General features: G+C 43.4%; 4 protein-coding genes and 1 pseudogene across 12 annotated transcripts in view; 2 read left to right on the top strand and 3 right to left on the bottom strand.

Annotated features, from left to right (window-relative positions):
* Positions 1–43,877, top strand: part of Nfx1 (nuclear transcription factor, X-box binding 1) — a 68,698-nt gene extending 24,821 nt beyond the window's left edge. Inside the window, exons 7-24 of one of the 3 annotated variants that reach the window (XM_076845906.2) lie at positions 849–988; positions 3,630–3,729; positions 3,853–4,070; positions 6,556–6,653; positions 10,955–10,985; positions 16,616–16,695; positions 17,807–17,915; positions 19,328–19,447; positions 21,611–21,690; positions 24,880–25,110; positions 26,406–26,479; positions 27,176–27,277; positions 27,893–27,934; positions 31,003–31,101; positions 31,747–31,813; positions 32,482–32,627; positions 33,440–33,544; positions 34,845–43,877. In XM_076845906.2, the coding sequence (XP_076702021.1) occupies positions 849–988; positions 3,630–3,729; positions 3,853–4,070; positions 6,556–6,653; positions 10,955–10,985; positions 16,616–16,695; positions 17,807–17,915; positions 19,328–19,447; positions 21,611–21,690; positions 24,880–25,110; positions 26,406–26,479; positions 27,176–27,277; positions 27,893–27,934; positions 31,003–31,101; positions 31,747–31,813; positions 32,482–32,627; positions 33,440–33,544; positions 34,845–34,917 (1,915 nt within the window). In that variant the 3' untranslated portion in view covers positions 34,918–43,877. Of the gene's footprint in view, positions 1–848; positions 989–3,629; positions 3,730–3,852; positions 4,071–6,555; positions 6,654–10,954; positions 10,986–16,615; positions 16,696–17,806; positions 17,916–19,327; positions 19,448–21,610; positions 21,691–24,879; positions 25,111–26,405; positions 26,568–27,175; positions 27,278–27,892; positions 27,935–31,002; positions 31,102–31,746; positions 31,814–32,481; positions 32,628–33,439; positions 33,545–34,844 lie in introns of those variants that run through there. The other 2 variants (XR_013090363.1, XR_013090364.1) reach the window with 2 other exon arrangements.
* On the bottom strand, positions 12,305–63,598 carry Aqp7 (aquaporin 7). Of its 5 annotated transcripts, none has more exons than XM_076845911.2 (8): positions 63,461–63,598; positions 62,076–62,126; positions 56,108–56,225; positions 49,846–49,972; positions 49,244–49,381; positions 48,944–49,062; positions 48,577–48,794; positions 12,305–12,664 (listed from the first exon to the last, which is right to left on the bottom strand). In XM_076845911.2, exons 2-8 carry the CDS (start codon positions 62,099–62,101, stop codon positions 12,625–12,627), a joined length of 786 nt encoding a protein of 261 aa, XP_076702026.2. In that variant the 5' UTR covers positions 62,102–62,126; positions 63,461–63,598; the 3' UTR covers positions 12,305–12,624. The 5 variants fall into 5 exon arrangements, with proteins under 5 accessions (XP_076702026.2, XP_076702027.2, XP_076702022.2 ...); XM_076845912.2 differs by lacking the exon at positions 12,305–12,664 and adding an exon at positions 31,602–39,429; XM_076845907.2 differs by lacking the exon at positions 12,305–12,664 and adding an exon at positions 47,415–48,239.
* A 33,812-nt stretch (positions 63,599–97,410) lies between these two features.
* LOC143385817 (lipoyl amidotransferase LIPT1, mitochondrial-like) lies at positions 97,411–98,694 on the top strand (annotated as a pseudogene).
* Positions 98,695–108,831: 10,137 nt separating this feature from the next.
* Aqp3 (aquaporin 3 (Gill blood group)) lies at positions 108,832–114,080 on the bottom strand. 2 transcript variants are annotated; one of them, XM_076843351.2, is made up of 6 exons: positions 113,973–114,080; positions 110,852–110,978; positions 110,386–110,523; positions 109,914–110,032; positions 109,370–109,587; positions 109,066–109,283 (listed from the first exon to the last, which is right to left on the bottom strand). In XM_076843351.2, the coding sequence occupies exons 1-6, from the start codon at positions 114,078–114,080 to the stop codon at positions 109,115–109,117; spliced, it is 879 nt and encodes a 292-aa protein (XP_076699466.1). In that variant the 3' UTR covers positions 109,066–109,114. The 2 variants fall into 2 exon arrangements, with proteins under 2 accessions (XP_076699467.1, XP_076699466.1); XM_076843352.2 differs by lacking the exon at positions 109,370–109,587 and having other exon boundaries at positions 108,832–109,283.
* An 11,888-nt stretch (positions 114,081–125,968) lies between these two features.
* On the bottom strand, positions 125,969–141,376 carry Nol6 (nucleolar protein 6). Of its 2 annotated transcripts, XM_076845905.2 has the most exons (27): positions 141,278–141,376; positions 140,990–141,089; positions 140,232–140,438; positions 140,033–140,149; positions 135,589–135,768; positions 134,882–135,050; positions 134,367–134,501; positions 134,116–134,279; positions 133,909–134,029; positions 133,704–133,762; positions 133,518–133,619; positions 133,267–133,382; positions 132,935–133,112; positions 132,658–132,780; positions 131,764–131,912; positions 131,543–131,618; positions 131,204–131,344; positions 130,947–131,064; positions 130,707–130,861; positions 130,375–130,538; positions 129,675–129,827; positions 129,194–129,291; positions 128,355–128,479; positions 128,148–128,237; positions 127,615–127,809; positions 127,400–127,501; positions 125,969–127,178 (listed from the first exon to the last, which is right to left on the bottom strand). In XM_076845905.2, the coding sequence occupies exons 2-27, from the start codon at positions 141,041–141,043 to the stop codon at positions 127,029–127,031; spliced, it is 3,441 nt and encodes a 1,146-aa protein (XP_076702020.2). In that variant the 5' UTR covers positions 141,044–141,089; positions 141,278–141,376; the 3' UTR covers positions 125,969–127,028. The 2 variants fall into 2 exon arrangements, with proteins under 2 accessions (XP_076702020.2, XP_076702019.2); XM_076845904.2 differs by lacking the exon at positions 141,278–141,376 and having other exon boundaries at positions 140,990–141,148.
* Between the last annotated feature and the right edge of the window lie 1,413 nt (positions 141,377–142,789).

Raw genomic sequence — 142,789 nt, 5'->3', positions numbered from 1 at the left:
TAAGCTACATCCTCAATCTGGGTGTTAATTAAAACAAAGTTAGAATTGGCTTATCCACCCTAAATCAAAATCTTGTCTATCATGTTTATATTTATGTAAGTATTATATCAGAATGAAATGCCAGGGTGCTGGGCCCCATGAAAATGCCATTGTGCTTTAATTCTCAATACATCACATCTGAGTACATTAGTATTATGTTTTCTTCATATCCTATCTGTACGGTATTATGGGAGCCCCAAGCAGAGCTAGGATTAGAATTTGAATCTTCCCCCCTCTCATCTTAGAGCTCTTTCTACTCCTGCATGCTCCATCATGAAACTCAGATAAAATTACATAGAATGAGTTCTTAGGAATAACCTTTAATTCCTCACTGATTAGAAAATAGAGAGAAAAGAAGCCTGGGTAATAAGAAAGAAAAAGTGAAGAAGAAGAAGAAGAGGGTAATAAAAGAAATAAGAACTGGAGGAAGGAGATATATAGAAAAGCCAAACACAGTGACACATGCTTGTAATTCCATCCCAGCTACTCAAGAGGCTAAAGCAGGAATATTACAAGTTTGAAACCAGCCTGGGCACTTAATGAGACTTGTCTCAGAATAAATTAAAAGGGCTGATGTTGTAGCTCAGTGGTAGAGCCTAGCTTGTGCAAGGTCCTGGGTCAGTCCCTAGTACTACAAAAAAGAAATGAAAGAAGTGGGGAGGAAGGGAGAAAAAAGAACTGGGACGACAGGGTCAATAAACAGGTTTAGTAGGTTTTGGGGGAGAGGTTTGGGCTTCAGTGTTAGTTTAACTGTATAGCAGGAACCTTTAGACTGATGTTGTCTTTGTTATCTACTACTGTCTTTCCAGGCACACAGTTCGCTGTGGTCAGGCTGTCTCAGTCCACTGTTCTAACCCATGTGAGAATATTCTGAATTGTGGGCAGCACCATTGTGCTGAGCTGTGCCATGGGGGTCAATGCCAGCCTTGCCGGATCATATTGAACCAGGGTAAGTGGTATGCGCATCAGCTAGCAAAGCTTATGATTTTTTTTCTGGAATTATATGGCATGTGAATTATATTGCAGTAAAACTGTGTTATAAAAAAACAATGTGGAAGGAGGGTCAAGGGGAAGCAGAGAAAAACCAAATCCATAATGAAGTATCTATTTGCACTTTCAAGAATGTTTAAAATAAAAGACTAGTGATCAAATGTTGGCAAGTGTAGGTAACTAGAGTTTTCGTGTATTGCTGGCAGATGTATAAAATGAGAAAACCACTTTGGACAATTTCTTATAAAATTAAACCTGTAACCAGCCATCCCTTTTTGCTGTTTTCATAACTAAGTCACAAAAAGACTTGTATGGGATTATGGGAGTTGGGGGACAGGGGGTTTTGTTTTTTGCAGTACTAGGGATTGAATCCAGGATCTTGCACTTGCTAGGCAAGGGCTCTACTAAGCTACATCCCCAGCTGAATAATATGTTTTTAATAAGAACCCCAAACTAGAAACAACAGCCAAATGTCCATTTATGGAAGAAGGAATGGATAAATTATGGTATTTTCTTTTTTTTTTTTTTTTTTTTTTTGGTTGCCTAGGCTAGCCTTGAACTCCCAGGCTCAAGCAACCCTACCTCAGCTTCCCCAGTAGCTAGGACTACTGATGCAAGCCATAGTGCCCAGCTAAGGCCTTTTTAGTCTTGATGCAGTTTGGGCTTTTACTCAGGTCTTTTTTTGTACAAATTTGTATCCTAGTTGAAGTCTTAAACCTAGTTGAAGACTTTTTGTCTGCATTAAACAAGGAAATATTTTGGTCACACGTAAAGCTTATCTTCTGTGTAGTGCTAATTCTTTTCAGATTCCCTTCATTCAGCCTTATTTAGAGATGTGTTAAGCATTCCTTCTGGATGTTCATTCATGTGTTTTGAAAATGCTGAACAGATTACAACTGGCAACAGAGTTCTTCCTCAGGACTGTTTTTGGCTCCCTAACAACTTGTGACAACTTGTGCCCAAGTATAACAAAGCTTTTTAGTATTTTACTCAGGTTATTTTCTGATTGTCCAGGAGCTCCATTTTGTTTTTATTGTCACAGTTTTCTGACCCTTAACTTTTTTTTTTTTTTTTTTTTTTTGAGAGAGAGAGAGAGAGAGAATTTTAATATTTATTTTTTAGTTTTCGGCTGACACAACATCTTTGTTTTGTATGTGCTGCTGAGGATCGAACCCGGACCACACGCATGCCAGACGAGCGCACTACCGCTTGAGCCACGTCCCCAGCCCCTGAATCTTAACTCTTTATTTACAGTTGTTTGTTCATTACCTCTGAAAAAAGCTTCTGTTTCGTTGGAGCATAAACTTAGCTGAGGAAACATTGCTCTCAGATACTCCTATTTGCCTAGGGTTTATTTACTAATTCATTGATTCCACAAATATTGTTTCCTACATCTATATTAAATTTTGGGGGCGTGAATGAATGAATTTTAGAATGGGATTAAGTTGCACATTACTTAATTGAAGATGAAATGTATATTTTATCTAGATTATGTCTTCAGTGACTTGAGGCTTTCCTTTTCCCAGGTCTCAGTAGAAGTTTTTAGTTCTGTTTAGTATACAATTTTATTTTAGAAATGTTATTTCTAATGTTTTATTAGAAGCATTCTATTTTATTTCTTATATATATCAAAAATAAAAAGGACTGGGATGTAGCTCAGTGGTAGAGTATACCTGGATTCAATTCATAGTACCATTGGGAGACAAAAGACTTGATGTTTTTAAAATGTTACATTTATTCTGATAAATTTTGTGTACAGTACGTATCTAAATTGCCCTTGGAAGAAGGAAAATATCATTAAATCTGCAGAATTTCAGTTTCTACTATTCTGATCACCATTTATTATGAAGGATATACTTGCATAGGTTAATTTATAAGATAAATTTTCACTATAAAATAAAAGCATAAAAGGACAGGAAAATTATGTATGTAAATTGGTACATATTTATGTATCAGAAACATTTCTGCAAAGAGTATCAAATAGCTCAGTGATAGAACACTGGCCTAGCATATGTGAAAGACCCTAGGTTGGAACCCTAAAAAGTCTTGAATTCTTCGAAATTTTTCACTCAGTGTATTCAAATTTAACAGAGAAATGTATGGATTATTAAGGATCCAATATTATTGTGATAATTTTTTCTTAAAAAAAAATTGAAGTATCAGGGACCTTTTTTTCAAGCATTTTATGTAAAACCCAGAATATAAAATATCATATCTATACTGTTTATATTGAGATGAGGATGGGTATCAACCCCTCCACCACTACTACTAGCTAAGCTCATCTGTCTCCTATGACAGTACCCCATGGAGCTTCACAGTCTGGCTTTAGGGGACAGATAGTCTTTAAACAACATCACTCTGATGTTGTTTTTAGGGTGTGCTACAGAGGCACTATGAGACTGACAGAGCCTAACGAAACCTTTTTTAAACTTATTCCTGTATAAAGCTATTGAGCTCCTGTACAAAGCACATTAATTTCTGTATCAGGCCTGTTGAGCACTTATGAAAAGCGTTTTTTTTGTTTTCTTGTAGATTATTTGAAATATTTTAAGAGCATCTATAGGTTATTAATCTGTTGTTTTTGAAATTGTGTCCTCAAGTATGCTACTGTGGCAGCACCACCAGAGATGTGTTATGTGGAACAGACATAGGAAAGTCTGATGGATTTGGGGACTTTGGCTGTTTAAAGATATGTGGCAAGTAAGGTTTTACATTTTCTTCTATTAGAATAAAACTGAATTCTATTCAGTTTTTATAATCTGTTTTATTCAGTTTTTATAATCAATTTTATTCAGTTTTATAATCTGTTCTTTTTCTTAACAGGGACTTGAAATGTGGGAGCCATACATGTTCTCAAGTGTGCCATCCTCAACCCTGCCAGCCTTGCCCACGGCTCCCCCATCTGGTGCGCTGTTGTCCTTGTGGCCAAACCCCTCTCAGTCAATTGCTAGAACTCGGAAGTAGCGGACGGAAAACATGCATGGACCCTGTTCCTTCATGTGGAAAAGTGTGTGGCAAGCCTCTGCCTTGTGGTTCCTCAGGTAACTAATTTGTATAAAGTTGGCTTTAAAAGTATTTGTGTCATCTGGGTACAGTCAAATACAACTCTGATCCCAGCAACTTGGAAGACTGAGGCAGGAGGATCAAGAGTTTGAAGCCAGCCTGGGAAATTCAGCAAAACCCTGTCTCAAAAAATAAAAAGTATTGAGCATATAGCTCACTGGTAAAGTGCCCCTGGGTTCAGTCTCCAGTACCAAAACAAAACATTTTTATTATGTGGCAGCAATGACATTTTAGCGAAGTAGTATTAAAAAACAGTTATCAGTGTTCTTTTAAATATTATTTTCAAATTTGTGTAGGTACTCTGTCTTTACACTTACATTTGTCCAAGTGATCTCTCCAATTCAGGTATTTTTATTGTCAGTTCTGGACAACTGATGAGATACTGATATGTACAATAAAATTTCAGCTTCTTAGACCATTCATAGAATGTCACTTTCTATAATAGCTAGTTACCCATGTAACTAAGGGTAAATTAAAATTATAACAATGTGGGCTGGGGATGTGGCTCAAGCGGTAGTGCGCTCGCCTGGCATGCGTGCGGCCTGGGTTCGATCCTCAGCACCACATACAAACAAAGATGTTGTGTCCGCCGAAAACAAACAAACAAAATAAATATTAATTTAAAAAAAAAATTATAACAATGTAATGTTCAGTTTGTAATATAGATACATGTAACAATAGCATAAAAAGGGAGAAGAAGAATGAAGCTTTATAGGAGTAGAGCATCTGTATCTCACTGGAATTAAATCCAAAATAGATTCTGATGAGGTGATTATGATAAGATTTAGAGCAACCATTAAGAAAATAGCTCAAGCCAGGCAGAGTGGTGCACACCTGTATCTCAGCAACTCAAGAGGCTGAGGGAAGAGGGTTGCAAGATCGAGGCCAGCTTCAGCAACTTAGCAAGACCCTGTCTCAAAATAAAAAATAATATATTGGACAAATTAGTCCTAATTTTATCATCGCTAATTTCTATATATTAAAGAGGTCACTAGTGTAAAAAGTAAATAAATAAAAAGAGCTGGCAATATAGCTCAGTGGTAAAGTGCCCATGGGCTTTAACACACACACACTGGCCGCCCAAAAAAAGATACAGTGAGGCTGACCATTAAAGGATGGAGATAGTACATTATGTAAACAGTAACCATAAGAAAGAGACTAAGGGGATATAATTTAGTGGTAGAACACTTGCTTAACATGCTAAGACCCTAGGTTCAACCCTTAGTACCAATAAAAAAAGAAAAGAAAGAAATAAGGGTTGGAGGGTACAGCTCATAGTTAGAGTACTTGCTTAGCATATTTGAGGCTCTGAGTTTAATCCCCAGCACTACAAAAAAAGAGAGACTCTGGGTGATCTCCAAGAGGTCCTTGAAAGAGGATTTGTTCAAAATCTTGTTTAGTTCAGTTAATGCAGGCCACTCATTGCCAGATGTTCACAGTATTTAAATCAGTGAGATTATGGATTATGGCTTCTGAGTTATCTCTGATTCATTCCCCAGATAACTTCTAGAGTATTTCATTCATCCATGCCTACACTTTTAAGGGTATCTGAGTCTAATCTGCAGACTTGGGGTTTAAGGGCTTAACAAAAGTCAGAACTTTTTTTCCTTTCATGAAGTACTGGGGATGGAATCTAGGGGTGCTATACCACTTAACTAGATCACCAAGCCTTTTTATTTTTTTTAAGTTTATTTTCTTTTCCCAGCCCTTTCTATTTTGATTTTGAGACAGTGTCTCACTAAATTGTTGAGACTAGCCCCCAACTTGTGGTCCTCCTTCCTCAACTTCTAGTGTTTGGGATTACAGGTGAGGACCCCCATGCCCAGCTGAAAAATCTATTCTTTGCTAGTGTGGTGGTGCATACCTGTAATCCCAGCGGCTCAGGAGACAAGCTGGAGGATCACGAGTTCAAAGCCAGTCTCAGAGTGAGAACTGGGGTTCTTTTTAAATATTTTATTTAGAAATAGGGTTTCTGAGGTTGTGGCTCAGTGGTACAGAGATCACCTAACACATGCTAGGTGCTGGTTTCGATCCTCAGCACCACATAAAATAAATAAGTAAAATTAAGACATTGTGTACAACCAGAACTAAAAAAAAGTATTAAAAAGGGGGTAGGGGGCACTAGGGATGTGGCCTGATGGTTAAACACCTCTAGGTTCAATCCCTGGTACACCTCTCCCCCCCAAAAAAAAAGTTAAAAAAAATATTATTCTTTGACAGGCAAAGCAGCATGCATGTCAGAGTATATTCCAGTGACTTATGATAGACCCTGTCCTCCTCTATAAAGACCCAACCTACCAGATGATGGGAAAATAAGGGAAGAAGCATTGACTACATCCTTCCCTGGACTCTGAATGTGGAATTGCAGGAATAGAGATGGAAGACCAGTATCATTACTGTATTTGGGAGTATGAAAATTAGTAGATCAAATTTTCATTCCACCTCTTTTCGTTTTTATTAAAGATTTCATTCATACCTGTGAAAAGCTGTGCCATGAAGGAGACTGTGGCCCATGCTCTCGCACATCAGTTATTTCCTGCCGATGCTCTTTCAGAACAAAGGTAAATCCTAAACAATGCTAGAGTTGTTGTTGTTTGATTTATTTTGTTTATTCTAATTAGCTATATATGACAGCAGAGTGCAATTCAATTCATATTACACAAATAGAGCACAATTTTTCATGTCTTTGGTTGAACACTGGGGATGTGGCCTGATGGTTAAAAAAAGTTGTTGTTATCAGTGCCTTTTAAAATGGTGATTATGGGCTGGGGTTATGGCTCAGTGGCCGAGCACTTGCCTACACATATGAGGCACTGGGTTCGATCCTCAGCACCACATAAAAAATAAAATAAACAAAATAAAGATATTGTGTCCATGTATAACTAAAAAAAGTATGTATGTATTAAAATGGTGATTATGGGGGCTGGGGCTGTAGCTCAGCAGCAGAGCACTTGCCTTGTATGCGTGAGGCACTGGGTTCAATCCTCAGTACCACATAAAAATAAATAAAGATATTGTGTCCACCTAAAACAAAAAATATATATACAAAAAAAGCAAATAAAATATAAAGGTATTGTGTCCATCTACAACTACAAAAAAGATAAAAACAAAAAAATTGTGATTATGGGAGGGGAGGAACCAAAATAACCTTAGTTTTATTTGTTCCATACTATATCCGAATCTTTAAATCCAGCCAATGTATACTAATACATACTATGACTAGGATAGGTGTGAGGGGATTGCAGAACTCAAGGCTTAGAGGCACATAGCTGTACTAGGTATAATTATGAAAAGAGGAACAAGAGCACTGTTTCAAGGAGTTAGCCAACTAAGCCAGAAGTGGTGGCTCACACCTGTGATCCCAGCAGCTCTGGAGGCTGAGGCAGGAGGATCATAAGTTCAAAGCCAGTCTCAGCAACTGAGCAAGGCACTAAGCAACTCAGTGAGACCCTGTCTATAAATAAAATACAAAAAAAAGGCTGGGATTTGGCTTAGTGGTTAAATGCCCCTGAGTTGAATCCCTAGTACCAAAAAAAAAAAAAAAAAAAGGGAATTAGCCAACTAAGAAGTTAGAGGAGCCAGATACGGTGGTGCACACCTATAATTGCACTCACTTGGGAGACTGGGACAGGAGGATTGCAAGTTTGGGGCTAGCCTCAATAATTTAGCAATACTCTGTCTTATAGTAAAATTAAAAGGGGGTTTAGAGGGTGGAGGAGTAATTCATTGGTAAAGTGCCCTTGGCTTCAGACCTTTGTACCAAAAAAAGTTAGAGGAGACATAGTCCACAAGACTGTCCTCACTTCTAACCCACTTCAAGAATTTAGACAACTGCTAAAGTAGAACATTGACCACTCATTCCTGATATCAATTTCTGATACAACTGCAAGTTCATTGATCCATAAGACCTCCCTCAAGACTTTTAATTTGTTAGGATGACTCACTGAACTCACTGAAAACTACTATATTCATGGTTGTGGTTTTATTACAAGGAAAGGATAGAGATTAAAATCAGCCAAAGGTAGAAACCTGTAGGGTAGAGTCCAAGAAAGTACCATATGTGGAGCTTCTTTTCCCTCTTCCCTTGGAGTCAGAACAGTGTTACTTTCTCAGCATCAATGTATGATAGTATGCATGGAATATTGCCAACAAGGGAAGATCACCCAAGCCTATGTGTTTAAGAGTTTTTATTGGGTCTCGTGATTGACTACCTACATGGCAAGTCTTAGTCTCCAGTCTCTCCAGAAGTGACCCAAAGCTCCCAGTCTATTCTGTGTGGCCAGCCTACTCCTAAATCATATAATGAGACTCTCCAGTGACCTAAGGCCATAGGAAAATAATGACACTCCTGTTGAACATGGCATTCCATTAGGCTTAGAGGTACCTCTCTTTGGGTAAGGGTAATTCTTCACTGTACCACCCTTGTAGAAATTTCTACTTTCTTTCCAGGGTTGTTATAATTTGACTTTGTCTTATAAAGGCATCTTAACATTTTAGAGTTAGACTCTAGTGCCCCTTTCTATGTCTGAAGAAGGAATCTTTCCTGTGGAAGACTTTTGGTGAAATACACTAAGTGATGATCTGTCCTGCTGTTTGATCTACTAGTCATTTCAGGGCATATTAGCAACTGTGCCAGTAGATCACAAACTGGGGTGGAGACAATATTCTGAATAATTGGTTCTGTTTGTTAATACAGCCAAGGTCGCGGTAACAACTGACTTGCAAATGAGTCTGAGGATGTAGTCCACAAATTGGAAGCTACAGTTTATTGTAGGTAATCTTTAGAATAAAAGGGGAGAAAAAAGATAAAAATAGTATATATTAGTATGACCAAAAAGCATGTGTGCCCTTTTTTTTTTTTTCCTGAAAGAATTCACAGTATAAATTGAGAAGTATAGGTACTTTGAATGTCAATTGTAGGACCACTTTTGACTTTGTTAGTACCAGATTAAAATCTGTCCAAATTGAGGGTGTGGTGGAACTACTCAGTGGTAGAACATGTGCTTTAGTACAATGAGGCTCTGGGTTCAGTTCCTAACACACTCACACACAAAAAGGCTATGAGATGCTGTAATTTAGTAATCATCAATTTAGTCATGCCCAGAGGTGCTCTTTGTAAACAAGGATTATAAGCAGAGTTGAGACATGTAAGCTAGAAATAGCTGCTGTTAATTTGCTTCTCTCTCTCCAACAAACCTACCCTTTGCTCTCTTGCTTCTCATTCACTCTCTAATGTCATGCCATCTACAGCAGTGAGTATGTTCTTGGAAAGATTTGTGTAAATTGAATTTTTGCAAATACGTCTTTTCTGTAATTCCTGAAGAAACTCACCATCAATATAATTCTGTTGAATCATTAAGGACAAGTTAACGTCACCTTAAAAAAACTGATAATCATCATGAAACATCTTTTGGAATGGAATGGGCTTTTCCACAGAATTGAGTGTTCCATATAAATAAAGCCTATTTTTTTTAAAGTTTCAAAATTGTTCATCATTTTGACAGGGAGTCTTTGAGAAATGTATGCTATATCCTAGTACTATTACTACTTCTTTTTTTAAAAAAATATTTTGTTTTGGTTGTAATTGGACACAGTACCTTTTTTTAATTTTTATGTGGTGCTAAGGATCGAACCCACTGCCCTGAATGTGCTGTGCGAGCTCTGTACCGCTGAGTCATAACCCCAGCCCCTATCCTAGTACTTCTTAATAAAGAATGTTGTATTTAAGTTTTTACTGGTAATTCATTTGCATGGATTTAGGGAGCTCTGCCTTCCCCTGTGTCTTGAGGTCCTACTCCAGCATATAATTGCAGGAGAATTTACTTAAGTAGTTTCATGAGTTACTATTGTTTTAAATCTCTAGAGGGCATATGGGGAGCTTTTCATATCGTTGATTCCAGCCAGCCCTTTTTTTTAATCTTAAATGTTTATTTTCTAACCAAGAACCTTCAATTTCTTAGACCTCTTCACATCTGTTAACAATTCTAATAGCTGCCTTTTTAAATCAGTCATTATTGTTAAGAAGGAACGTTTTTATTATTTTGCTTGTATCTTGAGTACATGACCATCTATAAATTACATCAAAACCAAATTCCAATGTAGCTGCTGGGCAGCCAGCCAGGCTCATTTTACCCCAAGTAAAATGCTCCCTATACAGCTTTACCATATGTTATATTCAGAATCATGTCTCTGCAAATTACATATGATAAGTCTTTGGAGCCACTCAGATATAATTAAAACCACAGTAATAAAACTTTAAAGACCAAAGATGTACCATTTTCTACTTTGCTACAGTTCAGTAACATTGCGAGGGAGGAGTGCTCTTGAGGATCTAGAGCTATTTGCCCCTACTATAAATGGCACCAAACTATAACCTATTTTCAGTTCTATGTCTGCTCTTTGTATCTGCACCCTTGTCAGATGACAACTCCTCTTTGCTTTGCATACCTTTAGCAGCCCCTTTTGCATTCAGACTTTATAATTCCTAACCTGCTGTGAGTTTGGAGACCAGGGCACAATTATTAGAATTGTATTTGCATGAAAAGTCATTAAACAAGAGGTCCTGTTGTAAGTAAAGCACATTAATTTGTTGGCTATTGTGGTATACAACTGTTGTCTCCACTACTTAAGAGGCTGAGTGAGGCAAGAGGCTTGTAAGTTCTAAAGATGAAGCCCCATGCTTGTGTGAGTCCCTAGGTTTAATCCCCCATGGGGCAGGGGAAAGTGCACATTAATGTAATTGGGCAAGTTCCACACTAGTGAAGTTGATAATAAATAAATGACTGTTATATTTGGCATTACACTAAAGAGTGTTGTTTACCTACTCCTAAAGTAGTTATTGTTTCTTTTTCTCTTCCTATAGGAGCTTCCATGTACCAGTCTCAAAAGTGAAGGTATGACTGGGAAGGGTCATGAAAGAATTTACTGGGATGAAGATAATGCTTTGCATCTTAATAGGGGACTGAGTTATGTATTTGTCAAAATTCAGCAAAGATACACTTAAGATTAGTACATTATATTGTATAACTTTTACCTCAAAAGAAAAAGAAATCACGAATTGCAGTTAATGAATTACTAAAAATTTAGGCTAAGTTTACTCATGTCTACAGCATACTTTGAAATGTTTTTTTTTTCCAAATATTTATTTTTTAGTTGTAGTTGAACACAATACCTTTATTTTTGTTTATTTATTTTTATGTGGTGCTGAGGATTGAACTCAAGGCCTGGCACTTGCTAGGCGAGCGCTCTACTGCTAAGCTACAACCCAAGCCCCTGAAATGTATTTTTAAAAATATTTGGTTAGATGGGTAAAAGAATGGATATGAAAAAAGTAAATATGCTTATGATAAAATCTAGTTGGTAGATATGTGGATGTTCACTGTAAAATTGTTTCAGCTTTTTTTTTTAAAATATTTTAGTTGTGGATGGACATGATATCTTTATTTATATGGTGCTGAGAATTGAACCCAGTGCCTAATACATGCTAGGCAAGCACTCTACCACCAAGCCACAACCTCAGCCCTATTTCAGCTTTTTTATGTTTGAAATTTTCATACCAAAATGTTTGGAGGGGCAAATAATACCTAATACTTGTTTTGTTTTATGTTTGACGCATAAACAGTCTTTACTGGGCTCAGACAGGAAGTCCATGGGTCTTGAAAAGACCTCTTTGTACATATGGTTTTCTTTTTGTTGTTTCGTCTTAAAAGGTTTTTTTGCCCTTATAATTTTTTAAACACTGACTATATAGTTGATCCCCTTAAGGCTTGATAAGACTTGGTACCTGGAGCAGGGACACAGCCATCAACCTTTTTTACCTTGCGTTTTAGATACTTTGAGATAGAGTTTTGCTAAATTGCATAGGGCCTTAGTCTGATTTTCCCACTCAGTTCTGGTTCTACCCTATCTTAGTAGCCATCACATAGTGTCGCCACCTTAAGAGCTTTTTGGAAAAGTGATATAAGATAGCATGGGCAAAAATAAAAGTTTTTATTCTACTCAGGGAGAAAGCAGTATTGGTTAGGAAGGTTCTGCATTCAAATAACAGAAAATCCAAGGAAAAATGACTTCCACAGTAAGAGGGTTTACTATCTTTTTTCTTTTTTTTTTTTTTTTTAAAGAGAGAGGTGAGAGAGAGAGAGACAGAGAGAATTTTTTTTTTTTTTAATATTTATTTTTTTAGTATTCGGCGGACACAACATCTCTGTTTGTATGTGGTGCTGAGGATCGAACCCGGGCCGCACGCATGGCAGGCGAGCGCGATACCGCTTGAGCCACATCCCCAGCCCTGGAGAGAATTTTTAATATTTATTTTTTAGTTTTTGGCAGACAAAACATCTTTGTTTGTATGTGGTGCTGAGGATCGAACCTGGGCCGCACGCATGCCAGGCGAGCGCGCTACCGCTTGAGCCACATCCCTAGCCCGGTTTACTATCTTATATAACAGCAATTTGGAAGCAGAACATGTCCAGGATTTCAGGATTCCAGTTCAACTTTTTGTGATTTTCATGACTTTTCCTGGATATCAGTTAGCTACTGCAACTCCACACATTGGATTCTTGCCCAACAGCATCTAAAAGAAAGAAGGGGAGACTTTTTGTGTTGTATTTCTTTTTAAGAACAAGGAAAACAATCCTGAAAAGTCTTCAATACACTTTATATCACACATTCCTACTTAAACGTACCACTAGGAAAGGGGATAGAATTACCACGATGGTCTAAACTCTTCGACATCCTCCCCTGGAATGGAGGAACGCAAAATCTGAACAAAATTAAGGTTCTGTTAGCCTGAGGAAGAGACAAGTGGCCTCAAAACCAGATTCGAAATTTTGGTTATTAAAAACATAATTTGAGGAGCTGGGGCTCAGTGGTAGCGCAGTTGCCTGGCATGTTTGAGGCACTGGGTTCGATTCTCAGCACTGTAGATAAATAAATAAAATACAGCTCTGTAAACAACTAAAAACATGTTAGGGGTTGGGGGGACATAATTTGGGCTGGGCACAGTGGCATATGCCTGTAATCCCAGCAACTGGGGAGGCTGAGGCTGAAGGATCACAAGTTCAACACCAGCTTCAGCAACTTATCAAGGCCCTAAGCAATTTAGCAAAACTCTATCTCAAAGTAAGAAATAAAAAAGCTGGCAATGTGGCTTAATGGTTAAGTGTCCTGGGTTCTATCACTGGTACAAAACAAAACATAATTTGAAATGTTCTAGTTTTCTATTAGTAGGTAAGGTTTCTGTCAATAATGGTAATGTTCTATGCATTTCCAGTAAAACTAGAGGAAGGGTTTTTTAATGTTATCTGTGAATTTAAAAAACATAATTTGGAAAACATAAAATAAATGTATTTATGTGTGTGTGTGTGTGTGTGTACGCGCACGTGCCTGGGATTGGACCCAGGGGTGCTTAACCACAGAGCCCCATTTCTAGCCCTTTTTATATTTTATTTTGAGATAGTCTCTTGGTACATTGCCGAGGATCTCGAACTTGCAATCCTCCTGCCTCAGCTTTCCAAGTTTCTGAGATTATAGGCATGTGCCACCATGCCTGGCTAAAATTAATATACTTTTAAGGCTTAAAATATACATATAAATATATATATATAAAATAAAAAGTGAAAATATATCCTCATCCTATTTTTTTCCCTCCTAATTTCACTCCTCTGATAAAACCACTATCAGTAACTTGTGGGGTATAGTTTCAAACAGCTTTCTATATTTATAAAGAAATACAGGGGCTGGAGATGTGGCTCAAGCGGTAGCGCGCTCGCCTGGCATGCGTGCGGCCCAGGTTCGATCCTCAGCACCACATACAAACAAAGATGTTGTGTCTGCCGAAAACTAAAAAAAAAAAAACTAAATATTAAAATTCTCTCTCTCTCTCTCTCTCTCTCTCTCTCTCTCTCTTTAAAAAAAAAAAAGAAAAAAAGAAATATAAACCTACTACCACAGTTTTGTTTTTTCCCCTAATTTAGGTTCATACTAAACATATTGTTTGCAAGTTGATATTTTCCCTCAATTATCTGTTAAACACATTTTTTCATGTCTGTGTATAGCTTTCCCTTGAAAATTATTTCATATTATACATCATCATGGCCCTTTTGGTGGTCATTGAAGAGGTTGTTTCCAGTTTTCCCCATTACTAATAATGCAGTAGCTATCCTATCCCACTTTTTAATTTTTATGATGTATTTCAGTTATATGTGAAAATAGACCAGGATAATGAACCCCCATACACCTATCACCTTTCATCAGTTGTCAACATTTTGCCTCTCTTGTTTTATCCTTCCTTTTGTCCCTATTTTTAGTTTTTGGGGAAGCACTTTAAAAGCAAATCTCAAACCTAATTTCACCCATGAATACGTAAGCAATCACTATCCTTTTTTTGTGTATGTGTGTATTTTTAATTTTGAGATTAAGGTCTCACTAAGTTGCCTAGGATCTTGCTAAATTGCTGAGGCTGGCCTCGAACTTGGCAATTCTTCTGCTCCAGCCTCCTGTGGTTTTTTGTTTGTTTGTTTGTTTGTTTCTGGGATTATATGCATGTGCCACCTTGCCTGGCTCACTTAGCATGTTTTCATGGTTATCACATTGTAGCACATATCAATACTTCATTCTTTTTTATGGCTATTTTTTTTTTAAAGAGAGAGAGAGAGTTTTAATATTTATTTTTTAGTTTTCTGCGGACACAACATCTTTGTTTGTATGTGGTGGTGAGGATCGGAACCCGGGCCGCACCCATGCCAGGCGAGTGCGCTACCGCTTGAGCCACATCCCCAGCCCTTTTATGGCTATTTTATCAGTATGCCACATTTTATTGATCTATTCATTAGTTGGTAAATATCTGAGTTGTTTAGACCTTTTGGTTATTGTCAGTAATGCTACTGTGAACATTTTTATATACAAGTTTTTGTTTGAATGCCAGTTTTCAGTTCTTTAGGATAATATACCCAGGAGAGGGTTTGGTGGATCCTTTGGTATTTGTTTTTGAAGAACTGTCATATACTATTTTCCACAATGGCTGCTCCATTTTACATTCCCATCAGGAGTGTATAAAGATTCTAATTTCTCCATATTCTTGCCAATACTTGTTATTTTCTGGGTTTTTGAAATTATAATCATCCTAAGTCTGTGTGAAGTAAACTTGGTTTTGGTATGCATTTATGATGTTGAACTTTTTTTTATGTTCTTAATGGCCATTTTTATATATATATATATATATAGATATAGATTTTTTTTTTTTTTTTTTGAGAATGATCTCTCTCTCCAAGTCCTTTGCCCTTTTGTTATTTAGAATGGTTTGTCTTTTTTATTTTGGTTATCAGTATTCCTTTTATATTTTGGATCCTAGACACTTTGTAATTTCTTCCATTACGTGGATTATTTTTACTTCCTTATAGTATCCTTTGATGAACAAAAGCTTTTAATTTTTATAAAGTACATTTTTACATGGTTTTGTTGTTGTTGCATGCACCTTTGATATTCTAGACTTTTTTTGTGTGTGTGCAGGGGATTAAATCTGTAGCTTCATACACACTAGACACACTAAGCAATTGCTCTACTATAAATCAATTCCATAGTCCCCATCCACTCTTTTTAAAATATTTTTTTAGTTGTAGGTGGACACAATATCTTTATTTTATTTATTTATTTATTTTTTATGTGGTTCTGGGGATTGAATTCGTGCCTCATGCATGTGAGGCAAGCACTCAACCACTGATCTACAACCCCAGACCCCAATCCACTTTTATTGGTACTGGGAATTGAACTCAGGGGTACTTGACTCCTGATCCATATTCCCATCCCCATTTTGAATTTTACTTAGAGACAGGGTCTCACTGAGTTGCTAACACCTCGCTGTTGCTGAGGATGGCTTTTTGAACTCAAAATTCTCCTGTCTCAACCTCCCAAGCAGCTGGGATTACAGGCGTGCACCACCATGCCCAGCTCCCCCCAATCCACTTTTGAAAGTATATATTGTGTTGTTTAAAATGAATTGCCAATTAAATTTTTCATAAATACATAGATCTGCCCATTTAAATATACTTTTTTCCCATACCTTCATCCATACTATACGTATGTATGTGTATATAATATGTATGTGTGTGTATATTTTATATTATATGTATATACACACACACTTTTTTCTTTTTCCCAGTCCTGGGGATTGAATCCAGGGTTATTCTACCTCTAAGCTATGTCCCTTTTTATTTTTTACTTTACAACAAGGTTTCACTAAATTGCCCAAGCTGGCTTCAAATTTTTTATTTCTTCTACCTTTGCCTCTCAAGCTGCTGGGATTACATGTGTGCTCCACCACACCCAGTTCATACTATATATTAATCAGTCTTACTCTTTCTAGTTTTTGATAATTTGACAGGTAAAAAATAATTTAATTTGCTTTTTCGCCATGATTAATTTATTTACTTTATTACATTATATTTCTTCTAATTGTAGACACTCAAATATATGTTGAATAAATGTTCATATCTTTTGCTTTTTATCTTTTTAATTGGCCATCCAGATGCTACATTTATGTGTGACAAGCGGTGTAACAGGAAACGGTTGTGTGGACGGCATAAATGTAACGAGATATGCTGTGTGGTAAGTGGATTTATCATTAGGCATAATTAGATTCCATTCATCTAGGCACCAGGCTCTAGAAACTTCAGCCATCTGGAATGTGGCCCAGATTTAGATATCAATAGGAAGGGCCTGTAGGCAAGAAAGAGCTCTCATAGTCCCCAAACTGCTCAGCAGAGATAGATAAAACATTTTTAGACCTCAGCCAGGTCAAGAATTCAACCAGTGGTAGCATGAAGGAATTTAAAAAGGAAAGACAAAAGACCTTGGACCCCAGAGCCCAAGACCTAGATGAGCACACAGTCCATCCAACACACTATTCTGGACTTAGCAACTTGTTTCTTGCATTTTATATACTCCTTGGGCCAAGTCAGTAGGCAAAATGAATATGACTTTTTTTTTTTTTCTATTTGTCAGTAGACCTTTATTTGTTTGTTTGTTTGTGTGTGGTGCTGAGAATTGAACCCAGTGCCTCACACATACCAGCAAGTGCTATACCACTGAGCCACAACCTCACCCCTGAGTATGGCATTTTACAGGAGTGAGTTACATTTATTTGGAATATTTACTTCTGTGGAATTAATTAAAGGAAACATAACTCAACTATTGATATATCTTATCGTATATACATACATGTGTGTGTGTCATATGTACATGACAAGATAACATGTACATATGTGACATATATCTGTGAATATATGTATATACACAAATGTGTACAAACAAAATAACAGCACCAATAACAAGGTAATACATAATTGTCATTTAAAAAAATGTATATATTGACAAGGTGAAGAATGATGAAATTGCGCTTTCTACCAAGATTGATAAGTCAGTGTTTGAAGGCCTAAATGATTTTGATTATCAAAAATCAAGCATATGCAAAAGCAGTGACATTAGTATAGTGACTCACATGTACATAACATCCAGCTTCAGTAGTGCCCAAATCATGGCTAATCTTGTTTTATCCATACCCTAAGCAACTTCCCTCCTCCCTGGTTATTTTGAAGCTATTCCTAGACATTATTTCATACTTAATTGTATAAAGCTTTGTTTTTTGCAAGTTAATCTTATTTAAAGAAAATATAAAATGGAGACCATTTTGTGAACAAATAGAAATCTCTCCCCTCAGGATAAGGAGCACAAGTGTCCTTTGATTTGTGGGAGGAAACTTCGTTGTGGCCTTCATAGGTGTGAAGAACCTTGTCATCGAGGGAACTGTCAGACATGCTGGCAAGCTAGTGAGTGTCTTCACTGTATACTTAGTTATGAGAGTTTCCTAGAAACTCAGGCACACTAAATTTTGAGATTTGTTTGCTTAGATTGATGTGCGTTATTGAACTAAATCTTAGTATTTCAGATATGTTGAGGTTTTTTAAAGTTATTTTTTATTGCTGTCTTACAGTCCCTGGATGTATGAAACTTGAGATGTGATCAGTGACCCTGAGATAGGGGTTAATTCACTAATGGATTCCTCTTCTGATAACTCCCTTCTGTATATTATTGACCTAGCTTCTGCCCTTGGCAGTCTTCTATATTAGCAGTGTTATTAGCAGCAGTTAGTAAGCTATTTGGTCTTGGGACACATTTATATTCTTCAAACTATTGAGGACTCTGAAGAGCTCTTTTCTGTGAGTTATATCTATTGATATCTATCATATTAGAAATTAAAACTGAGATATATAAGCAGTTGATTTATTATTTCATTTTTTTAAGAGAGAAAGAGAGAATTTTTTAATATTTATTTTTCAGTTTTCAGTGGACACAGCATCTTTATTTTATTTTTATGTGGTGCTGAGGATCGAACCCAGTGCCCCCGCATGCCAGGCGAACGCATTACCACTTGAGCCACATCCCCAGCCCTATTATTTCATTTTAAGATAATAGTAATATACGCATTGCAGGTTAACATTAATCACTTTTTTAATTTTAGAAAATCTCTACTTTGAAAAAAATACACTATTGGATGCCTGGCTTAATACAAGATAGCTGTAATCTCATCAGCTTCTGCATTTTATCTGTTACAGTGCAGTTGAGGCATATAAAAAAAAATCCAGCCTCACATAGATAGCTATTTGGAAGAGTGAAGAATGTTTTTTAAACTTTCTTGAATAATTGTGGATACTGTTCTTTGGTGTTATACCAAAATTCAACTTCATTACAGAAACGACATGAGTTAGTATTGTTTTTATACTGTCACATGAAAATACATTGGTCTCTCTTGTACTTTGAATGGATCTTTTACCCATGCATGATTTTATAATACAATACACTGATCATTTGGCAGATAAATATTCCCTGGATTATTCAGATCTTTGAAATATTGACAAATTTTGTGTAATAGTAAAAACTAATTTGTAATAGTAAAAACTCATAGTCATTAATATAACCTTCTAATACAAATGTGTTGGGAAAAGTATTGGGGAGTTATTAGACTCAGAGTGGTAAGTAGAACACTTGATATCTGTTTGTGCCTTTTTCACCCAGTCAACTTTAATAAAATAAAAGCTTAATAAAATAGAAACCTTTTTATTTTTAAAATAGCCCTCTTCCAAATTATCTAAAACCACAAACAACAATAAGTGTGTGCATCTTCATTTAATATGGCATCCACATCCCAAGCTAAAAAAGGATTTTTTGCTTTACCTACCAGGTTTTGATGAATTAACCTGTCACTGTGGTGCATCAGTGATCTACCCTCCAGTTCCTTGTGGTACTAGGCCTCCAGAGTGTACCCAAACCTGTGCCAGAATCCATGAATGTGAACATCCAGGTGAGTCCCATCTTCCCTACCTCACAGCCTGCTCATACCATGTCATGTTGCCATGTAACTGTCTTCATGTACTGAGGTCATGCTGAGATAGCTGTCCCTTGCTCACTGTGCTTCTGTGAAGGTGAGTCTATTATCAGGGCTCCAGTTTGGACCCACAGCAAAGTCTATTGCTTTATTCTGTGGTTTTTCAGACATACCCAGAAGGGTGGAAGAACCCCTACTTGGTCTTGTCTTTCAAGGACTTTTCTTTGTGACCTCCACTTTTGGTGCATATTTCAAAGTTGAACATCTTTTGACAAAATTAAGAGTAACTTGAGGGGCTGGGTTTGTGGCTCAGTGGTAGAGCGCTTGCCTAGCATGTGCGAGGCCTTGTAAAAAAATAAAAAATAAATAAATAAAATAAAGGTATTGTCCAACTACAGTTAAAAAATAAAATAACGAGTTTTTGCTGTTACAGAAGCAATGTATATTAAATAAAATAAAGCAAGAATAAAAGTAATGAAGTCAAAAGGTTAACATTAAGTTGTTAATTATATCATCTCCTAAGAATTAGATACATTTTTCTCTGTATTACTAAGATTTTCTACAATATGGGGTATATGTGTAATTGGAAATTGAATCCAGAGCTTCATACATGCTAGGCAAACACTCTAATGCCAATATAGATTTTTAATGACAATAGAGTATCTGTTACATGAATCGGCCAGTTTATTTAATCAGTCTTGTGTTGCTGGACATTTGAGTTCTTTCCACTTTTTCTCTGATAAACTGCTTTTGACACCACCCCAAAAACTACTTGACATCAGTCATTTTTCATATATGTCTAGTCCAGTTGCTTTTTCCTAGGACTGTATTGTGCCCATTGTTTGTTTTATTTTATTTTTCTATCATTTTAACAGGCCTCAGAGACAAACTTAAAATAATCAAGGCCCCAGACTTAATACTTTCAGTGAACTCTGATCATATGATTCAGACTTAGAATAATAGACCTCTTTTTTTTTTTTTTTTAATTAATAGACTAAAAAGAATAAGCAAATTCCTCATGAAATAAAAAGTCCCTTTCTTCCCTGGAACCTTAGGATGTCCAGCTCTCCCAGCAAAGTTTATAAACTCATACTACAGTGTTCACACAATCATGAAGTAAGTGTCCAGGCCACACACAACCCCAACCCCTTTTTTCAACGAAGTTCAAAACCTGCTGGGTAATATCCTTAGTAAGAACTTAACTGCTTGTGAATTATGTTGTTTTGGCCTGCTTTTGTTCTGCATTCATTGCCATTTTCTTGAGTGTTTGTTGTATATTCAGCATGGTATCAAAGCTTCCGAGGAATTTTTTTAAAAACCCATAGCTTTGAGGTTCTTGTGTTTTCCCTGGGAGGAAGAGAATGGTAATTAAGTACACACAACACAACCAACTTGTATGTGCATGAACCAGATGGCATGGCAGCAAGCCTTACAGAGAATGTGAGGGAGCTTAGGATAGAGTGTGGTCAGTCAAGAAAAGTTTTGTTGTAGCGGACAAGTTTTAGTGAAGTACCTCTTACTGACAATAATGATGTCGAAAGGAGTCAGCATAATTATTTTAGATGGAATACATGGCAAAGGTATCTGTGTACCAGTGAGCAGTTGTAGCATAAGGTAGAGTGAAAATAATAATGTGGTAAAATGAACAGACCAGGTGACTGTCTGCAGTAGATGGTGAGAAAGCTGTCACCTCTCTGCTTCTGGGATTTGGCACATTTCTTCCCATCTTGATTTGGTTTCTCTTTCCCACTCATCTCATCTTTCAACACTTTAATGTAAAACCAGGTGCTTTTTATGTTCCTCTGTCCACTTAGAAAAAATACTCCCTGCTCCAGAATTTAAATGTTCTATTTCATATGCTGTTTACAATATATAGACCTTCATGCGTATGTTATAACACGTAAATGTTATAAATGGCATATATGTGTGGCTTTGCTTAGAAATCATACCTAATGGGGCTGGGATTTTGGCTCAGCTGTAGAACGCTCGCCTAGCACCGGCGGGACCCAGGTTCGATCCTCAGCACCACATAAAAATAAAAGCATTGTGTTGTGTCCATCTACACCTAAAAAATTAATTAATTAATTAATTTTTTAAAAAAAAGAAATCATACCTAATATTACCTTTCTTTTTCTGCAGTATATCATTCTTGTCATAGTGAGGAGAAATGTCCCCCTTGTACTTTCCTAACTCAGAAGTGGTGCATGGGCAAACATGAGGTAAGTTTTCTCTCAGGTTGATCATTTCTCAAACTAAACTTCCTCCAAGAAGAAGCTTTCTGTTGCCACTTTTTTCCTTTTTTTTTTTTTTTTTTTTTTTGTTGTTGTTGTTGTTGTTGTTGTTGTCTGTCCCAATACTGAGGTTCTTTCCAGAATATCACAAAAGTGAAATCATTGAGTAGGTAGCAGTTTGAGTCTGTTTTATCATTCTCTAATCTCATTACAACTAATGAAATTCAGCCTAGTTGACCTTGAGAACACATGCTATGTTCAAAAACAGAACTTCTAAGTTAACTGGCATGAAAGTGGAGTTACTAGCTTAGGAAGAAGTATTTCAATAAGAGTAGAAATGGACTGTATCCTAGTTGCCCGGTTTGTTCTCTCATCCCTATGCAACTCCCCATTCCCAACCACTGGACTCAAATGCCTTCCTCCAGTCTTATTACCAGTACCCTGAAGGACTTCTACTCTCATTCTTAATCTTTAAGCCATATTTGGCATTGTCCACTATAAACCTTTAAATGCTTGAAATTTCTATTTTAAAAATGCATATTTAGGGCTGGAGTTGTGGCTCAGAGGTAATGCGCTCACCTAGCATGCATGAGGCACTGGGTTCAATCCTCAGCACCACATGAAAATAAAGATTTTTTTAAAAAGCATATTTATCATAGATAATTTAGAAAATAAAGTTCTGCTTCCAAGAGAGTACTTTACAGGTGGGCGAGAAGGGAATTAGTTACTGGGGATTGAAACCCAGTATGAACCCTGCTATGCAAACTTCCTACCACTGAGCCCAGCCCAAGAAAGAGATATATATCCTTTAACATTCTTGGTGTATAATCTACCAGGCATGTGTTGATACAGATACATACTTTCCCCTACTCTGACTAAGATAATATTGTTTTGTAACCTGATCTTTTTAGTCCATAACACATTAGGTAACATTTCTTGAAATTCTCCTGACATCTGTAACAACATGCTTTTAGTATTATTTTCTTATCTTGATGGACATATTTTTCTCCACTTATTTCCTGTGAGTAGTTCTCAAGTCATAGTCCTTCATATTTATTTCCTCTATAAATCTCACTTCCTCTGCGAATTTATCCATTCTGAGACATCTTTGTGTCATCTTTGTATTGATGACTTAGCCACACTTCTTTCAACAAATATTGAGTATCTACTATGTGCTAGGTAATAGGTTTGGCATATTCAGAAGTTAACAACACTAGGGCTAGGGTTGTAGCTCAGTAGTAGAGTGCTCACCTTGCATGTGGAAGGCACTAGGTTCGATCCTCAGCACCAAGTAAAAATAAAATAAAGGCACTGTGTCCATCTCAACTAAATATATATATATGTATATGTATGTGTGTGTTTGAAGAAGTTAACTAGCCAAGCGTACTGGCACACACTATAATCCCAGTGACTCAGGAAGCTGAGGTAATAAGATCATAAATTCGAGGTCAGCCTCAACAGCTTAGCAAGGCCTTGAGCAACTTAGTGAAACCCTGTCTCAAAAAATAAAGAGGGCTGGAGATGTTGCTCAGTGGTTAAGCATCCCAGTACCAAAAAGAAAAAGAAGTTAACAAGATTGACATGACCCTGCCCTTGTGCGACCTTCACTTGGGTGGGAAGCAGACAGGAAAACAGGCAATTATAAATGCAGTAATATGGAAAATACAGAATACTGAAGGAGTGAAAGGGTCTTGAAGGCATTTGGGGGAAATAACATACTGAATGATCATGAGGAGGTAGGTAAGCAATGTGGGGAGAATATGACAGAGGATAGAGCATTAGCCAGAATTTATGCCCTGGTACTAGAATAGGTAAATGTTTAATGATTAGGAACTATAGTCTACCCGAATACTAATTCCAAAACAATTGGAAACATATGTCCTCTTCAAAAGTTATATGTCACTGAAGTTGAAGTGTATTCCTCATTTTGAGGGTTCTTGAAGGAATTTGAGTGACTATGTGAGAGTAAACTTTGGTTCCACAGAAGTAAAATTTTAAGACATTTTTCCTGCAGTGGGGAAATCTGGAACCATACAATTTCTTGAGAAAAAATAAATTGGGGGTTACTATTGCCTCTTAATTTTTTTAAATGACAGGGCTGCCTGAAGTTATGAGACAATTATTTGGAAGATGTGAGGAGAGTTGAATATTAAGCACATAAAACAGTCCTGCCACCTATCTCAGAACCCTAGGCCAAGATTCTCCCCAGCCCCAACATGTAAAATGGTTAGTCTGTCGACTTGGTGCCTTCATAGTCTGAAAAAGCAAGATGTCTTCTGATCCTCCCAGTTTAGTCATAGAATTTTGGTTTTTTAAAGTTTTCCCATGTTTTTTTCTTTATTTTAATGATGTTTTATTAGTGCATTATAGTTATACATAATAGTGAATTCATTTTGACATAATTGATACATGCATGTAATATAATTTGCTCCATTTCAGTCCCTGGTACTTTGTATTTCCCTACCCTCCTCTCTCCCCGTCCCTTCTTTTACTATACTGGTCTTTCTTCTATTTATTTATTATTTTTTAATTGGCACTTTATAGATAGAAATAAAGTTGGAATTCACTGTGATATTTTGATATATGTACATGATATAATTTTGGTCAGTTTCATTCCACAGTTCCTCCCTTTTCTCATCCCTCCTCCTCCCTTACCCTCTGTTCCCTTTCTCTACACCACTAATCTGCCTTCTTATTTTCATGCTCCTCCTTTTTTCCTTTCCTTATTGGTCATAGCAGTTGTTTGTTTGTTTTCAAGTATCTTTAGTTATAGACAGACACAGTACTTTTGTTTATTTATCATGTGGTGCTGAGGATCGAACCCAGTGCCTCACATGTGCTAGGCAAGTGCTCTACCACTGAGCTACAACCCAGCCCAGTCATAGCAGTTTTGAAGTACTTCCTAGTTATCTGATTTAATTTCCTGTTGCCTATCTTAGAAAGTTTGTCTCAGGTCACAATTAGCTGCTGCCACAAATTTTTTAGATCATAGCAAACATAATTATTATTAAAGTTCACATTTGTTTTCTTGTCAAACTACTCCTTTTTGACTTTGAAAATCAAATTAATTGTTTTCAAATAAAAAAGAGCAAAGTTCAAAAATGTTCTAAAGGTAAATTAAATCTCACCCCACATCCCACACAGAGATGAGAATCTGGCTACTTCTGTCTTTCCTAGTTACGAAGCAACATCCCCTGTCATCTGGTTGATATCTCTTGCGGATTACCCTGCAGTGCTACGCTACCATGTGGGATGCACAAGTGTCAGAGACTCTGTCATAAAGGAGAATGTCTTGTGGATGAGGCCTGCAAACAGCCCTGCACCACACCCAGAGCTGATTGTGGCCACCCATGTATGGCATCTTGCCACCCCAGCTCACCCTGTCCAGTGACTGCTTGCAAAGCCAAGGTGGGTATTTCTGACTTCAGATGGAACACTGACTCTGGGGCTGCTAGTGAATCCAGAACTGACTAAGCAGACCCTGGCCATGAACCTTAATCAGTCAGGAAACACTGGTTGCAAGGAAGTCCAAGTTAAGGTAGCAAGAGAAAGATGGTATAAATCATAAAGATTTCTATTTGCCAACTTGGTATGGCCTTTTAGTTCAGCAGATACCCTACTGTCATCTGACCACATTCTGTGTCTCCCTTCAGTCACATTCTCAGGAGACCCTGTAAACTCCATTTATTCAATAAATGTATAATGTCTGAGTATTTAAAAAAAAAATTGTATGAGGCAATAAACATGGTCCCTTATAATTTGATGGTCCAGATACTAAGTAATTAATCAGATAGATCAGATATGGTATCATAGAGGAGTAGTTATATCCTTAGAGAGGGTGCTGTGGGAGCATGTAGGAAACTTGGCTGGATATGAGGAATCAAGCAAGGCCATCTAGAAGGGGTGAAAGCAGATGAATCTGGTGGTATTGGCTAGATCTCAATTGGTTGCCCCTAGTGCAAGTGTCCGCCTCTGGTATAAACTTCATTCTGAGCCTTCATGCCGGATTAAGAACAGAGTAGTTTCTAGAAAGGGGCATTATATATAGGACACATCCCTCCTAGCATGTCAGCTACCGCATTTTCAATTTACATGTGTTAGCTAGGAACAGTGGCACACACCTATAATCCCAGATGCTCAGGAGGCTGAAGCAGAAGGATCATAAGTTCAAGGCCAGCCTCTGGAATTTAGCAAAACCCTGTCTCAAAAATAAATTTCTTTGGTCGGAGTGGGTGTACCAGGGATTGAACTCAAAGGCACTCAACCACTGAACCACATCCCCAGCCCTGTTTTGTATTTTATTAGTGACTGGGTCTCACTGAGTTGCTTAGCGCCTCGCTAAATTGCTGAAGCTGGCTTTGAACTCACAATCCTTTTGCCTCTGTTCTCCCAAGCCACTAGGATTACAAGCATGTACCACCACACCCAGCCAAAAATAAATTAATGAATTTTTAAAGGGGATGGGGGTGTAACTCAGTGGTAGAGTGCTTACTTACCTAGCATGTGTGAGGCCCTGGGTTCAATCCCATTAACACATGCACACAACAAAGAAAATGCACATGTGTTAGCTTCTTCCATCTTGGAATGTGGCTGCTCACTGACTCTCTTGCCATGATTTGGTTTAAAACAACTCTTAGAAGCAAAGCCTGCTTAACACATGATTCACATGTGCTAAGAGTCATTCCATGTTAATTTTATTTCAGGTAGAGCTACAGTGTGAATGTGGACGAAGAAAAGAAATGGTGATTTGCTCTGAAGCATCCAGTACCTATCAAAGGTTAGTGCTACAGAAATGTTAACAATTGGTAGATGTAGGTGAAGAGGATTCATGTGCTTATTGGAAGATCCTTGCAAGTTTTCTAAAAGTAAGAGAATCTTTTTTCTTCTCTCTCTCTCACTTTCCCCCTTTTGGTCTTATTAAACTATGAGATAAAGAAAATATATCCTGAAGTTAGATAAATTGCTTTAATATCCCACTGCCTATAGGTGCCCCTTCCCCAGTCAAGTTTTTCTAATTGTTCTGGGAGGGATCTTTTTAGCCTTTTAAAGTCTTGGAATTTGTGTGGTCATACAGGGATCTGAGTGCAGGGATGGGGGTGTTAGGGAATAACTGGTGTAGGTGTCTCTGATTAGATGTTGAAGTAGGCCTTAGATATAGGACTTTGCAAATACACAAACATCAAATTGGCTATTTATGAAAACCTGCTGAGTGCTGGGCATTGGCCTGATGCTCAGGTGTACTGAGGAGTTGGGTTACCTCATCACTTCCTGTGTAGCTGCTTAAAACCTAGTGAGGACTCATGCCACAAACAGTAGGTAGTTTGTAAGATAGGATTCCAAGGCCACACAAACTATCTTGTGGTGGATTGGCTTTAAAAGCAGTGTTCTGTGTTTCTAGCATGGGGAGTTTCTTGTGAAACTGCAATATTTGAAATATTTCTTATGAAACTGCAATATCTCTTCAATATTTCAGAATAGCTGCTATTTCTATGGCCTCTAAAATAACAGACATGCAGCTTGGAGATTCAGTGGAGATCAGCAAGTTAATTACCAAGAAGGAAATTCAACAAGCCAGGTAATTTTAAAAATGTGTAAGGTGCCTTCTTTCTCTAATTAGACTTGGTTTCTCATGGGTAGGGCACATTCATTTATTTCAGTCTCCCACAATGGAGTTCACTCACAGCAGGTATTCAGTACACTTTGATGTTGAGACCATACCCACTTCAAACCCAAGGAGTCCCACTCAAGATGTAGCTAAGACCAGAGGATATTTTCCAGTTTCACTTTAGACAGTTGATAAAGGAAGCAGAGTCCTAGATGTGCCCAGCCCAGCCCACAGGAAAACAGAGAATCAGAGTGGTGGCTAAATATAATATAAGAAGGGAGGTGGGACTGCCAGAAGGGTCCCTGGGGAGCATTTTGAAGGCAGAGCATCCAGAGAACATGCCCATTGAGGTCTTCTAGATTCCCATAACCTAGAGACCAGGGGAAACAATGAGATTCACAGGGCAGGAGTTGCTAATGAAACCTAAAAAGTAGTTGACCTCACAAGCCTCACAAGCTGGCCTGAAGAAAAGTCCTTTGGCAAGAGTCTGCTGTGTCTTCAAGTGATCTAAGTAAGACTTTCTTAAGCTGGATAGGAACTGTAGAACCTGTGTCCTGACTAATTTTTTTTCATTTGCTTATCAAGGCTAGAGTGTGATGAGGAGTGTTCAGCCTTGGAAAGGAAAAAGTAAGTGGTTTCAACAGCTTGTTATCTACTTGTCACTGAGCCCTATTAATTAATGGGAGGAAGCAACCCTTTTGTCACTCAACATCTACTCTGAGTCCTTCACTGCTGTCAGAAAGAGAAATATGATCATCAAATATTGAATTGTCTAAGGATAAACTATTCAGGTAGTTTCAGCATATTTCAGAAGCATGAGCTGGGTGGATTTGGGCATGATGCCACAACATAATTATTTAGTGACTGGCCAACTTCCTGATTCCAACAGAGGTAACAATCTTAAAATGAATTCTGCTCGGGATGTGGCTCAAGTGGTAGCGCCCTCGCCTGGCATGCATGAGGCACTGGGTTTAATCCTCAGCACCACATAAAAATAAAATGAAGATATTATGTCCACCTAAAACTAAAAAATAAATTTTTTAAAAAAAATGAATTCTTTGTATTGAAGTACAACATGTAAGTGTAAAGATCAGTGGGCTCAGTGGTATAAACAATACTGAAGTCAAGAAGTAGAAAATTATCAGAGTCCTCTCATGTAACCCACAAAATTGTTTGACCTGGCTTGAGTCTTGTCTGTTTTTGAACTTTATATAAATGAAATCATATGGTTTGTGTTTGGTTTCTTTCATTACATTTGTGACACTCATTTCTGTTGTTGCAAGTAGCAGCACTGAATTCATCTTCGTTTTTGCATATTATCGCATTAATATATCAGTAACCATTCTGCTATTGGGCTGTACAGATAATGCTGTTAAGAACTTCTTCTTTTGTGAGGTGCTAGGGATTGAACCTGGAATCTTGCACTTACTTTCCAAGCACTGTGCCTCAGAGCTACATTCCCAGCCCCCAAGAATATTTTTATTCTTGCTTTGCTATATATACATATTTGTTTCCACTGGATATAAACTTAGGAGTACAATTGTTGATTAATAAAGTATGCCTATGTTCAGCTTTAATAGATTCTTCCAAGTGTTCAAATTGGTTGTGCCAAACTACAGTGCTTTCAGCAATAATGCTGTTCAAAGTTCCCTTGCTGTGACTCTCATGGCAATTTTCTAGCGAGTGCTATTCAAACCCATGCCCTTTTAATAACCATCAGTTAGTATTCTTAGTTGTAAAATGTGAAGTAGGAGTCCCAGATGTTCAGAAATGTTCTAAATTCACAGGTGTCCAAAATATGAAAATATGTCTTTGTGTAGTTGAGTGGTAATATTATATAGTAGTCTGAGCTGTCCAGAGCTCCAGAGTCAGATTATCTAGATTTGAATCCTATCTTTACAAATTATGTAGCTTTATAACCTTCAGCAAGTCACATATTCTCCCTAAGCTTTAATTTTTGTTAAAAATTTGTATATTAGTGACAATAATAATATCTACTTCCCAGAGTTTTTGTGAGGATTAATATATTAAAATTAAGGAAGACATATAAGGCTCTTGTCACAAGCCTGACACATATGACACATAGTAGTTGCCCAGTAAATATTAGTTACTGATTTAAACTGGCTTTTGCTTTTTTTTTTTTTTTTTTTTGGCACAGTGCTGGAGATAGAATCCAGGGCCTTGCACATGCTAGACAAGTGATCTACCAAAGAAAAGAAATGCAAATTTTAAAAAGAAAACTCAATCTAAAGTTAAAATATATGTATATTTCTATTGCAAAAATCAAAAGCTAACAAGCCAAATTCAGCTCACAGACAGGTTTTTAATTAGTGTTTAAATTTGAATTGGTGGCCTACTAATAAAAACATCAAAGGATCTCCCTTCAAGAATTCTGAAAATTAAGACTGTTTAAAAAAAAAAAATAGAAAATTTAAGCCATTGCATAGCATTTGTCTATAAACCCACCTGCTCAGGTGGCCAAGGCAGGAGGATCACTTGAGCCCATGAGTTTTGAGACCAGCTTAGGCAAGATAAGGAAACCGTGTCTTAAACACAAATATGGTATGTATGTTTCCCAGTGAAATTCTTTCTGCTTTTTTTTTCCAGATTTTGGTGATGGGATTTTAATTTTGGTGTTTATATGTTCATTTTATGATTTGGGTTTTTTTGTTTTGTTTTGTTTTTTTGTTTTTGACGCTGGGGATCAGACCGAACACATTGTGCATGTTAAATATGCAGTCTGCCATAGAGCTACCTTCCTATGTTAAGCCTCAGAGAAAGTCATTCCCCATTGACCATTTCCAGTAATGTCATAAACCAGCCTTCTCTTCCCCAAATAATACAAATCTCTAATATTCAGCTTGCTCAGACCCACATAGGTTTTTTTTTGTTGTTGTTGTTTATTTTATTCTATGAAGACAATACCACATCTTGTTTTCTTTTTTTAGTCATCCATTTTACTGAAATCAAATGGCTAATATATAAGGAACTTAGGACATTGTAATCCCTGTATATTATTACAGTAGTCACCCCTTATCTGCAGTTTTGCTTTCCAGTTTTAGTAACCCACAGTCAACTGCAGATCAAAAATATTAAATGGAAAATTCCAAAAGTAAAAAATTTACTGATTTTAAATTTCACTCTGTTGTTAATAGCCTGATGAAATTTTACACCATCCCCACTCCATCATGTGAGGGATATGAATCACGCCTATGTCCAGTATCCACACTGAATACACTACCCACCTAATAGCCACTTAGTAACCATCTGAGTTATTGGATTGACTATTGCAATATCACATGTTTATGTTCAAATAACACTTAATTGTACTTAATAATGGCTCTGAAGCACAAGAGTAGTGCCTGGCAATTCAGATTTGCCAAAGAGAAGAAATAAGTGTATAAATAAAAAAAGGTAAAAGTTCTCAAGGGGGAAAAAAATCACATGTTAACATTGCTAAAATCTGTGATTTTTTTTTTTATTAATCTTTTACTGTACCTAATTTATAAATTAAATTTTATCATAGATATGTATGTATAGGAAAACATAGCATGCATAGGGCTTGGTACTATTAGAGTTTTAAACATCCATTTGAGGTCTTGGAGCATATCTCCTATAGGTAAGGAAGGACTGCTTTATAAGATAGTTTCCTCTGCTCCTTTCCTTATGTTTGCAAAAACTTCTCTCATTTTCAGGAGGTTAGCAGAGGCATTTGATATCAGTGATGATTCTGATCCTTTTAATATACGTTCTTCAGGATCAAAATTCAGTGATAGTTTGAAAGATGATGCCAGGTATGTAACTTTTTTCTGTTAATAATGGCTTAGGAGAGTATTTAGTATTTTAACATAGAAACTAATATGTACTCCTTCTGTGACTAAGGCAGGCAAAGTTTATTTAACCTATTATAAAAGATTGGGTGTTGTTTAATAAAAATCCTGCCTTAGTTTTTCAAAACTGTTTCCTTAACTGAACTTTGGCGGGGTGTGGGGGGGTGCCCTGTGGTTGGAGTTGGAGCCTATCAAGAGCTAGAGTAGACTAAATCTTAGCATCTCTGAGCCACATTTCACCTCTGTCCATCCAAGTCTCACAATTACATGATTCTTACTTGGGTCAGTAGTAGTTCTTATTTTTCTCCTGTTTCTTGGTGCTCTGATGGCTATGTCTCCTCCTTTCTCTTCTCATATTTGTTCATATTCATATTCTCTCTCTCTCTCTCTCTCTCTCTCTCTCTCTCCCTCTCTCCCTCTCTCCCTCTCTCCCTCTCCCTCCATCCCTCCCTCCCTCCCCTTTATCATGGCTGTCTGCTATCTGACAGTTCCTGACTTCTTTTCTGCCAGCATTGTACATTGTATGCTACTTTATAGGCAGAGGGTGAGTGGAAGGGATTCCTGGAAGAACAGAAACAAACAAAATTAACTGGTGGTTTCTCATTTCAGGAAGGACTTAAAGTTTGTCAGTGATGTTGAGAAGGAAATGGAAACCCTTGTGGAGGCTGTGAATAAGGTTGAAGTCAAAACATCCAACTGGACATTCCTCTAAGGCCAGCTTGATAAGAGATCAAGTCCTAGAAACACCATCAGCCTAGAGTAGTTGTAGAAAAAATTCATAATTTGCTTGAGGATTCTAATCTTTCCCCGAAACCCAGGCATTATAACATCCATGGAAGCTTGTCTAGGTTCAGTCATTGCAGAAAATAATATGCAGTCAAATTAAATGTTAATAAAAATCACAGCTCAGTGCCTCAGAGGGGGCGAAGAAACTCTGGACAAGGAATGATAGTCACATGACTAAGTAGAATATTTAGAACTCCTGCAAAGCCCTCAGATCTCAGAGGGCTGTGTGTGTTAGATAGCACACACCTTCTTTGTTACTCCAAAGTCAGGACAGAAACTCTTAGATAAAGATAAAACTTTGTATGACTAGTGCTCAAAGAGTAATAGCAAGTAGACTCCTTAAAAAGAGGCCCAAAGCCACGTGCAGTTGCGCACCACTGTAATCTCAGGACTCAGGTAGTTGGTTGAGGCAGGAGGATCACAAATTCAAGGGCATCAGCAACTTAACAAGACCCTTTCTCAAAATAAAAAGGCCTGAGCTATATCCCCAGCCCAGTTATAAGCATTTTCTATTTTTAAGATGATGTTATCAATCAGTTATCTATTTCCTCAATATAGGGAAAGAATAGTAAGAAAAGCCACAGCTTCCCTCCCATGAACAGAGACCACCGCCGAATCATCCATGACTTGGCCCAAGTTTATGGTCTGGAGAGCGTGAGCTATGACAGTGAACCAAAGCGTAACGTTGTAGTCACTGCCATCAGGTAGGTTGATCTGTCAGGGGAAGAACTCAGCAAGGCAAACTGGACCCAGGAGGCAGGATCTATTGGGATTTGCTTTCCTTTTGTCTCTTCCTTTTGGAAGAATAGAAGGGAAAGCTACTTTGCTGGGCCAGCCTTTCATTATGACCTGAAGATCTGAGCCAGAGTGTGAATTCCATGCTTCATTCCATAAGGCACATATACCCAAAGCCTCATGTATGCCCTAATCTATGGAAGATGCTAGAGGATTTATTTCTGTAGGTAGAGGGAACAGACCTTGGGGGCCTAAAGTTATGCCTTTTCATCATATCTGTCCCTTTTCCCTTCTGTCTTTTATTCCTCCCTCTGTCCCTCCCTGGCATCATCTTCCTAGCATGAGAGAAATAGAACAAATGCCGGACTCTGATTCAAGACATACCATGTGAACAGTATTTTACCATCAAAGGAAACTTAGGCAGTAGTGTGAGCCAGAAGGGGAAAGGGAGGAACCTAAGTTGGGTCTGGAAATATAGCTTTTCTAGCATGTGCAAGGCCCTAGGTTTGATCTCCAGCATCACAAAAATTTTTTAAAAAGAACCTAAGGGAGTCAGAATTTCCCAAGGAAGAATAGTGAAGTGTAACATGAGGCAACAGGCCCAGCAGGGGTAGGTGGAAGAGATGGGGTTGAATGCAAGTAACCATGCCCAAGAGAAGACAGGTCATAGTAGAGAGTGCTCAGCAATTATAATGCCAAAGTCACAAACTGAGTTTCTGACTGTCTGCTTATCCGTACAAGTGATCCTCTTTGTTCATTACTGTGTTTTTTGACTCCTCAGGGGGAAGTCCATTTGTCCGCCTACCACACTGACAGGTGTGCTTGAAAGGGAAATGCAGACACGACCTCCACCACCAATTCCTCATCACAGACAGCAGACAGACAAGTAAGAATTCTTCAGCTGTTTCCAAAGGGACCTGGCTGGTAGAGACGCCATCAGAGGCTGAAGTGGCCTGGGCTGCACCAGCCACTACTGGCCTCTCTGGGCTTGGCCTTAGGGTGCCATGTTCAAATATATAAGGTTTATTTGGCTATCAGACACATTTGTTTAAGCCGCAGAAGACAAGTTTGATGTTTGTAATGCCAGTTTCGCTCCAGGGAGTACAGTGACTGGACATAATTTCCACAATATAGGTAGAAAATGGATTTAGTCTGTCATATCTAATGATTTAGAACTGGAACATCACATAATTAACAATAGTCACTCTGGAGATGAAAGTGGGATTGGGGGTAAGAGTTGGGCAGTGAAGAGGGTGAGTGAGGACTTCCACATTTTGTTGTCTACTACTAAGTGGCTTGAATTATTTTTACCACAAAAACACATTCATGATTTAAAGAAGAAAACAAGTTGGCAAGTAGCAAGTCTGCCAGATGTTTTCTCAAACAGGAGCAGGGAAAGAGCATATCCTTGCTCTCTTCCTCTCCTTTGTCAAGAGGGGAGCCCAGCTGCTCTATTATGACCAAGGCAGCATGTCTGAAAGTTACTCTGAAACCTAGAGAGTCTCTACTCCTTTCTGGCCTTCCACTCAGAAGTCCTAGCAGTAACTCTTCTGTACTTCCTGCACAAAACTTCTGGAAGGATAATAAGAGCAGTTTACAGAGTCACCATGAGGGTCAGAGCAATTGGTGTTTCTATGTCTCAGCCTCAGCCAAGGGCCATGTAGCTCCATAGAGCCAGCTCCTCTCTACCCCTGGAAACCAAGCAGCCTGGACTCTTATGAACACTGTTCATTAGCCTATTTATGCCATGCTACCTTTTTTTTTTTTTTAACTTATTTGATTTTTCTATAAAACTACTATGGAAGGCCAGACATGGCAGCACATGCCGGTGATTCCAGCCAACCACTAGGCTAAGAAAGGAGGATAGCAAGCTCAAGGCTTCAACAACTTACAACTTAGTGAGGCCCAGTCTCTAAATTTAAAAAAAAAAAAAAAAAGGACTGGGAATGTGGTCCAATTCCCAGTGCAAAAAAAAAAAATACTGTTATGGAGAAACTTTCAGGTTAGAATGGTATTAACTAATAAACACCTGTGTACCCATCACCAAATTTCAATAACCACCAGCTCGAATTTGCCTTTCTATCTTATCAAAGCTTCACAAGTGGCTAATCTGCTGATCCTTAACTTTCTGAAGTCTCTTTCCCCCAAAGAAGAAAAGATTGATTGTTCTTTTGTTTGCTTTTCAGGAATCCTGGAAGCAGTAATTTACAGAAGATAGCAAAGGAGCCAGTAATTGACTACTTTGATGTCCAGGACTGAGATCAAGATGCACTTAGATAAAAGAATAATTAGATGTAGTGGAGACTTATTTGCCAGCAGATAAATCATGCTTGTTCCTCACTGCCTGGCAGACCACAGCCTCATGTGCTGTCTTGTACTGATACATCCAAGCATGAGTGTTTCAGAAATCCCCTTGTCTATTCCTACATGTATAAAGTGTTTCGCTATGGCCAGATCTCTGATTGTATGGTCACTAGGTTTTCAGTGATATATTTAAAGAGTCTCCTCAAATCATCACTGTGATTGCTCTGAGGGTTGGGGGAATATTGGTTTTTATTTGGACAAATCAGAATTTTTGCCCAAAACTGGCTTCATGGCACTTAGTCATAGTTTCAGTTTTCCCAGTTGTTCCTCCTCCTGAAAATGCTTGCAACATCAGATAGATCTCTGCAAATTCTCAGCCTGAAATACCAAATACTAAATTTGTACACCAAATTTGAAATCACTCCTGTCATCTTAAACCTAACCATCTTTCCTAAGTCTTACTGTATTTTGCCAAAAGCTGTCTTGGAGCTATCTAGATGAACTTCTTTTTAATGTTTCCTAATGCTGTCAGTTCTAGACCTGCAAGAAAGTCAGGTTGCTTTATAGAATTCCATTTTCTCAAGTTCCTGATGCTTCTTATACCACATCACTGAGCCTGTCCAGTGACAGTTTAGCCATCTCCCATAATAAAAGGCATAGAACAAGCTTTTCCTTTTACCAGATCACACTGTGGCCTCTATGAACTGACTAGTGTAATCCTAACTCCTCTCTGGTTGATAAAGAGTCTCATATAGACAACTGTCCTGCATTGCTTTTTCCTAGGCCTTCAACAGCCATGTTGATTTTCTCTGAGCTCTGGACCTCTGAATATTCAAAGAAGTATGTGGATAGTCCAGAGCTTATGCCCAGAAGCCCACTGGAGGCATTCTTCAGGCTCCTTTAAAGCAGGTGTGTCAACAGTTAAATTAATTTGGCTCCCTTTGCATTGGTAACCCTCTAGTATGGAGACCAGATTTCCAGCAGCTTCCTTCTGTTTCAAAACAAACCTTGATCCCCAGAGCAGCAAAAGGAAATTTGAGTTGTGAAATTCCAAATTCAGGCATTTTTGTAAGAAGAGCAGGGTTTCCCTTTGGTCCTCACCCAACCTACTTTGAAAGATTGAGTTATAGCATGGGAACAGTCAACTGGAAATAAATGACAGAAAACAACAAAACTTCCTCTCTTTGGGCCCATTTAGCATAGGGTCTGTGACCCTACACACAACAGAAATACCACAAGCATCTGTTAGGTCTTTAAAGTGGTGGATTAGGTGAGTGAACTCTGTGAAGGCATCTCAGAATCGGCAGGAGGCAAGAGGTCTGACTTCAGGTTCTAGCTCTGCTACACAACTTGCCACTTGATGGAGTGGAAGTTTCACCTACCTCATCAGGGTTGTGAGGATTAAATGAATAGCAGATGTGGAGGTGCCTGATCCATCAGAGGAACTCAAAGTTCATGAAAATTACATTTGGTATCTGGAAAAATTGGTAAGCATTTCTCCATAATGCTATCCAAATAAAGGGATGGAATGCCTGTCAGGCTGCTCCTTATGAATGGCTGCATGCTTTCCAGATGCCATTTGTGTATTGGGACTACGAGAGGCAGATGTGCTGGGGCTTGAGGAAGAATTGTTCAGATTGGGATGAGACTGGAAAGGTAGATGTGTCAGCTGATGAGAACCACTGATGAACTCTAAGTAGAACAGCATGGTCAAAATTCCTAATCCAGAGCAACAGTCAGCAAATATTTCTGTAAGCAACTAGAGTAATAGACTTTGTGCAACTTACAGTTTCTGTTAACAACCAGACAACTCTGCCATTGTGTGAACACAGCCATAGATAGTACATAATCTCACCTTACTTAGAATCACGTTTGGGGGCTAGGGTTGTAGCTCAGTGGTAGAACGCTTGCCTAGCATGTGTGAGGCATATAAATAAAATAAATGTCCAGGGGCTGGGGCTAAAGCTCAGTAGTAGAGCACTTGCCTAACATGTGTGAGGCACTGAGTTTGATCCTTAGCACTACATAAAAATAAATAAAGGCATTCTGTACATCTATAACTACAAAAAATTTTTTTAAAAAAATAAAGATTCATCAACAACTAAAAAAAATTTTAAAGAAAAATCACTTGTAACTTATATATGTTACAAAATATACCTTTTCCCAGCCATTTAAAAATTGTAGGGTAGGGCATATAGCTCAGTGGTAGAGCACTTGCCTGGTTGCATGAAGCTTCCATCCCCCAGCTCTGGTGGGGGACAGGGAAAAACATGAGGATATTTGGGTTAGGATGTAGCTCAGTGGAACAGCACTTGCCTGGCATGCATAAGGCACTGGGTTCAATCCCTATCACCACAAATAAGATTTTTAAATTGTGAATTACATTCTTAGCCCATGGGTTGTACAAAAACAGGCAGCAGGCTAGATTTTTTTTTTTTTTTTTTTTTTTTCCTTTCGTACCAGGGATTGAACCCAGGGGCACTTAACCACTGGGCCACGTCCCCAGGCCTTTTTAATATTTTATTAGAGACAGGGTCTCGCTACGTTGCTGAGGCTGGCTTTGAACTCATGATCTCCTGCCTCAGCCTCCCCAGCTATTGGGATTACTGCCAACAACTGGCTAGCAAGCTTGATTTGACCATGGACCTTATATTACTACCCTGTTCTAGAGAAGCCTCTTAGGCAAAAGTGTGTGAAAAGGATCAGAGGGCAGTTTTGATATATGAAGCAGAACCAAAAGGCTGCAGAGGTGATCTAGAGATCCAGATAAAAGAGGATGAGGGTGATAAGATTTGACCCTGCAAAGAAGAGATTCAGATGAGGGAGTTAGGATATGATGCCTGGGGTCTGCAGGGGAACCAGCCCCCTTCTGAGCTCCAAGGGAGCCCCAGGCCACCTCAGCAAGGGAATACTGTTTCTCATAGGTCTGGCTGATTCTTCACTGCACAAGCAGTCTTGAATACAATTTTACACTTGGATCCTGTGTTTTAAGGGAATCTGTGGACCAGGATCCCACACCATTGCTTCTTGAGAATCAGGTCCTGTCTTCTCCCCCTTCCAGTCCTACACTTTCTTAACAGGATTTCTTTCATGGGTCAGAATTTTCCAGATACCAAACTCTTATCTCTGGAATTCCCTCTGGCTTGTCTTGCAGGACTGGCTCCTCTCAGCAGCAGTGCCAGTCTGATGCAATGGGTGGGACTGCTGGTGGAGGACTGGAGATGAAGCAGGCCTTCCTGATTGCAGGATCTGCCTGAAACAGCTCTGGATCCTGTCCTAGCCAGGCCTGAGAACAGATCAGGGAAGGGAAAATGGAATGTCAGACTTAAGGGAAATGCAAAGTCCAAGTAATTGGGTCCTGTAGATTTAAGATTGGGGTTGGGGGATGCCCTTCCTATGATGCTGGCCTTCTTGCTTAATGCCTGAAAGCCTGGGGACCTTGTTTCCTAAGAGAACCTTGCCAGGGTACCTCTTCATTAGTCTACTCACCCACAACCCAAGGGAAAGTTCTGCCTCCCAAACCCCAGACAGCTTTAGCATGGATGTCCCATACTGTCTTCCATGGCCTTTAGAGTGCAAGGATCCCCAGGAGATTCTCAAAGCCACTCTGACCCCTCTACCGACAAAGGCTAATCCAAGAAGAGACATGCCACATTAGGCCTTGTGTTTGCCAACCTAGAAGCATCCTGTACCAGGAGGGAGATGAATCCTTAGAAAATTGAGTTTGTTTGCCTCTCTGACGTCTGCAAACAGAGCTCATGTGGGAAGTCCTGCCCATGACCAGGTTTGCCCTGAGCTCAGGCTTTATGAGGTTGCTTTTTCTGATGCACAGCCTCCTGGAAAACCTAAGAAAAAGCTAAATATATAGAATTTCTGTCTTGCTGCCTCAATCCTCTCCTTGGGCAGTTTCTTAACAATGAGCATTGGTTTCTGCATCTGAGGTAATGGGTCCTGCCCATGTGCTGCCCTGAGTTATCTTGAGGGTAACGCTTGGGTCATAAAGATCAAGAGAGTCTCCCATGCCACATGGCATCAGCATAGTCAAGCCTCAAGCCTATACCAGGACAGCCTCAGCAAGTAACTACTGGGGGTCAGGGGAGGAACAACAGTAGTCAACTGCCTTGGCAAGGACAGTAGCTTTCAGTCACCTCACCATGTACTCCCTTCACCCACTTCACTCAACATGAGTGAGTCAAGTCCTCATCTACTCACACTTGTCCAGGAGTGTCTTCTAAAAGTAGATAACAGTTATAGAGAACTGTATAGGTACTCAACCCAGTGCCTTCTATGTTCTTTTTCATTCCTCAAAGCCCCAGAAAGTATGTATTTGAAACCCCTTCACTAGTGGGGAGTGTTAGATCACTTACCCAGCTCACTCAGTGGACAACTGAGGATCTGAAATTCCTACTGAACTCCTGTATCTTCTCATGCCAAGCAGAGGCAACTTGGACAGCTCATTTGGAGTCCCTGGAGCAAGATGGCCCAGGTCAGGTCAAATGGGAACAAAGCTTATATTGTAACCCCAAGCAGAATAACCAGAGGATAGGACTTTTCTCACAATGACCACTAGGGTGTAGTATGGATCCCCAAACCAGATGGGTGGGGGAGAGTTCACATTGCCTCAGGAAAACTATTTATTTAAAACATTTGAGTGGCATTTATAACCGGTGTATTTAAAATTTATCACATTTGCATTCTTTCTTTTAATACTGCCTTCTCTCTACTTGTTGATATACAGAGCATAGGCACAGGGGGAAAACATAAGGCATGCAGATATCTGAAGGAAGACTATTCAAGGCAGAGGGAACAGCCATTGCAAAGGTTCTACAGTGGAAACATGCACCGTGAAGGAACAGCAAGGCCATCGGGCTGTAGGGGAGAGTAGCAGGGATTGGAAAGGTAACAGAATTTGTTGGTGTCAGGCCTTGTCAGCCACTGGAAGATTTAGGACAGGAAAGATCTCACACATTTTTAAAAATAATCATCTAGCTTCTATATTGAGACTAGATGCCTGGGCAAGGGAAGAGGTTAAGGAAAACCGTCAGAAGACCACTGCCGTAGGGCTGGGGATATGGCTCAGTGGTAGAGCATTTACCTGTCATGCATGAGGCCCTGGATTTGATCCCTAGCACTGGAGAGGTGGAAAAAATAAATAAATAAAGAAGATCACTGCTGAAATCAGAGAGACAATAGTGACTTGAGCCGGGGTGGTGAAAGTGGTTGTATTCTGGATACATTTGCAGGTAACACCTAAGAGATTTACTGACATGTGGGATGTGGGATGTGAGAGAGAGAAGAGGAGTCAGGAATGACTTCAAAGTTTTTGGCCTGAGCAGTTGGAAGACTGAATTTGCCATTTACTGAGATAGGAAAGAATGTGGGAGGAGCAGGTTTGGGGGATGAAAATCTGTCCAGTAGGTGGTTATACATGGGAGTCTGGAGTCTGGAGTTTGGACTGGGCTAGAGATCTAATTTGGGGATTTGTTGCATATAATGGTATTTAAATGCTGATGAGATCATAACTGGAGGGCGGGGAAAGAGAAGAGGCACAAGGACTAAGCCCTGAGCATTCTATCATCAAGGGGACAGGGAGCTGAGAACAGGATGGAAGAGCTGAGGAGTGGCACCTCCATCCACTGTCTGCCTTGCTTCCTATTCTACCATGGCTCTCTGCTTCTGCAGCACACCCACCTCATGTCCCTGGTGAACAAGAGTGGCCTGGTGCATCATCTTTTCTTTGCTATCCTCTGACCTAGAGCCAGAGGCCAGGACAAATATGAGGGAATGACAGAATGGAGGCAGGAACACATTCTTAAAGGGCCTGGCAGGGCTCATCCCATGACCTGTTGCAGCCCTCATCTGAGGAATTCTCCTTATCAGCCTTATTGGGTCCCTGGAGACTCAGTTCAAGATTTATGGCCTTAAGTGTGCCTGGGTGTATATGGCTCTGAGTTTTGTGTCTTCTCCCTCAATCCCTGACCCAGCCTCTCAGCCTACAGCCTCCACTCACCCAGTCCTCCTCCAGGACCCAGAGTAACCTCTACAGATGCCCTCTAGCACTTCTACCTTGGCCCCTGGACACAAACAAGAATCCCAAGACTATGAACTCTTGCAAACTCCACCCAGCCTTGCTACATCACATGGTAATGCTAGTGGCAGAATTAAACCTGAAGCACTTCACTTTCACTGAACTTCATTATCCATTATCCTCCTTTACAGGTAAAGAAATTAAGGCCTAGAAATGTTAAATAATCCACCCAAAGTTCAGTGGTAGACATTGAAGTGTTAGATTGTTTTAAATTTGGGAAATTTTATTGTTTTTGTTACTGTTTTGTTTGTTTGCTTTAGGACAGGGTCTCCCAATATTGCCAAGGCTGACCTCAAACTCCTGGGCTCAAGCAATCTAATCCTCTTGCTTTAGCCTCCTTAGTAGCTGGAACATTCGCATGCACCACTGCACCTGGTTGTTTTGTTTTTAGTTGTTGTTGAACTTTTTTTTTTTTTTTTAATGTGGGGCTGAGAATCAAAACCAGTGCCTCATTCATGATAAGCAAGTTCTCTACCAACTGAGCCACAACCCAGCCCCTGCACCTGGTCGTTATTTCCTAAGTGTTTTATTGTTATTTTCACCGTTCCTATATGTTATTTGTACCCTTGCTTACAAAATATATTTCACAATTTAAAACCAAACAAACTAGTTAAGGTCACATCTTCAGGTACCAGGTTAATGCACAGGCTTCAGAGACACATTGACAAGGCTAGAGTTCCTTGTACAGCCCATCTCTCTAGCTTCCTTGTAAGATGGGCCTGACGACATGAAGATACAAGAGGGTGCATAGTGCTAACAGCAAACACATATACTCCCCTGTCTTCATGCAGCTCTGTAAAATGAGATTATTATCCCATCTTAACTGAGGTCATATGGCTAGTGAGTGGCAGAGTAGATGTTTGAATCCAGGCAGGCTGGCTTCTGTGTATTCAGCATAAGCCCCTGCTATATGCAGAATGGCTGAAATCACTATGCTGTACTGTTCCCACTCTAAGACCAGTGCAGAAATGGGTGTGAAGCCAAAATTGGGCTGCACAATTGGGAGTGGCCACAGCTTTATCAGCCCTAGGGCTGAGCCTAAAATGGCTGCTGCTACCTAAACTTCAGGAACCCTTCTGAGGGAGGAAACAGTAAAACCAGCCAGATCAGGGTACTGCCATTTTTCCTTAGAAGCCCTAGGAGAAAGAGAGAGTGAGCCAGACAGGGAATAAGAGGCTCTTGGCCAAGCTGAGATCACCAGGCAGAGGATCAAACCTTTGCAAAACCTTGGAAGGGTCTTGCCTGGGACTAGGAGTTGTTCCTGTCCCATTGCTATCCCCATCTCAGCTGAAGAAGGGGCAGGATGGAGAGGGATCATAGCATGAGGCTACAAAGTGCCAGAAGTCAGAGCTAGGAGACCTGCAGACATTAACAGATCCAAGTTTCATTGAATAAGACAGAAAACCAAGGCCCAGAGAGTGGAAGGGTACTGTTCAGATCACATAACCAGTCTGTGCTGGGATTGGGAAAATGGGAGGAAAGAAATGTGGGTATGTGGGGGGTACACATTCCCAAAGCCAAGAGCAAGAACCCATAAGGTGGGCTGGGGTTGTGGCTCAGTGGTAGAGCACTTGCCTCACATGTGTGAGGCACTGGGTTCAATCCTCAGCACCACATATAAATAAATGAATAAAATAAAGATCCATCAACATCTACAAAAATGAAAAAAAAGAACCCATGTTCTGTGATGCCCATCTCACCCATACCTGCTGCTTCCTTCCTGCACTAGGACCTGCCATTCTCTAGAGACTTCTTCCCTCACTCCTGCCCAACCCTTGTCCTCTCTTCCCCTGGGCCTGTCCTCAGTCCACCCACTCACTTCTCTGACCTCATCTTCTTCCACTTCCCACTCCTTCTTTCCCTTCCAGCTCCGCAGCCCCTCTTAACTTCCTTCTTTATGGCTTTTCACCAGCCATTTCTTCAGCTTAGCATACATTTTCCTCGTGTGTTCACATGGCTCATCCTTCAGCCCTTCTAGGTCCTTCCTCAAAATCGTCTTCTCAATGAGGCTTTCTGCTTTTCTCACTTCCCCACACTTCCCATTCCCCCTTCCTGATTTTCCTTCTTAGTGTCTATCATTAGCATACCATATATTTTGCACAGGATGTGAGTTCAGTAAGAACAAGGACTTTTGTTTGTCTTCCTTGTGCCTATATCCTCAACACTAGAATGTCATCTGCCATACTGTAGGCTTTCAACCAGTGTCTGCTGAGAGAATAGGAAGACTTGCTCTGTGACTGGGGTCAGGACTCATCAGAGCCTGACATTGGGACCAGAACCTAAAATAGGTACAGGCAATAAACCTCCTTCAATGTTGTGGCAGGGCAGTGGAAAGCAGGCAGATGGACCTATTGGCTGTCCTGCTTCTGAAACAGCAAGGAGGGCCCTGCTTCCCCCACCAAGGTTTCCTGCTCAATGTAAGTTGTTTTTAAATAATTGTTTCCACCAATGACCAAGTTCAGGAGCTGCTCACTCCTTCCCCAAGCTTTCCAGCAACCTTTACATGTACAATGGGCCTGAACTTAACTGACCTTTTGGGGGTGGCAGAGTAAGCATTTCATTTTTGCAAGCTGAGTGCAGACAGACTGAGTGCACATGTGCAGATCCCAGTGTCAAGGGAAAAACCTGGTGCTGAGAACAAAGATCTGAAAACAAGTGTGCAGAAATTCTGAGCTCAGGTGCAATAGCTGACTGTGCCTACCGGATCCCACCCCTTCTGTGTTAGTTTTGCTCCTGGTGTCCTCAGCAAACGGTTCAGGAAACCTGTCCATGCACTGTCTCCCTTGTACTCAAGCACACACTCCAATAAAGCCTCATTCGGATGATATTGCTTGCCTCTTTGTGATTTATATCTCAACTGAGCTAAAGAATTCTCAGATTAGCTGTTAACACTAAGAGCTGGGATCATCAGAAAGAGCTATGCTTCGCCTTTTCATGATTTCTATCCCCAGTTGAGTGAAAAACAGCCCACACTGATTAATAACACCTCCAGGGCCACCTCCCGAGAACATGAGGATGCCAGAGTGTTCGGTGAGGGATAGAGGAGGGCAGGACCCAGAGACCTGTCTCTCATGTGATTGAGGTCTTAGGATCATGTTCCTCTGAAATATCAGGAATGAAAAAGGCCACCTCATGCTCATGGGACCACTGAAGCTGAGAGGGAAAAGGAATGCAACAGGATCAAAGAGGGAGGCCCTGTACAGCTGACTGTCAGCCCTTCCCTGATCACTGTTGGCCCTGCTTCCCCTGACTTTGTTCCTCTCAGCATAGACATCAGACATAAGCTTCTCCCCTCCATCCCTGGATTCTCTGTGATTTTAGCAGGCCCTACTTGTCACCCCCAACCCCCCAATCCTTTTTTTTTTTTTTTTTTTTTTGTACCAGGGATTGAACTCAGGATTGCCTAACCAGTGAGCCACATTCCCTGCTTTTTATGTTTTGTTTTGTTTTATTTTGAGACTGACTTGAATTTGTGATCCTCCTGCCTCAGCCACCTCAACTCCTGGGATTACAGGAGTGAGCCACCATGCCCAGCCCCCAGCCCCAATTCTTACACTGCAGCTATTCTTTGTTTGTTTGTTTGTTTGTTTGTAGTGCTGGGGATTAAAACCCAGGGCCTTAAGCATGCAAGGCACTCTACCAACCGAGTTATATCCCCAGCCCTCTGCAGCTATTCTTTGTGTTTTTAGATACATGACCCATATATACAAAAATACATATCACATTTAAATGATCCATACATACATAAATATATATCACATTTATGTTACCACATAACAAATTTTAAATGTTTTAGCACATCTAAACACAAGCATAACATTCATAAATTTACATCCAGCCCCAGAACTAGAAAATTATTAAAAGCTCTAAGTAACACCCCTATCTCCCTGGGGAAATCATCATTTTTTTTTCAACAGTATTATTGAATACATGTATGTGCCCTGAAGGATATATTAATTTTCCTTGTTTTTCATCTGTAAAGCTGAAATCAAGCTGGGTGCACATGCCTGTAATCCCAGCAACTCAGGAGGCTGAGGCAGAAGGATTGCAGGTTCAAGACCAGCCTCAGCAACTTAGCAAAGCCCTAAGCAACTTAGTGAGGCCCTGTCTCAAAATAAAAAATAAATAGGTTCAATCCCCTACACCCCACAAAAAATAAATAAATAAATAAAAAGAGGGCTGGGGTTGTGGCTCAGAGGTAGAGTACTCGCCTACCATGTGTGAGGCACTGGGTTTGATCCTCAGCACCACATAAAAATAAAATATTGTGTCCACCTCTAACTAAAAAATATTTTAAAATAAATAAATAAAATAAAAAGAGTTGGGGGTGTCAGGGTTGTCACTCAGTGGTAGAACGCTCACCTAGCACGTGCAAGGCCCTGGGTTCCATTCTCAGAACCACACAAAACAAATAAATAAAGGTATTATGTGTAACTACAACTAAAAAGTAAATGTTTAAAAAAAAATGTTGGGGATGTGGCTCAGTCGCTAAGCACCAGTGGGTTCAATCCTCAATCTCCAAAAAACTAGAATCATATTGTATAGAGTCTACTATATTGCTTTCTGTGCCTTCAAATGTTCTTCATATTGTTACAGGTACCTGTTGTGCCTTAATTTTCTTTGTTGTATAATAGTCTGTTATTGGTGATTGTATAGCAACATGTATATCCCTTCCTCTATTGGTGGACATCTGAGTTGCTACCAGTGCCTCTTGACCACCCAACTTGTGCCCTGCTCCCTGACTCTCCTTTCACTCTTCCATGAAGCAGTACATCTCCACAAAGCCATGAATCTCTCTGCCTTTAGCTCTCTTCTGAGCTCCAGACCACATAAAAGGCTCAACTGCAATTATTGAGCACTTACTTGGTGCAGCACTGTTTTTCAGCATTTTACATGTATTAGCACATTTAGCATGGTAAGTTATACTCTTATCCTCATTTACAAATAAGAAGATCAAGCTGGGGTTTTGGCTCAGTGGTAGAGCACTTGCCTAGCACGTGCGAGGCTATAGGTTCGATCCTCAGCACTACATAAAAAATAAATAAAAACAAATAAGAAGATCAAGACCCAGAGAGATTAATTTGCCCAAGATATCACACGTCTCTTACCCACCCCCCTCAAGTGCCATAGGCAACTCAAATGTCTGTGATGTTACTTATCTTACTTTCCAAATCAGTCCTCCCTTGTGTTCTGCTTTCAGTGGTGACATTACCAACCCCCCACATCCAAGCCAGAAACCGGAAGTCATCATTGACTTCTCCCTGTCCCTCACCCACTACTCCTTCATCCAAACCAAGCCCAAATCCTGCTAGTTATACCTCCTAGGCATGGATCAAATCCCATCAGTAATTTCCACCCACAGTGCTGACCCAGTAGGTAACCTGCTGCAGCTCCTGATTATTGCCTCTCTCCATGTTCTCTATAGACCAATCTTCCCCATTGCCTGCATCCTGCACACTCAGCTTAGGTGGGCTTTCTCGATCATCTCACTATTCTCCCACCAGAAGGAAGCCCATCCTCTGACTCCTGTCCCTTCAAACTGTCAGATGTCTCTTAGCCCCAGAAAGGACACCCTAATCCCCACTCCACTCTGCCTCCTCTGAGAAGACTGGAGGCTGGCTGTAAGACCCCCTCTGAGCTCTAAACATCCTACTTTCTAGCTCGTTTTTCATAAGTACCTATCCTCCATTATACTGCATTCCTTAATGGTAGAGACCTCCCCTTAGCCAATAGGCATCTTCACCAAGACCTGAAGATGACATAGATGATGCCACCTAGGTAGGCACCTAGGAGTGGTGCCACCACTGGCACCCACCACCAGTTGTCCCCAGCACTGCAGGCAAGAGACAGGACTGCTGAGGAGGCCAATGCCCAGGGTGGCACTAGCATCCACCTCAGGCCAAGACAGAGTGAGCAGAGGAGTCACCCCAGGAGACACCCTTGCCAGGGGCCCTGGCCCACCTCAGCCCAATTCGGGGGTAGGGTTGACAGTCCCAGAGCAAGGTCTACATGGTCTGCACACAGTAAATGCTAAATATATGAACAACAACAAGAACCACAGGTGATGCTGCCTTCTACATCCCAGAAAGCATGATGGCTGTTTTCTGCCTGGCCCCATCATCAACATATCCTGGCTGCCAAGCTGCCACCCAGACTCTGGACCTGTTTCCTGTGAACTCTGTGAGACTTTTTCTTGCCTTTTTACAGATCCAAAATATTTCCCTCATTACATCTTCCTTTCCAACTCTGGAACTCCATAATGTGTGAGAACTCTTATTTCAGGAAGGAGGAAGATGAGTCCAACCTCTTACTAGCTTTCAGTCCATACCATGCATCTCCAAGGGAATGAAAATTGGAACAAGAATGAAAAGAGTCTCATTTTTATGTATGAAGCACGGATAGAGTAAGTAAACATAGGTTTAGTATACCTGTGGTATTAAAAAAAATGTCATTAAGAAAATATTTAAAAGAATGCTGAAGGCACTAATGAAAAAAAAATGTTGAGAAATTCTAATCTGCACTCTTGATCTTGCTTTGTCTGGTCCAAGAACTGGCAATGGCTAAAGAAGGGACAAATGGGGGACTCTAGAATCCTATCACAAGGTACCCTCAAGATATGCCCAAAGTTGCCCCCACCCCCAGCTAGTTCTGGGCCTTACATCAAATCACCCCTCTCAGAGTCCTCTATGCCTGTCACCTTACCCTAAGGCCACAGGTCAGTTCCTCCCAATTCTCCCTCAGGGAACACCCCAGCTCCTGTGCTGGAGAGAGTTGAGGCCTCTCAGCTCTATGCTCCAGACTTGAGCTAAGGCATAAACCTGGAGCTCCTGGAAGGAGCCAGGAGGGAAGCCCAACCACAGGAGGCCCCACAAAGTGAGGGTGCCACTGTGGGACAAGGCTTTCTTTATTAGGGTGAGTTGGGATGACAGTCTCAACTTAGAACTGCTCTAAAGGCATGGAGCCACTTAAGGATGGGACAGGCTGGTTTGAAGGGGCAATGGGGGAGGTCGTGGATGGGCTGGTCTTGGGCAATTCAGTTATCCTGTGATCTTCGCACACCATGGAGTTCTCCAAACTCTGAGGCTTCCGTGGGATGCTGGAGCCAATGAAGATGACATAGATGATGCCACCTAGGTAGGCACCTAGGAGTGGTGCCACCACTGGCACCCACCACCAGTTGTCCCCAGCACTGCAGGCAAGAGACAGGACTGCTGAGGAGGCCAATGCCCAGGGTGGCACTAGCATCCACCTCAGGCCAAGACAGAGTGAGCAGAGGAGTCACCCCAGGAGACACCCTTGCCAGGGGCCCTGGCCCACCTCAGCCCAATTCAGGGGTAGGGTTGACAGTCCCAGAGCAAGCTCTACATCTGTGCTGGTCTGGGAAAACATCAGGACCCACCCCAGCTTCCTGAGCTATCTGGATGTTCTACAGGACTCTTCTGGGCGGCTGCTCAGGTTGCCCCACCCCTCTGCAAGCAGGGGCCCCACAGAAAACTCACGGGAATGGGGCTTGGCAAGGGAAGTACCTGAACACCTGTTTGCCCCAGCCAGCAATGAAAGTGAAGAAGCGAGGAGGCAGGTCCCGGGACGGGTTCATAGCATATCCTGAGTTCATGCCTAGGGACGCTCCGATGATGACAATGAGGAGGCCGACCACCAGAGCCTCTGTCCCTCGAAGTGCTGGATTGTTGTCCTTGTCCGTGATGGCAAAGAGACATAGCTGGAGCATCCCTGTGATAAACATCTGGGGAGTAGATGACATGGCAGCCCACTGAGGCCCCAGCCAAGCCATGGAGTCTCCATTGTACCCTAAATCCAAACACCCTGGCGGAGACATGTCTTGGTACAGTCCCCATCCAGAAGTCTTTTCTTCTATCACCCTACACTACTGACCTCATCCAGGAAGCCCCTCCACAATATCATGTGTTCAGGAAGGTAAGTGGCAAAAATGCCAGCAGTGGCCGTGGGACCAGTCACTGTCAGAAGGTTGCCAGAGAAGTGGATAATGGCCGCTGTGGAGACAGATTGAGTTATACCCCACCAACATCCCAGATTGTAGGATGAGGGTTGGGGAGCACCTCCAAGGCCTTTTCTCCCAGACATTTTTACAGAACCGGAACACCAAGACCCGATATGCCCATGTTTCAGAGGAGGCTGAGACTGGAGGCAGACTACCCGGGAGAGAACACTCACTATAGAAGAGGCTGTAGATGGTGACAGCAGCCATGAAGGAGCCCAGAAACTGACCCAGAACATACACAGGAAACTTCCTCCAAGGCATGCGACCTAAAGCGCAGGTGGTGAAGGTCACAGCTGCATTCATATGGGCCCCTGTAGGGAGGGGCAGGTGTAGGGGGGAGATTGAGAGCAGAAACAAAGGATAAGATGAATAATATTGACAGCAACAGCAATAATAAATAGTAATGGTGAGTGTTCATGGAGTGTGTACTGTAATAAAGGCTTTCTCATTGAACCCTTACAATGGTCGCCACAAAGAAGGACCACCATCTCCATTTTACCATCAAGGAAAACGAGAAACAGAGGTGAATAATTTCCCTTAGATGATCCAGCTTGTAAAAATGGCAGGGGCAGGGGCGCTGTCAAAAGGGTTCATGAAGAGCCTGGGGAAGACACGCAGCCAAGGCAAGGGGTTTGGAGGCATATCCTCCCTCCAGGTAGCCAGTGAGGGTGAGGCACCAGCAGTATCAGAAACAAGGTTGGCTGGAGGTGGGCAGGAAACAGCTTGCCAGGAATACCTGGTCTTGCCCAATCAGAAGGGGTCTGCGCTTACTCACCAGAGATGTTGCCTGCCACATGCATTCCTATGGTGACTCCAAAGCCAAAAGCCAAGTTGACACTCAAGTAGCTCCCAAATTTTTTCCCTCCTAGAACCATATGGGCTATAGCACCAAGGCCAAATACCTGCAAAAAAAAAAGGTTTCTGAGGTGGCTGCCTGCCCAGAAGTCCCAACCCCAGAGGAGAGCTCAGAAGTCAGTTCTAGCTCCTCACCACCCCCATGTCCTAGGCCTCCCCAGTATTGCCCTTAAAGACCCTCTGCTGTGCCCTCTTTTTCCAGAGCCTTCTCTCTCATGGCCTCTCCTCCCTTACCCCATAGAGATCTCTCATACCTGAGCCAGTGAAAGCTAGGTGATGGGTTTGAAAGAAGTCAGGGATGGGTGGGAAAGTCAGAGGCTCCTAAGATATATCCAGGCACCTTGACCTTGAGCCCACACCTGTAGTTTGGGTTGTGAGCAGGGCTTCAAAGAGGGGATAATTGGTGTGAACTGCACCCCTCAAAGCATCTTACACTTCAGGCCAACCTGAAGGATATTTCTATGCGGAGCACTATTATTCTCCCCAAGTGATAGATGGGCAAAGTGAAGCTTCAAGAAATTGAATGGTGGGGCTGGGGCTGGGGCTCAGCAGCAGCGCACTTGCATGTGTGAGGCACTGGGTTCGATTCTCAGCACCACATATAAATAAATAAAATAAAGGCCTATAAACAACTAAAAAAATATTTTAAAAAAAGAAATTGAATGGCTTATCCAAGGTCACACAGCCTGTAACACAGTGAAACATGATCAGATCCATGACAGATGGTCTCAAATCAAACAATTGCATTACTCCATGCATTCCTTGCTGTCTCAGGCCTCTGTGTTGGATATACTGTTCCTTCTGCCGGAATACTTGATCCTATATTCTGAAAAAATTAATATTCTGTAAGATCAAACTCAGAAGTCACCTTCTTTGAAATGTCCATGTGTTTTAGGTCCAGCTTCTAGAAATCAGAGTCTAGATATGTGTTATGCAAGTTATCTAGACATGTGAAAAATTAGGCATAGTGGCACACACCTGTATTCCCAGTGACTCAGGAGGCTGAGACAGGAGGATTGCAAGTTTAAGGCCAGCCTCAGCAACTTAGTGAGGCCAACAGAAACTTAGAACTTATTTCAAAATAAAAAATAAAAAGGTCTGGGGCTGGGGCTGGGGCTGGGGTTGTTACTCAGTGGTAGAGCACTCACCTAGCATGTGTAAGGCCCTGGGTTCAATCCTAGCACCACATAAAAATAAATAAAGGTATTGTGCCCGATTACAATAAAAAAAAATATTAAAAAAAAAAAAGGTATGGGATGTAACTCAGTGACTAAGTGCCTCTGGGTTCAATCCCCAGAACCAAACAACAACAACAAAAGGATATCAAGGATATCTAGCTATGTGACCACATGCAGCTGTTATGCACTTAAAATGGGACTGTCCAATTGAGATCTGCTCTAAGTGTAAAGCACATGCCAGATTTCAAAGATTTAGTTGGAAGTAGAGAATGTGAATTAGCTTAACAATTTTATGTTGACTACATGTTGGATTTTGGATACATGGGTTAAATATAATAACATACAACTTATTCTCACCTGTTGCTCTTTACTTTTTTAATGTAGCTACTAGAAAATTTTAAAGTATGTGACTCAAATTCTATTTCCCTTGACCAGTTCTGCTCTAAAGCTTAGGAAATAGAAAATCTAAATAATTATGGACATGAGAACTGCAATGAAGCCATGTGTGAATAGGGCCCCAGGAGAAGGGGGGCACACAGCTGGAGGCTGATTAGAGTCAGCATTTATGGGTGAATGTTAGAAACCTCAGCTGAGCAGGCGTTAAAATGGGAGAACAAAGAAAGTGCACCAGGGAGAGATTTTCCCAAGGAGGAGGGCATGGTCAACTAGATTAGTCATATGCAGCCTCTGGATCACAAGTATGAAGACCTGCCTGGAAAGCACATTCCTTTGGATGGCAATCCAGCAGTCATTAGTAACATGATGAGCACTGTGTTATCAGGCCATGGGTGTGGGGGGTTGGGGCAGAAGCCAGGAAAGATTGATAGGTAAGTGGTAAGGCAGTAAGGAAGAATTCATTTATTTGAGACAGGGTCTCACTATGTTGCCCAGGCTGGCCTCAAATTCTTGGGCTCAAGGGATCTATCTTTCTGCTGCAGCTTTCAGAGTATCTGGGACTACAGTTGGGCACCACCATGCCCAGCAGAGGTAACTTTTTTGCAGTGCTGGGGATTGGACCCCGGGCCTCACTCATGCTAGGCAAGTGCTCCAGCACTGAGCTACAATCCCAGCTGATGAGAATTAAAATGTACCAGTAGAGAGACTTCTTTGAGAACTTCTTTGAGAAGTGAGAGTATATGATAAATGACGGGTTCACAAGATGAAGGGAGAGATGTTTTGTTAAGTGGAGAGATTTTGGTATGTTTATGGGTGGGTGTGCTGAAGATAGAGGAAAGAAAGAAAAAAGAGCAAAGGGCCTGAGTGGGCTGGAGGAATGGACTGAAGTAGAGGAGTCCTCCAGGAAGGAGGTGACACACCCTAGCTTAGGAGAAATGTGTGGATGCACAGGTAGGTAACAGGTGGTGAGAAGGACAGGAACAAAAGGAGGTAGACACACATACATAGCTGGGTTTCCAGGAAACCCAGGAAGGTAGCCCAATGATTTTCTCTGTCAACCAGGAGATCAAACTATTTGCTAATTTTAAAAAAACAAAACAAACAAACAAAAAAAAAAAAAAACAGGCAGATGTAGAGCAGTTTCAAGGAAGTCTGAGAAAGTGTGAAATAGCCAGGTAGGACAGAGGACAGGCAGTTGAGCATGGCTCACTGGTTCCCTCAGGAGTCCAGAAAAGGTGCAGGGGAGCCCAGAGATGGCTGGCTTAAGGCCAGGAGAGGATGCAGCAGGAGAGGACAGGAACTGACAGGAATAGGAGGAGTGAGGCCATGCCAGGCTAGCTGGGGGACCTCCCAGGGGGTGAAGGGACTGAAGCAGGCATGGAGGGTCTGAAGACTGAGGGTCCCTCATTTCTGTTTTCCCCAAGTCAACATAATGTTTTTTAAAAATAATGAATGAGCCGAGCACAGAAGTGCATGCCTATAATCCCAGCAGCTCGGAAGGCTGAGACAGGAGGATCAGAAGTTCAAAGCCAGCCTCAGAAACTTAGTGAGGTGCAAAGCAACTTAGCGAGACCCTGTCTCTAAATAAAATATAAACAGGGCTGAGGATGTAGCTCAGTGGTTAAGCACCCCTGGGTTCAATCTCTGGCACCAAAAAGAAAAAGAAAAAGAATGAATGAGTGAATTAATCCCACATGATTCTCTGTGTCAGAGTTGCCAATTGGCAATGCACATACCAAATCCATCCAGCACACAGGTTTTGGTTTTAAAAAACAGAAGTTTCAGCTCCTCTTGCAAAATAAGAAGCTGGGGCAATGCTGGCCTGTATTCCACCTCCATGGTAACAGCCAGCTAGAGCAGTGGCAGTTACACCCTTACACAGGTCTGCACTCTGTGTCCAAGTCCCTACCACCCTGAGTTGACATTCTTGGCCCCTGTAGCATATGAGTTTGCAACCCTTGCCCTATTGCTCACATACACAGCTTTGGGTTTCCAGGGCACCGATGGTTCCAGCCTCTCCCCTCTCTGGTAAGTGAATGTAACCCAGCCCATCAAAGTCCCCCCAATAGCCAGGAAGCCAGCTTTGAGGACAATAACCTTAGAGATTATAGAATAGAATAGCTCACTTCCCTCATCCTGGCTGCAATAAATGGGACCCAAGGTCACACTAGCCTTTTTTTTTTTTTTTTTTTTTTGGCAAAACCTTTACCCTGGTGATTCATTGAGCTTCCTATCAACTGAAAAAGCCCCCACTTCTTGGCACAGGTTTGGCAACTAAAAATAACAACAATACAATGTCCTGCATGAGCTTAAACCTCACAATGTTCTTTTAAAAGCATTGCTTCCTTTCAATCCTCACAGCAAATCTGTGTAGCAAGTGTTTTTGCCCACTGTAGAAAAACTGCAGCCCAGACAGGGGTCTTGAACTACCCAATGCCTGAAAGCAAGGGTCATATCATAGCAGGCAGGGAGTTAACAAGACAGCCTTAGAAAGCCTGTGATCTCTAAACTAAGGGACAGACCATAGAGGTTAAAGGTCAAGATTATGATATTAAACCAGGCATTGTGGTGTGCACCTGAAATTCCAGTGACTTGGGAGGCTGAGGTAGAAGGATTTCAAGTTTGAGGGCAGCCTGGGTAACTGAGTGAGACTCTGTCTCAAATTAGAAAATAAAAAGGGCTCTGGGTTCAGATGTCAATACCAAAAGAAAAATTATACTAACCTGGGCTAGATTTAATTTTTTGTGAGTATTTTTTATTGGTTCTTCTTAGTTATACATAACAGTAGAATCCATTTTGATAACATTATTTAAGTATAGAATATCTTACTCTAATTAGGACCGCATTCTTGTGGGTGGGCATGATGATAGGATTCCCTTATAGATTTAATCTTAACTTAAAGTGAAATGGGGGCTAACAACAGTACCTACTTCACAGGGTCATTGTGAGGGTTTGGGATGATGCCACATGTAAGGGGTTTAGCATCAGAGTGTTTGGTATGCAGTAGGTGCTCAACGATTATCTAAATAAAAAATTGAAGAAAAAAAAAAAAAGGAAGGCAGATGTGGGCAAGTATCAAGGCATGCGGGCAGTGCTTGCTTTCCCTAAAGGCTCTGAGGTTCCAAGGTTTAACAGCCCTCATGGGACTGGAATGTCTTGTCATAAATGAATTACTTTCTCCTGGATCAAGGAGGGACAGGATCCGGCTGCTGTCCTCACAGCTCAGGAGGCAAAGCAGGTAAGGGAGGAGGGTGAGAGAATGGGATGCAGGGAAGAAAAAGCAGATGAGAGCACTTGTCATAATAACAAGGACCAACACATGTGTATCAACACCTCTGTGCTGAGTGTTGGCACTTGGCCTTCTTCCCACAAGTCTGCCACCTTGATGCTAGTGTCCCCATTTTCAAAAGGAAACTAACATTCTAAGCAGTTTAAATGCTGGTAGAAGATCACACACAGCTAGAAGATAGCAGAGCCAGAGCACAAATAGCTCCAAAGCCCCTGAAGGCTGGATGCTAGATACTTGAAGACTGAGAAGACAAGCTCAAAGCCAGAAGAGACCTGCCCAAGACCTGCTGGTGACTCTGTGGGTCAGGGTAAGAAACCAGGTGTCCAGAGTCCTTCTCACACAGGTTCATTCTCTCTGTACAATTTTATCCAATTCTAATGCATTTCCTCTCTTTCCTCCCAGCCCAACTTCTCTGGAGCTCCAGAGCCCTGTATTCAATTTATTACTTCTTGAATTCTCCACTGGCATCTCACCTGATCACGTCCAAATCAACCTCACCTCTTCTTGTACTAGCTCCATGCTCCAGAATGGCCCATCGGACATCTGTTGCTTGCAAAGTCTCCTTGATTCCATCTCCTACAATTCTATATCAGGGCTTTCTTTGCCATCCCCAACCATGTCACAGCCCTCCTTCTCTCTCTCTTTTTTTTTTTTTTTTTTTGGTACCAGGAATTGAACCCAGAGGTGCTCAACTACTGAGCCACTATATATATATATATCTTTTTTTTTTAAATCACAGACAGGGTCTCGCTAAGTTGCTTAGGGCCTTAACTCACAATCCTCCTGCCTCAACCTCTGAGCCACTGGGATTACAGGCATGTGCTGCCATGCCTGGCACAGCCCTCTCTCTATTCCATCTAGATCAGCCTCCTAACTGGCTCCTCTCCCTCCAGCCTAGCCTTTTCTGCTTAGTCTCCACACTGTGCCCAAAAGCTATCTTCTAAAATCCATATATGGCCATATCACTCCCCTGCTTGATAACCTTCAATGTCTCCCCATTGTCCTCAAAATTAATTTTCAAAGCCTGATATTCAAGGTTTTCAGCAGCCCCTTTACCCTTGGTTTTCCTTTTCCCACTGCCATCTGTGCCTCTTGACTCCCCAGCTCATGGTTCCACCCAGTCCTGGTTTATTATGAGCCCTTTCTGTCCCAAAAGGACTTGTTGAGCAAAGCCTTTCACCTACTTTCTTTTGTTTTCTTCTCAGACTCCCAGAGCAGAGGCAGAGGAAGTAACAGTATGCCTCATGGGGTCAGTGCTGGGAGAGATTTGTGGACTGCCCCTGCTGCACCCCCCCACCCCATGCCCCCCATCCACTCACCATCATGACATACGTGCTCATGAACTCAGCCAGGAACTCCCGCACCATCTCCTTCTGCAGTGTTGCTTGCATCCTCATTAGCACCGACCAGGAGACCATCTTGAAGTTGCTGTTGGATCTGAAGCAGCGGCCCAAGCCCATGGACAGAAAGGAAAGTCAAGTCTGCCTACTGCCCATCAGCCCTTCAACTCCTGGCTGAGTTAATAGGTAACCCTGCAGCTTCTCCACATACGCTTCCTTGTGCCCAGGGCAGCTAGGACAGCTGGGATCAGAGACACCTGAGAGCCACAGGATCATGGAGAGGAACTGGGGCAGATGGCCCAATCAGGCTCCTTCTTCCTTCTTACAGGAAATGGACAAGTGGGAAGGACCCACCAATGTGGCCACTTTGTAGAGGGGGTCATTGGGCAGCAGAAAGTGCAACCTGAAGTGTTGAGGAGCTGCTAGGAGAAGCAGGGTAGGAGAGAGCAGGCTGAAGAGTGGAGCTCAGTTATCTGTCTGCCTAACTGCAGGAGCCAGAACTTAAGGGTCACAGACCAGGATCTGGCAATAGTGAGGCACTTTTCAAACAGCATGGGGTGTGGCAAAATCTGATGCTGGGTTCTATAAACAGCACTGAGGCCTGAAACATGCACCAGCCTCTGCCAAGATAAGGGTGTCAGCAAAATGAACCAGGCTGTACAGCTAGGTCAGCACAAAGAGATATCTGTAAGTGAATGAATGAATGAATGAACAAGAGGGAGAAATGATGGACAGATGGGATGGGATCTTACTTCCTAGTTTATCCTCAGTGCCTAACACAGTGCCAAGCCCATAGAAGATGTATTGGTTGAATCAATGAAAACTGGGGGAACCTGTCTCTTACTCTCAACTAAATCCCAGAGCTAAATACACAGATGGATCAACAGAAAGATGCTGGGCACGGTGAAGCACATCTCTAATTCCAGTGGCTCTGGAGGCTGAGGCAAGAGCATTGCAAGTTCAAATCTAACCTCAGCAACTTAGTGATGACCTAAGCAACTTAGTGAGACCCTGTCTCAAAAATAAAATAATAATAATAAAAGGGCAGGGCTGGGGTTGTAGCTCAGGGGTTGAGCACTGGCCTAGTGTGTGTGAGGCACTGGGATCAATTCTCAGCACCGCATATAAATAAATAAAAGTCCACTGACAACTAAAAAAAATTTTTTTAAATATGTAGTTTTTTAGTTGTAGGTGGATACAATACCTTTATTTTATGCATTTATTTTTATATTGTGCTGAGGATCAAAGCCAGAGCCTCACACAGGCTAGCACTCTACCACTGAACCCCAGCCCCAGCCCCAAAAAAATATTTTTAAAAAATAATAATAGGGCTGGGGTTATGGCTCAGTGGTAGAGCGCTTGCCTAGCACATGTGAGGCACTGGGTTTGATCTTCAGCACCCCATAAAAATAAATGCATAAAATAAAGGTATTGTATCTATCCACAACTAAAAAACATTTTTAAAAAAATAATAATAGGGCTGGGGTTGTGGCTCAGCGGTAGAGCGCTCACCTAGCATGTGCAAGACCCTGGGTTCCATCTGCAGCACCACATAAAAATAAATAAATAAAGATATTGTGTCCAACTAAAAAATAAATTAATAATAATAATAATAATAATAGTAATGGGCTGGGGTTGTGGCTCAGTGGTAGAGTGTACACCTAGCACATGTGAGAACCTGGATTCAATTCTCAGCACCACATAAAAATAAATAAAATAAAGGTATCGTGTCCAACCACAACTAAAAATTAAATAATAATAATAATAATAATAATAATAATAATAATAATAAAAGGTATCAGGATGTGGCTCAGTGGTTAAGCACCCCTAAGTTCAATGCCTGGCATCAAAATAAATAAATAATTAAAAAAAAAAAAAAGCCAGGTGCAAAATCATATGATTATCTCAATAGATGCTGAAAAAGCATTCAATACAATAGAGCACCTCTTCACGTTCAAAACACTAGATCAACCTTCAACATTTTTAAAGCTATCTATGTTAAGCCCAAGGCCAACATCATTCTAAATGGAGAAAAAATGGAAGCATTTCCTCTAAAAACTGGAACAAGACAGGGATACCCTCTTTCACCACATCTACTCAACACAGTCCTTGAAATTCTAGCCAGAGCAATCAGATAGACTAAAAAAATTAAAAGGATACACATAGGAAAAGAAGAACTCAAACTATTACTATTTGCCAATGACATGATTCTATATTTAGAAGGTCCAAAAAATTCCACCAGAAAACTTCTAGAACCAATCAATGAATTCAGCAAAGTAGCAGGATATAAACCCATAAATCAAATGCATTTCTATAAAAAAGTGATGAATCCACTGAAAGAGAAATTAGGAAAACTACCCCATTCAAAATAGCTTAAAAAGTATAAAATACTTGGGAATAAATTTTAAAAAAGTGAAAGACCTCTGCAATGAAAACTACAGGACACTAAAGAAGGAAATTGAAGAAGACTTTAGAAGATGGAAAGATCGTCCATGCTCTTGGATAGACAGAGTTAATATTGTCAAAATGGACATTATACAGATTTAATGCAAAACTGTTATACATATTTAATGCAATTTCTGTTAAAAATCCCAGTGACATTCTTCAAAGAACTTGAAAAAGCAATCATGAAATTCACTTGGAATAATAAGAAACCCAGAATAGACAAAGCAATCCTAAGCAAAAAAAAACAAAGCATCACAATACCAGACCTTAAACTATACTACAAAGCAATAGTAACAAAAACAGCATGGTATTGGCAACAAAATAGACATGTAGACCAATGGTACTGAATAGAAGACACAGAGACCAACCCACATAAATACAATTATCTCATACTAGACAAAGGCACCAAAAACATGCACTGGAGAAATGATAGCCTCTTAAACAAATGGTGCTGGGAAAACTGGAAATCCATATGTAGCATGCATAAAACCCAACTCAAAGTGGATCAAAGACCTAGGAATTAAACCAGAGACTTTGTACCTAATACAGGAACAGTAGGCCCAAATGTTCATCATGTCACATTAGGCCCTGACTTTCTTAACAATCCCCAAAAGAAGCTCAAGAAATAAAATCAAGAATCAATAAATGTGGGGCTGGGGTTGTGGCTCAGTGGTAGTGTGCTTGCCTAGCATGTGTGACACACTGGGTTTGATTCTCAGCACCACATACATATAAATAAGATAAAGGTCCATCAACAACTAAAAAAATATTTTAAAAAAAGAATCAATAAATGGGATGCATTCAAACTAAAAAGCTTCTTCTCAGCAAAAGAAACAATCATTGAGGTGAAGAAAGAGCCTATAGTATGGGAACAAATTTTTACCACATGTACAACAGATAGAGCACTAATCTCCAGGATATGCAAATAACTCAAAAGACTTACTACCAAAAAAAGAAAGAAAGAAAAAGGAAAAAAGAAACAGCCCATCAATAAATGGCCTAAGGAACTGAACAGACACTTCTCAGAAGAAGATATACAAACGAACCACAAATATATGAAAAAGTGTTCAACATCTTTAGTAATTAGAGAAATGCAAATCAAAACTACTCTAGGATTTCATCTCACCCCAATCAGAATGGCAGTTATCAAGAATACAAGCAATAATAAATAAGAGTTGGAGAGGATGTGGGGGAAAAGGTACACTCATACATTGCTGGTGGGACTGCAAATTGGTGCAACCGCTTTGGATGGCAGTGTGGAGATTCCTCAGAAAACTTGGAATAGAACCACCATTTGACCCAACTATCCCACTCCTTGATTTATTCCCAAAGGACTTAAAATCAGCATACTATAGTGACATAGCAATACCAATGTTTATAGCAACTGAATTCACAATAGCTAAACTGTAGAACCAACCTAGATGCCCATCAGTAGATGAATGGATAAAGAAATGGTGGTATATATACACAATGGAATATTACTCAGCAATAAAAGAGAATAAAATTGTGGCATTTGCAGGTAAATGGATAAAGTTGGAGAATATTACGCTAAGTGAAGTAAGCCAATCCCCAAAACTAAAGGCTGAATGTTTTCTCTGATTAGTGGATGCTGATCTATGATGGGGTGGGGGTAAAAAATTGAAGAAATTTGAATTGGGCAAAGGGGAGGGTGAGAAGGGATTGTGGAGGTAGAAAAGATGGTGGAATGAAATGGACATCATTACCCTAGGTACATGTATGATTGGACAAATGGTGCAACCAGAGAACTGAAATGTTGTGTTCCATTTGTATACAAGGAATTAAAATGCATTCTGCTGTCATGTACAACTAAGTAGAACAAATAATAATAATAACATCTGTTATTCCAGCAGCTCAGGATGCTGAAGAGGATCACAAGTTCAAAGCCAGCCTCAGCAACTTAGCAATGCCCTGAGCAACTTAGTAAGACCTTGTCTCTAAATACAAAATAAAAAGGCTGGGGATATGGCTCAGTGCTTATGTGCCCTTGGGTTCAATCCTCAGTACCAAAAAAATAAATAAATACATTAAGTGAATTTCAGGTCCCAATGACTGTGAGGGGGAGGGCTAAACTGGGAAAAGACTGGAAAGGACTGGAGAGGAGAGAGATGCTGGAGTATGGAGGATAAAGAGGAAGAAGAGGGCAGGTGGTGATTACACTGGCTGTGAGGAAGTAGGGTGGTAGTAGAATCAATGGTGGGAGGCATACACATTCTAGATATTTCTAGATATGACTAGATGTGAGGGAAATGTCAAGGATGCGTCCTTGACTTTTGGCTTGAGCAACTGAGAAGGGAACACCTGACTGAGCTGAGGTCACAGGCAGAGGAACAGACTCAGAGGGAGTGAAGGAGGCTGTTTTCAACTAGGATCTGGGTTGTCTGTAGGACACCAACAGGTCTTTGGTGTCTAAAGCCCAGGAGGAAGATGTGGGCTGGACACAGCAATGTCATCGGGACAGGAGGGAGGAACATTCATTCTCTCAATCTAAGAGTACACAAATGGCAAATTTGCTCTTGTGGAGCTGACAGCAATGAAATAAACAAGTGCATTCATGGGTTAGAAAGTAGTAGAACCCATGGGGGAACTGGGGTAAGGAAAGGGGGAGCTGGTAGGTGTGGAGTGTGATTGTAAGTGGAGTAGGCAGAGTAAGCTGCATTGAGAAGATGGACTTTTTTTTTTTTTTTTTTTTTAAGAAGTGTGGGGCTGGGGATGTGGCTCAAGTGGTAGCGCGCTCGCCTGGCATGCGTGCGGCCCGGGTTCGATCCTCAGCACCACATACAAAACAAAGATGTTGTGTCCGCTAAAAACTAAAATAAATAAATATTAAAAAAAAAAAAGATTAAAAAAAAAAGAAGTGTCTTTTTTTTTAACCTTTATTTATTTTTATGCTGTGCTGAGGATCGAACCCAATGCCTCTCTCACGTGAGCCACAATCCCAGCCCCAAGAAGATGGCCTTTGACTAGACTTGAGGGAGGAGAAGGAAGGCACCAAGTGGATAACTGTGGGGGAGCACTTCAGGCAGAGGGATGAGTCACAGAAGGACTCTGAGCTGTCTGCCGAGAGCCAAGGTTGTGTGTGGCTACAGGAGGGACAGTGAGGCGGGGGTGGGGATCCGCAGAGATCTAAAGGGGATTAGATCGTGCAAAAACTCTGGCTCTTGTTCCATCCCAAGGGGCCAAGAAATGGGAAGTTCAGTTCAGCTGAGAGGGGCAGTCAGAACACACTGACCAACCCCTGAACCCTTTGACTCTCTGAGCCCCTCACCCCAGGGCCCAGCCTGGGCTGACCTGTGCTGTGAGGACATGAGAGACAGGCAGGAGACACACTTCTCTCATCCATGGGCTTCGAGGGAAGCAGGAAGGATGGGGACTAGGGGAGCAGCTGCCAGAAGGGAGAGGCTGAGGACAGGACAGGGGGGACACTAAGGTGTGCCTGGAGGAGGACAGGAGGCTGAGATAGGGAATGAGTTGGGGTACTTACCGCCTCTGCCCACCTACTTGAGCCATATCTTGTCCTTCAGATTTGTAGATGCTGTGAAGCCAAAGAGAGGTCACTGGGCTGCGGGATGCAGAACGCCGTCCCACATTCCCATCAGACTCAGTCCCACAGGGGAGAAGTCACTGGGCAGCTAGCTCCTGCTAGTGCCACCCCCTCAACTCAGCCAAATTGGCATGACTGGGTGTGCCTCAGCCAATAGCAAGAGGCCCTGGAGTCCCCACCCCTCTACCCATGCTGGCCTCAGGACCCCTGACTTCTGGACCAGGCCCTTCAGAGGTCCTCCTGACCTTCCCAAGTCTGCAACACACTCAGTTTTGGACAGTGCAAGGTCTGCAGCCTCCCTTCAGTGACTCCAGCCTCACATAACAGATATCATGCCTTTAATCTAACCTTAAGCTCCCTTGTTTATGATTTAAACTGTGATTTTCCAGGACCTCTTCCCTACACTCATGCACACAGGATGTGGCCCTGAAAACTCATTTAGCCCAGGCCTCCACCTCAGAACAAAGACTAACCCCACACACACCTTTCCTCAAACATCCCCACCCCCTGCCATTCCTATTTTTCTCTCAAACTGACAGCATGAAAATAACCCTTGCGTTTTCCTCATCCTATTCTCTCTCTCTCTCTCTCTCTCTCTCTCTCTCTCTCTCTCTCTCTCTCTCTCTCTCCCTCCCCCCCCAGGGATTGAACCCAGGGGTGCTTAACCACAAAACCACATTCCCCAGCCCTTTTTTATATTTTATTAGAGACCAGGGTGTCATTGAGTTGCTGAGGCTGGGTTTGAACTCACTATACTTCTGCCTCAGCCTCCAAAATTACTGGAATTACAGGCATGTGCCACCGTGCCCAGCATGACCTCACTCTCTAACCTAATCTCCTCTGACTGCAGCACAAATTCATATTCTCAACTCTGAAGGCAGAAACTCTCCAGCACCAAGGGAGGGGGACCCCGGGGAGAAGATGCTGCTGCAACCTAACAGCTGGCCTGTCCATGACCTGCTTCCCTTCTGCCTTGGTCCAGGGTAAATCCTCTACAGCCCTCTTCTCCTCCCACCCCTGTGCTCTACTGACTTCCCAGCCCAATGCATTCTCAAAGTCTGTTCCACCAAGCTGCTCTGGTCGTCCCAGAAGTCAACTAACAGGTAAGGAAACTGTGGCCCAGAGAGAGGGTGCTATGTGCTCATATCACACAGCAACACAGGACTGAACCAGAACAGAAAGCCAAGCCTTCAACTCCCCCAGTTGGTGCTTGTTTCACAGTCAATCCTTCAGCCACCTCTTCCCTGCATGATCCCCCAAGGCCCTTCCAGGATTTCACCTTGAGGAGACCACCCTGCCCCAGCTCTGCCTGAATCCCCACTCACTCTGCTGAAGTGCCTTAGGTGTCTCAGCCTTTATCTTGGGGGCTCCTCAGTTAAAGTAGGTCTCAGTCTTGTTCCTACGTTACTGTCGGCACAGTCTGCACCCCCAGTTGGAGCTCAACTATTTCTTTGTCCCTAGTCCAAAGCCCGCCCCTCAGTCCTTCCCAGGGCAGCCTCAAGTGCTGCTCCTGCCCCTCCAGGGGAGAGGTCAGTAGGACAGGGGTTTGGCCACTTGAGTCAAGTCCAGACGCACTGCCCAAAATAGCACTCCTCCGCCTGCCAATGGCACCCTGGAAAGTAAGTTCTGAGGCAGCCCTTGTGAAGTCAGTTGTGGAACTCCAGGTAGGCACTTTTCTCCTCTCAGTCCCAAGGGAAAGAACGATCCTCTAAGCCAGATGTTGGGCCTGTCTCCAGGACCAGAGCCTAAGGTAGCTCTTCCAGAGTCTCAAACCTGGCAAAAGGCTACAGAGGCTCCTAGGCCGCCAGCTACAGAATAGGGACTGGAGGTAGAAATTTCTGGAGATCAGTAGTCAACTGGGGGCGGGGTGGGGGAATAGATTCTGAGTCCATCTTCAGGGAGTCCTTGACCTGAAGTAGGGAAGGGGACTCAGACACTGTCCTCAAGGGCCCCAATCTGAAGGGAAGGACACAAAAGCAATATTTTCAGGGAAACCCCATTCCAGATGGGAGGGGGAACCCAGGCCTAGTCCCCTAGGGGCCCCTGTTTGAGACCAAGAGGGGGAAACCTAGGCCCTGTCCTTAGGAAAATGCCTCCCTTAGAAAAGGCAATGAAGGCTTCATGAAGGAGCAAAGCTGGACCGTGAGGGATCGAGCTCAGGGCTGTAGGAGCTCAGTGACCAAGATGGGGTCAGGAGGGAGCCTGGAGACCAGCTGCAGTCTGAGAGGTTGGGGTTTTTTGTTTGTTGTTTTGGTTGTTTGTTTGTTGGCTGTACTAGAGATTGAGCCCAAGGCTTCTCACTCGCTAGGCAAGCACTCTACCACTGAGCAACACCCTCAAACCTTTTTATTTTTTGGTACCAGCACGGCCACCCTCAACCCTTTTAAACATTTTTTTTAAATTTTGAGACATGGTCTTGCTAAGTCACTAGGCTGGCTTCAAACTTCCAATCCTTTTGCTTCAGGCTCCCAAGTACCTGTCCTACCACACTTAGCTCCAAGAAATCTTTTAGAGTCAAATCTTGGCTGGGTCTGGAAGGACAAGGTGGCAGCTGGGGATTTGAGCAGGTGATACAGTGATAAGACATAAGGAAGATGTTGCTGGTCTGCAGACCATAAGGACACCTGCCAATGGAGTGGTGGACAGTAAGCAGTAAGTCCAGGGAGCTTCTGAGGTCAGCAGCCCAGGGGGTATAGAGTTCAGTTACCCAAAATCCAATCTGTGTATGAAACTGTCCTCTAGAGGGTGCCAAAGACCAGGCCAGGTCTGGAATCTGCATAGCCTCAGTCGCTTCCCCATACACCCATCCCAACATGCCCAGCAGGTGGCAGCAGAGCAGGGGAGGGGGAGGCTGTAGTACCAGGGTTCCTGAAGTCAGAAGCCCTCCTTTAGGAACTAGCTTCCACTGCAGCCCCAGAAGTCTAAGGTTGTGCCCTTAATTCCCCTCTGGAGATCCTAAGTAAAATCAGGATGCTAGGTTTCTTCCTTCAGGGAGGAAGAGATGTGCTGGAAGAGGAGGAGACCTGCCTTTATTCCTTTCCTGTGAATATTATCAGGGTAAGACAGGAGATAAGGTCAAAAGTGAGATGGGATCTCAGGTAAGGCCAGAGCTTGGGCAGAATTAGATGGGAGTGAATTAGGAGCTATTTTGGAGTTGGGCCCTGGGGCAAATTTTATGGGGCTGGATGCTTTAGAGGTAGTGAAGACAGTTCCTTCCCTCTCTGTGCTACAATATGACCCACCACTCTGATGCCTTGCACACTGACCTGGGTTTTTTGAGTCCAAGCTGAACATCAAATTCACTGTATAACCAACCCTGTTTCACTCCTTGCTTCAGGTTTCTGTTCCCCAATCCACAAAACAGGGTTGGAGTATATGAGGCCGCTCCCACTCAGCTATTTTTGGCATGCAGAGAGCACCCAGGAAAAGGTTTGTGAAGGCATCAACAGATGATTAACTAAAAAACTAAATTGGTGGAAATGATACATTGGTTGAAAATTAATCAGTAATATTGATGCAGCTCAGGAATTTTTTTTTGCAAACTTTAGTGTGTCCTTAAGCATTTGGTCCCTCTTTTATCAATTGTTTAGTTTTCTAATTTTAATTTTGTCTGCCATGCAGGCAATTGCTAATAAAATGTTGGAAATCACCCAGTGCTCATCAACTACTCATTTATTACCATTGTAAAAGTTTTACAATGTAAACTGGTGATTGGGAATATTAATGTTCATCTAACCTAAAATTTAAATATGTTTGAAGATGGGCTGGGGATGGCTCAGTGGTAGAATGTTTTTCTAGCTTGTGACGGGCCATGAGTTCAATCCCCAGCATCCCCCAAAAAATTATTATTATTTTTTGGTTGTTGTTCCAGGGATTGAACCCACTAGTGCTTAACCACTAGCCACATCCCTTGCCTTTTTGTTTTTTTAAATTTTGAGACAGGGTCTCACTAAGATCCTTAGGCCCTCGCCAAGTTGCTAAGGCTGGCTTTGACTTGCAATCCTCCTGTCTCAGCTTCCTAGGATTATAGGCATGTGTCACCATGCTGGCTCTAATCTTTCTCTATATGTGCACATATATAAATCTCCTACCTACTGTGTCAATAATGAGTAGAATGATAATAAGATTTTGTAAAGTACTTTTTTATTATTTTAAAAAATTTGTTCTACTTAGTTTTACATGACAGCAGAATGCATTTCAATTCCTTGTACACAAATGGAGTGCAAAATTTCAATTCTCTAGTTATACACAGTGTAGAGACGCACCATTCATGCAATCATACATGTGCCTAGGGTAATGATGTCCATCTTATTCCACCATCTTTCCTACCCCTTCACCCCTCCCCTTTTGCCCAATCCAAAGATCCTCCATTCATACCATGCCCCACCCCACCCCCATCATAGATAGGCATCCACTAATCAGAGAAAATATTCGACCTTTCGTTTTCTGGGGATTGGCTTACTTCACTTAGCATAATATTTTCCAACTCCATCCATTTACCTGAAAATACCACAATTTTATTTTCTTTTTTAAAATTTTTATTAGTTTTTGAAGGACTTTTATTTATTTATTTGTTTATATGCGGTGCTAAGATTTGAACCCATTATGTATATATATCAAAGTTTCCCTATCCATTCATCTACTGAAGGGCATCTAGGTTGGTTCCATAATTTAGCTATTGTGAATTGTGCTGCTATAAACATTGATGTGGCTGTTTCCCTGTAGTATGCTGTTTTTAAGTCCTTTGGGTATAAACCGAGGAGTGGGATAGCTGGGTCAAATGGTGGTTCCATTCCCAGTTTTCCACGGTTTCTCCATACTGCTTTCCATATTGGCTGCACCAATTTGCAGTCCCACCAGCATGTGGGAAAATGTGCCTTTCCCCCACATTTTCGCCAACACTTATTGTTGTTTGTATTCTTAATAGCTAACATTCTGACTGGGGTGAAATGAAATCCTAGAGTAGTTTTGATTTGCATTTCTCTAATTGCTAGAGATGTTGAACATTTTTCCTTACGTTTTGTGATTGATTGTATATCCTTTTCTTTCTTTTTTTTTTTTTTGAGAGAGAATTTTTTAATATTTATTTTTTAGTTTTCAGCAGTCACAACATCTTTGTTTGTATGTGGTACTGAGGATGGAACCTGGGCCGCACACATGCCAGGTAAGCGCGCTACCGTTTGAGAGCGCCACCCCAGCCCTATATATCCTTTTCCAAGTAGTGTCTGTTAAGTTCCTTGGCCCATTTATGGATTGGGTTATTTGGTTTCTTGGTGTTAATGTTTTTGAATGCTTTAAATATCCTAGAGATTAGTGTCTCCAACACTTATTAATGCTTGTATTCTTTTTTTTAATGAGAAAGAGAGAGAAATTTTTAATATTTATTTTTCAATTTCCGGTGGACACAACATCTTTCTATTTGTACGTGGTACTCAGGAACGAACCCAGCGCCCCGCGCATGCCAGGCGAGTGCGTTACCACTTGAGCCACATCCCCAGCCGAATGCTTGTATTCTTAATAACTGCCATTCTGACTGTGGTGAGATGAAATCTTAGAGGAGTTTTGATTTGCATTTCTCTAATTACTAAAGATGTTGAACACTTTTTCATATATTTGTTGGTTACTTGTATATCTTCTTTTGAGAAGTGTCTGTTCAGTTCCTTAGGGCATTTATTAATGGGTTGTTTTTTGGGTTTTTGTTGGTATTAAGTCTTTTGAGTTCTTTGTCTATCCTGGAGATATACAAAAAACTTTATCTGATGATCTGTACAAATGCTCTATCTGATGTGCATGTGGTAAAAATTTGCTCCCATACTATCAGCTTTTTCTTCACCTCAATGACTATTTCTTTTGCTGAGAAGAAGCTTTTTAGTTTAAATGCATCCCATTTATTGATTCTTGATTTTATTTCTTGAGTTTTAGGAGACTTGTTAAGGAAGTCAGGGCCTAATCTGACATGATGAACATTTGGGCCAACTTTTCTTCTATTAGGCACAGAGTCTCTGGTCTAATTTTTAGGTCTTTGATCCACTTTGAGTAGAGTTTTATGCATGGTGAGAGATAGAGGTTTAATTTCATTTTGCTACATTTGGATTTCCAGTTTTCCCAGCACCATTTGTTGAAGAGGCTATCATTTCTCCAATGTATATTTTTGGTGCCTTTGTCTAGTATGAGATAACTGTACTTATGTGGGTTGGTCTCTGTGTCTTCTATTCAGTACCATTGGTCTACATGTCTATTTTGTTGCCAATACCATGCTGTTTTTGTTACTATTGCTCTGTAGTATAGTTTAAGGTCTAATATTGTGATGCCTCCTGCTTTGCTTTTTTTTTTTTTTTTTTTTGCTTAGGATTGCTTTGGCTATTCTGGGTTTCTAATTATTCCAAATGAATTTCATGATTGATTTTTTAAGTTCTATTGGGCTGAGCACAGTGGCTCATGCCTGTAATGCAGCTCAGGAGGCTGAGGCAGGAGGATGGAGAGTTCAATGCCAGCCTCAGCAAAAGCGAGACACTGAGCAACTCAATGAGACCCTGTCTCTAAATAAAATATAAAATAGGGCTGAGGATGTGACGTAGTGGCCAAATGCTCCTGAGTTCAATCCTCGGTACTCAGAGAAAAAAAAAAAAAGAATGCCATTGGGATTTTAATAGAAATTGCATTAAATCTGCATAACAGTTTTGGTAGTATGGCCATTTTGACAATATTAACTCTGCCTATCCAAGAGCATGGGAGATCTTTCCATCTTCTAAGGTCTTCTTCAATTTCCTTCTTTAGTGTCCTGTAGTTTTCATTGTAGAGGTCTTTCACCTTTTTGTTGTTGTTGTTAGATATATCCCCAAGTATCTTATACTTTTTAAGCTACTTTGAATAGGGTAGTTTTCCTATTTTCTCTTTCAGTGAATTCATCACTTATGTATAGGAATGCATTTGATTTATGGATATTGTTTTTATAATATAATTATAATTAATATAATCCTGCTACTCTGCTGAATTCATTGATTTGTTCTAGAAGTTTTCTGGTGGAATTTTTTGGATCTTCTAAATATAGAATCATGTCATTGGCAAATAGTAATAGTTTGAGTTCTTCTTTTCCTATGTTTGTATCCCTTTAATTTCTTTTGTTTGTCTGAATTGCTCTGGCTAAAGAACTTTTTTCATTCAAAGGTTTGTTGAGACTCTTTCCAGTAGGTCCACCTTCACCTGATACATGTGGCTGTCCAGCATTCCACCTGATGGATCTTTCATGATGTAGAAACTCTATACTGATGGGCATTTAGATTGTCTCCAGTTTTTTTTATTAGAGCTTTATAATTATATATAGTAGTTGGGTTTATCCCAATAAATCCATACATGCATGGAATTTGATTTTAGTTCACATCCCCTCCTCCCCAATATTGTCTCCTGTTTTAAAATGTATTCAACTGTTCTCGGTTGTGAACATCATGGGGCAGACACAGCTGGCTAACACCCAATCAGGAATGAAAATACAAACAGAAATTTTTAAAAATCAGAATGAACAAATAAAAATGACTGAAGATTCTTAAAACTTCTCTGAACTTCCTCCCCAAAGGCTCCCCAAGTGTTGACATATTAAAAAAAAAAACCTAATATTTCATCAGGCATGGTGGTGCTCATCTGTAATCCCAGCAACTCTGAAGGCTAAGGCAAGAGGATTCCAAGACCAGCCTCAGAGATTTAGAGACCCTCATCAACTTAGGAAGACCCTGTCTCAAAATAAAAAATAAAAGGACTGATAATGCCGCTCAATGGTAGAGCACCCCTGGGATCAATCCCTGGTACCAAAGACAAAACAACAAAATTCTAGTTTCAACTAATTATTTAATTAAGCCAACATATAATTTGATTAACATATAAACTTCTTTCCACCAAACTGTGTAGTTTTTAATATTCTTTTGAGCTATGTAACTCTTTGTATAAGCCTATGGTATAAACAATGGATTAAAGAGTCACTCTGGCAGAAGGGGAAGGGATGGGGTGAGTCTCTAGGGTCTGTGGAATCACCTGAAGCCATGAAGACTCTCAGACTGCTCCAAAAATGAAAGAACTTAAACCTCACCCAGTAAGTTTCCACCTCCAAAATAATTTTTCAGGTAAACAAATTCAAAGCAAGGTGGCAACTTTCCCAAGATCACCCACAAACTAGAACATCCAGACCAGGTCTCTGCCTGTCCCTGGGCCAGGAGTCCAGGGGTCCCAGAGAGGGAACTGGGTGCAAGGATGCTAGGCTGGAGAGGGGTGGTGGTTCTTTAACCCTTGAACCCACCAATTGCCAGACTGCAACCCCCTTCCACCAACCTTGCCAGCTGGATCCTTCTCAGAGTCATAAATAGGCCTCCAGGACAGAACAGAAACTAATGCAGACAGGATCAGACATGGCCACTTGCCCAAGGGCAATAATATTTTAAGTCCAGGAACCAGAATTTAAACCCAGCCCTGCTCCACTCGAAAGCCCATGTCAAGCTGTGTGTGGTGGCACATGCCTGTGATCCCAGTTGCTTAGGACGCTGAAGCAGGAGGATCACATTCAAGGTCAGCCTGGGCAACTTAGTGAGACCCTGTCTCAAAAACATAATAAAATAAATCCTGCGTCAAGCTGCTTAACTTGGTGTCAGAAAGCAGAGAGAGAGCTCAGGCCTTTCACTTTCTAGTATCAGCTGGAGCTACCAGGGAAGAATGCCTAGAGTAGGTTGTCAGCACAGAAACAGCTGGGGAGAGAACACAGAAGGTATTTGCCTGTGAGAAAAGGATTTGTGACTTTTTGTATGTCTACATGTATTTATGTGAATGGACAAGTGTGTGTTGTGTGTATATGTATGTCTGTGTTTTGGTATGTGAAAGCTTCTCTGTGGACACACACACACACACACGTGTGCACACATGTGCACACGTGAGCAAGCACTCATTCTTCTGGGTTAATATTTTCCTGCCTGCGTCAGCAAGGCCCCGGTCAGCAGGCAGCTAGCTGCAGGAACGTGCCGTATCTGATCTGTTCAGGGGCTATGGGCTTGAAACAGGGGGTTTGGGGTGGGCAGGGAGCCCATCTCAGCTCTCCCAAGGCAAGCTACATTCTCTCTACTCTTCTGCTCAGCCCGAGAAAGGAAGCAGGCTCAGAGGCCCCATTATTCCCAGTGTGGTGTGACTGATAACTCCCCACTCGCTGGAGGCTCCCCAGTGAAGAGACCTCTTTGCCTCCCTCCAGATGGGTATCCTAAGATACCCCCTCTAGCCCACTCTCTTTGTCCAAATTATGAAGCCTTTTCATACATAGCTATCTCTTTGAAGACAGGCAGGGAACAGAGACCCCAGGAAATGCTAACAGTGAGCCCTCTTCAATAAGAAAGCAGCTCTGAAATGATCATGCAAACTAGTGGGAAGATGGGACTCCATCGACAGCTTTCCAGGAACACAGCGATTGCACCAAGGGCCTGCACACAAGTCTGCGTGGGTAGCATCTGGGGCAGAGACACCTGCGGGCACTGAACCTCAGTTAGGAAGCGTTGGTGGAACATGGGGACCCCAGGCAGGGTAGGGCCTTCCCTGTTCCTGGGCCTCTCCCTGTGTCCCTGGAGGGAACTCCCACACCCTTACTGGTCCCTCAGGTGTAGGCTGGGCTGACTGGGTTTGGCAAGCAGACACTGTCTCTTGGCACAGCCCAAAATCCAGAGTGACTCAAACCCAGGTGTCCTGGCTTCTAGCCCAGCTTGAGGATGCCCCAGTGCATCTCAACCAAAGAGTCAAGGATGGCGTGTGGAGGAGGGGGACGATCACCACGGGGGTCATTCCCCACAACGCAGATGGCTTTATGAGATATAGTCAAATGACAGTGTGCAAAAAAATCAAAGCCCCAGTCTGTTTTACTTAACAAGGAAAACATAGTGACTTAAATGCTGCACGTAAAGTCCTCTGAAGATAGGAGGCCATCGTGTTCCCGTTGGTTCATCGTGCTTACACACCAAAACCAAAAATGTTTTTCATAGTTCAAAGCACTGTGGACAGAATGAAAATCAACACCTATACTTAATAATGATCTCATTTAATCAAGTAAATGGAAAACTATGTTCAATCATCCGGAATACCTTCATCTACATTGGTGTCTGTTGTGTCAATATCTTCTAATGCCAAATTGTTCAAACCTTCTGGTTTAAGTAAACTCTTTTCATCTTCGTTGGCTGTTTGGGAGGCCACAGTAATAGGAGTAGGAAAAAGCAGGTTTCCCATCAAGTTCTTGCTGAGCTACAGATCTTGAGGGCTCAAAGCCTTTTTCCTCTTCTGTAACATTTCTACTTTTTCTTTGATGTGATGAGCAGGTAAATTGGCCATCTTAATTGTACATTTCAGTGATGGTCAGGGTATTAACACTGTTGCACAACCAACCTCTACAACCCATTTTCATTTTGCACAAATTCCAGGGGAAAAAACTTGCAAAAAAATTGCAAAATGAAAATTCTATACCCATTAAATAATTCCCACCTCCCCCTTACCCCCAGGCCCTGACAACTACCATTCTGCTTTCTATGAATCTTTCACTCTAGATATGGTGTATAAGTGGAATCACACGGTATTTGTCTCTTTATGTCTGTCATTTTTTAATATTTAATTTTTAGTTGTAGTTGGACACAATACCTTTATTTTATTTATTTATTTTTATTTGGTGCTGAGGATTGAATCCAGGGCCTTGAACGTGCTAGGCAAGCACTGTACCACTGAGCCACAACCCCAGCCCCAAGTCTGCCATTGTTTTTAGATATTTTTTGCTTAATTACTCACAGGCAGGAAGCACTGTTGTATGTCTTTATTTATTTGAGGTGCTAGGGGTCAAATCCAGGGCTTCTTGCATGCCAGGCATACACTGTACCACTGAGTCACATTCCCCAGTCCTGTCTGCCTAATTTCGCTTATCATGATGTCCTCAAGGTTCATCTTTTTTTTTAGTACCAGGGATAGAACTGAGAGGTGCTTAACCACTAAGCCACATCCCCAGCCCTTTTAAAAATTTTTTTATTTTGAGACAAGGTCTCACTAAGACTGGTTTTAAACTTGCCATCCTCCTGCCTCAGATTCCCGAGCCACTGGGATTACAGGTATGTGCCAACGCACCTGAACTCCTCTCCAACTTGAAGTCTTCTATGCATCCCTCCCCATGATACACAGGACAAGCTATTGCCTGCTGCGTGTGGTCTGCAGTCTCAGCTGTTTTTATGCCTTTACAGTGGTTACCTCCCCAATCTACCTGAAGAACTCTTAGCAATCTGGCAACTCAAGTACCCTGTGAACACCAGTGCCTCCTGTCTCCCAGGGCACCCAGTCTGCATCTTGGCCACAGCATGTACTTCCCTTTAGATGGATCTTCCTGTCTGCCTTCTCACCAAGGCTATGGGGACAAGCACCACATGCTTGTACTTGAGAACCTCAGAACTCGGACACTGAACTAGTGTTGGGAGAATAGGGGAATAAATCACTGCTTGTGGATGTGATGGTAGAGGATTCTAGTTAAATGGTATGATTATAGTTGACATTATGATCAGATGGAATAGCAGGAAGGAAACATGATGGTGAATGAATTTAGAAGAGAATCAGTGAGGCACTGGGTGTGGTGAGGCATGCCTGTAATCCCAGCAACTCGGGATTACAGTACAAGAGGATCACAAGTACAAGGCTAACCTCAGCAATTTAGGCAGACCCTGCCTCAAAATAAAATTTTAAAAGATCTGGGGATGTAGCTCAATGGTAGAGTTCCCCTGGGTTCAATTCTGCACCAATATAAAAACAAACAAGGGAAAGTATGGGTTGGAGGAGAAACCTCTCCTGAAACAGTCTACAACTTGCTCAACTCTACAGTGATGGTCTAAGTGTCTCCATTGTCCTGTTCTGTACCCAGGAGGACATCCAAAGAATTGTTCCCACCATCTGTGCCTATTCCCAACTGGTGCTTCTGGATAGGTACAAGAGCTCAGCACTCATCTTCCTGCCCCACTGAAGAAGGTACCAGTGTCTGTCTGATGTCCACAACTCTGAACCTTCCTTATCTCTGATACTGGACATCTTAGAGCAGGCTTGCCCTGGCATGAGAGTTGAGGATGGAAAACAGGAAGATTTGACTGACCTCAGAGAAAGTGTGAAGAGAATTGGGAGTAGGCAGTGAATCAGAGATGCCCCCCATGCCATGTTAGGCTCACCCAGAGAACCTAGCCCCCTTCTGTGGTTCAGTTCCAAAGATTTCTACTAAGACTATGGCAGTCAGAGGAAGAAGGTTGATGAGAGTAGTATGGGCAGAGATGAATTCCCAGGTTCAGGCAACTCAGGAGATGCCAAAACCTAATACCTGGGGACATGCCCCACATCCCTTTACAGCATTTCCAAAAGAAACTTTCAAATATGCACAATAGTAGAATTAAAAAAAAAAAAAAACTGTATAACCATTATCCTTTGGCACTCTAGTTTCATATATATTTTTTTTTCTTTTCTTTTTAATTTTTTTGGTGAAAGCAAAGTATGAAAATGTATTGAAACTGAACACAGTGTTACACACCTGTAATCTCAGCAGCTTGGGAGGCTGAGGCCAGAGGATCATAAGTTCAAAGCCAGCCTCAGCAACTTCATGAGGCCCTAAGCAACTTAGTTGAACCTGTCTCTAAATAAAATTCAAAAAAGGGCTGGGGATGAGGCTCAGTGGTTAAGTGCCCCTGGTACCAAAAAAAAAAAAAAAAAAAAAAGAAAGAAAGAAAGAAAGAAAAGAAAATTTACTTAAGTAAAGCAAAATAAAGCTCCTGCAGCCGGGAGGGGACTCGAGAAGGTTACTAGTGAATGACTGTCACCTAGAGTTTATATAGGTCTAGAGGTTTAAGGAAGTCAGTTCCCAACTCAATCCTGGGTAAGGCACTCGGTGTCCACAAGGCATTCATGCAGTCTTTAGTCCAATCAAAATGTTGATCAGGTACTTTTCCTTCTTTGAAGAGGCAAGGACTCCAGGTCACATATTTACTCATTAAAAAATATTTGAGGGGGGCTGGGATTGTGGCTCAGCGGCAGAGCGTAGCACGTGCAGGACCTGGGTTTGATCCTCAGCATCATATAAAAATAAAGCATTGTGTTGTGTCCATCTACACCTAAAAAAATAAGTATTTAAAAAAAATTTTTGAGGGGGGTGCTGTGGCTGTGGTTCAATGGTAGAGTGTTTGCCTAGCACATGTAAGGCACTGGGTTTGATCCTCAGTACCACATAAAAATAAATAAAATAAAGGTATTGTGTCCAACTACAACTAAAAGATAAATATTAAAAATATATATTTTTTGCAAGTTTCTCAATAAAAGCTTATAGCTGCAATTTGTGCTCTTCTTAGAAAGTCACCCAGCAACCTACCAAACTATCTGCCTAGCCTTATCTCTTCCTCCTCCTGTCCACCTCACTGACGAGGTAACCATAACTGCCATTAGGGAATTTGAGCTGATGACCACTCTAGCTTCTTCAGTCTAATAAGGGGCTTCAAAAGGGGAACAGTAGTTCAGGTCCTCTTACAGAGTCCTGTCTAATGGGCCCTTATAGAAGTCAGGTGGTATTTTCAGGTTAAGTTGAATCTTCATAGCTATCTGGTGCTAAATGGACTTTGTGGGGCATTTTGTGCATAAAGGCAGTCCAGAGATCCATGGTGGCAATTGGATAATTGGATAACTGGACAAGGTATGCATATAGTAGGAATCATGCCTTCTGCAGATCCTAGGTAAACCACCAAAAGATGTAATGCCAAGTGTGGAGTTTCGTGGGTTCTCTGTCTTGTGAATTCAAAGAATGAGGTTCATGCACATCAGAAGGTACAAGCAAAGTATAAGAATTTACTGAAGGGCTGGGGATGTGGCTCAAGCGGTAGCGCGCTCTCCTGGCATGCGTGTGGCCCGGGTTCGATCCTCAGCACCACATACAAACAAAGATATTGTGTCCGCCGAAAACTAAAAATAAATAAATAAATAAATATTTAAAAAAAAAAAAAAAAAGAATTTACTGAAGTAACCAGGTGCAGTGTGCTGCACGCCTGTAATCCCAGTGGCTCAGGAGGCTGAGGTAGAAGGATCACAAGTTTAAAGAAGCCTCAGCAACTTAGCAAGGCCCTAAGTAACTTAATGAGATCCTGTCTCAAAAAATAAAAAGAGCTGGGGATGTAGCTCCATGGTTAAGTGCCCCTGGGATTAGGAAGGGACCCAAGGGTTGCCCTAATCTATAGTTTTTCTGAAGTATTTTAAAACAAATTCTAGCTACTCTTTTCATTTTATTCAGATATTCTTCAATGTTCATCTCTAAAATATATGAGCATTTCTGGGGCTGGGGATGTGGCTCAAGCAGTAGCACGCTTGCCTGGCATGCACAGGGCGCTGGGTTCGATCCTCAGCACAACATAAAAATAAAATAAAGATGTTGTGTCCACCGAAAACTTAAAAAAAAAAAAATTAAAAAATTCTCTCTCTCTCTCTCTCTCTCTCTCTCTCTCTTTAAAAAAAATGAGCATTTTTTACATAACTACAACACCATACAAAATGAACAATTATATATCTACAATAGTTTCAAAATGTCTTTTTGTATTGATTTGTTGGTTTGTATAAGTCAGGATCCAAACATGATCACAGATTACATTTGGCTAAATGTTCTCTTAGGAGCAACTCCCGGAAGGGCGCGATGGCACACACCATGGGAGGCTGAGACAGGAAGGATCTCGAGTTCAAAGCCAGCCTAAGCAATGGTGAGGCACTAAGTAACTCAATGAGACCCTGTTTCTAATAAAATTGGGCTGGGGATGTGGCTCAGTGGTTGAATGCCACTGAGTTCAATCCCTTGTACCCCCAACCCCCCAAAAAAAGGTGCAGTTCCCTATTCTCCATCTTCACTGGTTCGTGTCACTGACTTGTCAAACAAATGTGGTCCTATAGGAACTCCCATGATGGGGCCAGGCACAATGGTACACACTTGTAATCCATAACTACAGAGGCTGTGTCAGGAGGATTGCAAGCTTAAGACTAGCATCGGCAATTTAGCGAGGCATGACTCAAAAAATACAAAGGTGTCCGGGTGTAATGGTGCAAGTCTATAATCCCAGTAGTTTAGGAGGCTGAGGCAGGAAGGTTGCAAGTTCAAATCCAGCCTCACAAATTTAGCAATGCCCTGAGCAATTCAGTGAGACCCTGTCTCTATTTAAAATATTTGTAAAAAGGCTGGGGGATATTGCTAAGTGGTAAAAAGGTCTTTGAATTCAATCCCTGGTAACAAAAATAGATAGATAGATAGACAGATTAATTAATTAATTAATTAATGGAGCTCATTGGTAGAGCTCCCCTGGATTCATCATCCCATACCAAAAGAAAGAAAAAGAAATAAAGGAAGTCCTGTGTTTGGGATTTGCCTCTTTGCTTCCTTGTAATGTCATTTAACTTTCCCTCCTATATTTCTTAGAATCTATGGGAAGTTATCTTGGTATGTTTTTATTTCAGTTCAATTTTTTTTTTTTAATCTGGTGGAGCAGAGAATCCTTTGCAGATGGTGCTGTGCTTCCTATTGCATCCCACCTGAAAGCACATAATGTCTAGTTGCCCCATACATAGTGATGCCCACCATTCAGTGGATCTTTCCATTGTCACAGAGTTCTCCCATCAGACTTTTGCCTTCTAGTTTTATCTTTTGATTTCTACCCAAATCAATTTCAAAATCTTCCCACAGTAAAGCATTTTAAAGAAGAAGCCAAAAGCATCAATTTCTTAACCCACAATGAAAAGTCTCATAATGGTGGGAGTCTTAGGTTCTAGGTGAATTGGAACAGAGAGGGAAGTCAAAATTAGGGACAAAAACAGAGTGACATCATGGCAGGAAGGAGCAGTGGAAAAACCTGGAGACCATCTTGCCAAGAGCCTGAGTTTGGGACAGGTTTGAAGTTTCCTTATTGGGTGGGTGGGGGGCAGTTGTCCCCCACCTGGTGGTGAGCTGCTCATAATGAGTAGCTACTCATAATAAAGCTGAGCTGCTCAGGCTTTATAGATAGGCCCACCTAAGCTTGAATCTTGTTCAGATTCCTAATTGGTGCTGGGCATCTTAAAACAAAATATGTAACAGGGTATCTTCATCTATAAAATGAAGATCCTAATCCTCATGTCCTGGCAGGTTGGTGGGAGAATGGATTGAGTTGGTGGGTGTGACAAGTGACTGGTAACACTCTGGGTGGTGAATGGAAAACTTATTTGAGGAAGGGAAACCCTGCTGACCATTCTTGGCTGACGTTAGAAGGGCTGGGGGTGGAGTATAATGTGCTCATTCCACTGATAGCATGACCTAAGCCCAGGGACTTCCACCTAGATCTCCAGCCTGCTGTTTCTGGTCTCCCAGTCCTTCTCATTGCAGCCTGGCCTCTCAGCATCTAAATTTGAACCCCCAGTGGCCCCTCTGGTTTAGGGACCCAGCAGCCTCAGGCAACTCGCAATCTCCAGCTCAATCAACAGGCAGCTTGCTCAGGCTCACTGAGTGGCTAGGGGATCCAAGCGTGACAGGGAAGCAGAGAATCCCGTGGGCAGGCAGCTTCCTGGAAGGCCCCAGCAGAGCTGTTAGGGGCGGGGGCATCTAATGCCAAACAATTCGTTCCTTACCGGGAACGCAGCAAGTGCACATTAAATGCATATTCAGAGAATTAAGCTCTCTCTGCCCTGAGTGGAATATAGTTTTCAAGGAGGGCAACTGCCTGTGGATGAGTTGGCAGGGGTGGGAATGTCTTGGGCATCCCCAGGAATTCCTGGCTCCAAAACCCTGAGACTTTGCGGGTAGGGAGGCGGAGGAGCAGAGAGCCAGGAGCTCCTCTCTCCTGTTCCAGACTGTGTGCTGCTACATGCTGCTCCCACCCACAAACTTCTTACTTGCTTTCTGCAACTGCCAAGGCAACCAGCCCAGGTGGAGGTATCACTGAGAGCCCCCATCTCCAGGTCATCACAAGTTACTGGCAGAGACACTCTTAGTCCTGGAGTACTGCTCTGAGGGGAGACATGAACTCCATCCATCCCAGTTCACACACTTTCATTGTGGCATCCAGATTTTCTTTTCCACGTCACTTATGCTGTTTTCTTTCTTGTTTTGTTGACTTTAGTGCTATCTCTGTTTGCTCTAGCTAATCCTACAGCCCCAGGATGAAACCTCTGAATTTGGAAAGTGTGAACCTGAGAGGCAACAAGCCAGGATGGAGGCGGCTAAATGTGAGAGAGGAGTGATGTGGCCTCAGGAGGGGGTGCTCCTGTTCACATCCCCTTCACCCCCCTGGTGGGGCCTAGGGGTAGGGATGGGTGGAGAGACTTTCCCAGCCTCACTGCAGGCAGGTCTTAGCCTGTCATATTGCTAATTTGTTTTGAAGCTTAGCCCCAAAACTCTAAATGCTTCCCATATTCAGGAGGTTCCAACACCTTGTAGGACTTGTTGTTTGGTAAGTTACCTGCTGATAGTCCCTAGTCCTTCAACTAAATGATGCAGACAGGGTCACCTTTTTCCATGTGAAGCCCCCAGGACCAAGCCTTCCTAACTTTCCATACACTCCATGAATCTGCTACCCAACAGCCTTATAATGTGACCCCGTGGGGATTACTACCCTCTCTAAATTTTATAGTGGGAAAGTTAAAGGGACATCTCCACAGTCAATTAAGTGTCAGCTTGGAGTAGTTCAGGCTTCCTGGCTTCTGGCACAGATTCTTTCCCCCACTTCAGGTATATCTCAGATCACAGAGCATGATGGGAAGGCAGCACCAGGCCCCTGCGCTGGGGCAGGGGCCAACACACTCAGCCATGGTGTATGCACACAGCATATTCAGGTGCACAAGAACCATACTAACCAAGGGAAGGGCCCTTAAGTCCTTCCCACCTGCTGAGGGGACAAGAAAAAGCTCCATGCCCATCTGGTGTGCTTTCTACTCCTGGCCTGCCTGTGTGCCCTGCATAGCGTGTATTCCCTCTCAGGGCTAGGATAGGGGAGCCTCCCTGGCCTGAAGCTGGGGGCTTAAGGGATAAGTTTAGAAAAGCTGCCACTGTCACCACAGACTTAGGATGCCTGGCTCTGCCAGCTGGGCCAACTAAGCATTTCTTGAGAATGATGAGCTGTCATCAGGGAGCCCTCCCCACCTACCACTTCCCAGGCCTCCTCCTCTGATGGCTCACAGCTTCTGAAGCAGCATCCCTCTTGCACCCCTGCTCACATACTCTGGGGAGTGATGTGTTCACTCACACAACTTCTGCCTTATACCACAGGCACTCTTCTCCATTGGGGTCCACATCTTTGCACAGTCCACATGGACTGTGTACACAGGAACTTTCTGTGTGTGCAGTCAGACACAGGCGTGCATCTCAGACCCAGGTGTGTAATACAGCATATCCACCCATACAGATGAATACACAGATACAAAATTTGACATACCCATGCCCCTTCCTGAACAAGGGTTGTTTGAGGATAAGAAGTGACTCACCTACCAACTTGTGTGACCTGCTGAGCCAGCAGGATAAGAAGCCCCAAGCTGCCACCTGTGGCCTCAGAGAACCAACACCCTTTTTGGGGCCTGCCTAGCTACCAGCCTCTAGCACCCCCTGTCCTCTACCTCTACCTTTATTGCCTCTTGCCCACACTCTCAGATAGGACTCATACCAGAAAAGCATCTCTACTCCTTTAAAATACATAAATGATAGGGGTTGGGGATTTAGTTCAGGGACAGAGCACTTGCCTAGCATGCACAAGACCCAGAGTTCAGTCATCGGCCTTGAAAAAAAATACATATATAATGGCTGGGGGATGTGGCTCAGTGATAATGCACATGTTTATCATGTTTATCGTGTTTATCATGTGTGATGCTCTGTCTGGGTTCAATGTCCAGCACCAAAATACACACACACACACACACACATACACACACCCCACTGAGCTACACTGTCACTGTGCTTCAAAGGCTACCATCAAGCACAATTGTCCTAGAGGCAAAACCCATGTGCCGTAGGATACATCCTCTCTCCTCTCCTCTGCCCAGACCCCAACCCACCTAACTATGTGCCTTCATGGATGCCCCTCCTTTTAATAATAATTCACACACACCTCCACTCCTCTTAGCTCACACACACTTGAGTAGACCAACCCCATTCTAGGCCTAGATAGTCTCTCTCCCTCCTGCCCCCTTTCACTTGTAAATTTCTTCTCAGGAGTCTATCCCCAAGAATGACAGAGGATACAAGCTTAGTCTGCAAACAATCCAAGTAAGTAGATTGTCAGATGAAGAAAGCTGGTAAAAGCCCTCTTTCCCTGCTTTACCTGCACATACAGTTAGTGACAAGTCAAGTCTTGTTGGTTCTAAAGTATATCCCCAACTAAAAAGAACAAAGAAAAAAGTGTTTAAAATAAAGAATATTTTATATTTTTATTAAAGAATATTCCCAGGTCCTTCTATAAGCCAGGCATTATCTGTAAATACATGATCAACCTCGAGCACACTTTAAAATGAAGAAACATCACTCTAATTTCCGCCACCTTTCTAATCTGAAAGTTTAACGTAGTGGTTAAAAGTGTGGCCTCTAAAACAAGACTATCTGCATTCAAATCTCAACTCACCTGCTCGCTAGTCACTTACTTAGTTTACTCATCTGTAAAAAAGGAGATCTAGAATGTGGCTCAGTGGTAGAGCACTTGCATAACATGCATAAGGTCCAAGGTTCAATCGCTAAAACCACACACACACACAGAAGGATAATATTATCTATCTTCAAGAAGTTGTCATGAATACTAAATGAATTTATAATACAAATGAAGTGCTTAGGGGAGGGCCTGGCATACAGCAAGTGCTCTTAAGTGTTTGCTGCTTGCTGGGTGTGTTGACACTTGTAATTTCAGTGACTGAGTGGCTGAAGTAAGAGGATTGCAAGATTTGAGTTCAGCCTTAGCAACTTAGCAATACCTGTCTCAAAATAAAAAAAAATAAATAAATAAAAGGACCGGGGATGGGGCTTATTGGTTAAGCTCCTCTGGCTTCAATCCCAGTACCAGAAAAGAAAGAAAGGAAGGAAGGAAGGAAGGAAGGAAGGAAGGAAGGAAGGAAGGAAGGAAGGAAGGAGGGAGGGAGGGAGGGAGGGAGGGAGGGAAGGAAAGAAAGAAAGAGTGCTGCTATTATTCTCCCTTCCTTCATTAACTTAGTCCCATATTAGTATGTGCCCAGAGATGCAGTCATCACAAAGCTATCAGTATGATCTTCTAACTCAAATGGGACAGCGTTGTTCCTGCCTTTGCAATCCTCCCTTGGCATCCCATGGCCCTCAGGATGGTGTCTGGCTCCTTAGCCCTACTCACAAGGCCCTCTGCATCTTAATATTTCAGCCCCATGACTTCCCATCTCACAATGTTTCGAACACGGGGATTTCCCTAGACCCTCTCTGCCATGGTGCCACAGTGTGCTGGCAAATACGTAACAGCTGATTCTCTATTTAAATATATATATATTTAAATAGAGAATCAGCTTAAATATATATATATATATATATATATATATATATATATACACACACACATATATACATATATATGTATAATATTTATATATATACATATATACATGCTCATGTTTATTATAAACTTTATTGGTATAAAATTGCACAAAATTTTAAAATAGTACAAAAATGTACAGTGCTTCTTATTTTAAGTTTTAGAGTTTATTGCTCCATAGATTTCTTTATAGCTCTTTCTTTGGTTTTTGCCAACCTTTGTACATACACAGGATATGACAAAATTAAACCATGACATTGGGGATGTGGCTCAAGCGGTAGCGCACTCGCCTGGCATGCATGAGGCACTGGGTTCGATCCTCAGCACCACATTAAAATAAAATAAAGATATTGTTTCCACCTAAAAAAAAACCCTAAAATTAAAAAAATTAAACCATGAACAAATGCTTAATTATTATCCATTACTAGTCATTTATATCATTGACTAGTTTGTGATATTTCATTTACATTAGAGTAAGACAGCTGGATATGGTGGCACCCACCTATAATCCCAGTTACTCCTATAATCCGAACAACTCAAGAGGCTGAGGCAGGAGGATTGCAAGTTTGAAGTCAGTTTTAGCACTTTAGCAAGATGCTGTCTCAGAATAAAATTAAAAAGGCTGGGAATGTAGCTCAGTCGTAGAGTGTTTACCTAGCATGCCTGAGACCCTGTGTTCAATCTCCAGCACCAAAAATAAATAAATAGTAAAACAAAAATTTTTGAATGAAGATATGTTGAGACTTCAGCAACTTAGCCAATAATGTAAGTGATCATTTTTGCTGACTTGAATAACAGTTTTCAAATATTAGAAGAATATTTTCTTAACATAAATGCAGCAATATAAATGTTACAGGCACATCAAACACTTTTAAGTTTAATCCACACACATTATTAACATTTTTCATCATCATTTTCTTAATTCTGGACCAGGGATTGAAAAACTTTTTTTAATATTTTTTTTATGTTGATAGATATTTATTTTATTCATTTATTTATATGTGGTGCTGAGAATTGAACCCAGGGCCTCACACATGCTAGGCAAGTGCTCTACCATTGAGCCACAACTCCAGTCACCTGAAAAACTTTTTTTTGAAGAAAATGTTTTATGCTTATGGCTGGGTGTATAGCACTTTGTAGTATGCATGAGGCTCTGTGTTCAATACCCAGAACCACACACAAACACAAATATATTTTACATATTATATTATTAATACTACAATGTTATGTTACATTATTATATTATTACATATATTACAGTATAATTACATTGCAATATATTAATATTGATGTGGGGCTGGGAATGAGTCTCAATATTATCAATACATATTATATTAATGCATGTAATATTATATTACCTTATCATATGTGTAATATAATAAGTAATATATTACAATATGATTATATATAATATGCTATAATATAGTAATATTATATATGAAATATAATAACATAATATATCATTGTGGTATGTTATATCATAATATTGTGATATATTATTATATTGTGATAAGTTTTTTTTATTTTTTAAATTTTTTCAAGTTATACATGACAGTAGAATACACTTTGACACAACATACATAAGTGGAGTATAACTTCTCATTTGTCTGGTTGTACATGATGTAGAATCACATTGGTTATGTAGTCATATATGCACATAGAGTAATAATGTCCAATTCATGCTACTATCTGCTCTACCCCCATAACTCCCTCCCCTCCCTTCACTCCCCTCTGCCTAAATCAAAGTAACCCTATTCTTCCCTAGCCCCTCTTATTATGATTAGCATCTGCATATCAGAGAAAACATTTGGCCTTTGGTTTTTTGGGATTGGCTTATTTCGCTTAGCATGATATTCTCCAGCTCCATCCATTTACTGGTCAATTCCATAATTTCATTCTTTTAAAGGCTAAGTAATATTCCATTATGTACATATACCACACTTTCTTTATCTATCCATCTGTTGAAGGACACCTAGGTTGGTGTCATAATATAGCTGTTGTTAATTGAGTGCTATAAACATTGATGTGGGGCTGGGGATGAGTCTCAAGTGGTAGCGCGTTCTCCCAGCATGTGTGAGGCACTGGGTTCGATCCTCAGCACCACATACAGACAAAGATGTTGTGTCTGCCAAATACTAAAAAATAAATATTAAAATTCTCTCTCCCTCTCTCTCCCTCTCAAAAGAATTGTAATGCATTCCGCTGTCATATATAAATAAAAAAAATTTTTTTAAATGCAGTTTAAAAAAAAATAAAAAAATAAAGATATTGTGTTCACCTAAAACTAAAAAATAAATATTAAAACAAAACAAAACAAAAAACAACAACAAAAACAAAAACATTGATGTGGCTGCATCACTGTAGTATGCTGATTTTAAGTCCTTTGAGTATAGACCTAGAAGTGGGGTGACTGGGTCAAATGGTAGTTCCATTTCAAGTTTTCTGAGGAATCTCCATACTGCTTTCCATAATGGTTGTACCAATTTGCAGTCCCACCAGCAATGTATAACTGTACCTTCCCCCCCGACACATATTTGCCAACATTTATTGTTGAAAAGCCATCCTTTTTTAAAATTGCATTTGTTCTTTTTAGATATACATGACAGTAGAGTGTATAAAAAGCCATTCATAACTTGCTGACTGGATTTCATTTGTAGGCTGTAGTTTGCCATCCTTTGGTCCATGAAACTAACAAAACAATTGGTTAGGGCTTGATGTGTAGTGTTTGCCAATTTCACTGTGGCCTTTCCAACTACCAGTGTGATGTCACTGAACAAGGAATTGGGAACAGATAAGCAGAAGCACATCATTATATGGTCTCTCCACCTTAAAATTACAATAGATGTCAATACTTTGAAGAGCATAGATAATAGTAAAATATAATAATAATTAGAAAGTAATTTTATATTACCTTTGTTTTCAAAATAGTTAATTATATGTTTTTATAATTTAATTTTTGAATGGTGGCTATGTTTAACAAGCAGTCTACAAAATCTCTAAATATTTAATTGGTCCCTGTGAGCCTGATGGAGTGACTTCAGCATACCTTGCTAGTGCCTGAGTTCTTTTCACAGCTCTTCCTAGGAAATGCTAACTTGTTCTTCAAGCTCAGGATCCACATTCCTTGCTCCAGGCTCCCCTAGACTGAATGTAATGCCTTCTGTGGGCTCCCACAGCTAAATGGGCTTCTGTCTTTCATAGCCACTAAAGGCTAGGCTCCCTGGATTATTTTCTTACCTGGTTTCCTTCAGGAGGAGTAGGGGATGAGAGAGGCACAAGGATCAACTGTCCTGCTCACCACAGAATCCTCGGGATTTAGAAAATGCCAAGCAGATAAAAGACACTCAATAAATATGTGTAGAATGAAGTGAGGAGGGCTGAGGAGCCCTGCAGAGAGACTCTAGGACAAAGAAGATAAGGGAGGTGGGTGGTCTAATGAGAGGGACCTAATCCAGGACTCAAAATGTCTGGGAAGGCAGGGTCAGAATGTCCCTCAGTTGTGGGAGACTTGGGGTGGGTCTGGTCAGGGTACAAGCATCCTGAAGCATCACTCTGTCTTCATCAGGTCCAGATGTCCCTGTCTCTACTCCACTCAGCCCACGATGCAGTTGTATTTTCTTCTCACTCCCCAGGTCTTCAAAAGCAGCATGTAAGGGGGCTGGGGTTGTGGCTCAGTGGTAGAGTGCTTGCCTAGCACTTGTGAAGCACTGGGTTTGATTCTTAGCACCACATAAAAATAAATACATAAATAAAAGTTACTTGTAATTCAGTGTTACACATTACTTTAAAAAAAAAAAGTAGCATGTAAGGAAGACTCCTCAATCTTTGGTGACCATGTCAGGGAACACTTTGTCTTTAAGATCCTTTGGTAATCAGGGACCAATAAAATTCTCCCCATTTCACAGAGGAACAACTGAGCCCCAGAGCTGGCCTGACCCAAGCCTCAATTTCCCAGGGTCTCCTCTTCAACTGTGAACTTCCAAACCCTGACAGAGGGTTATTGGCTCCCTCGTCCCCCAGGATAGCCTGTCCATCTCCCCTGCCTTCAAATAAGACAGCCCTTGGGCTGGGGATGTGGCTCAAGCGGTAGCGCGCTCGCCTGGCATGCGTGCGGCCGGGGTTCGATCCTCAGCACCACATACAAACAAAGATGTTGTGTCCGCCGAGAAATAAAAAATAAATATTAAAAAATCTCTCTCTCTCTCTCTCTCTCTCTCTCTCTCTCTCTCCCCCTCTCTCTCTCATTCTCTCTTTAAAAAAAAAAAAAAAAAAAGACAGCCCTCCTACCCTGGAAGAGCTGGTGGCATGGCTCTAACCCTTCCCTTCTCTGAAACAGCCCAAACAACATGGCACCTCATTCTCCCTGCTCTACCATCACCTGCTCCTCCTGTGGACCAACGTGAGTCTCTCCTCTTGCATGACACCTCCTTTCCTTCCCAGAAAGGGATCTTGGCTCCCATCCTAGAAGTGACTTCACCATCTCCACCCTACAGGTCCTCCCCAGCCCCATGGCAGAGCCATGACTTAGCCCAGCCCAGCATCTGTTTCTGTAGTTCCTGGGGGCGGTCACCAAGTAAAGGCAGCCGGCCTGCTGGAGCCACCTCTCCCATCCTTGACCTTTGCCAGGGATCCACCCCTACCTCCCCCGTCTCCACGACACACACATGCACACCCCACCCTGGGGCTCAGGCTCCACTGTCCACCTGTCCAGACTCGCCTTCTGTCCTGCTGCCTGACACACCCAACCTAGCCAGTCCCTGCGGTAGAATGTCTCACACAGGTCAGAGGGAAAAGCAGCAAGAGGGGCCTGAGGGGACAACTCCCTTTCATCTCCATGGCTGATATACCTTCCCTGGCTTGAGAAGTTTTCATGAAACTTTTTCTGAAAGAGACCTTCACGAGGACTCTGAGGACCAGTTTCCAAAACACCCCAAATTTATGTGGGGCAGAAGTAAAGTCCTGAGTGCCAGCCTAGACTTTGGGGTGGGTTAGTAGCAAGGACAGGACTGGATCCCAGGCCAGCTCCTATGCAGACGCTCTATTTCCTACAGAGGAGGGCCTCCTTCCCCCAGACAGCCTCTAGCAAGGAGACTCAAAGGGTTCTCCTGAGGGAAATGGGGTGCCAGAGGAGACAGAGGGAGTGGCCCCAGCTCTGGGAGAGGACACCCTATAGAGTTTTGGATGGCTGGATCCCAGCTCAGTGCTGAGGGGATAAAGACAGATCAACTCACCCAGTCATCAGGGCTGCTTACTGCTGGCATACTAAAAAAGAGGGGACAGGTCCTCTCAAGTGTCCTGCAACAGGGGATGTATTGTCAGTTGAGAACTCAAAAACAATAAAACTGAATAATGAGGAAGGCCCTAGGTTTAATCCCCACCCAGCACTATAAAAAAAAAAAATAGGAAAAAACCCTAAAAGTCAATCTGCTCCTATTTAGTGGAAGCAGCAATTCTAAACACTGTCAGTGATCAAACACACAGATGGTTTGGACCACTCCCACTGTCACACCCCATAACCCATCATCCCTAACTACATATTTACCACCACATTCCACTTATAACACAATTTTATCTTTGGAGAATTTTATGGGTTCTTTTGGATTTTTTTTTCCTGAATATCCACTTCTGAGAATCTTAAGTATTTACCTTTTTTAAAAAACATTTTTTTAAGTTGGAGATGGACACAATATCTTTGTTTTATTCTGTTAATTTTTTATGTGACACTGAGGATGGAACCCAGTATTTTATGCATGCGAGGCAAGTGCTCAACCACTGAGCTACAACCCAGACCTTAAGAATTAACCTTTTTAATATTTTTTTTTCCTTTCTAGTGCTGAGGATTAGACCCAGAGTTTTCTGTATGCCAGGTAAATACTCTACCACTGAGCTACATCCCTGAGAAGTATTATGTATTCATTACTTAATCATTCAGCAGCTGTGGAAGCCCTCACAGGTGCTATGTGCATTGGAGAGCAGGTCCCATCTGAGTCCTGAAGGACTTACAGGGCATGTAAGAAAGCTGGTGAGTAAACAAGGGTTACAATGCAGGAATTAGAGATAATAAAAATGATGGAAGATGAGAAGAGTCCACTGAACCAAGGGAGTGGGGGCATCAGGGAAGACTTCCTAGAAGAAGGGACATCCACTTTGTGGCAGTGAGAAGTCAACCAGGCAAAGGAGTAGGTGAGAGAAAGGGTGGTTCCCTCCACCCCATCCTCTCCCCCGCAAAAAACAACTCATGCAGAGGCCAGAGGGAGCCTAGGAAATTCCAATAGTGAAATTCTGTGTGGCTGGAGCAGGGTGGGAGCACCATGATACAGGAGAGGTCAGCCTGGGCTGAATCATGACTGTCTTCTATTTGCTCCTGAGAGTGATGGGAGCCATAGAAGGTGTGTAAAGGGAGAGTGGCAGCAGGAGGTTATTGTCTTCAAGACCTCTAAAGCATGGCTATAGCTCAGAAGGCACAGACTTAGGGTGAGCAGAGTGGAACAGAGAAGTTGGCCAGGAGGTAGCTGCAATAGTGAAAGTGAGAGATGGTGATGACTAGAAAACTAGTCACTTTGGAGATGGAAAAAGAGGTGGGGCTGGAACATGGTGAATGATTGACTGTGAGAGTGCAGGAGTGAGAAGCTGGGGTAACTCCCCGGCTTCTGGCTGGGGTGGTTCCCCTCTCTGAGACAGGAGCAAAGTAGGAATAGCAGGCTTACTGAGTATTCCAGTCTCGTTTCATATCTCTGATATGATTCTCTCAAATCCACTGTGCTCCTTAAATGTACCATCATGTATGTGTGTGTTGGTTTTGTAGATCAAGGCAACCCCAAAAATATTCTCTCTTTTTTTGCAAGGGGGGGGCGGGTACTGGGGATTGAATCTAAGGGCACTTGCTGAGGCTGGCTTTGAACTCATGATCCTTCTATCTCAGCCTCCTAATCCACTGGGATTACAGACATGAGCCACTGCAATTTATTATTTCCATGTAGGGTGGGTTTATTCTGGAGAATTAAGGTGAAAACAGGTGAAGATGCAGAAAAAGTCACGTTTAATGATTTCTATTGCATGTTACCCACCACACTTTCATTCAGCATTTACCAGGTGAAAGCCAGGCGCAGAAGCACACCCTGTAATCCCAGTGACTCAGGGGGTTGAGGAAGGAGGATCTCGAGCTTGAGGCCAGCCTCAGCAATTTAGTGAAACCCTGTCTCAAAAAAAGAAAAATAAAAAGGGTAGTAATGGCTGGGTGCGGTTGTGCACATCTGTAATCCCAGAGGCTCGAGAGGCTGAGACAGGAGGATCGCAAGTTGAAAGCCAGGCACTAAGCAACTCAGTGAAATAAAATACAAAATAGGCTGGGTATGTGGCTCAGTGGTCAAGTGCCCCTGAGTACAATCCCTGGTACTATCCCCCCACCTTGCAAAAAAGGGTTGGAATGTTGCTTAGTGGTAAAGTGTCTCTGAATTCAGACCCTGCCCTCCCACCCCCCACTCCCGCTCCCAAATATCAATCAGGTCCAGTGCTAGAAAAAAGAAAAATATCCTGTTGTCATAGAATTTACAGTCTAGTAAATCAAAAAAGTAATATGGGTTTATAAAATACTGACACTTTTACATAAAACATTATTTTTGTGTTTCTTTTAAATGCATAGCTTTTATTATAAAGGTAATAATGCCCATAAAAGAAAATATGAAAACTACAAGAAATAAAAATAAATTTCTCACAATTCAGAAGCAACATAATGTCTATTAAATGCTTTTACTCCTTTTCTTTTCTTTCTTTTTTTATAAGATTCATTTAAGGGCTGGGGTTGTGGCTCAGTAGTAGAGCACTTGCCTAGCATATATGAGACACTGGGTTCAATTCTCAGCACCATATAAATAAATAAATAAAGATACATTCACAACAACAACTAAAAATTTTTAAAAGATTAATTTAAATACATTTGCTTTTACTTCCTTTCACCTATGAATCTTTTAAAGCACTTTTGATATAATTGAAAATAATTCTGTATAAGTCTGATTCTTTAATTCATTTCTCATTATGTCATGGTTCTAGAATAATTCTCAACTCTTAAAACCACGATTTTAGTAACTAACAGACAAACCATACTTCATTTAATCTCTCCTCTATCACCGGGTATTTATTTTTAGTTTGTTTTCAACTTTTTTTTTTTTTTAAAGGCATGCACGATTGTGCCTGGCTTATTCTCAACTTTTCAATTTTATTTTCATTTTTTTGTTATTGTATTTTTATACCTTTATTTTATTTATCTATTTTTATGTGGTGCCAAAGATCGAACCCAGTGCCTCACATGTGCTAGGCAAGTGCTCACTGACCACAACCGCAGCCCTTTATTTTCATTTTTTAATTCATACATTTATACTTAATGTTTAAATATTTCAATGAATATCTGGGGACAAAAGCTTTTTCTATATCTCCAATTATTTTCCCAGGGATAAATGCTAAGAAATGAAATAAATGGAATAAATGATAAGAGATATATGTAAGTTGATTTTAATTCTTTATATATTTGCCTCTTGAACCCATTAGTTTTATGGTATGAAGGATCTTCTTTTTGCTTTTCAGAGATCAGAAAGGGTCTTCTTCAGATATCCCTTCACCCCATCTTCTTAGCTCCAAGCTTCTTCAACCTCCTTTGGAAAACAAAAATGTGAAATCAAGAAGTGATATTACAAACCAAGATTCTCTTTGTTCTAATTATAAAAGTGCTTTCCTTGTTCTATGAGTAACTGGCTTTCTCTAAGCATTCTCACTTTCTGATGAGTAACTGGAAATGTGCTTCTCTGCTTGAACTTTGTCAGGAGTGTTTGTGCCAAATGGGCTAAAAAGCCCTTAAAATGGCTCAAAAAATAAATAAAATAGAGACTCTAAAATAAAAGACAAGATAATAGGTGTGAAGTACTCAACACAGTGCCCAGCACATGTTAAGGGCTCAATAAATGATATCTATTCACTCAAAAGGAATTTATTGGTCCCCTACCAGGAGCCAGGCACTACATAAAGCTCTGGAGACCTGGAAGTTACCAAGATAGATAAATTCACTGCCTTCCCAGAGTGTCTTGTCTGGTGAGCAAGAGCCTTAAATGTAACTACCCAAATAAGGGGTTATTGTAAATGTTATGTGTCAAGGTCCTGGGAGCTATCATAGGCAGATGAGTAGTAGTCAGAGGGGTCTTCTAAAAAGGGAAATAATAGTCAACATAATAAATAGGGATTTTAGGGCCAGGCAGGACAGAAGCAATTGCCAGATGTCATAGGTGCAGTCAGAGAAGATACAGGGCTTACCGACCTGTATCCAGTATTCTTTCACACCCTGGGAATAAGGGCCTGGCCCCAGAGCCCTGCCAACTTAGGGCTGAAATGAAGCACTCCTGGCCAGTGCAGAGAGCAAAGATAAGGAGCACAGCAAACCCAGGTCGGGAAGCTCAACAGAGGCCAGAAGTCAAAAGGTAGGGACAATGGCTCAAAGGTGACACATATTGCACATATCCTATTCAGGAATCTTGGTGAAGAGCTGGAGACAGGGAGGATGTTGATGATGGTGACAAGGAGGAGGCACAGATGGGGGCAATAAAGGTGAACAGAGGGGGTGGTGCAAGGTGATACCAGACCATAATACACAGCAGTGGTGGGGACTGGATGGTGGTAAAAGCTGGGAAACCATGTTGGGAAATGTACCATAAGGTTAATTCGGTGGCAGCAAAGATGACTAAGGTGACAGGGACAGGTGAGGGCACCTCAGGTGACACAAAGGATTGAAATGGAACTAGCAAGTGATGGCTAGGGTGGAGGCAGTTGAAGAAGATGACAGGATTGGTTCAGATAGCAACAGCCCTGGGCTTGGGGCTAGGGTAGGGATGTTGGCAATGCTGGAGAAGATAACTGGGGATGGGAACTGGGTCGTGTGACAGCATGAGTGTGCAAGGGGCAGAGATTGTGATGCAGGGATGATGATGAGGGTGACAAGTAAGTGACAGGTCAGAGATGAGTGACTGACGACCATGAAGTTGACCTAGGATGACAGGAAATGTGGGTGGCGATGATGTCTGAGCTGGTGGCAAATTAGAGATACCTACCCACCCCCTCCTCTGGGCCTGTTTCAACATTGGAACTGTTTCCTAGGCCGCAGGTCCCATGACTCAGATCAGGTATTACCCATGTCCCGATAAGATCTCTAGGTGCAGCCACAGCCAGGGGGGCTGGCTGGGTGCCCACCTCAGCTGTGCCCAGGCCCATCTAAGGATCCAGGCATGGAACCTCAGTGTCATCTCTGTCTTCTCCATCCTGGGTCCACATCCAACCCAATACAAGGTCCCTTAGAATACAATGTCTGTGACAACCCTTCTAATCAGGGCCTTGCCTGTTTTACCAGATTTCTTTTACAGCTGACCCCATTAGAAGTTTCTGAGTCTTCAGTCGGGCATGGTAGCACACATTTGTAATCCCAGGGATTTGGGAGGCTGAGGCAGGAGGATTGCAAGTTTGAGAAGAGTTTCAGCAAATTAGCAAGGCCCTAAGTGACTTAGCGAGACTCTGACTCAAAATTTAAAATAAAAAGGGCTAAGAATACGGCTTAGTGGTTAAGCACCAGTACCAAAAAAAAGAAGTTTCTGCATCTTTTTATTTTTAAGCAGTGCTGGGGGTCGACCCCAAGGCCTGGTACATGCTAGGCAAGCATTCTACCACTGAGTTACAACCCCAGCCCATTTGGGGGGGGGCGTCTTCTTAAGCTTCCTCATAGCCATTCCTTGGTAAGAGTAAGAAATGATATCAATAAATGATATTTATTCACTCAAAAGGAATTTATTGAGCCCCTACCAGAAGGTAGGAGACAAAGGTAGGCATTAGGGACATAGTCTGCATAATCCCATCCAATCATCTCATGAATATTGTTGAGCTTCTTATTTCATACTAGGGACTAGCTTTTATAGCCAGACCTATTTCTGTTTCCATGGGAGCACTGTCTGGGAAGCAGACTTGAAAATGGCATTCTCCATTGGGAGAAAGTACTATTCACTTATAACCAAGGAGGACTTTTTAAACCCTGAATAGAATGAGTCCCATTAAAGGAAATCTCAGAGTCTCTATGCCAGGGATCCTTTTGCTCAACTAAACACTATACAAGAAAGTTTAGGTTATATTAAGCAGTCAGTAGGGAGAAAGGAAGGAAGAGACAATGGGAAGGTACAATCAGCAATTTGGCTAGAGGCTAGGGTGTCAAATGGGGTGCAGGTACCAGCGAGAAGTTTCCATTGGTGGAGAAATAATTTCGAAGTCCAGGCATGATGGTACATACCTGTAATTTCAACAAGTGGGGAGACTGAGACAGGAGGAACACAAGTTTGAGACCAATCTCAGAAATTTAGCAAGGCCCTCAGTAACTTAGTGAGATCCTGTTTCTAAGTAGAAAATAAAAAGGTCTGGAGATATGTAGCTCAGTGGTAAAGCACCCTGGGTTCAATCCCAGTTCCAAAAATAAAAAATAAATAAAATGATTTTAAAGAACAAGAATGTCTAATATCCCAATAGGATGCTTTGGGTTTGCACCCAGTAAATTACCTCCATGTACCCAAATCTTCCATACAGTATGTTACTAACATAGATTTTCTATAAAGGAAGGATTTCCCAGCCAGGCGCAGTGGCACATGTCTGTAATCCCAGCTGCTCAGGAGGCTGAGGCAGGAGGATCACAAGTTCAAAGCCAGACCCTGACTCTAAATAAAATACAAAATACGTCTGGGGATGTGGTGCCATGTTGAGTGCCCCTGAGTAAAATTCCCAGTACCTAAAAAAAAAAAAAAAAAAAGGATTCTATAAAGGAAATATTACCCTCCACTCTTCCTTCTTTCTTTCCTTTTTCTTTCTTTTTATAAAGTTTTATTGAGATATACTTTACATACTGTAAGATTTACCTTTCTAAATCACACAGTTCAGTGGGTTGTCAGTATTTTCACAAATTTATGCAATCATCACCATTATCTAGTTTTAGAGCATTTAATCACCCCAAAAATAAACCCCATATTCATTAGTAGTCATTCCATATCCCTCCCTTCCCACAGCCCTGACAACCACTAATCTACTTTCTGTCATGGTAGTTGTGCCTATTCTGGACATTTCATATACCATGTGTCCTTTTGTGACTGACTGCTTTCACTTATTTATTAAATATTCAAAGTTCATTCATGTTGTAGCACACACAAAGCATTTTCTTTTCTTTTTTAATGGAATGCCAAGAAAAGGAGAAAGTTCCATTTTATGTTTCAGGGATCCTAGGGTCTAGGCCAAAGTGGTGGCAGAAATGTCAGGGCCTTAGCGTTTCCCCTTTGAATCTGGCAATTTAGGATCATCTTGGGACAAAATTCTTACTTTCTCTTGGCAGGCTTCCCACTTCCCTCTGGTTCTGTTCCCAACCAGTCCCTATCGATCAATGTTAATTACCATTTTTGACATATTTTCCTAACCTTTCACTTAAATCTTCTAATTCTTGCATTTGGCATTCCAAGTACTCACAAGCAAGTCTCTTCCCATTGCTGCTGCCTTCCGGTTTCCTGGGCCAGGCACCTTCAGGAACTCCCTGCCCCAGCTGTATCTCTGTCCCTTTGCTCACTCTTCAAGGGGGGCTATCTCAATGCACCCTTGCCCTCTTTCACCTGAATCACCTGAATGTTAGGATCCCAGAAAAGAATCAGATAATGCTAGGGTTGGAGAGGAAGTTGTGATTCAAATCATCTCATGCAACACCCTTGTGGTCCTGTTGGGAAAACTGAGGCAAAGCGTGTGTTGGAACTTGCTCTGGGTCTCTGAGCAACCTGGAGCTACTGACACTCAGGCCCCTCACCATACTGTGCTCATCTGGTCTCTGGCCCAACTAAGATCTGGCCCCCAGCTGGCCCCTTCCTGCCTCCTTAGTTTGGCAATGGATGGGCCCACAGAGTCCACTAAGCAAGAGCACTAGGAAGCCTTGGTTTCCTAGACCCTCCCTCATTTGCATCCTTTCTGCCGTGGACTCACCCACCTTTCCAGTCTCATCTGGCATTCTAAGCTCCAACACTCAACCCCTTCCAACCTTTCTAGGACACACACTGACCTCCTGCCTCCAGGATTTTGCACAAAAATCTTTTACCTCTATCTGGAGCACCCTGCAGGATAATTATCATTCTCTGGGTCTCAATAGAGAACTGCAGGGCCAGCTTCATGGGCAGGTGACCTGAGTCTTAGAAAGACCCCAAACTTGATTGAACTCTGTTGTTGTCTTGAATTCTATTTTTTTTTAAACTTTGCCTTTATTTTTTTATTTTTTTAAGAGAGAGTGAGAGAATTTTTTAATGTTTATTTTTTAGTTTTCGGCGGACACAATATCTTTGTTTGTATGTGGTGCTGAGGATTGAACCTGGGCCGCACGCATGCCAGGCGAGCGCGGTACCGCTTGAGCTACATCCCCAGCCCCTGTCTTGAATTCTAAACACTTCTTTTTTTAAAATTTATTTTTGTAGTTGTAGATGGACAGCATGCCTTATTTTATTTGCTTATTTTTGTATGCGGTGCTGAGGATTGAACTCAGTGCCTCACATGTGCTTGGCAAGTGCTCTGCCACTGAGTCACAGCTCAGCCCTAAACACTTCTTGAATAAGGAGCCTTGTATTATCATTTTGCACTGGGTCCTGTAAATTAACAGTCCTGTGTAAGTGTTTTGTTCTGGAAAAACATCCTGATGCCCAGTTTCCTTTACTTGATTGTATTTGCAGTCTCCTCCACTAATTAGACATTAAGTTCCATAATGGCAGGAATCATGTGGTGGCCTCCAGTTTTCCCTTTCCTAACAGTTTTCAGTTCGCATTTCGGAATACATTTTGTTCAGGGGGGATGTAGTTCAGTGATGCTGTGCTTGTTTAGCATGCATGAGGCCCTGGGTTCAATCCCTAGAACCACATATAAAGGAAGGAAGGAAGGAAGGAAGGAAGGAAGGAAGGAAGAAAGGAAGGAAGGTTAAGCTGGGAAAACATAGATGAACAAATTCAGCAAAAATTCCAGCCTCATGGAATTGCCATTCTAGTGGAGATAAACAAATTGAAAGATAAAATATTTAGGATAAAACCTGGAAACATGCTAAATATACATCAACTAATGAATGGATAGACAAAATGTGGTATGCTTTTACCATGGAATAGTAATAATTAGAAACAAACTACTGAGTGACACATGCTACATCAGGAATAAACTTCAAAAACACTATTATAGGTAAGAGAAGTCAGGCTATTATATGACACTGTTTAGAGGAAATGTTCAGAAAAGGCAATTATAAAGACAGAGAGTAGATTAGTGCTTGATGTGAGCAGTGGGTGGAAATGGAGATTAACCGTAAATGGGCATGAGGGGTCTTACTGAAGTAATGAAAATGTTCTAAATATCTAAGACTTTCTTGCGGCGGGCAGCAGTAAGCTCTGCTGGGTCCTTGGGGACCATTTGGCTGAGGGCAAGGAATAGGAACTCTGAGTCTGGCTTTTCATGTGAGCTACCTCAGGCCTTCAGGGGCTAGTGCTAATGGGTCTGCAGTTTACTCTCAGCTCTTGGGATGACCTGATTGCTGTTAGGAATGGTTGATCCCAAACTAAAGGCAGTGGGATAACTTAAAACATGGCAGATGCTAGCTGTGTACACAACCACAGAGAGCCAAAAAGAGGAGTAAAATGTACACACCACCATAATGAGATTCTAGCATGTTGATCCCATTTTCAGTGAAGAATTGTTTCCAGTTACTTTGTAACCACAAGGTCCCAGGCAGCTGGCTTTAAAAACACAACAGAAAGTGGGCTCATTTTACAGTCAATTTCCAATTATGTATATCAAAATTTGGCTGTTGAAGATTGGATCCACGACCATGCAAATCTAGAAGACAAGCCAATTCTTTTCTTCTGGAAGAGTTTTCCCTCTGTTGTAATTGGTAAGCATCAGAATCCTTGGCAAGAATGTAACCTAGGGGCTGGGGATATGGCTCAAGCAGTAGCGCGCTCGCCTGGCATGCGTGTGGCCCAGGTTCGATCCTCAGCACCACATACAAACAAAGATGTTGTGTCCACTGAAAACTAAAAAATAAATATTAAAAAATTCTCTCCCTCTCTCTCTCTTTAAAAAAAAAAAAAGAAAAAGAACGTAACCTAAATCTGATGAGGGAGAAGATATAAAACTAGCCTGGAAAGGAAATGGAGGAGGAATAGTTTACTACCATATGGGTAATATCAATTTGACTTTCCTTACAACCAAAAACAAGTATTATAGAATGAAAAATCTGAAATTAGTTGTGAGATCACTGAATGCTGTCCAACCCCAGCTGGATGTGCAGGCTACCAAAAGATTTGTCCTTTTACTTGGTGGCCAATTAAAAATTCCAGGATCAAAGTTCGATCAAACTATGGCTTTTCACCATTACACCTTATTATGTAGTACTGATGGAATCTCTTTGTCTTCTTTACTAAAGAGCCCTTACCAAGGGATCAAGAACAATGACACTACTAGCATATCTTCTGTATTGAAAAATCTTTTGGTAAAAGATCCTGTTCTACTTGCAAAGTACTGATCAATGCTATTGCTGCAGAGCATGCTGTTTATCATCAGATTGATAATCATATTGACCTAATGAGTCCAACAGATGAAACACTGTTTCCTGGAATGAATAGCAAAGCCAAAGATTGACAAACCTGGGAGTGGATATATGGCAAAACACCAAAGTTTAGTATAAACACTACCTTTAATGTGTTATATAAACAATCACATTTGGAGATTGAAGTATTCATAGATGTGAAGAAAGGAAGACTTGAAATCTGCAATGTCGAAGCAGCCGATCATTGGTTACCACTGGAAATATGTCACAAATTAAATTCAATTGTATTGGCAGCATGTTTTGCCCAACTGAAACTACCATGTTAACAAATATATTACTTAGAATACGTCCAGAAGGCCTGGAACTACATAATAAAGGAAATATTCTCCATGAAAAAAATTAAAGGGGGGCTGGGGATGTGGTTCAAGTGGTAGCACGCTCGCCTGGCATGCGTGCGGCCCGGGTTCGATTCTCCGCACCACGTACAAAGATGTTGTGTCCGCCGATAACTAAAAAATAAATATTAAAAAATTCTCTCTCTCTCTCTCTCTCTCTCTCTCTCTCTCTCTCTCTCTCTCCTCTCTCACTCTCTCTTTAAAAAAAAAAAAATTAAAGGTATAATGTAATTCCAAATAACTTTCTTTATACTGACAGTTTTAATGAGAAAAATAAAACTTTTTTTTTTTTTTTTTTGGTAATAGGATTGAACCCAGGGGCATTTAACCACTGAGCCACATCCCCAACCCTTTTTTATTTTTTATTTTGAGATAGGGTCTCACTAAGTTGCTTAGGGCTTCTAACCTCTAACTTTCAATCCTCCTGCCTCAGCCTAGAAAATAAAACTTTTAAATTCATAAAAATGTTCTAAAATAATTTATGGTGGCAGTTGCACCATTTGGACTGGGGTTGTGGCTCAGTGGTAGAGTCCTCACCTAGCTTGCATGAGGTGAGGCACTGGGTTCAATCCTAAGCACCACATAAAAATAAAAAAGAATAAAGATATTGTGTCCATCTAAAACTAAAAAATAAATATTAAAAAAGTATGTAGTTTCATTTAAAAACATTAAAAAAAAAATCACTGAGTTACCCAGGTGTGGCAGTGCAAGCCTATAATACAATCTACTCTGGAGGCTCAGGCAGGAGGATTGAAAGTTCCTTGGGCAATTTAGCAAGAACCTACCACAAAATGTAAAAACAATTTTTTGTACAATGAATTGAAATGCATTCTGCTGTCATGTATCAATAATTAGAACAATTTTTTTAAGTTTTTTTTTTTTTTTTAATTTTAAAGGGCTGGGATTGTGCTTTATAGAAGAACACTTGCCTAACATCCACAAGGCCTTGGGTTCAATCCCAGTAAGGCAAAATAATAATAATAATAATATTAATAATAATAATAATAATGTATGGAATTTCATATTTGAAAAAAAAAAGTGTTCATAGCTTGGGAGGCTGAGGCAGGAAAATGGCAAGTTCAAAGCCAGCAATAGCAAGGTGCTAAGCAACTCAGTAAGACTCTGTCTCTACATAAGATACAAAATAGGGCTGGGGATGTGGCTCAGTGGTGGAGCACCCCTGAGTTAAATTCTCAGTACCCTTCTTCCCAAAAAAAAAAGTGTTTAATAGTATCTGCTGAACTAATAAACAAAGAAACCCAAGGCTTTTGGCAGAAAGGCCAGGAGGCACTATTTTACACAGGAGACTTTCCAAGGAGCCCTACTCCAGAGCTTCTATAGGTCTCCTTGATCCTGTATATTTCAAAGGAACCTACATCTTCTTTCTTGGTGAGGGCCCAAATCCCTGGGACAGCCCAGAATAGTCACTTTCTGTTCATTCCCAAGGACCCAGGCTTGGACTGACGATTGCCTTACCCAGTAGCTTTATGCAAGTCACCTGTATTTGAGACTCAGTAACTTGAGTTCTGTAGAATGGCAGGAAGGATGTGGAATGGCGACTTCAGAAGATTAAATGAGCTGACTCTCTGGTTGCCTAGGATTCTAAACTTCTGTGTTTAGACAGACAAATCTATCAGTTGGATATTGGGAGATTTTCATTTATTTATTTTTAGTTGTAGGTGGGAACAATACCTTTATTTATTTATTTATTTATTAAGTGTGTGTGTGTGTGTGTGTGTGTGTGTGTGTGTGTGTGTTACTGAGAATCTAACCCAGTGCCTCACATGTGCTAGGCAAGTGCTCTACTACTGGGCTACAGCCCAGCCCCAGCCCAGATATTGGAAGATTCTGTTTGCTTAACTGGCACCTATTTGCTGAAAGTTACTGTGTGCTCTGCTCAGGCACTGGGACTCAGTCAGTCTTCAAACCCACTTCCTGACCCCTTGCTCTAAAACTCTGTGTTGTGACCTCAAAAGATTTCCCAATCCCACATTTGACCTGTGACTTGTTTTTAGTACCACAATCTCTCCCCTTCCCCTTGCCTCTATACTTACCCCTAAAACACTCCAATCTGTCAGACTTAGTGCTTAGATGTATGGCTTCTGGCTCCCTGCAAATAGAAGTGTAGGTAAGTATATATTCAAGTGTGAGTGCACTTGAGTGTGTGCACATGTTCTAATGCATACCCAATTGTAAGAGTATGTGTGATTATAAGAATATGGAGTGTAGATGTGTAGCCTGTGAATGTGGAGGTTCATGAATGTGCATGATTGTATCTAAGTGTGTTTGAGCATCTGAGTATATGAATGAGTAACAGTTGATATCAGGGTCTGAGTGTACACGTATGAATATAGATGAGTTAAGTGTGGGGTGAGTATGTGGTGGTGTAAAGGTGTTTGTGTGAACATGTACATATCCCCAGTCCTTCATCAGTCACAGCAGCCACACCCTCCTGTGAATGCAAGTATATACATACTTCCAAGGACCGAAGGTAGTTCAAGCTGTAAATACTTAATCCAATAAAGGGATGACTTTGTCCATAGGTCAGGAGTCACTTTCTCCTCACTCCCCGCAACATGAAGCTGGGGATCCCCCAGCTGAAGGTGACCTCTAGCAGGAAAGTGCTTCCTCAGATTGGGGCCTACAGCCTACCTCCCCTTCAGGCCAGCCACTTCCTCCCTTCTTCAGCCAGTTTCCAGCCCAGCCTTGGCAGTGACCTGAGCCGAGAAGGAAGGATGAGGGTGGCAGACATTCCAGGTGCCTCCTCAGCTATGGGGTGGGGGGTGTCTCCATGGAGATGAGCAATGGACTGTATCCAGATGATTATCAGGGCTCCCAGAGTTCTCTCTCCCCTCCCCGAGCCAGACCTCCTTGGATCTGAGCACCACAGGGAAGCCTAGTGAGAGTCCACTGCCCTTCACATCGGCTTTCAACAAAGGTGGAGTGGGTATAATCCCAGTGACTCAGGTGGCTGAGGCAGAAGGATCCCAAGTTCAAGGCCAGCCTGGGCAACTTTGTGAGACCCTGTCTCAAAAAATAAAAAGAACTGAACATATAGCTTAATGGTAAAGCACCTCCTAAATTCAATCCTCAGTACAAAAAAAAAAAAAAAAGGAAAAAAAGAAAAAGAAAAAAAGAAAGAAAAGGTGGAGTGCTGGCTGGTAGTGTAGCTCAGAGGTAGGATACTTGCCCAACACTGATAAAAAAGAAAAACAAGATGGAGGCTAGAGAGCAGTGGAGGGTAATTGAAACAGAACAGGGAGGTAAAATTAGTCCATTTTCAACCCACTCACAACCTCACAACCCCACCCCACTGTCCCATAAGACTCCCACATGAGTGCTCCCTAGGTTCCCAGTGCTTTGGCTGGGTGGAGGGACAGGAGGCAGCATAGACATTTTTTCTGATCTCCAAACTGTGTGGATGAGCCAGGTGAGGTGGCACATGCCTATAATCCCAGTAGCTCCAACAAATTCAATGCCAGCCTTAGGGGGCTGGGATTGGGGCTTAGTAGTAGAGCACTTGCCTAGCATGTGTGAGGCACTGGGTTCAATTTTCAGCACCACATATAAATAAATAAATAAATATTCATCAACAACTAATAAAAGTATATATATTTTAAAAGCCAGCCATAGCAACTTAGTGAGGCCCTAAAGCAATTTAGTGAGACCCTGTCTCAAAATAATAAAATAGCAAGGGCTGGGGTATGGCTCAGAGGTAAAGTGCCCCTGGGTTCAATTCCTAGGACCAAAAAAACAAAAGAAAACAAAACCTATGTGAATGAGAACTGGGAAAAGTCTCCAGAGTCACAGTAATTGTCCTGATTTCTGCCTCCTTGGGTTTTTTTTTTTTTTTTCCCCTCTTCTTGTCAGTACTGAGTATTCAACCACTGAACTACATCCTTAGCATTTTTTATTTTGAGATAGGGTCTCACTAAATTGCCAAGGCCTGCCTTGAAGTTGCAATCCTCCTACCTCTGTCTCCCAAGTCACTGGGACTATAGGTGCATCCTGCCACACCTGGCTTCTGCCTTTTTTTTTTTTTCCACTAGAGATTGAATCCAGGGGCACTTAATTACTGAGCCACATCTCCAGTCATTTTATTTTTTACTTTTGAGACAAGATCTTGCTAAGTTACTTAGGCCTTTCTTAGTTGCCAAGGCTGGCCTTGAACTTTTTATCCACTGCCTCAGTTTACTGAGCCTCTGGGATTACAGACATGCATTACCACACCTAGCCTCTCCACCTCATTCTTGAGGAGCAAGCAGTATGACAGAGAAACCTTAGGAAGAACTTCCTGACAGGAGGCTATGAAATAAGAGTTTAAAATACAGATTAAGCTGGATGCAGTATCGCATGCTTGTAATCGTAAATTTGAGGCTAGTCTAGGCTATTTAGTGAGACCCAGTCTCTAAATAAATAAATAAAAGCACAGTTCTCCTGTCTGACTGAGGGATCTGGCTTTCATGGGGTGTGGCTCAAGTGCAAGGTCCTGGGTTCAATGCCCAGATTGGGATTTTTGCTTTTGCCCTCAAACTTCCTAGAACTGACTCTCTAATCCTATTCATACTACCCTCTAAACCCATGATTTATCACTATTACTACCCTCAACCCCCATCAGCTCCCCTGAGCCCCACAAGATGATGGGATACCCAGCTGTTCCTCAGCATTCTGAGTTTTCTGAAGGAGGCTCAGAGTGAGAAAGGGCCTCCAGCTTCCAACTTTCCATACCCCAGTCTTCCCAAAGATAGCTGACCTCACTTACTTGGAGGTATTTAGGCTAGACTCCCAGGTGCCTTATGCCCCATGGAAGTTCCAAGCTCCTGGAGTGGAAGGAGTCGGCCTAGGGGTGTCAGGTGTCCCACTTCCAAGGCTGGCTGCAAGCTCTCCCTTCCTCACAGTACACAGGGAGTTTACAAGAAGGCATTGCCATCACCCTCACCATCTTTGCCATCTTCACCTCTTCTTCTCTAGTACCTACTCCTCCACCTGGCACTGTGTTGATACATGTTAATCCATTTAATCCTCACCTTATGCAATCGAATCAGGTAGGTACTATTTTACAGATGAAGAAACCAAAGACAGAGAGGTGAAGCCAAGGGTCCAGCAGAAACAGGCTGCACCCTCAGATTGCCTCGCTGAGCACTAAGAATGTTGCTGAAAGCTCCGTCCTTGTCCTCGATGCCAATCCAATATCGAGGACACAGTTGAGAAAAAGGAAAAAGAAGAATTATTGCTTTGCCGGCAAAGGAGAAACACAGGGGACTCCTTTCCCGAAAGCTGCAATTCTGCCTATTAGCAGGAACAGGGGGCTTTTAAAGAGGTGAGTCAAAGGCTACATTCCACGTGTTCTCTCTTGGAGTTGTAACTCACTTGCTAATCTGGGAGATAGTGATTTCTGAGATCCTCTAATACCATCCCCAAAGTCTGGATTACTTCATTCCTATGATGGGTGTGTACTCAGGGACAGATAACTCTGCCTAGGATGGGGAAGAAAGGTAAACCTCTTTCCCCTGAGATTAGAGAGAGGGAGAGATTAGGAAGGAGCAGGGAGAAAGGAAGAGAAAGAAACAAGTCTATTTTAAAAATAAGTGGCAGAGTAACAAGGGTTATATTCAAAGCATAAAGTAGATCACTGTTACAAGAACAGGCAGCCATTGCCTTCTGGGATGTAGTAGAAGCTGGAGCCCTGAAAAAGGCATGAATATCCAGACCTTTCTTCCCCCACCCTCCTGGCTCTCTGATTTTCTAGCTACTCAACAAAGCCAGGTGGAAGCTAGAGGCAAAAAAGCCCAGGTGAGGTGACCCATGGAGATGTGCTGGACAGAGCAGGGAAGAGACTGAATCTGGGCGAATGGAGACTCTCACCTGCCCCAGGCCTCATGGTTTGGACACCGGCATTCTGGGTTCAGAGCCCTGTTCCCTGAGATGTCACCAGGTGCTGTGGGGTGGCAGTGATGAGGGTGAAAAGACTGGACTCTAGTCTGGGCTCTTCTGCATTGCACTGTTCTGTGACCCTTAGTGAGACCCTAGGCTTCAGTTTCTTCTTTACACACACAAAAAGGAGGTGGTCCTTCTTGGCACCTGCCATACCAAGGTGCCCAGGTCATATAGCCTCTTTGTTCCTGCTGCCACCCCCTCTCTTACCTCAAATAAACACATCACCAAAAGCCAAAGCCCCAGGCATGGAGACCCTCTCTCAATTCCTAAGAAGGCCATTCCCAGGTATTGGGCAGATATACCCACTCCTTTCTGCCCCTTAGGACTCAGGTATTCTATTGGCAAGTCCTTTCAGTCTCCCTAAGAGCTCTCTGTCTCTAAGTCTCCTTCCTTCACACTACCAGCATTCCCCAGGCCCTCATCTCAGGGGCCCCACCCCAGGGAGCACTGGTTCCTACCTCCCGGTGAGGAAGTGCAGGCTCTACTTAGGACAGTACCTCCATAGACCCATCCTTGGGGGATCTGAGCTGTCTATGACCTCTGGGGTCTTGTACTGGGAAGAGTAGTCCCTTTTCTCCCCTTCCCACCCCACCCAACTCTACCCCACCCATGTTTCTACAAGCCTAGGGGTGCCCCACCCAGATTTTCAGAAAAACAAAATCGAGGAGAAAGAGTTAGCAAGGAGAGAGCTCATTGCCAGGAATTAAAGAGGAGGAATGCCCTGGGGTAAGTGAGCGGGACTGGGCTGGCAGGAAAGTCAATCACAGGTAGAAGTTGAAATGTGCACTGAGTACACAGAGAGACGTCCTCCAAGGTGCACAGGATATTCACTTAGAGGTACACAGAGAGTCAGGCAGTGGCAGATAGAGCCAGGGACACTCAGCCAGAAGCTCAGAGACGTGAGAATGTAACTCAACATATTGAAAATCAGGCCCACTCAGAATCACTGAGAAATGGACATTGCATATGTGCACAGGGACAGTCACAGAGGCAGATGTGCAAGGAAAGACCAATCAAGCTCAAGTTTCAGGGAGGCTGATTTCAACTGGAGCAAGTCAGAACTTTAAGAAAGCTCAGATGCTTCCCAAGTGGACTGTGGAGAGAGCTTGGTGCAAAAAGGACAGTGATGGAGACTTTGGTGAGCCATGGGATGTGGCAATGCTTCCAAGGGGTAATTCTCTATGACTACCATAGAAAACAGATTACATTGAATGGAACTAATACATTCCCATATTCCTGTAGGAGGTGATGTTTTCTTTCAAGAACTAACAGCCAGAACTGTCAAAGGAAGGAATCACTTGGAGGCCAGGTAGAGAAGCAGGGAGCTTCCCTCCTGTCCATGGAGAGGTTACATGATAGTTGCATGGCTCCAGTCCCCACTCATTGCTCTTGATCCTGGCCAGGCTTTGCCCTTTCTCATGAGATCTGACCCTCCATTCAACATACCCTCTTGCCCTGTACACCCATGTGTAGCACCTCTAATTCCCTCCTCTTCTTCCCAAGAGCCTTCTAGAATTAAAGCAAAGCAAGGTATCACCCCACTCTTCCTCCCTCCCCTCTCTCAGGAAATTCAGAACTGTGGAAGGAATCTGAGGCGGAACAGGATGTTGAATTCAATGATCTTTAAAAAACAGCCTTTAGCATCCCTCCGCCACATATTCCCCCACTTCTGCTTCCCCACCCCATCTCTGCCTCTGCAGGAAAAAGCCTGAGGTGACATTTTTGTGTATTTACCATCCATTGGTCGCTGTGTTAAGTCCTTTTCATGAATTTTTGTTCATTGCTTCCTCCTTGTTAACCCCCAAGTCACAGATAAGGAAACTGAGTTTCAGGGAAAAAATATGAGCACTCCCAGGTCACATAGCTATAGAGAGGCCAAACTGGGTCTGGAATCCAGGTTCAACTTCCCATTAATCATGGCACCAGAAGGCCTCCCGCCAGACTGGTCAGGGTCAACAGCAGAATTTGAAATAAAGGGATGACAGATGACATGGTACACACAGGGGAAGAAAGCAGGGTGGGGGCACCAAAGGTGGGACTGGTGTGGCTGGAATGAAACTGGGCAGCCACATTCCACTCCTAAGGTTTACCCTTTCTCCCCTCAGGGCCTAGGAAAGGGACACTCCCTCTGGCTCTGGTCCCTCCAACATTCCAGACACGCCTCTTGGGAGCTGGGGACAAGGAACAGTTAGAGACCGGAGGTGGAATTGCCTCCTCCCACCCCTACCTCCCAGTCAGAGTCCTGGCTGTGTGACCCTGCATTTGCCATCCACTCCTCTCTGGGCCATGGTCTCCTCATCTGTGAAGAGGCAAGAGGCTTTAGCTGGCTTAGCCTCTATTAAGAGCAGTTCTCCTGTCTGACCCAGGGATCCTTTGGCTTTCATGGGGTTAACTTTGCATGTTGATTTGGGGAGGGAAGCCTTCCCTTGTATTCATGGTGAAACTTAAGTAGGGCCCAATAAGGAAGGCGGAAATGAGAAGAGATTCCTGGGCACAGGTGTGCAAAGCCCCTTATGTCCCTGGGCAGTCAAGGTGCTGGCAGGCCTCGGTATAACCCCAGCCTGACTGATCATAGAGGGGCTTCAAACCCTTCAAAAATGAAGTTGCGAGAGAATGGAACAAACACAGTCATGGTTTCTGGGCTTAGGCAAGTTACTGTAGAAGATGGTGGAAGAATAAGAAAGAGCTAGGGTATCTTACTTCTTGGAGGATTTTTATTAAAATAAGTCAGGAAGATTTTTTTTTCTTTTTTTTTTTAATTTTACATTTTTAAAAGTTTTTATTTGTTCTAATTAGTTATACATGACAGTAGAATGCATTTTGACACATCATATATAAATGGAGTATAACTTCTCATTTTCTGGTTGTCCATGATGTAATCAGGAAGATTATAACCAACAAAGACAAGTTCCCTCTGGAACTTCAGAGGGAAGGCCCAAAGTAGGAAAGCACAGAGCTGGTAAAGCAGTCTGGGATAGGGTGGATGGTGATGGGATGAATAGGGCCAGGGGCCACGTTCTGAAAGCCCTGAATAAAGGGCTTTAAAATACCTCCAGATAGACAAGGAGAACCATGAAAAGAGTCCAGTTTCAGCAAAGGTTTCCAAAAGATCTCTGAGGGCTTCCGAGACTGAAGGCATAGGCCTAGAGGCAGAGAGCCTGCTTAAGGGGGTCATAGCTGAGGTCTGGGTAGAAGTGAAAGAGCTTAAACAGTTACAGGTAGCAGAGGACAATACAGATTCCCAGTCTATTGGTCTCATCCAACAGTGGGGAACTCATTCCCTCAGTTCTCCCTTTGGGCAGCTCTGCATGGGAAATGGTTCTTCCTTCCACGGGGCTCAGCCTGCTTTCCTATGGTGATGTGTGGGTGCAGGGACTGAGTAGATGTCATTCACTATGCTAAATGTGCCATGAAGGATGGAAGCTGGGAATCTTGGCAAAGAGTCAGTCTGACCTCTCGGTGTGACTGACCCCTCTCCCCTTAGGCAGGACTAGAATATGACCCCTAGGGTACCCAGACCAGATTCGATACCCAGCTAGGCACACTGAGAATTTGGGACCAGACATACCACTGGAAACTTTTTAAGCAGCCTCAGAAAAACAGCAGAGCAAAGCTATTTCCACAATTGGCAGTTTTAGACATACATTTTATTGTTGTTGGTTTTTTTTTATAAAAAGCAAAGGAGTCAAGTGAAGGATTAAAGGAGTAAAGACCCTTAAGTAGAGTCTCCCAACCTCCAACCCTAAGACAGTAACATCTACTATATATATTTAAAAAATAAAACAAAAATAAAACATAAGCAAACATGAAACTTGTGACCTGGACGTCCCCTGCCATGCTTATGTTATGACAGAAACATGTTACACAGTTCTTACTCAGGGATACCAGAGATCCAGATCTGAGCAGTGGTCTCCACCTCCAAATCCCACCTCCCCCAAACCTAGAGAAGCCCCACTAAGAAAAAAGGGCAGATATACACACACATACTCAGAAAACACACATATGTGGATCCTCCTTCATGTGGAGCCCATGAAACATGCACACCCTGGCGTTGTCCTCACAGGTGGACACATCGCCTTCATTGTTTTCTCCCTTCCTCTGGGCTCCCAGCACCACTAGGATCCTTTTGGGAAAGTTTGGACAAGCTTGGTCCCTTGCCCTGAATATCTGGGAAACTGTGTATGCGTATGCGCGTGTGCGCACGCGCGCGCGCGCACACACACACACACACACACTGCTGCCATTCTCTCCCTTTGGGAGACAAAAGAATGTACTGGCCCTTCACCCTGTCTCACCTCAGCTTGAGGGTGGTGACCTAAGATCCTATTGGGCAGGGTCCAGTGAAAATCCTGGAGGGGGCTGTCCAGCAGGGTAGGGTTATCAGAGGTTCTTAGCCTGGGAAGGGAATCATGAGGGGGCTTCTAGGGAGTAACCCCTGCACAGTCAGTGGATGCTCAAGGGAAACGGCAGTGAGGGATGGCTGCTGCCCATTCAGACTTGCTCCTTGTGCTTCACGTGGGCCAGCTTCACATTCTCCTGCTCGGTGGAAGGTGGAGGCTGCTCCAGATGGCAGCCAATCATGAGCTGGTATACGAAGACTCCTGCAATGGAGCCCAGGAGTGGAGAGACGATGGGCACCCACCACCAGTGCCGGCCAGTCCTAGGAGACAGATTTACATAGTTAGGGTAGGTGGGGCAGGGCAGAGGAGAGGCAGCCTGGGGTAAGATGGTTAGGGCTGTACTCACGTGAAGACTTCAGAGCCCCAGCCAGCAATGGCAGTGAAAAGGCGGGGGCCAAAGTCCCGAGCAGGGTTGACTGCATAGCCAGAGTTGAAGCCCATAGAGGTGCCAATGACCAGGACCACAAGGCCCACGGTGAAGGCCTCCAGGCCTCGGGGGACAGGGTTGTTGTAGGGGTCAACAATGGCCAGCACACACACGATGAGGGAGGCTGTGCCTATGAACTGGAGAATGGGGAGAACAGGGTGAGGGGAAGCCCACTCTCATCCTCTGGTCCCTCCCCTTCTGTCCTCCATATTGCCTGGAGCTAGACTCCTTTCCCATCCCCTGACCTATAAAGCAATGGCGCTGGTATATTTGTGAAGCTAAGAACTCACTGGGGAAGTCGCAAGCTATAAAAGAAACTGCCACCATGTTCTGATGCAGGGTTCCCCACATATTGAGAAGCCCTGCTGTAGTTAGGAAGTTCTGATCCATAGCCAGCCCCTAAGCAAGAAGAGCCACTTTTCCCTCCTCCCTGTATTCCCCTCCCATGTCCCAAAGCTCATACCTGGTCAAAGAAGCCATTGACCATGTCCAAGTGTCCAGAAGGGTAGGTGGCAAAGATGCCAGCTGTGCCATTGGGGCCCGAGACTATAAGCTCATTGTTGGCGAAGCTCAAGATTGCATCTGGTGACAGATTAGACCCAGAGTGGGTGAGGGCAGAGACCTGAGCATAGCCCCCCTCTCAGGACCAACCCTCCCCTTTCTTCCAGGGGTCTTGGTTAAGCAAAATTACAGCTGTATCATTCTGGAGGCCCAAGGGGTAGGGTGGGGTGGGGTGAGGCAGAGGGCCTGACACTCTGTTGTTGCCCAACTCTTTCCCCTCTTGCCCCCTACCTTGGGGCCTGTGCATGAATGAGTGAGTCATGAGCCTGAGGCCTGGGCAGGCCCCAGCTGTCTGTCATTAAAAGGCCTGGTGCCAACAGGTCCTAAGTTGAGGGAGGATGGCAGTGGAAAAAGGCAGGGTGTGGAAAGCTTACCATAGTACAGCCCGAACACTATCCCAGCACCCAAGAAGGCTCCCAGTGTCTGAGCCAGGGTGTAGATGGGCAGCTTGATCCAGGGCTCACGCGCGAGGAAGCACATGGCAAAGGTCACAGCAGGATTCAGGTGGGCCCCTGAGCAGAGAGGAGACAGACCCTATTATTTACAGCCTGCCACAGTGGGGAGAACAGCCCCCCGACACCACCACATATTCTTCCTCTCTGGCCCCTATGAAAAGAGGCATAGAGAAGGGTTTCTTTATAGAATGGCGGTTGGACTATGTAACAGACTGGCTAGGATAATCTTGGTGAAAGTCAAAGGTTCTAAGTGTCAGTTTCTTCACCCTCCTCTCCTAAGAGCCCAGACAAAGCTGAGGCCACTGCTCTGGCCTGTCCTTGGAAACCCCCTCCTCAATGGGACACCTGGTGGGAACATGGACTGAGGGTGAGGTCAAAGTCTTACCAGAGACTTGTCCAGCGACGAGGATGCCCAAGGTGACAGCAAAGCCAAAGGCCAAGTTGATGGTGAGGAAACCACCATGGGTGCCCCGGCTGAGCACCACCTGGGCCACTGACCCACAGCCAAACATCTGTGTCAGGAAACAGAACAAGGCAGAAAGGGTGAGGCCCCTCTAAGGCCTAATAACACTCATTCCAGAGGAAAGGAGTGGCGCTAGCAACCTCCCCCTGCCACCACCAAGGGTACTGGAAGTCCCTCCTAGAATCCAACTCAAATCCCTTCCACTCCCTGAGAAAAAGAGGACCTACTCTCTCACCCCTCATGTTTCAGTTCTAATCTAACAGGACCCTCGGAAAGACCTAAAAGTAGGTCTATGTCTGGGTGCCCAGAAGATGGTTGAATCATATTTTTTGATTTTTTCTTGAGTCCTAACAGATGGTGGGTATAGGAGAACAGCTTTCACTGTAGCACAGCTTCTGCCCTAGCACTTCTGGCCTGGCCCAAGAAGTGACCCCCAGTTGCTCAGATTGGGGGAAGAGCTCAGGTGGTGACAGAGGGTACAAAGTGTATAGGAGAGGGCCAAAAGTGAGGTGGAATTCACTCTTCCTCAATCTAGGATGTCAGAACCCCTGGCCCTTGCCATGTTCCCCTTTTAGCACCTTCACCTCCTTGACATGTCCCTGTCCCAGTATCCCAGGCATCTTGTCCCAGTGCCTTCTCTCTCCAGCTGTCCTGACCTCTCTGCCCCTGGGGATTCAGGTTTACCACTTATTTGGAGGTACTAAATGCTGGGATCTCAGTGTCTCCTTTCACTGAGACCCAGGACAGAGAAAGTAAGGAGATTAGTTCTAAATTTCTTCCAAGGATGGGGGGATCAAAGGAGAGCAAGGCTCTCAATATTCTGCAAGCACTGAATGTGCTATATGTTTATTCTTCTTGTATAAATGTGAAAATACTTCTGCTCCAGCTGTAATGAGCTGTTGCCCTGATCCCCCAAAGATCTTTCAGCCCATCTGGGTCTCCTCTCTGACTAAAGCTGCTATGCTGACACAGCAGGCAATTTCTGGAACTGTGCTGAGGGCCCAGTTCCTTCTAATGGGTCAGTGCCTATACACTGTGCTGTTAAGAATTTTTATTATCATCCCTCAGAAAGACCAAGAGATAGTGGGAAGTCAGCAGTGGTGATGCAGGGCAAAGGTGTGCAGGCAGGTGAGAGCAAAGATCAGAGATTATGAATGTATTGGGCAGAGGTGGGGGGGGGGCAGGCACGTGAGGGTCTGGGGCAGTGTGCCCAGCCAGGCTCTGGCCTCAGTTCTTTCCTGCCTGAGGCCCAGACCTGGCTCCATCCCAAGAGGTCTTGGAGGGAAGATCTTTCAGAGCCAGTTCCACCACCTTGGGACTAATCTTCCTCTTCCTTCCCCACCTCCCTGCCCCCAAGTTCTTGGTAAGCACTCCCCCACCCCCACGGTACTAGGACCCTCCAAAAAGAGGGGCTTCCCTCACTTCAAAGACAACCCCAATTCTGTTATCACTAGCTCTAGGTCCCCAACGTACAGAGGTATAGGAGGCTTTCATCTACCTGCTGGGGGGGGTCCCCTGTTCCAGCCCCTACTGTTATGGGCAGCGCTTGAGGTTCTGCTTTTCACTGACACCTGATGCCTCACATCTACCTGAGCCTGAAAGCTTTCTGCACAAACCTAACACCCTCCTGTTGTGGTCTGGGATAAGCCAAATGATCCTGGGGCTCAGCATGGGGAACGACTGCTACCTTGCAGGGGGGAGGGTTTCAACTGAGACTTGGGAAAGGATAAGGAGTTCCCTCTATGAAAATGGAAACACACTCCCTTGTCCTGGCTGCTCCAAAACAGGTGGCTGGACTCATGAATCAGAAAGGGAGTGGGGGTTCCAAGGCAAGAGGGTGATAAATGCCTCCCACTACTCCCTTTTTGGCACAGGGAACGAGAGAGAGAGAGGGGAAAACTGATAGCACTACTAGTCTTATGAAGCCAGATATAAGTATCTAAGCCCTCCACTCCCCATGGAGCCTGCTCCACCACCATCACCACCACCACCATTTGGAGTAGGCTTCCCAGAGTCCTACTTGCTCCTAGCTAAGCTTCCTAGTCCCCAGGGAGCTAGCTAGTCTGCATTACCTAGGAGTGGGGTTAATCCCAGTAACCCACCCACTGCAATAGAGCAACAGAGCTCAGAAGAAAACAGGTGTGACCATGTGAGTGACTGAAAATCAGAAAATAACTGGGACAGGAAATGAAAACCATAACTGTTACATCTGCCAGACCCAAGAAGTGCACAGAGAACCACCCAGGAAAAACCTGAGCGAAGCTAGTGTAATCGAGGAGTAACTGGGATTGAGGAGAACCCCAGACAGGGGTTCTCCCTCAGAGATCCCATGGCAGGCATAACTCACAGGGCCAGCAATCTTCTGCACAGAGACTGACAGCTTCTGCCTAGGTGACTGATAGGATCTGGGAGTCACTTGGCAGGAAGGGAGAAACTTTTAGTAATCCCATGTCTTTTGCATAAGGGCCCAGCTTTCTTCCATAGCTTCCAACCAACAGGACCTTTCTTCCTACTTTGCTGTCTGCAGCTTATGTGGCCTGCGCCCTCTGCCCCCACCCCTTGGTAAACTGTCCTCACTTCACTGCAACTTTTGGACTTTCTGAGGCTTAATTATTCATTAGGGGCCAGACACAGGACCCAAATAATCTAATAGGGGTCCATTTGCCTCTATCTTCACTGCCTCACAGGGCTCGGACTCTGGGAACCAACCCAAGGAGACAGGAGAAGGAGTGGGAGGTCCCATTCTGTAAGGGTGAGTCGTCCCCCCCCCCCCCCCGCCCCCAAGCCTGTGCTGGGTCACCACTGGAAGGGTAAAGAAGCAGAACTGTCACTGGGGAGTAACAGCTGTCATTCTGGCAAGAGGCAGAACTGTCAGAGCTGGGGTTACAATTGTGGGGAAGAGGGCTTTCCCTCGGGATGAATCCTGGGGGTCAGAGCTGGAGAATGGCTCAGGGCTATCTTGAAACACAGCCCCTCTGGTGAACAGGGGATTGGGACACGCCAGGGCTGGAAGGAAAAGAGCTGCCTGGCTCTCTCCACTCACCACGAGGATTAGGGTCCCCAGGCACTCCGCCAGCGCCTGGCGAAGCAGCCGGTAGCGGATGTGAAGCATCTCCCCGCAGCGGGACACCAGCTCCTTCTGTCGACCCATGGCGGGGCAGGCGGCGGCGCTATCCTGCGGGCGGGCGGCAGGCGGCGGGTGGCAGGCGGCAGGCGAGCCTAGCACTTGGCCTGGAGCGCCGGTGGCGCCCTTTATAAGGCACGCCAGGGACAGGGCCACGCCCTCCCGGACCCCGCCCGCTGAGCCCGGCGCAGGGCGGAGTAGGCAGCCACCACCCACGGCCTAGCCTGGGGGTGAAGGTGGTTAAGGGACTTAGGGCGTGAGGAGATTTGAGGGTGGGTTAGCACCCACCCTTAGGAGAGGGAGTGTCATAGGGACTGAGAAGACTGGGGGCTTGTAAGAACTAGGAGGTGTGGTCTAAGTATGTGTGGAGGCAGCTTGCAGGGCCACTGGGGCAGGGACAGAGGAGCTGCCAAAGAGACCTCCTGAACCATGAGGTCTCATGATTAGCTGTGTAGACAACCCACTACTTGGGGTGACAGGACACGTGTTAGAGAGGAAAGGAACCAGCCCCAGCCCTACCTATGACTGGACCCAGGAGGTCCTCAGGTCCAGAGGGCTAGAGGGAAGAAGCTGTGGACCCCAAGTGAGAAAAGATCTTCTCACAGTCCAGACCCGGGTAGGGACACAGAACATATGTTCGGAGTTCCAGTCAGAGGTCACAGGACTTCTTTTTAGTTCTATAAGAACATGTCACTTGCTGCGTCTGTTGACCATCTGTGTCCACACTTACTGTAGGTCCTGTGTGCCAAATCATACTAGCTGGGCATTCCTTGTGGCTTGGTTGAACATGGCCTTGTGAACTGAACTTGACACATGTGTACATGGGTTCACTATTCACATGATTCCAGAGGCTGAGGTGCAGTTGTCTGGACATGCCACACATACATCTTGCCAGCCAGGTGAGTTCTATTGTTTGGTTTTTTGGGGGGTGGGGGGAGGGCAGGGTACTGTGGATTGAACCCAGCAGGGCTTAACTACTGAGCCACATTTTTTATATTTTATTTAGAGACAGGGTCTTGCTGAGTTGCTCAGGGCCTTGCTAAATTGCTGAAGCTGGCTTTGAACTCTTGATCCTCCTGCCTCAGCCTCCTAAGCAGCTGGGATTACAGATGTGTACCACCATGATCAGCTCAGAATTTTACTGTTTTTAACCCTCTCCTCTCCCATTCTGGAGATCTACAGATCTCCCAACCAAGTCTATCACTTTAAAGAGACTGAAGGGATGGTGATATAGCTCAGTTGGTAGAGTACTTGCCTCAAATGCACAAGGCCCTGGGTTCAATCCCTAACACCACACACACAAAAAAAAAAAAAAAAAAGAGAGAGAGAGATTGAAGGGTTGGGGCTCAGAGGCAAAGTGCTTGCCTAGCATGTGGAAGGCACTGGGTTTGATCCTTAGTACCACATACAAAAATAAGCAAATAAAATAAAAGCATGCTAGGCTGGAAATGTGGCTCAAGCTGTAGCACGCTCGCCTGGCATGCGTGCAGCCCGGGTTTGATCCTCAGCACCACATACAAAGATGTTGTGTCCACCGAATACTAACAAATAAATATTAAAAAAATTCTCTCTCTCTCTCTCTCTCTCTCTTTAAAAAATAAAAAATAAATAAAAAATAAAAGCATGCTGTCTATCTACAACTATGAAAAAAAATTTTAAAGAGATTGAACTGGCCAAACTATGTGACAGCTCTATCTGAGGGGAGATCATGGGGAAATATTTGTGCCATAGATATATATATTGGAAGGTAGGTACTGGGGATTTTAACCCATGAATGCTTTACCACTGAGACATATCCCCAGTCCTTTTTTATTTTTTGGAGAGAGGGTCTCACTGAGTTGCTGAGGCTGGCCTTGAATTTATGATTCTCTGCCTCAGCTTCCCGAGTCCCTGGGATTACAGGCATGTACCACCACAACTGCTTTTTTTCCTTCTGTGCTTGAGGCTGAATCCAGGGGCTTATACATTGTAAGCATGTGCTACCACTGTGCTACATCCCCAGCCCTTATGCTGCATTTAATAATCAGGAAATTGGCCTGAAGTTGTAGCTCAGTGATAGAGTGCTAGCCTAGCATGTGCAAGACCCAGGGTTGGATCCACAGTGCTGTAATAAAAAGAAGAGGAAGAGGAGGAGGAGGAGCAGCAACTGAGTTCTGACAGCCTGGGCCCAAAGCAGGACTGAGAGAAAATAACCTGCTCTCATCCATGATCTTTGGCAGCATTGTCAGGGGAGACCAAAGAAACCACATTTTCCAGAGGGACTTAGTCCATAAGGGCCCCGGGATTTGTCCCTTGAGGAATAGCTATCGGGAGGAATGGCTGTCAAAAGTGAGGACTCCCAGACCCAGGGGCAGTTCATATCCAAAGAAGTGATGTTTAGAAAAATATGCACAGGGTTGCTGGATATGATGGTTCATGCCAGCAACTCAGGAGGCTGAGGCAGAAGGATCACAAGTTCAAAACCAGCCTGATAAACTTAGGGAGACTCTATCTCAAATAAAAATAAAAAGATTGGGGTATAGCTCAGTGGTAGAGCACCCCTGGGTTCTATTCCCAGTAAACGCCCTCCTCAAAAAAAGAGCTGGGTACAGTGTGGCATGCTTGTAATCCCAGTGAGGAGGCTGAAGCAGGAGGATGGCAAGTTCAAATCCAGCTCAGCAATTTAGCAAGGCCCTAAGCAACTTAGTGAGACTCTGTCTCAAAATGTAAAAAATAAAAAGGGCCAGGTGCGATGCACATTCCTGTAATTCCAGTAACTCCGGGGGCTGAGGCAAGAGGACCTCAGCAATTTAGGAAGACCTAAGCAATTTAGTAAAACCCCGTCTCAAATATTATATAAAAAGTGTTGGGGATGTGCTTCAATGTTCAAAAGTGCCCCTGGGTTCAAACCATGGTACCAAAAAAATTTTTTTTTAATAAAAAATAAATAAAAAGGGTTGGAAATGTGGCTCAGTAGCTAAGCGCACCTGGTTCAATTCCCAGTACCAAAGAGAGAGAAAGAGAGAGAGAGAGGTAAAGAAATACACATATAGACCCTGAGCTCAGCTCACATGCTCATAGGATCCCATTTCACATAAGAAGCTGGCTCACACATATACGGAACCCATATATGAGGCTTCTTACAGCCCTTGGCCCAGAGAGATGCACCTTTTGAAGACACTCCTCCCTAGGCTAGGAGGCCCCATGGTGAATCAGGGAACCATCACTGAGTGCCTGCCCACTGGCCCTATTGCCACCCTGTGACTCAAGATGGAACCATAGACTCCTGGTGCCAGAGCTCCGACCACAGGCTATGGGAGTGGGGGGAAAACCTCTTTCTAGGCTACCCTCTCTGTTCTCCTCCCTATGGGGTGCCTCTCAGCCCCTCACTGGCTCAAGTGGGGTTTTTTTGCAAGGGCAACACAGGGCAGAAATTCCTTAACACGGAAGAAAGAAATGGGGAACCCAGTCCATAGCACCACACCCTGTCACATTCTGGGCCTGCTGATAGCTAAGTGTGGCCTGGAAAGTAGAGCAGGGGAAAAAAAAAACAGGGACAGCTCTGCCACCAGCAGGCACACTCAAGGTCCCTGCATACACATGTGTTTGTGCCCTAGGTCTCTCACATACAACTATGAATTTGTATTGTCTTGTTCACATTAAGTAGCATTTATTTACTGCAGTTCTGGAAATTGAACCAAGAATGCTCTATCACTAAGCTAATGCCCAAAACTTTTTTGTTTTTTATTTTGAGACAGAGTTTCACTAAGTTTCCAAAGTGACCTAGAACTTGCTATTCTTTTCCCTCAGCTTCTGGACTTGCTGGGAGTATAGACATGAGCCACCATGCCTGGCTATATCAAGCAATATTTATTTAAATGTGTAAAACTACACATACTAATCTTTGTGTGAATGATGTCTGTGGCTGTCTGTAATCCTGGAGCTGCAGTTGACCATAGGAGCATCTTTGTGACCCACCTCCAGTTGATGCAGCCCCATATCAAGGCACCTGGTTTGGCAAGTAAAGCAGGGGTTGGATCTCAGTACTCTAGATCCCCTTATCCCCTCAATTAGGGCCCAACATATAGGACCATGATCCCATATACTCTAACAACTCATTCATATACATAACTATGGTGTACACACATGTTTACACATGTATGTATGCCCATTAGAATGGTTAGGGTTGGAACTGAGAAGGTGTGAATGGGTAGGTCTTCATGCTTCTTAAGAGATGAAAGGACACACTTTTTTTTTCTTTTTCTCATCACAACATCATACATGCATTCTGTATAACGATGAGGGTCTCCTTCCATCTTCCGTGCAACTCCCCTTCTCCCTCTTTTTCCCTCCCACCTCTCTTCCCTATTTAGTGGTAGTCTTCTTCTAATGCTCTTCCTCCCTATCCCATTTTGAGTCACCCCCCTTATATCAGAGAAGATATTCAGCATTTGTTTTTTAGGGATTGGCTAACTTCACTTAGCATAATCTGCTCTAATGCCATCCATTTCCCTGCAAATGCCATGATCTTGTTATTTTTTAGTGCTGAGTAATATTCCATTGTGTATAAATGCCACATTTTTTAATCCATTCATCCATTGAAGGGCATCTAGGTTGGTTCCACATTCTAGCTATTGTGAATTGTGCTGCTATAAACATTGATGTGGCTGTGACCCTATAGTATGCTCTTTTTAGGTCTTTTGGGTATAGTCCGAGAAGGGGAATAGCTGGGTCAAATGGTGGTTCCATTCCCAGCTTTCCAAGGAATTTCCATACTGCTTTCCAAAAAAAAGTGTGTCACATTAGATTGGATAGAGAGAAATGATGGTAGGGGAGGGGAGGAGTAGGGGAGATAGGAAGGGCAGCAGAATAGAATAGACATTATGATTGCTGTCTGTATATAGGTGACTCAATGTATGTGATTCTGCAATCTGTACAATCAGAAAAATGAGAAATTATACCCCAATGATTCAAATGTATGAATTGCCAAGATCATTGTAATGTCATGTGCAGCTAATAAAAAAAAAGAGAGAGAGAGAGAGAGATGAAAGGACCTTGCCTGGAGGAGAAGAAGGCTGCCATGTTTTCCAAGGGCCTCTTATTCCTGTTATCCCTTCTTGGGTCACCTGGCATGGAGACAGGTTAGGGGATGCCAGTACAAAAGTGCCAGGCTGGCCTGAGTATGGAGCAGAAGTGTAGCTGCCTCACTATGCAATTCTGGGGGCATCATTCTAATTGTAGTGGGTGTGTAATGCCTTCTCTGAAGCAGAAGGAAGAATCCATAATGGCTTCACAGAGAAGAGGCAACTTGGTGAGGAGGCCTCAACCCTCTGAGTCACACAGGTTACCTGGAACCCTTTAGGCTCCCTCTTGTGCTTTGAAGGAAGGTCAGGGCTGAGTACAGGCTGGGCGCCAGCCCCTCTGGGAACTCTGGGGAGGATGCTGATGAGGAGGTCCCACCTCCTCCTAGGGCATCTTGAGCAAGGTCTGTGTCTCACCTGGGCTGGAGGCTGAGCCAGGGAAGGGGCCAGGGCAGCACATCCTCCCGTGGGAGGCCATGACTCCTTTAAGGTCAGAGCTGGGGGAGTGGGTTCCCAGGTAAGGGAAGGGCTAAAGATGCAAGTCTCAGCCTGCTGGACCAGAGGGGCTGGCTGGGGCCCTTTAAGGGGTGGGGGTGACACACCCTTCATTTCCTGCCCCCCAAACTCTTTCTGCCTGAATGAAAACAGCCTGAACCAGCAAAGAAGACAGGGGCCTTGCTATCAGTGAGTCAGAGATGTGGTGGAAATGATAGAGAGCAACTCATTCTGGAGTCCCCCCCATGTCTCCCCTAACCCCCTTACCTCTTCTAGAGCATTAGTGGATGGGAGAAGGACAGAGCAAAACAGATATACATTTTCAAGTGTAGAAAGCACTTCCTCCAACTTTGCAAAACAACCTCCAGAAGTAGGTGTGTTTTCCCCATTTCTCAGATGTACCCAGCTGAGGTTTGGAGAGAAGACACCTGCTAAAGAGTATTGAACTGAGATTCAAACTCTTTGGGGATGGGGAGATGGTGAAGAAGGCAGAAGTTAGGGGCCACAGGGGGAACAGTGAGTCAGGACTCAGAAACCTACCGAGCTCTTCCATGCTCTGCCCTTTCCAGAATGTGTCCCCACGCTTAGGTCACTGTTAGACACTATTATTGTTACTGGTTTCAAGGGTGGGGGGCTGGCTCTGAACTAGAATGGGGAGTGAACAGCAGAGATGAATCACCCCATTATGAGCATCCCCGGACTGAGGGGTGGGCAGGCAGCTTCTCCTCCTGCACCAACCTAGTTACCCTAGTCTCCAGACAGGGGAGGTAGCCCAGAGCCCATGAAGGAGTGCCTTGGGCACCTCTGGATGGATCTTCAGTTGGACCTTAAGAAAATCTCCCTCTGGGTTCACTCCCTGGTGTCCCTGAGCTTCCCTCAGCAGTCTTTGATAGGTTAGGATAGTGGAGGGTCATAATAAGGCAGCAGAAGGATGGGACTGAGGTCCAGACCCCTTGAGGAAGGGCCTAGAATTATAGAGATAATGCTGATAGGGCAGAGGCCTCTGAGGCTTGGCTTGGCCACCAAGCAGTCAGGTGACCCAGACTGCTCTCTTCCTGCACCCTTCAGAATCTGTTTCTTCATCAGTCATATGGAGGTTTCAGTTATAGGCACTCCCAGAGCCTCTGTAAGAATGCAATAAGATTGACGATATTTCAGGCTTTGAACATTGTACCACGTAGTCAACATGCAAGAAAGGTTCATGTGAAAGTTGACTCTAACCAGAGCTGCATTTCCTCCTGTGCATGCTTAACTAGGTGTGTGCATGTGTGTATCCATGGGGGTCCATGTATGCATCTGTGTGCCCTTAGGGGTCTGTGTGTATACCCATGTGTGCCCCTGACTGGGACTGGCCGTGGGTTTGTAAAGGCCAGAGATGGGATATGGGGATGCGTTGAGAGGTCTGGAAACCAACTGCCAGATATTTGGGTCATCCCCATGCCAGCCTCAGGGGGAGGGAGTCAGTGACATGTAATTGACATAGACCAGGCCATCAGTGAAAACAGGCCTAGGGTGTCTGGAGAGCTCTGGTTCACACCTCAGGGACCAGATCCCTGGAGTTCCTGCTTTCTGGTTTCCCATCTCCCTCCTCATGAGCAGGAATAGGTTACTTCAAAAGATGAGAGGTCAGGACCTGAGATCAGGGAGGAAAGGAGAGCTCACAGGTTTCCTGGGAGGCCCAAACGATAGCTGTCCCTTATAGACAGAAAGGGAGCATGGAGCATCCTTTGAGCCAGGGCAGTCAGAGGGCTTCCTAGACAACATTTGGCTGGGCATTTTGTGGAGGTGAAAGACTGCTGGACCAGGCTCTAGCAGGGTGACTATCTGGGCACGAAGAGGGCAGAGAGGATAGGGAAGCCCAGGGCTCTCAGGAAGTTCTCACAGGTACTGCTGCAGCTGGAAGTGGGGATAGGGAAGCCAAAGAGGCAGAGCCTAACTACCTATACTTCAACTTCAGCATTTTAACCATTTTACATCAGGGTTCTGAATAACATTACAATTGGCAATCTTTCCCCCACTTAAAAAAACGTGGCTAAGGGCAGCTCTGAAGTTTTTAAGCAGGGGAGTGACTTAGTCTCCATTTGCCATATGAAAAGTCTAGCTGCTGAATGGAGGATGGGTTGGAGCGGGAGAGACAGCAGCCAGGAGCCTGGGAGAATATCATAAAGGAGGAAAAGAGGCCAGATGCAGGGCAATATCTGTAGGGAGGGAGAGAGGTGTGAATTTGTGATTTTGAAAGCAGGCAAGGAGGGCACATTGGCGAGAAACTGAAGAAGTGTATGGTGAGCAGAATCGTGTAGACAGGAACTGAACCTGATGCGGGGCCAGGAATTAACTGGATAATTGCCTTCTGAAGGGTCTGTGGTCTAAGGGCAGCAGGTGTGCAGTGCGGGAGAGGATCTGAATTGGGCATGCCGGAAAGGTGATTAGTATGTGTGAGCACCACTCTCCCCTCACTCCAGCCCAGTCTGACAGTTAATTATAGGGCAGCCACTAGCCACCCGCCCAAGGGAGAGGAGTCACAGGGGAACGATCCAGGGGAGGGGACAGGGTGCAGCAGGAGTCTGCAGTCAGGAATGACTTTTTGATGGTCTCCAGTTCTGGGAGTCAGTGGGAACTGGGCTTCAGGAAAATCCTATAAATGGAGACATGGTGGGGCTATGTTGTGGAAAAAAGTTAGGGAAAAGCCAGGACGCCATCTGAACTGTTGGTGGACAAGTGGAACAGGGGCTAGATCAGTCAAAGCCCCAATCTTGGCCTCTTAAGTCTTTGGGAGACCCAAGCCCTGTCCTGCAGGTTTCTAGTCTAGCAGAATAGTGGGGCACTTGGGTCCTGCTTTTGAGGGGCTTCTAGCCAGGGAGTAGATTTCTAGTCTTGATCTTAGGTAGACCAGAGCACTCATTCTCCCACTGTCTTTCCCTAATCCTGACCCTGCTCTGATAGGTCTTGTTGATAACAGCTGCAACTCAGACCCAACTCTTCCTCACCTCATCCTTAGGCCCACAAAGGCCAGGCTTAGCAGCAGCTGCTACAGCTAGAACCCTATGATTCTCCGCAGCTCCCCATACGTATTCCCTGTGTGACCCTGAACAAGATTCTACACTTCTGTAAGCCTCATATAAACCAGAAAAAAAAAAAATATAATCCCCACTCACGTCTGAGAAGCTGAAGTGCCAGAGAAGGAAGTCTCTTTCTGGAATTGGTACACCCTTCTTTTTGGTTCCCCTTAGTTCTACAGGACATTCTCCTTTCCCTCCTTACTGTGGAATTAAACCCTGAGATTCTTTACCACTGAGCTATATCCCTAACTCTTTTTATTTTTTTGAGACAGGATCTTATTAAATTGCTTATGTTGGCCTCAAACTTGCCATTCTCCTGCCTCAGCCTCCTGATTATAGGTATGGACCACCATACCTGTCCCATAAGGCAATCTGAGATAGGTCCTTCTCCCTCTCTGCTGCAGGGGTATGGGCAGGTTAGTCTATCCTGTGGAGGTTAGGAGTGACTCACATGCCCCAGGCAAACTCTCCCTTATCACTCACAGGGATTAATCTGTGACTCACAAAGCAAGTACCGGATGTTGGGGGGTGGCATGTATATCAAGGGGTGGCAGGTTAGCCCAAATCTGATTTAACAGGTCAGGGACTGAGCAGTCCTCAAGACTTCATTGAATATAGCATGTTGCATGGACCCATAGGCTTTAGGGTCTTGCTCTTTTTCTTTCAAAGTAAGAATTGGGCAGAGGAAGAGTCTTCACTTAAAAGGATTCTGGTTTGGGCTGGGGATGTGGCTCAAGTGGTAGTGCACTCGCCTGGCATGCATGCGGCCTGGGTTCGATCCTCAGCACCACATACAAACAAAGATGTTGTGTCCGCCAAGTACTAAAAAAAATAAATGTTAAAAAATTCTCTCTCTCTCTCCCTCTTTCTTAAAAAAAAAAAATAAATGAATAAATTCATGATTCTCCTGTCTCAGCTTCATGGTGTGCCACCATGCCTGGCTGAATATAAAAAAAAAAAAAAAAAAAAGGATTCTGGTTTAGAGGTTGTCAATACCACAGCCAGATAGAAGGACTCTTTGAGAGCTCACTAAACTGAACTAGAGAGGATTAGAAGATCAGTCAGAACTGGGGGAACTGGAACCCCAAAATGGGAAGATTTATTTTTAGCTAAGAAAGGAGACCAGGATTCCTACCTCCCATTTGAGAGGTTTTTCTTCTAACCTGCTATCCAAACATGGAGGTTTCCCTTTTTTCAGCAAACCAGAGCTGAAGGCAAGAATCTACACACACTAGTGTATGTGTGGCCACCCAGCACATACACAAGACAAATCATGCCACATGTCAGAGACTCCCACCCCATCCACATTTACCTACAGAGTTAAGTGCAGGAGCCAGCAGAAGCAGGCACACTATCCTGTGCACACCTACACATAAATTTTCCTGACAGGCTTCTCTCTTTCCCTTTTCCTGAAGCTCCAGCTTCTGACCACCATTCCCAACCCTCCTGCATCCAATCCTTCAGCCAAAGCCAGAATACCTTCCTACTCTAGAGCCTCAGTAGACTGGGATCTGAATGGTCAGACATCAGACAAATTCATGAGACAGAAGTAAGGAGCCCAGCCTCCTCACCTACTTCCCTGACAAAGTCTGAGGAAAACAGGTTGGAGCTGCCACGTGAGGGGCTTAATGCCAAGCAGGAGCAGAGTGCAGGAAGGAATGGTTTCTGAGATTTCAGCCCTCTTCCCTTGCCACATGGGGCACTTGACAAAACCATTACAAGCCCATTCTATAGGTGGAGAGACAGCCCAGCAAGGGGAGTGACTTACTCAGGACCATATTAGGAGGTAGCAAAAAGCCCACAGCTCAGGGCTAGGATTGTGGCTCAGAGGTAGAGCGCTTGCCTAGCATGCGTGAGGCACTGGGTTCAAGCCTCAGCACCACATAAAAATAAAATAAAGGAATTGTGTTCACCTACAACTAAAAAAATAAATGTTAAAAGGAAAAAAAAAAAAAAAGCCTGTAGCTCAGACCCCTGATTGGTACCGGTGTCTGCACCTCTTAGAGCCAACTGCTCTAACTCTGCCTGGGGTGCAGATCCCCACCAAGATAATCTTGAGTTGGATTTGTGAAAGGGTCTGTAGCTGCTCCAGGAATGAAATAGGATGGTTTGAAACAGACTAGCAATCATTGGCTCTCCCCAGAGCCTTATGGAGAAACTGAAGAAAAAGTCCAAGGAATCCCCAAGGTTAACAGACACAAAAGAAGAGCCAAGAGCAATTGTGGCAATTGTGGACCCTGAGCTGCAGGGATCTGTAGGGATGGGGTCATTTCTTTTGCTTAAAAAAAAAAAAAAAAGCCTGGCACACTAATGATTATTTTAAAATGAACACATAAGCCAGGAGTGGTGGTGCACACCTTCAATTCCAGTGACTCGGGAGGCTGAAGCAGGAGGATCACAATTTCAAAGCCAGTCTTGGCAACTGAGCAAGACCCTATCTCAAAAACAAAACCAAAAAACATATAGCACATAGACAGATATAGCCAACCAATTTATTCCGTACCCCATTTTCAACCTTGGGCTGAACTGTCTCTCATGACAGTGACAGGTCCATAAAGTCTTAACAGAGTTCTTTTGTGTGGGCTGGGGACAGCTCACGTGGTATAGTGCTTGACTCACATGCCCAAGGTCCTGGGTTCAATCCCCAGCACCGCAAAAAAAAAAAAAAAAAAAAGTCCTCTTGTAGCCTCTCATCATTTTAAGAACAGATATTACAGGCCAGGCATCAAAGTCCTCCCATGACTGGCTCCGCCTTGGAGCTTGTTCTTTCATCTACTCAGAAGGGAAGGTTAACTGGTATACCCATACATAAAATACAGAAACAACACCTAACTGTGCCCAACGCTTATTAGACACTCAATAAACATAAACTTTTTATTTTCTTTTTTTAAAGAATTTTTAATATTTATTTTTTTTAGTTTTCTGCGGACATAACATCTTTGTTTGTATGTGGTGCTGAGGATTGAACCTGGGCCGCACGCATGCCAGGCGAGCACGCTACCGCTTGAGCCACATCCCCAGCCCCAAACTTTTTATTTTCTTTCAGGCTGCTTCACCATCACTATCCCACCTGCTCTGGGAGAGTTCACAAATGATTTCTATATCCTTGTGGCCTCTATCTGCTTGGCTGGGTGCCCCTTCTGCCCCTTCTGTTTCCTAATTGAGCAAAGCCCTGTACTAAGTGCCATGAAGAAAACCAAATCTGTGTTCAAACATGTTCCCTGCTCTTTCGGAGTTTAGACACAGGAGATCAGGTTAAAACCATGTGAAAATAGAGACAAGCCAGGAAAATGGACAGAATTAAGCAATTTTATTTTAAATCAGAGATCAAGACAATACAAGGGTTCACATCGCTGTGCGTGCCTGCCAAGTGAACTCAACTGGGAGTAACTGCTCTCATAATTCAGAAGGAAGGAGCACCTCAGGCTGGGGGCAAGGGCAGGGCTTAGGAGGGGCATTATTTGAGCTGAGTCTGGAAAAACAGCCAGGATTAGGGGAGACAGGAGCAGGGAGCGGCTGCCAGAAAGGAGGTGTGGACCAAAGTCAAAGAGGGGGCATACCCCTCCTGAGGTCCCAGGAGCTCTAGAACAGAACTTGGGTCTTGTTCATGACTGCAACTCCATTGCAAGGGCAGCCTGTGAGATGAATGGGCAGCAGCACAGAGCTGGTAGGACTTAATACCCTGAGAGGCCGGGGATTAGTACCCAGTGCTTTCTGTATCTCTCCTGAACTGGGACCACCAGTCCACTCACTCCTTTATCCACCCAAACCCCTCCTGTCCTTTTCCACTGTCTCTACCCTGAGAAGCAGCAGCACCAACACTGGAGGGCATTGTGCCCCTTCAATGCAGTCTATTCATACACTCACAATCCCCTTTCCATTGTTCAGTGCTCGGGCCGTGACCCTCAGGAAGAACCACACCTTCTCTGGGTTCCATCCAGGCCTGACACTATAGTGAAGGGCACACTGAGATCTGGGCACAAGTCCTACCAGTGGGAAGGGGACAAACCCCAGGCACATATCCAAGTGCTCCAAATGCAAAATAAAGAACAAAATAAAATGAAAAGGTACAGGTCCATGGCTTCCAGGCAGATGGATCTCCTGGGTTCAGTTCCCTCTGAGCTGGCTCCTACTTCTCTTCTGATAGTTCAGGTGGTCAGCACCAGAGGACTCCACAGGACCCCGAGGAAGGGAGCATCAGAAAAAAAATTGGGCAAGACTTTCTTTGGGGATGGTTCAGTATGTTCAGGCCAGCAGACCTTCCATGGAGGGTCCACATGCAATGAGGGTGGCCATCTCATTGACAACTTGCTCCAGCAGTGCCGAGTCTGGATGTCCATCTCAGCCTGTTCCAGGGCTGATCACACAGTCCACCTCTCACTTCGGGCTTCTACAGCCTGTACCAGGCCTTCTCCCATCACAGCAAAGTCCTCAAGGATTGCTTCTATGTTGGGCAGCAGCACTAACTCTCCACTCTGAGACACAACCATGTGTCCCTTCATGCTAGAAGCCTGAGGGAAATCAGAGAAGACATGTGGGTTGAGGCATCACAGGCACACCTTAAGACACCAGGTTGGGGACAGAACAGAGGTGGTGGAGAAAAATACACGTCCACACACACTATACCTAACCCAGATCATTCATGGTGCAGATTACCCACAGATAAGCATGCCCACAGGGAACCACATGGACACAATCAGAAAGACACACATTCTGTCATTGGCCAGCATACCTTGAAGGGCTGGGGCTGGAAGCTGGTGGGCTTCCAGAGGACACCAATCACCTCTCCACCATGCTGGTCATAGAAGAAAAGGGCCAGATCCCCAAATGCCTCCTAGGGAGGATCAGAACACAAATAAGATTACACATGGACACCCTAGAGCCTCCTCCATGGCCCTAGCTCTACCTGAAGTCCCCTCCCCAGGCCAGCTCCCCTTTAAGTTTTACCCTGAGCTGTGCAAGGTAGAGTTGAGGAGGATCATAGCCCAACACAGGCATCAGGGACGAGGGTCCTGGCTTATTGAGCAAGCCACGGCAGAAGGAGGCAGCTGGAGAGTCCACAGCCTGGCGGTGCCGGGGAATATGGCGGGCATACAGGTGGATCAGCACATCATACATGTCCAAGGGTGGCCGGAACACGGTCTAAGGAGAGAACAGGTAGGAGTCAAAATACCCCTTGAGTTACCCTTCCACATACCCACCCTGCTCCCCTCCTTCACCTGTGAATAACCATCTATCATGGGCCTTCAGGCCCACATGAAGGCAAGAACAGTAAGAACTACAGAAGGAAGCAGTTGATGCCAATTTGAGGCCATCAGCGGAGTAAAAGGTTTTATTCATGGGGGTTCAATCCCATCTCAGGATTCAGTCTCACAAGACAAGGGGACTGAGTTTCCTGTGTGGGGGCCCCTTGAATTCTAGATTTCTAGGGTTCAAGGACAGAACCCCCAGAGTCCCTGGAGTCATTGTCAGGGGCTTACCCTGATGTCCCCAGGGCCCCAGGGATCCATGAGCTGCTTCTCTAGGACAGGCAGGGCCTTGGCTGCTAGGATCACAAGCTGCTGAAGGATCTGGTGGGTAGAGAAACATCAGGCTAGAATTGACCATGTGTCTCTCCTAGCTCAGGATGGGCCTGTTTTTTCTTGGGGCAGAAAAAATCAAATTTGGGGTCAGGCATGGGGTTGAACCTGGGCTGAGGGTCCATCTTGTGTCCACACAGAGCTTTTACGGTCCTGGGGAGTAATAATGACCATGACAGGGAGTCGTGTCCGAGCTGCCAAGAAGCTACTACGAATCTCCACCTGTTCCTCCGCTAGAAAGAAAAGAGGGAAGATCCTAGATCAGCCTTCCCCTGCCCAAAAGTCATATTTTGCTGCTTCAGGCCCTCCTTCTGTTTACCCAGCAGCTATTCATCAGGGATTTTCCTGTAACCTCCCTTAAGGGGCAAAGGTGAAGAAAGGGACACCGCATTTGCCTTAATTGTGTGGATGATGTTAATCTCATAGCCTCAACCCAGAGTCAGAATTTTCCACTGCCTAGCACCCCATGTCTGGTTTCTGGGCCTGCACAAGCTGAGGCCTGCCCCTGGCCCCCTCCCACCTTGTGTTCCCACACACCTGCAGAATTAGGAACTTGACACTCTGCTCTCTGCTGAGACCCAGAGCTCCTCAGTTTACAACTGGAATCAGCTAAGAGGTGTTTGCATCTAGTTGACGCCTCATTGCTCCCCATAGGATTTCTTAACTGTGTTCAGGTTCCTCCTTCTACCCTCTTCTAACTTCCCCATTCCCCCAGGGAGCCTGCCCACCATCCCAGTCCAGTCTGTCTTTGACCACCAACAGGCAAACTACCCTACAGTCAGATTTATCCTCCTGATAATTCCCCACCCAAAGACAGGCAGTCTTAGATATCTGGGCTGGAGAAGGCACACAGAAAACATAACAGACAGGGAAAATCCTTCCTGTCCTACTCTGAAATCCCTAAAGCGTAGTTTTTCTAGTGTTCTGATACCTGTCTTACCACTTACCAGTAAGCTCATTGTTGAGATTGACAATGAGGGGGTTGTTCTTCCAATCGAAAGTTGATACCAGGGAAAGGAATCGAAGGAAGCCAACCTGTGGGGAGCTGAGTGGAGGGAGTAAGAATCTTACAAGGATATTCCCACAAGGATATCCCCAAAATCTAGAAAGCCCAGATCCCTAAGTATGGGTTGTGGGAGTGGAGTGTGGGCTGTCTTAGAACTTCCCCATAACTTTTTTTTTGACGGGGGGTGGGGGGGTACTGGGGATTGAACCACATCCCCAGCCCTTTTAACATTTTATTTAGTGTCAGGGTCTCACTAAGTTGCTGAGGCTGGCTTTGAATTCGGAATCCTCCTGCCTCAGCTGCCTAAACTGCTGGGATTACAGGTGTGTGTCACTCCCTCCCATGTGGACAGAGGGTACAGTGCAAAGGATAAAACTCAGACCTAAGGGGAACTTCTTGGCTAGGGAAATAGAAGGAATTACCTAGGAGGGGTGAAGGGCTCAGGGTGCAGGAAAAGGGCAGCAGCCACCAGATCCAGGCTCTCATCAGAGAACCCCTCACCTAGAAGCTGGGCTCGCACCCACCGCTTGGCCAGTCGAGCCACACCAGAGAAAGCTGGATGATGCTGTTGGAGTCTGAGGAGAGGAGGAAAGTGGCAGTGAGACTCAGAAACTCAGGGCCCAGGAACAGTGGCTCAGTCCTACTGCTACTAATTATTCAACCCTGTTGGCCTCGGTGCTAGAGGTCTCATACTGCAGCCTAGAATGGGAACTGTCCCTCCCACTCCCTCCTAAGAGCCCTCTTACTGGACATGGGCTCCACATATGCTGGGCAGGGTTTATCCAGCCGTGGCAACAGAGATGCCTGTTCCCGGAGTTGCTCATAGAAGGAGCAAGCTGGTTGGACTGGGGTTGTAGGAATACCTGTGCTAATGCATTACATGCATTATCTTATGTCTTCCTAACAAATGCCCTAAGGAATTGATCCTAGTGTTATTCCCATTCTACAGATGGGAAAACTAAAAAGTCCAAAGGGACATGTAAGTTGCAGGGCCAGAATTCCAGGACTTATATCCGTAACTATTATACCATCTGGCTTCCCAGAGAGACAGACATACAAAGGAGCAGAATAAAAGCAGAAGGCAGCCTAACAGACAAAAACAGTTTGCGCAGGTAGCCTTACCCATGCAGAGCACTCGTGAGCAGGGGCAAGTGCCTTGAGTCTCTCTCAAGACGGAGAGATTCAGGTGTGTCCCTCAGTGAGATCATCCCCTGAGGGTTCCGCACCTCCTTCAGGATCTGAGGCTCCCGCTGATAGGCCACACGAATGCGGAACACAAACCCATCCTGTTGGAAGAGGGAATAGGACAGGAAGTGAATGTAAGTCTGGGTCCTGGAGGTAGTAATACCTACATCCTTGCTCCCCAGCCTGATGCCCCCAGGGTATATCATCTTTACACCCTGACATCCCTGGAGGCCTTGTCTTGGGAATTTCCTGCCCCACACCAGTCTGACCTTGAGGACGTCAGTATGTGTGGCAGTGGCACGGCACAGCAGTCCATGCTGCTGCCTTAGCAGCTCTGCCAGGCGTAGCTGGAAGGCAGCTCGGACTCGTCGTATGGCCTCAGCTTCCTGTGGCCACTGACCACTGCCTTCCAGGTGACAAACCACTGAGGAAGAAAAGGAGTGAGAGGTCTCATACTGCAGCCTAGAATGGAAACTGTCCTTCCCACTCCCTCCTAAGAGCCCTCTTACTGGATATGGGCTCCACATATGCTGGGCAGGGTTTATCCAGCCGCGGCAACAGAGATGCCCGTTCCCGGAGTTGCTCATAGAAGGAGCAAGCTGGTTGGACTGGGGTTGGTGGGAATACCTGTGGGAGAAGGGGAACTGAGGAAGGTGCCTGGGTTTGAGAAGGAATGTCCAAACAGGAGAAGGGAGGGATACTGGTAAACTAGAGAACAGGCCAGGGGAGTCATGCAGAAAGGGTTCCTTCCCCCATTGCAACTCACCTCTGTGTAGCGCAGCACTGGATGAGCTCCCTGAACAGCAGACACAGTCAGTGGGAGACCTTCCAATCCCCACAGCATGCGGCTGAGGTCGTCATAGCAACATATGGCCACTGCCAGGGCCTCCTCACCTGTGCTAGAGGTCTGAGGGGGAGAAGACAAACAGGAGACTGAACTCTGAAAACCCCATAAAGGATTTTGCCATGGCTCAGGCTGGAGCAGAGCTAGCGCCCCCCCCTGCTGGACAACCCAGGAAGTGCATCCTTGCTGGGTTGTAAAGGGCTTTCTCCCAGTCTTGCCACATAGATCTATTATCACTAGTTTTGACCTCAAGGTCCTTACCTCTTTCAGGCCTTGGATCAGTGCGTCCAGAAAGCCCCCCACATAGTGGACACAGTTATCTGGGATGTCAGCATGGCTGAAGAACAGATACAGACATAGTAAAGGAGTGAAGAGCCATGCTACCAGTAGGAGCCTAGGCTTCCCCCAAGAGCCTAGGCAAGATTCTCTTAAAAGCCTCTCTGACTATGACTGCCTTCTGGCATGCAGATGCTAATACTCACAGTGCCAAGAGGTGGGTGACCACTTTGTGGGGGATAAGGCGCTTCTGGCACAGAGAGGTTGCCTCCCAGACCACAGCTTCCCGAATGGCTCCATCCTGGAAACGCCGAAGCTCTGAACGGGACCCCCAGAACTGGCGGAAGTCAACAGCCTAAGGAGAGGCAAGGGTTGGTGGTATCTCAGAAACCTCCCTGAGAGGGGCTGGGGTTGTAGCTCAGCAGTAGAATGCTCGCCTTACAAGTGTGCGGCCCTAAGTTCGATTCTTGGCACCATGTAAAAATAAATAAATAAAAAGAAGGTATTGTATCCAACTACTACAACTTAAAAAAAAAAAAAAAAAAAAAAAAACTCCCCGAGAAGTTAGCTATGGTAGTACATGCCAGTAATTCCAGCTAGTTGGAAGACAGAGGCACAAGTTCAAGGCCAGCTTGGACAACTTAAAAGAAAAACAAGCCTAGAGCGGTGGCACACACCTGTAATCCTAGGTTTGGGAGGCTGAGAAGGAGAATCATGAGTTCAAAGCCAGCCTCACAATGGTGAGTCTAGGTGCTAAGCAACTCAGTAAGACCCTGTCTCTAAATAAAACACAAAATAGGGATGGGGATATAGCTCAGTGGTCAAGTGCCCTGGAGTTTAATCCCCAGTACCTAAATAAATAAATAAATTAAAACCCCCAAAGGGCTAGGGAATGGCTCAGTGGTAGAATGTCTGCATGAAGCCTTGGGTTAAAAGGAAAGCAAAGGAAGAAAGGAGAAAAAGAAGGAGGGAAAGGAGAAAAAGAAGGAGGGAAAGGAGGAAAAGGAAGGAAAAAGGAACCAACCTCTAACAGGCCTCAGCCCTGGTGGCATGAGAGCAATCCACTCACTTCTTCCAACATATATGATGGGGTTCCTCACCTCAGGCTGGTCAGCCTCAGGACCCAGCTCAAGGACAGTGGTCAGTCCCTCAGGCTGGAGGAGCAATCCCAGGGTCAGGGTCCCAGAGTCTTTGTGCTTTGGTGGATCTTGACTGATGTCCCACTGTAGGGTATAAAGAGGCTGATCTCAACCCAAGAACCCCTAGCCTGGACTAGAAAGGTCATGATAGAGGAATACCATGTCCTTGGTGTCCTTTAGGACCCTGGCTCCAGCCCCACTTAAGGCTCGCGAACTCCCCAACCTTATACCATCTCACCTCTGGGACTGGGGGCCGAGAGTGGGCCAGGAGCTGCAGCCGGGACCCCAGACCCTTCTCCAGGAGGGTAGTTAGTGGGCCCAAAGAAGCAGAGATATAATCACCACCATTGTCCTGCAGCTCAGGCCAGAGCTTCAGCTGGTGACACGCAGCCTGCAGGCGACTCAGTGGACGGAGACTGGAGGGCACAGGACAAAAAGGGGGAATCAGGATCTGCTGGCCCCTCATACCACCTCCTCCCTGGAAGATGTGAGCCACCTGCCTCAGGATCTTTGTCCAATCACTTCAGGAAGACAAGACCCACCAACATATCCTGTCACCCCTAAACTCACTGCAGGACATGGTCAAAAGCCCGGATCATGGGTTTTGGAGTCATCAACAGCAGCTGGAATCCATCATCAGTTTTGCTGTCCAGCAATGCCATAGATAGCCGTGCCTCATGCTGTACCTGGAGCCACAAGGTAAGGAGATGTGCTTCACCTTACCTCTTTGGAGAGGACTTTCTGGGGTCCTGATACTAACAGATGGGACAGAGTCTGAGCTGGGACATCTGGGGAATATAGTAGTGGGGGCCCATTAGTACCTGGTGGTAAGTGGAGGCAGTGACATCAGCACAGAGGTTGAGACGGCCTGAGGGGTCCAAGAAGACAACAGGAAAGGCCTGGTGGAAATCAGCTAGAGCCGGCTTAGGGAGTAGAGAGAAGCCAAGTCAAGGGTTGGGTCTTACCTTCAGGCCTCCTGGAATAGATCTGGCCCTTCCCCAACTCACCAAAGAGGGATCTGAGCTGAGACATAAACTGATCCCATTGACTGTCAGATCTGTGGTGGCTGAAGTGACACAGAAAAAATGGATACATCAAAAGGTTCCCACCGTGGGGTCCCAGCCCTAATGACCCTCCCACTGCATGCCTCCAATATGATAGGATTCCTGGGATGAAAGAAAACCTTGGTCTTTTCCAGTCTAGTTGACTCACCCAGAAACTGCAAGACACTTCTCAGGACCTGGTAGCCGCTCATGGTGGTATGGATCTTGCGTGTGGACGCGAGGAAGGCAACCAACATGGAGATTAGGAATCCACTAAACCCACCTAGGCCCTGAAAGAGAGATAAAGAGAAAGGCCTGAGCTCAGAGCCAGCTCATTACAGAACAAGAAGAGGAGGGTGGGTCACCTCCAACTTACCTTGTCCAGCTCCCTCTGCCTCAGCCAGATCTTCAGAAGTGCCACACCATCCTTCAGTCCTGGGGCAGAGCCAAGCACATTTGATAGCAGCTGCACATGGGACCCTAGAGCTGTATCCTGTAGAACCCATGTGTTGTAGTGGGGGGTAGGGGGGTCTGGTTTACCTGTGAGAAGAAAAGGCCATGAGAAGAGGAAAAGTCTCCAACAAATCCCTTTCTTCCTGCACCACCTCAACCCCAGTGCCTGCTCACCATCCTCTGGAGGACTCTGCCCTCGGTACCAGGCAGAACGCACATTGTTCTTCGTTGGCAACAAGCGGCATGGGCGGAAGAAATCAGATGGAGGGCATGGATGCAAACGTACAGTGACCAAGCGCTCATCTTTCCCTTGGTGGAGACAGGGACTGTTAAGACCCTCCAGCTCTGGAACCAGGAGTCCCAGTACCTACCCTCTCAAGAGTTGAAGGTCACATACCTTCCCATTTTTTTTTGTCAATGGATCTTTTATTTTATTTACTTCTATGTGGTACTGAGGATCGAACCCAGGGCCTCACACATGCTAGGCAAGCCCTCTGCCACTGAGCCACAACTCAAGCCCAGGCCTTCCCATTTTGAGGTCCCTAATTCCCCACTCAACCTTGAGGCCCATGCCTCTCACCCTGGCCTTAAGGCTCCTATTCCTATTCCCCTAGTCCTGAGTACCCTGTGTCTTTCCCTTTAGATTTATCACCCTGTACTGTGTCCTTAGCCCAAGGTGTGCTTCCCACCATGTGGCCGCAGCAGCAGTGAGGGTTTCATGTGACAGCCATTGGTGTAGGAGAAGCGAACGCTGCCAAAGAGGGGATCTCGGGCCAAGTAGTGAGCCAAGTGGGCCAGGTAAAGAGCACGCTTGCGGAAATAGCGCTGGTTCAACAGGTCTTTGTCCTGTAGGATTTCCTGGAGGGGCCAGGGAAGGAAAAAGAGAGCCAGGCAAATAAGCACTTGGAGGCTAAGAGGAAACAGGTGAGTGTCCTGGGGCTTCTCTGTTGACAGTGGAGACCTTGAGCCAGGACTTGTAACACTATACCAATTTTCAGACAATGAAGACAAAGTTTCAAAGGCACAACTGGCCCAAAAGCCCATCTAGGTACCCTCAGGATGACTGCAGTGACTTGCTTCTGATTTAGAATTTGGATTTCTAACCCCTGGACAGATGGAAAGAGAGCGACTTGGATTTTTTTTTTTTTTTTTTAAAAAGAGAGAGAGAGAGAGAGAGAGAGAGAGAGAGAGAATCCTTTAATATTTATTTATTTGTTTTTTTAAGTTTTTGGCGGACACAACATCTTTGTTTACATGTGGTGCTGAGGATTAAACCCGGGCCACTCGCATGCCAGGCGAGCACGCTACCGCTTGAGCCACATCCCCAGCCCCAGGGACATTGATTTTTAAGTGGTCAAGTAGTGGGCTTCTTTATTTCCTAAGCCCTGGACCTTACCCTGGGCATGGTCAGTGCCATATCCACAGTGATGTCTGGCCGAATGCAGGTGCCCAGAAGATAGCTGCCCACAACAGTGACCTGGGCTGGAGGAAGGAAGTGGAAAGAGCCCTTCACAGTATACGGCACTTGGTGGAAGGGAACTCGAATTCCAGCAGGGAGCCATGCCTGGTCAGTGAGCTGTGGGTGCAAGAACACATGGATTCTACTGCCTTCCTCACACGGCCTCTTGATGTTCACTAGACAAAACATGCCTTCCTCATGAAGGTAACTCCATAACAGTTACTCAAGCCAAAACTACCTTGACTCATCTCTGTTAAGAAACTATACTTGGGGATTGAGGTTGTGGCTCAAAGGTAGAGCCCTTGCCTAGCATGCATGAGGCACTGGGTTCGATCCTTAGTACCATATAATAATGAAATAAAGATATCGTGTCCACTTATAACTAAAAAATTTAAAATTTTTAAAATTTATTTATTTTTTTAGTTGTAGTTGGACATAACACCTTTATTTCACTTTTGGTGCTGAGGAGCGAACCCAGGGTCTCACACGTGTGAGGCGAGCGCTCTCCCGCTGAGCCACAACTCCAGCCCCTAAATTTTTTTTTTTTTAAGAGAGAGAGAATTTTTTAATATTTATTTTTTAGTTCTCGGCGGACATAACATCTTTGTTTGTATGTGGTGCTGAGGATCGAACCCAAGGCCGCACGCATGCCAGGCGAGCGCGCTACCACTTGAGCCACATCCCCAGTCCCCTAAAAAAATTTTTTAAAAAATGAAGTATACTCATTTTCTTAGCCAGGTGGAGTGGCACATGCCTGTAATCCCAGTGACCTGGAACACTGAGACAGAAGGATTACACATTTAAGGCCAGCTTCAGTAATTCAATAAGGCCCTCAACAACTTAACTTTGTCTCAAAATAAAAAATAAAAAGGGCTGGGCATGGGCTGGGGTTGTGGCTCAGTAGTATAGCACTTGCCTTGCATGCATGGAACACTGGGTTCGATCCTCAGCATCACATAAATGAATAAAATAAAGGTATTGTGTCCATCTATAAAAGGCAAGGGGGCTAGGTATGTGGCTCAGTGGTTCAGCACCCCTGGGTTCAATTCCCAGTACCAAAAGTAAATAAATAAATAGGGTTGAGGATGTAGCTCAGTGGTAAAATGCCCCTGAGCTAAATCTCCAGTAACAACAACAACAACAACAACAACAAAACACCTCATTTTCTTTACCACAATGGACTTAACTGCCAGAACACAGGTATCATAAAAACCACTGCTAAATCAAAGCCAAAATGGGAAAGGAAGGATTCAGGTGTAGAACACTTGCCTATCATGGGCAAGGTCCTGGGTTCAGTTTCCAGCACCATAAAAATAAAAACAGAATAACAAAAACAAACAATCCCTGCCCCGCAATAGAAGACTCATATCAGTGATATTACCAAACACACAGATTTAGGTAAATCCTCCACTAACTGGCCATCTGATCTACAAATGTGATAGAATCAACAAAAGGACTATCAAAAAACTTGAGAAAAAGGTTATGGAGTTGGAGAAGCCTCCTTCCAATAAACCTCCTTTCAAGTACACAGAGTCCATATCAGAAACGTTATTACATTTACATATCAGGCTGACTGTATTGTCCTGACTGCTGACATTGGCAAATCTGAAGATGGTATCTTCAAGAATGGGCAGACCCAAGAGTAAACTTCTGTCTTAAATACTGGCTGTGAAACAACTAATTTTTGGTGTTATCAAAATGGATTCCACTGAGCCACCAGATGGATCTAGATTGCTCCTACCAACTCATTCAACTGGTAAAATTTGAAGGGTATGGTGAAACAGACATATAATCCCGGCAACGTGGAGGCTGAGACAGGAGGATCCCAAGTTGGAGGTCAGACTGAGCAATTTAGTGAGACCCTATCTCAAAAAATAAAAAGGTTGGTATGTATCTCACTGGTAGAACCCCCCTGGTTTCAAACCTCAGTAGTATAAAACAAAAACAGCAAACAAACAAAAATAAAGCGGTATACTATAAAACCCTCAAGAGAAGCCAGGTGCAGTGGCACACGCCTATAATCCCAACAGCATGGGAGGCTGAGGCAGGAGGATCACAAGTTCAAAGCCAGCCTTTGCAAAAGTGAGGTGCTAAAGTAACTCAGTGAAACCCTATCTCTAAACAAAATTCAAAATAGGGCTGGGGATGTGGCTCAGCGGTTGAGTGCAGAGTTCAATCCCCAGTATCAACAAACAAACAAACAAACAAACAAATCCTCAGTAGAAAAGACATGGGGTCTCACTGTCACCCAGGATGGCCTGAACTCCTGGGCTCAAGTAATCCTCCTGCCACACTTCCACATTAGGTGGAACTAGAAGGCACACACCTCCAAGCCTAGCTTTAACTTTTTAGTTTTAAAAATCATTACTTTTTTTTTTCCAGTGCTCAAGATCCAACCTGGAGCCTTGTGAATGTGGAGAGCATTCAACTACTGAGCTATATCCCCAACCACTAAATCAAAATGTAAATATACTTGTTTATACTATACATGTAAATATATATACTTATACATATTTTTAAATATTTTTTTTATTTTCATGTGGTTCTGAGGATCAAACCTAGGGCCTCACACGTGCTAGTCAAGTGCTCTACCACTGAGCTACAAACTCAACCCCTCTATATGTTTTTTAATAAATAAGATTTTGTTACTGGAGATTGAACCCAGGAACTTTACCATTGAACTACATCCCTAGTACTTTTTATTTTGAGACAGGGTCTTACTAAGTTGCCCAGGATGATCTTGAACTTGAGATCCTCCTGCCTTAGCTCTCAAGTCACTGGGATTACAGGGATGTGCCACTATACCTGACTCCTAAATCAATGTTTTCTTTATTTATTCACTCATTCATTTTTAAAGTTTTTGATACTGAAGATTGAACCCAGGGACACTTTTATCACTAAGCTACATCCCCAGTCCCCTTTTTTTAAATTTTTTTTTTTTTTTTTTTTTTTTTTTTCAGACATGGGGTTCTTTCTAAATTGCTGAGGGTCTCACTAAGATGCTTAGTGAAAGAACTTGACCAAAAATCTGTTATAGAATTCTGAAAACCATTAAAATAGCTGGGGCTGAGGGTATAGCTTAGTGGTGCTGGAGTGCCACCAAAAACAAAATAAAACAAGAATAAAAAAACAAATGAAACAAAGTTTAATGATGGGGGAAAATTTATTTTATGATAAAAATGTATTCATCTATCTACTGTAATTTGAGGTACCACATTTTTTCAGTGATCAACAGGTAACTAAGTAGTCCCCCTGATTTTACCTTTGTTCCCCTCCATTATACTTTCATCATAAGCCTGAATGAAAAAAAAATTTTTTTTTTTGGTACTGAGGATTGAACCCAGAGTCACTTTACCACTGAGCCACATCTCTAGACCTTTTTGTTTTTTATTTTGAGACAGGGTCTTGCTAAATTGCTTAGGGCTTTGCTACGTTTCTGAGGCTGGCCTGGAACTCACAATCCTCAGTCTACTGAGTTGCTGGTATTACAGGCATGTGCCACCATATCTGGCATGAATTAAATTTTTTTTTTTTTGGTACTGGGGATTAAACTCAGAGGTATTTAACCATTGAGCCACATCCCCAAGCGTCCACTCCCTGTTTTTGAGACAGGGTCTCACTAAATTGCCAAGGCTGGCCTCAAACTTGAGATCCTCCTGCCTCAGCCTCCTGAGTCACTGGGATTACAGATGTATGCCACATGGCTGACCTGAATAAACTTTTTAAAATCGGGGAAGGGGACACAAAACACTAGCAGTACTTTCTCATTTCACCTAGAGCAATAGCCAAAGTGCTTATTTTAGTGCACAAGGCACTACATGATATGCAACCTTCTCCTATAACCTGCCTGAATTCATATCCTCTATCTTTTATTCCAAAGAGCATAACAGAACACTCCTGCCTTTGTGTCTTGGTATTGCTTGTATCTCCCTCTTGGATGCTTACACTGTTAGATATCTATATGGCTAACTGAACTTCTTCAAATCTTTACATGTAGTCACTTCAGTATTGTTTACTCTGGCTACACTACTTAAAATTGCAAACCACTCCCATTCCCTAATACTCCTAATACCTTTACCTTGTCCTGGTTTTTCCTTTTTCCATAGTATTGACCATCTTCTAACACTGCCATGCAGTTTATTATCTATTATCTATAATCCCAACATCATAACATAGGCTATTTTGTTTACTGACATATCTAAGAATACCCAATTTAGTACCACACACCTCAATGCTTACTAAGTGATAATACACGAATGACAACAATCCCAGCTGAACTTCCTTGCAGTGAGAAAGAACTCCCTAGCACTCCAACCTCTCAAGAGACATAGCAAGGCCCCTGAAGGCCTTGCTTCCCAGTTCGCCAGGCCATCTGCCTTACTTCTGACTCAGGGGTTGAGGGCACCCTCTTGATCCGATGGTTGACCTCCAGTAGGAAGGCATCAATCCGATCCTTCTTCTTTTCTGATAGCTTCACTTCCTTTAGTAGCTCCTCTACCTGTAAGGAGGGTGAGGAAGAGTCCAATGACCTCAGAGTCCTAAAAGAGCTCCTCTACCCCAAGTCCCAACCACCTGAGTACCTGTAAACGAAGCAAGCTGGAGTGGAACAGGATCTCGGTCTCCCGAAGGCGATTTAGCTCCTCATTGGTAGGCTCCTTGTATAATTCTGCCTTGCTGAGCTTCACTGGTTGCAGAAGGTTCTCTGCTTGGGACTCAGTCACTCCACGCTTTCTTGAGGATGGCTTCTTCCCCTTCTTACCTGTGCCTTCAAAGGATGGTTCTATCACCTGTGGCCAGAGGCAGACACCAACATGAGGTCACAGGTATGGAGCATCTGCTGGCTAAAGTGCCATAATATGCTGTGGGTAAAGGATTCACCTGCTTCATCCTTTCTTTGGATGTCAGACTCTGTCACGAAAACCACTACTTGGAGTAACACTATGTTCCCTAGACTAAAAATACCTTGCGTGTTCCCAGTCTATCTGACAGCATAAAAATGGAATTCTGCTTGGAATTGGTAGAGGCACAAGTTGACTGGGGAGTGCCCTAAGCAATGGCTAAGCCCCTTTTTGGATACCATGAATCCCTGTTTCCTCTTCTGCTGCTACAGTCTAAAATGCCTTCTCCACTCTTGCTTTATCCAAATCCCGGCTTCACCTTCCCTAACAATCTCAGACTGTTTTCAGTGCCCTAGGCTGAAAAAAATCATGGGAACAGGACTCCTCCAGAGTGAGCTGCCCTCGTGTCTCCCACCAGCTAGCTGTCAGGCCACACTATCTCTGGTTCTGCAGCCAAGTGGAACCACATTGAGCCTTTTCCTTCAATTGGCTCAACCCACCTCGGGGCCCCCAGTTGCTCCGCGCAGCTGCTGTCCTGTAGGGGCTGGCCCCATCACTCCAGTCGAAATCGCTCTCGCTCACTTGGTTTTCAAGCCGCCTCTACACAGAATAGTTTCCCACGTGGGCTAAAGGCCTAATTCCAAGGCTCAAGTCCGGGGCAGCCCTGTACCATAGGACTCCACCCACTTCAATGCCATTGGATATTGCTTACGTATCGTTCACCATTGGTCAGTTATTTTCCAGGACCGCCCATAGCGGGAGGAGCCAAACAAATTTCTCGGACTTACGACTTCTTTGCGACGCTAGACCGGAAGGTGCGAGTAGTTCGGCCATCGTTTCCTTTTCCTCACTTCCTCTGCTTTGGGAGGAGCCGGAAGGGCGGAGCTCCTGTAAGGACTTCTGGTGGGGATTTGTTTGTTTACACTAGTGATTCCGCCCGTTTTCCTCAGCGGGCACATCTTGTTTATTAACAAGTCTTGTGTTTATTAATAAATCTTGTGGTTTTTTTCCTCTTTTTCTCGGTACTGGAGCCTCATATACGCTATGCGAGCGCTCTACCATTGAGCTTCATTCCCAGCCCAAGTCCTGTCATTTCTTCCTCCAAAATATATTTTGAATTTGTTCATTTTTGACATTTCCTTGACTTTACTGTCAGGTGTCCTCTAAGTAACATCACTTTGTGCCTAGATTACTGTAATAACTTTTCTCTAGCTTTTATTAAAAATTTAAAGCAAATGCCTCAAGAGTAATAATTCAAAAATAATGTAATGAATGCCCATCTAGACTCACTTACTATTTATATTTTACAAAATTTGTTGTTTCTGTATGTATTTACATGTTATTTTACCAAAAAATTGAAAATTAATTGTACGCAGCCAAGTATGGTGGCTTGGAAGGCTGAGGTAGAAGGATCCCAAATTTGAGGCCAGCTTGGATAATTTAGCAAGGCCCTAGGTAATTTAGTGAGACCCTATATTAAAACAAAAAAGAGGGGCTGGGATATATCTCAGTAAAGTGCTTGCCTCGCATGCATAAAGCCCTAGGTTCGATCCCTGAAAAAGGAACTGGCAACTTAGCTCAGAGGTAGAGCACCCCTGGGTTCAATCCTTGTGCAAAAAAAGAAAGATTTCCTAGGCAAGATAAGGATTGTGCTAAATCTTTTTTTTTTTTTTTTTTTTTTTTTTTTAAGCAGGGAAGTGTACTGGGGATTGAATCCAGGGCGCTTAACCACTAAGCTACATCCCAGCCCTTTTTATTTTTTATTTTGAGATAAGTTCTTGGCAAAATTGCTTAGGGCCTTGCTGAGGCTGACCTCAAACTTGGGAGCCTCCTGAAATCCTGGAATTACAGGCATGCACCAACACACCTGGCACTTGAACCATGATTTAGTTTGAATTGACAAAGAGGAGGCAACACCACTGAGAAAAAAAAGTCTTGAGAACAAAACAAAGAGCTGTGAAATTTGTTGCACTTTCCTTCACACCTAAAAATGGTCAAGCCCTGTAGTCAAGAATGATCAAGCAGGGTGATGTCTGTAACCCCAGCTACTTGGGAGGCTGTGACAGGAGAATCACAAGTTCAAGTACAGCCTGGGCAACATTGGGAGACTCAAGATCCAGTCTCAGGAAAAAAAGAAAAAAGTCAAGATCTGACACCTGGGCTAGGGCTCTAGCTCAGTGGCAGAGCATTTGCCTAGCAGGTATGAGGCACTAGGTTCCATACTTAGCACCACATTTAAAAATAAATAAAATAAAGATATGCTGTCCATCTCCAAATAAATAAACAAACAAACAAACTGA

Source organism: Callospermophilus lateralis, chromosome 2, assembly GCF_048772815.1.
Source record: "Callospermophilus lateralis isolate mCalLat2 chromosome 2, mCalLat2.hap1, whole genome shotgun sequence".
Classification (NCBI taxonomy): domain Eukaryota; kingdom Metazoa; phylum Chordata; class Mammalia; order Rodentia; family Sciuridae; genus Callospermophilus; species Callospermophilus lateralis.
The sequence above is the reverse complement of the archived record's forward strand: the minus strand, read 5'-3'. Positions and strand labels throughout refer to the sequence as shown.

Excerpts from the sequence above, each read along its gene's own strand:
- Aqp7 (XM_076845907.2), bottom strand. The coding sequence starts at position 62,101 with ATGGCTCAAGTAGGTGGGCAGAGGCG. Across the intron at positions 56,226-62,075 it reads CAAGTAGGTGGGCAGAGGCG|ATCCAACAGCAACTTCAAGA; the intron begins GTAAGTACCCCA and ends CCGCTGCTTCAG. Across the intron at positions 48,240-48,576 it reads TGGGGCAAACAGGTGTTCAG|TGCTGGGGACAACTGGTGGT; the intron begins GTACTTCCCTTG and ends TCTTGCCTGCAG.
- Aqp3 (XM_076843351.2), bottom strand. The coding sequence starts at position 114,080 with ATGGGTCGACAGAAGGAGCTGGTGTCCCGCTGCGGGGAGATGCTTCAC. Across the intron at positions 110,979-113,972 it reads TGGGGACCCTAATCCTCGTG|ATGTTTGGCTGTGGGTCAGT; the intron begins GTGAGTGGAGAG and ends TTCCTGACACAG. Across the intron at positions 110,033-110,385 it reads AGTGTTCGGGCTGTACTATG|ATGCAATCTTGAGCTTCGCC; the intron begins GTAAGCTTTCCA and ends ATCTGTCACCAG.
- Nol6 (XM_076845905.2), bottom strand. The coding sequence starts at position 141,043 with ATGGGGCCAGCCCCTACAGGACAGCAGCTGCGCGGAGCAACTGGGGGC. Across the intron at positions 134,502-134,881 it reads ACTGCTGCTGCGGCCACATG|GGAAAGATGAGCGCTTGGTC; the intron begins GTGGGAAGCACA and ends GTCTCCACCAAG. Across the intron at positions 131,345-131,542 it reads TGATCCAAGGCCTGAAAGAG|ACCTCTAGCACAGGTGAGGA; the intron begins GTAAGGACCTTG and ends TCTCCCCCTCAG.